The 144,179-nt window shown below is 38.4% G+C and overlaps 1 protein-coding gene across 1 annotated transcript; it reads left to right on the forward strand.

The window, feature by feature from the left end:
• Positions 1-30,492: 30,492 nt before the first annotated feature.
• Positions 30,493-114,576, forward strand: LOC143354739 (lachesin). Its single transcript, XM_076789018.1, has 10 exons — positions 30,493-30,565; positions 35,766-35,857; positions 66,915-67,021; positions 77,088-77,273; positions 88,879-88,962; positions 100,442-100,565; positions 106,102-106,239; positions 106,356-106,475; positions 108,490-108,657; positions 114,182-114,576. The coding sequence occupies exons 2-10, from the start codon at positions 35,788-35,790 to the stop codon at positions 114,496-114,498; spliced, it is 1,314 nt and encodes a 437-aa protein (XP_076645133.1). The 5' UTR covers positions 30,493-30,565; positions 35,766-35,787; the 3' UTR covers positions 114,499-114,576.
• Positions 114,577-144,179: the final 29,603 nt, after the last annotated feature.

The raw sequence follows: 144,179 nt of genomic DNA on the forward strand, positions 1-144,179 counted from the left end.
TTAAGGAGTTATTAAGGAGAAACACGGACCAATCAGAACGCTGCCACGGCGCGCGATGGCGGGGAGAGTTCTGCTCGGCAGAATGATCCACTGAGCGGGAGCGTTGATGTTGCGTCGCGGTGATGCAGTGAACAAGAGAAGGAGCAGAAATTGATTTATAATAATTAGAATTCACTTTTTCAGCCGTAAATGCACTTGCTGCTTCGAAATGTGTGTCACAAGGCCATTCGGAGACGAACTGCACAGCTGACTTCAGGTATACAGGTATACTACGGGGTTTACACGAGGAGTGTAAACATAACACGGCTCGGGGTATGTCTCCTGCACGATACACGACGCTGGCAAGACCCGCGTTGTTGACACGTATCGAGAACTCACTGTATATGATAATCTAAGGGATGTGCGGTCAAATTAACAATCCTGACTTTCACTTTCACTTTCTTATCGATAAATTAATCGTACGTTTATTTCACACAGATGCCGCGAAATTTTTCCACATTCACGATCGCGTTTGCCAACACATGACTATGTACTAATAACAATTGCGATATTACTTGCATTGGAGCACAAATCATAACAATCAGTTAATGTGATCACTAGAAAAATGAGTAGGCGCACTTCAAAACAGTGGAGAGATTAAAATAATTTAAAAACACCCACTTATTATTTTCAACTTGTTAAAATGATTAAAGTAAGAATCCAATATCTGTTTGACTCCTCTCCATTGCAATAGCAGCAGTCAACCTTTATCTTGCGTAATAATTCGCAGTCTTGTGATTAGTTGAAATATGATTATTAACCCCTTCCCGTACTTTGACGAGTCTGACTCGTGATGAAGATTTTCGCACAAACGTAAACATCACGAATAGGACTCGTGGACTGAAAATCTGTCCAAACGTAAACGTCACGAGTCCGACTTGTGGACTGAAAATCGGGCGAAACGTAAACATGAGTCAGACTCGCGGAATGATTTACAAATGACTGTATCACAGGTATTTACATTTCGGCTAGTGTTGCAACTGTTTTCCAGCATCACTCTGGTCTGTTTACCGCGCGTTGACCCCTACCGTTTGGGCCCGGATTTCGTCAAACTAAATGGCACGGGAAGAGATTAAAAACACACGCATTAACAACCGTGAGCTTTGAATTGATAAGTCTTTAGAGACGCTCTCTCTACCGCGATTTGAACAACACTGATCTTATGCAAGATTTTTCAAGGCCATTACGCGTGTCGAAAATGCACACCGTGCCACAACACGCTTACAAAAACGATGGGACGTTCAGACGAAAAAAAGAAAAGGGTACGAGAAGGACCGCTATAAGACTAGAATTTATGGAAATCACATGTTTCGGTTTTCCTGCAGAGATTGGTACCTGGTACTAAATCATCCTTTATGCGTATACCCAGCAGAGGTATAAATCGACCTAAAACCATTTTTCCAGGAAATCATTAATTACTGTGTGCGATCAAATTGTGAACGGATGGAAAAATTGCTCGAGAATGGCTCCTGTCGTTGTGAATATTGCATTATAATACTGCAAAACATTACAATCGAGATTAATATTATCAATATTATTGTAATCGAGATTATCGGAACATCGAGGCACTACTGTACAAAGATTCCATTCGAATGCTCCATTAATTTCAGAACGTAAGGACACCTGTACAAAAAGTTCTACGTTCCGCATCTTAAACAGAACCCATAACAAAATCCCGCACCTGTCTCGAATCCCTGTGCATCGTTCGTAGCACTTGGACAATTTTGAATCTACCTCGAGGAATCCAGTGATAACACAAGCTATCTCACATGCTGTCTTTCCAACCAAGAGCGTGTATCCACGCGAGGTGGAAGCAGACGCCGGCAACCAGCAGAATTTTCGGATTTATTCATTACACCTGCGTTGTCGCCATCATACTCGCGTCACATACATTTCCGTGAGATACGGAGAGCCGTCTGGTGGTTCGAGTTGCGCGGCGCGGGGGGTTCATCGACTTTGTGGGGTCCGGGAAACATTTTTCTACTGCATTAAAGGCCAGGAATGCGGCTAGTATCAAGGAATCCCGACTCGTTTCTGGCTCGGTGTTTATCGGCGGGGAGAGGGTTGAAACGAGCCGGGTGGGTGGCGGTCCGCGGGGGGAGGGGGTGGGGGGTGGTTGCAGAACTTCCCGGTGGGGAATTGTAATTTCTGTTTATCATGAAAATAAAAACGTTAATGCGGCCTCGGAGCTCGTTTCGCGAGGAAATGAATGACGATTGCAGATAGCGAATCGGTATCTCTCGATGTTCATTTACCGGGAAAGAGATCGTGCTTTCCGGAGCTGCAGTTGGCGTAGGTATTCCTCGGCTCTCGTTGCTCTGTTTCTCTTCCCCTGTTTCGTTCTGTCTCTCTTCTGCCGCTCTCCGTTGTCCCTCTCTCGTCTTCCTCCCTTCGCGGAAAAAAAAGAATGTTTGATAAACGAGAATCGTTTAATCGGATGCGTCCCGATCTCGCCAGTGATTTATTCCCGCGGTGGCCGCAGCTATTTCGCACGGTACGCGCGCGTTCCTGCGCGTGTTTCTGCACGTTTCTGTGCGTTTCGCCTACCCCCCTCCGCGCCCGCGACTCGATTAGCTCAACGTTGAATTATAATTGTGCTGCTTAGAGAGTTCATTCGAACGCAATTAAAGCCTTGACACAGAAAACGATGTAAATGGAGGTAAATGAAATTTCCCCGGTTGATAATCGGAAAATGAGAAAATGCGCGCAGACGTCGCGACGACGGGAGTAATGAAACCGTACCGAGCGAAAATATGGATTACTTTTCTTTGTCGGGCGAGAAATATCGTTAGTGTTTTGCCAAGAGACGAGCGCACAATTGTTTGCGGATTTCTTAAGGCTTGAACCTTTATACGAATTCATTATACACGTTTGTTGCCGACGCGGTTCTATAAATTATTTATAAATTCGTGCTGCCCGGGAAAGTGTGCTCGCCACATCTTTACAGAGGCGAACTTTACGTATTTTTCTTTGTGAATTAATTTCAATGTTGTGTGCGCGCGCCCCTTTCATTTGATCGCGAACGTATGCGAGCGATTTTTCGTATGTCAAATTTTTTTCGCTATCAAATGAAATTCGTGTTTCATTCAGTGTGTTGGAATCAATATATTTCGGTGCTTTATTATTTTACATGTTAGAAAATTAACCCTTAACTATCCGGGCCGATGAGGCCCCACTAACATTTACGGTAATAATTATTTTTTATGATTATGCACTACCAGTCTTTCTGCAAAATCTCGTTGTGAAATGTCGAATTTTCCCTTACTTTGCTACATGATTTCGTACAATGGAACAATATTTTATATCGAAACAATATATTTTATTAAACAAAAGAATATCTTCTACACCGCAAATCCATCTCAATATTTCATCCATTCTCTAGAAATGTCCGAACCTCCGCAAAATTTTTTACAGTGTGTATAAAAATGGCATTAATCTTTTGGGAACGATTTTGTGGAAACGAAAAATACTTCCTGCAAATTAATTTAGGTTAACGCCGGACGGAGAAGAATTAGGTTACGAAGATTAAAGTGACACAGCAAAGGCAAGGACATGTTTGATGACAGAGTGGATCGCCAAAATGAAAATAGAAAGAAAGATTGACAGCTAACAATGATATTTATTTAAGTATGAAACAGTGCATTTAATGACGCGAGAATAATTATAGTTATTTTACAGTTTCAAATAAAATATATGTAGGTTATAATATTTCGTCGCTTCATTATTTACCCAGTTTCGGTTTCCTCGATTAAATTATTTCGATTTTGCGGTAGGTTTTTGCGATTCGGCAGTGAACGCGTTAATATTCCCATTATCCTTAGCTCGTTAACAAATGGGCCTACCCGATGCGAAATGCCCTGGAGTCTACAAGGAGGACAGTGAAATACAACGTCATGGAGTACACTCGTTTCGGTTGGAATTGATAACATAAATATTGCGCCGGACCATGGCCGAGATTTATGGACATTGTAATGACCCTTAATGTTCATGAGTAGTTTGGCTACAAAGCCCTCATAACTCTTACGCGAAGCAAACGTTGCTAATTTTCTTGCTCGTCCGCCGCTGCTTAGACTGTCTTGTGCCACCAACTTAACCCTCGGCCCGGTAAAAACGTAAATTACCATCTACCACGAGGGGAGAGATCATTGTTCTCATTCTTATCCGGTGTTGCAATCCAACCTGACTACCGGCCAGGATTCATGTATGTCACCGGCGTGTTCGTGTTTGACCGACGACGCGGTTGTTCGATGCTAATTCGAGCCATATCTATAGTCGCCGAGCACGATGACGTTCCCGATTAACGAACGAAACGGCAAATTTTAATTAGGACACAAAGCTTCTTTCCTACTTTCCCGAGTCACCGTCAAAGGGATACCAAGAAAACTTTTCTTTCGCGAAACTTTTCCATGTCGAAGCTCTGCTCTGTCCTTTACGGCTCTTCTGCTGATCATTTCTATCCGGAACTTTTGATACATGGTCGGAGTCGAAACAGGATTTTTAGTGCTTGATGGACCCCCCACTTTTTACCTAATTAGCGGCTGTAGAAATTAATTGGGTACGCATTTTAAAATCCTTTAATTCTATCCACTTAGGTTCCTTAATTTCTACAATATTGAAACGATTAGTAACTACGTAATACAGGGAAGATCGTTCGATTAGTTTCAGATGACGTGTACTTAATAATAAGATGCGCCTCCGGTTATCAGAACACGCTCGCAAGCATAACGCGACTCCTCTGCGTCGCACACACGTTGTTTGCGTAAGCTGGATTAGAGTTTCGTGATACTATGTGTTTGGGATATGAATTTCTTGGAATGGAACTCTACCTAGTCATGCTTGGAAACGATTGTTGGAAACGAGGAAGTCGTATCTATTACTGATCTAACCTCTGATTTTGTGACCGTAATTATCTTTGCATAAATAATTCATAAAAAATTTTTAAATCTGATACTTGAAAATATCTGTACGTAGCTTTCTTCCATATTTCAGCTTCTATTAAAAAATTCAGAAACATCTTTTGCGTACTTTATTATCTAATAGATTTACTTGTGCATTGAAAAATTCTTTTGCTTCGATCCTATTAATGTAGTATGGTTTATTGATTTCCCTTCGGGACTACAAGGAGGTTCCGTTTTAACATTTTTCGTAATTTTGACCGACCTGGCACAAAGTCTTAAAGGATAATATAAAATAAAATAACATTAATTAAGATGATATAAAATAATACACATACGTATGACACAAGATAGATAATAATATATAATATCAGTATGAAATCCTTTGTTTTCAATCATCACGCGAGAACCTAGTATGATACAGGATTAGATACGTTGGTGAAACAATACTAATCAAATGACAGAACATTTGTGTTGCTAATTATTTCATTATTAAGTGTTCATCTACGTATTAGTGACAATTTTCTGTTTAAAACGAGACCAAACACGATACAATTTCGATCACATTTACCTGTTCAGTTGACAATTCGGTAGAACCTCGATTATCCGAATCGATGATATTCGAATTCTCCATTATCCGGTTCAATCTAAACCAATCCACATCGTGTTGTATGTACAACACGACTTACTGTACGAAATAGTTACGATTTTTGTAACTGGGTAACTAGTATCCAAACATGCATGTTTTATTATATCGTGAATTAAACGAGTAAATATGATTCAAATTGGGCCGTGTTTGGTATCATTTTCAGCAGAAAAGTGTCACGAATAGATGCTGGCATCTAAAATCACAACATTTCAGTCCCCAAATGTTTACATTATATCATTACTGTATTCCATTTAACGCTTAGTTTGTTTCTTAGTGTATTAGGGTATTTACCAAAATAATCATCGAATAGGATATCTCTATCAAATGGGAATTTTATTTTCATCGTATAAATAAAGGTCTTTCGGTGTTCCTGACCACCACCTACATATTCAACGTTATCGCTCGTGCATGTTCTGCGGAAATGTAACAGCGTTTTTTCCATTCTCTTTTCCGTTTCGCAACCGAAAGATCGACATGTCCGTTTCCTTCTGTTTTTTACGCTGTAATTCGGACACATCCCGATCGCAATTGGAAAGATAATGGCGTAATCACGAGATCGCAATTAACCGCGGTCGTAAAACAAGCCTGTAAATGAAACTTATCGAAAGCGATAAATTGTCCTTTTCATCCTAAAAACGGAATAATCTGATTTCGGTTTTGTGAGGCCCCCCCGATATTACTTGTTAATATCGACTATGAAATGGCGCCAAGAGGCACTCGCCCATTCACAATAACGTTCACTATCGATATATCGTTGCGATTCCTGACATTCGTAATATAATTTGCGGTATTTCTGTTATTCAGCGCGTAACGCTGCCACCCAGTAAATTAGAACGCACGGATACATACGCGAAATTATTTCTGCGATTTTCCACTGGCAGTATACACACTTTTCTCGGCAGCATTTCTGGTATTGCTATCGGAATATTTCGTTTCGGAAGATTCCGAATTATTTTATTTGTACAGTTATAAAATGCTCTAGAAACAGTGCTATTAGTTTTCGCGATCATTGGATTACTGTTTGAACGTTAAATGCAATCAATGTATCGATCGGCGAGATTAATAATTTTATTACGTATTTCATATTGTCGATAATTCATAGATTATGTACTATATGTGTTGCGCAGCATGATGTAGATAGTGAATCATTTTCTTAAGGATTACTTCATAGCGAATTATGGTAGTTCATGGTATGTTCGCGGGGTTTGCATTCGAGCACAGCGGAGCACTGTGTCACTTATCGTGCATTGGAGCACCATGTCATTCCACTGGTGGTTATCTTCACTTACGGTCAATGCTTATTAACATTGTTCATGGTATGATATCATTTGTTTCTCATACTAATGTGATATAAATCGATCGTTACAAGATACAGAGATCGGTGGCATGCAAACAGTGGCGTGCCATTATTAATGTAGAAGCGGAAATAATGATCAGGTGCAGACACGAATTGATTCAAAAACTTGATTATCTGATGAATTAGAATTTGAGGATAAACTTGTACATTTCACAACATTGTTTTACTTATTATTTTTTCGTCTGTAATCATCCTTTTTTACATTGTAACATTAAGTTTCTTTTACGCAGAATGCAAATGTTATCAACCAAATAAGTTTGTTAAATGTTCATTATTGCTAACATTTAATTATTTTGTCTACCCAATTCATTTAGACTTTATAAATGTGCCGGAAATCTTAAGGGATTATATGAAACTATTTTTCTATTATATCTACCAATACGTTTTTGAAATTGTAATTTTTATAAAGAAAGTTTGAATGTGCAAAAATTAAATTTGCTTTTTAAACTGTAAAATTATTTTATGAAATGGTTCGCTGCCATTTTTAATATAAATTTAAGTACTGCTGAATATTTACCTCATATACAAAATAACTGAATAATAATACTTTCTAGAAACTGTCAGGTTTATCAGAAAGACCAATGTTCCTATAAATACTGAAAAGAATCGAGCATTTATAAAAACGTACAAACGGTTCTGATTTTGCAACAGTGTAAATAAATTGTAATAAAAGTCTCGGAAAGGAAACCAGTAGATTTAAACGTATTGTCTGTCCCGATAAGTAATTACATGGCCTCGATGAAACTTTGACACCGGACAGGTACACCATTTTCTAAGGGTCGTAAATTCTCGCGAATCAAGGGAAAAGATGTGAGAAAATGGCTTCTCTGCCAATGGTACGAGGAGTAATGTCCCGCCACTAGATTCGCAAAGCAGTGGTAACGAGGACTGAGCGAAGGTTGAACCACTTATGTTCACATTTATGGTCGTTTCGTGAGACACATTGGCAAGCTATCACTGATCTTTTTTACGACGTCTTCCGTCGACAATTCCTCGCTCCATCGGATGAGCAACGGTTTGCGGTGACTTTGAAACATGTTCGATACTCCTGTTAAAAATTAAACCTCGCCAACAATCCATTTTTACAAATAAGAATAAACGTATAACTAATGTTACATGTACAAATTAATTCGTGAATCTTGCAATCAATTGATTGCAACTTTATTTTGAATCCGAATCTCTTACTTAATTTTGAGGTTATTTTCACAGAATAGAAGGTATTTAGATTGTTTCTAAATGATCAATAAATTCACGAAGAGAGGCTTATGAATTTTCATATATGGACAACTGTTTTATTTTTTTTTTCTTATTTTATTATTTTTTAATTATTTATTTCTTCCGTTTTATACAAACCGTTTTGAGATACAAATATTTGATTAATTAAAAGCATATTATAATGCTTACAAGATTAAGTAGTGCAGTGTGTATTATTTAAAATTTTGTATTGTTAAATTTGTGGAACCTAGTACTCAGACACAGATCAGTTTTTTTTTCAGTGGCTGAAAATTAACGCGTTATGAAAACATTGTGTTGCATGTGTTTTTTATTATTACTATACAGGGTGTTAACTTTAACTCGAGCACCTAAATTATTTCCGCTACTATTGAAGGTAAGAAAAAAATGACTCAATAGGATGTACATGGTTTTAAGGCGTGTATCTGATGGTGATAAAAAAATCCTGTGAGGGTAATTCTAACGGTTTCTTCAAGGTCGTCGCATTTTTTTGCATTTTAACATTGTATTTTTTTATAACGCTACGTGGTAGTCGGCATCAAGATGAGTTCAACGACCTACACGCTGTGACCTTGAAGTGACTGAAGATGAAAAAATCACTTTGCATATACAGTGGGTGTATTTCCTTGAAAACTGACGGGTCAATAAGCTTCAAGCTTTTGGGTAGCTAACTACAATATTTGTTCACAGCTCGAAATTTGTTTATTTTGTCGTACGGGTGTGCTGTAAACACATAACGATCGAGAATTTATTAACGAGTCCCGGATATAACAGTTTGTCTTGTCCACCGAACAATCAATATGGCGGCAAGTATCTAACGTTGGAAAGCACCTAAAGTGATTTATCAGGACAGGTCACTCTCGAAAATTTCTTCGCGACCACACACTGTTTCTGAACATTCGCTTTACGCCGAGGTCTAGAGACATAACTTTCAGGTTTTATATACCCCTTCTCATAAATCCTGGAGGAATTCTTTATCGTTCGCCACACCGTGTGCTGTATATAAACGTAAACTTTTACATGTTTCAAACACTAATGGAGGCCCGCAGCGAAGGAACAATTGGCGTTATTCTGAAATACGGAAACAGGGAATAAGTACTCCATAAATAACTCGGCGACTGAAAACGTGGTTACATTTTCTTGTAACGTTACGCCGCGGCGCATTGAACAAAACGCCACTGAAAAGGTGGCTCGGTTTTTGGAACCACGGCGAAACGCGTGCTGAGAAAATATAAAGCGTTAGTTGATAAATCGTCCTATGTCAACAATCTTCTCACATGGTAATCCAAGAATGAAGGATAAATTTATTTATTTTTTTCGAATAGATTTTACAACGAAAATTAATTAACCTTGATTTCGTTCTTTGAATGCCTCATTCAACTTGTCAGCGGACGGTAGCAAACGTATGGTGGGGAAGCATAAAACGTTCGTTAATAAATCATTTTGTATTAATGATTTAATTATACGTTAATTCCAGACTAGAGGACAAATTTATTATTTCATCGATTTCAGTGTGCTAACGACTGTGACAGAGAAAATTAATTAACGTTCCACTTTGATTTAGTTCTTTGAAGGCTCCATTTTAACTTTAATTAATAGGATCTTTATGCGTTCAGGATATGTACGAATTTGTAAAATATAAGGAAAAATAAATACTAATAATATTTTCGTTATATATTTTTACCGTAAAATTTTAATTGAAAGAAGCTTTCCTTCTATTTTTGTATATACGAAACTAGCAATGAAAAGGGAAATCTGCATGAAGACCTACTTATCAGTTTCTAGTTGCTGATTCAACATCCGTTAACAGGAAAAAAGGAATAACATTTTTTCGTTTGAGTGAAGTGAAAATTCAGTAAACACACGTTACTATTAGATAGGAATGGGCTGGCGCGTCTGACCATAACCGACCGGGTCTACTTCGTGCAAATATTAAAGCATGCGAAGCCGATCTTCAAACTCGTTTCTCTCGAAAACGGAGCGTCGAATAAATAAAGGTTATTCCATTTTTTCGACTTGTTTCTGCATGTAGAATCACCGCTCGGCCGCTTGTACCATGATTTCGGAAACACCCTGTATTGACGATTTTATTTCGTTTTAATAATTAGACTACAGATCTTCATGCAAAATAAAAACATTTCGCATCAAATTGCACGAAACAGGAGTTGGATAAAATGTATTTCTTCTTTTAGTCATCCGTATGCTTTCTTCTTCATCCGTAATACGACGAAAGCCGGTTCCGAGCCATCGCCTTATATCGAAAGGAAACTCAAATATCAGTGTAGGTCAGATATGACTCCGGCATAGGCTTAAACATTTGCAGGAGTCCGAGGGTCAATATTTTTAATAAATTGAGACCAACATAACAATATTCTTAAATTCTTCTAATGTTTTCGCTGCTCTGTATTTCAGCCATTTTTGATATAAATAGAGAAAATCCACAGAACTATCCCTACTGCCGCGGGGTATACCCCGTGAGGGGCCACGAAGCTCGAGAGTCGCGTCGATCAAAGAATAGTAGTATCTTCTAGTCGATATATGTCCGTGGCTAGACCCGAGTTTTGGACATATATCGAGTAAACACTGTATTCAGTAGGTTCTGCTTAAAGTCCGACTCGCTGAAGTTAATTTTTTATTTGTTATTATATTTGCATTTGTTATTTTATTTCCATATTAAGTTTCTATTCTAAATCTTCGTGAACTATACATTCGACATGGGACTGTGAACGTGTTAACTATTTATGTTTCTACCGTATTGATTTTTCACGCTCGCTTCTATGCAACACCAAGGGACAGATTAAGCCGTAAGAACCGAGGGCCGGACGAGGGTCGAATCTGCCGTCAGATTTTTAAATAAACGTCGATTCGGAATAAACCGTTTTTCTGAAAGACTTTATCCGCCGGGATTCAGAATAACACGAGGATGGAGGGGGGTTGGGGGGAGAGGGGGAAAGGACGACACTCGTCGACAGGATCCTCTTTTCCATTTTTACGAGCGGCGAAAGCGTCGGGCGTGCGGTGACGTGACTGTCAGCACAAAGTTTTCGGGTGTGCGTGTTACAAAGAGCCTTCGAGTCCGAGGAGCCGAAGAAAAAGCTCTCGCCGGGCTCCGAATCCCCACGACTGTCAAATTCGTTTCGTCGAGACGCTCTCAAAATAATTTAACGGAATATTCTCTGGTGCGTATTAAGGTGGTTATTTTTCGTCTTTCGATTTTTTTTTTCTGTTATCTTAAAACAGACAGCAAAAGAGAAGATTCCCCAAAGCTTTCAAAGCTCCGGAGGAGCGTTGTACCGAGCGCGTAACTAAGAACTGAATAGTAAAAATTTCTTAATCAACAGGAATTCAATTTTTGGTTACACCGGTCTTGGAGGTTTTTTGAGCGTACCGTGTATATACACCGGCGCGGCGGCCGGTGAACACAGTTTAACCTTCGCACTTCCATCGCGCATGCCTGTCAAGAGCGGAAACGGGGGTGGCGGGTAACCAGAATGCTGGAGAGGAATTCTTCTTCAAATATTTACAGGGTAATGTGGACGTACCCTGACTTGGACCAACTTCGACATTAAGGGGAATATACAGGCGAACGTGGAAAAAGAGAAATCGCGAGAGAGCTTAAGAAGGATTGCAACTGTGATTCGTCCTGCCAGACCCCACGTTGCCTCTGATAAAATTTCAAACCGGAAAAATTGGCTTAATTAACGGGGGATTAAATATCGCCACGGGGAATTGGACCTTCTCGATATGTTTTCCGCCAACGTTCGCAGACATTTCGCGGCCGTGTTTTCGACTGTAGTACAGTCAGCGGGATTAAATCGGTGTTAATTTATCGTCTCGTTCCGTTACACGAGCCCGATCTCCCTTGAACTTTCTGCTCGACTGCTCTACTGAAATAATGATCAAAGAATTGAGTGTGTGCTTGTTAAAAATTTTGTGCATTTCGACTTGTCTAGGACAAAATTGCTTTTCTACAAACCACAGAATACCAACGCTACGCGTCTATTGTGAAGCATTTCTTTGTAGGAATTGTCATGCCAACTGGAATTTTGGCATATCGATTCTACCGATTGAATTTTTTTTTGAAAATTCTAAAAGAGAAGCGAGACGCATGAATGGACTTCGCCTATGCATCTCTATAAACGAATCTCACGTACCATCGACACTTCCAAATTACTCGGGGCTTGCTACGCACGTACAAGCTCCTTGGTAATTCAATTATTCTCGCTTCAATATTCGAATTGATTGTGTAAGTGTGCTGGGCGCACTGAGGAATACGGTAGTTAGATTAAAATTTCGATACAATACACGATGACTAATAATGCTCTGAAATTTGAAATTTATTTAGTCGGTTCTGACAAAATTTGTTACACAAACATTGAAATAATAGTAATATTTTGCTTACATTGTTTTATCAATACGTTCCTGGTTATTTGTATATAGTGCAGTGAGCTTGTGATATACGTCCTTCCAAGAATACGAAATATATTATATAAGAAATAATTTTTTAGAAATTGTAGGCGTTGCGTTAAGTGTTGCAGTGAATACTCGCAGAATTCAGCAGATGTAGCTAAATATTCAAGCGCGACACAGACCACTCGTGAAAGGACTGTTGTTTTTTGCTAAAAAATGTTTCCCACTTGTTTAACTCTTTTAACGCTGACGGGAGAGAGTGTGCCTCTGGTCCACTTTTGCAAGGACTGCTGGGACGTTTGTTCTCACGTGTAACTGTTTAGTTGCAATCTTGCTTTTTAAAAGTAAATTTTTAATCTTGTTCTTCCAACATTGAGACCTGTTCAAACCTATAATTTCATTGCAAATTAACATTCTAGAAATTAAAACTAAAAATTGCAGTCAATTTTGTTATCAAAAATAAGTTTATCAAATGTCTTGATAATGTCAATAATGTCTCGAAAGTTTCACAAACAGTTAGAAACAAAAAAGTTTGAAGAAGATTTATGTCAAATAAATAAGTTTCTTCGAATTATTTCGTTTGTGTGATCGGGTAGGATAAATATCTCTATCGGGTGTCTTTAAATAGTTAGCTTTCCTGAAAACAAATTTCTGAAATACATAATTACAAAATGAAATAACATGTTATCTCAAATGACATTTCAAATAATGTTAGGATAATTATCAAATTGTTCTTCGAAATCATGTCTGACGATCTGATTATACATATGAGGTTTGAGTCTGGTTTATTCTTGTTGTACATTATTTCGATTATTTCTTTCGTCAAATTTCAAATAAAACAGAGAAAGAATACATTATTTGAATGAATATTATTTAAAAAAAAAAAGAGAATAAAGTATTGCGAAATAAATTATTTCAAATATTTCTTATTTTCATTTCGAATAAAATTTGCTGAGGTCTGAAAAACTATAAATTAGTGTTTCCCCGCAAGTTAAAGGAGATTTCGCAGAAAATCGTCGGAGGAGCGTCGATGAAGCGTAGCGGCTTGCTGCGCTTCGCACCGCCGCGCCGCCGTCGCGAAATCAATTAGGATTGGCCTTGTTCCGCGCTTATTGTATCAAAAACACGGCCGCGTCAGATTGAACGCGCGCATCGGTGCTCTAAGGAAAGGAATCCCCAAGAAGATTTATGAACAGGAGGCGAGAGCCTGTGCTCTGACTTCGACGTGAGCCAAATCTATAGACGTAGCCCGTAGTCGGCGTCGGCGTCGGCGCTCGACGTCGTTCGTACGAACGGAGGCCAACGAGAACTTAAGGAGGGGAATATACCTGACGTACCGAGATATATATCGCCTGGTACATCTCTCACCCTGTACTCTGATTTATTTTACGCCGACGAGCAGGTACCGTCTACAATTTCGAAAAGTCAGCAGACTCCCGGCGCGCGCTCGCGTATACCTCGTGTATACGGGATTTCCGGAATTTTAGGGATCCTGCTGGCTCGGAGATAAACACCTCTTGTCGCGCCAACTTCCCCATTACGATGACAGCTCCGGAGAGTCTATGCGCGCTTGCTTGTCCCGCGCGGAATCTTAAAATTCTCTCCTACGTAGCTACACACTTCACCCTGACAGCCAGTTAAAAATTTTTCTTCCCCGCGCCCCCTGCCCCGAAGTGAAAACACTACGTTTCCGCGCTTTCGCGTATTTGCGACGACACCCACTGGGCCAGAATTGCAGGAAGCTGGAGAAAATTCGTGTCTCTGTTAATTGCACATCACTAGTTACAAGTAGAACGGTTTTATTGGTTTTTGGGGTCGTAGAATCTAATTCCGGTATACAAGTCTATGCAAAATGTCATTACAGTGTTTATACCTTATAGGTCTAACACACGGGTCTAGCCACGGACATATATCGGCCAGGAGATATTATTCTTTGACCCACACGACCTTACACTCCTCACCCTCACGGGGTATACCCCGCGGCGGTGGGGATAGTTCTGGGACTTTTATCGGCTAGCCATTTGGGACACATATAGAGTAAACACTGTACACAGATACACGTAGAAGCACGTGTGTAAGTGATTCGATGATTTCTTTGGAAATCACCCGGTAGCACGCGAATTTCCCGATATGGTGGAGAGAAAACGTTGGAAAAGCATTTGGAAGATAAACACGGATTACTTTGGTGGTCCTTTGCGGTTTGCGGAACATTGTTTCTGCAATCTTTCTCTCAGTTCGTGTCGTTCATGATCAAACGTGTATATTCGAGTTTGTCGCGTGTGTTTCCTGTGGACTTACACCGTTGGGAGTGGTGGCGGCGGCGACGGAATTGCCGGAGTTGCACGGGATACGTTCTCGAGGGCCTGAAAATTTTAAATAAACTGCGGGAACGGGGAATTTCACGTGTGCAATCTGTAGCAGCACTTTCGCCAAGTAATTGTCCGAGTAGGACGAGCTCCGAGACACGTTCTCGTCCGTACGCGCGTCGTTCGATAACTTCGTACAGGCCCGCGACGTAAATTGCCATCGCGAGATTACTTTATTCTTACGGTTACGAATCGGTAAAATTTACGCACGCGAATTTTATTTCATTTCATTAAATGGTGTCGTATGTTACCGAGAAATTGTACTTTTGTTTGCATCGCCGCCGGTTGAATAAAAATTACATGCTCGTCCGTGTTTTGTTTTCAATACGGTGGTTTCGTTCACACAATACCGCCATAGTAAAAATTTACCATGCTTGCCGTACTAAAACCGCCCCTTGTATCGAATCGATTTTGTTTTGTTCCCCTGTACTTTTAGTTAAATTTTTTAGCATTACATGTTCGTTTTAGCGTTTCATTTTACGCTTTTGAATTTCGTATTTATGCGAGTAATCGAGGTCTGTGCTTTAATTGCAATCAATTGCTAAATTTAGGTTTAGTATGGTGCCGCGTGGACTCAGATTTGACGATAAAATTCTACTTTATTTCCAAACACAAAGTGTCGAGAATGCAATGTTAAGAAGCACGGCAATGGTGAACGTGTAACATGTAATGTTAATTTTAGTAGAAGGTGAATTAATTATTCATCCCGCGGTTACAGATGACTAATTAATGATTAATGATTGCCATTATCAAATATAATCATGATTATTTGTTTATTTTAATAACGATTGATCATTAACATGTTGTACAATTAACATTTTCATTCAGATTTTGGGAGGTAACTAATTTTTTATCCGAAATGAAATTCTATTTTGTCATTCTTATAGCAATTAGAAAATATATATGATAGCTTTAATCTTTTGCGGACAAATGCCGCCATATTAGCTACACCAGGTCGGCATATCAAATTCCTAAAGTTGCAAACAAATAATTTAATTACTTCAATAGAAAAGAATCTATGTACTGTTTCCTCTTTCATCGGTAGATATTTCTGTAAAATACAAATTTTCTACCTGGATTGCAATAAACTGGATTGAAGTAGAAATTTCTTTTTTAGCTTAATATGTTTAATAGAGGTTGAAAGTAATGTAACAGTATTTTTAAATTCTTCTAATATTTCTACTGTTTTAAATTACACCTGCTCATTTTTGTCGTGAACGCATAAAATCCTATTCGTCGGTATTTCAGACTTAGCAATTCATTTCTTTGAGGAAAATATTTTTTCTTGTAGGAAATTATGTGCGATATTGATCTAATCACTGTAACCGTAAAACAAATCGTGATGCAAGGGGTTGAGAATTAGAGAAACGAAACAATCGAAAGAAGCATGTCTACAAACATAAATGTTGGAATATTCGGCAGAGCGGTGCACAGACATCGTCCCTGAAGGGTTAAATCTTAATTCCGGAGCGTCTCACCTTTTTTCTCGGTAATGAACCGTGTCATTGTTCCGACCGAAGTTCATTATCCCGGTGGCTGCTTGTCAGGAGCGGCATGTTATTTAGCAACGTAAATCAAATCCTTTCGCAAAATCCTGGTTCCGCATGGGCACCGCCCTAAGCGCGTCGCGAGTTTCCCAAATTATCTCCAGTCTTGGAGCAACGACCGGCAGGATAGCGAGAGAGATAGAGATAGATAGAGAGAGGGGGGGGGGGAGAGAAATAGAAAAAAAAGATAAAGAACTACTTTCCTCATTATTCTTACAGGGAACGAGCATCGACCGGCCAGTGCCCCCCTCCCCCCTCCGAAAGAGAGCCGGCATCTAAATTCTAAATTTCCGGTTGTTGGCGGTGTGGTGGCGGAACGCACCAACACGTGGCCACAAGTTTTCCGAAAACTCCGGGGGAAAATCGTAAAAATACACAGGGCGCAAGGTGTCGGGACCGGCTCGCCGCCGACTTTTTGGCCATACCGGGGAGACAAAGGGGAAAATCCGGGAGCATGAGGGACGGGAAAAGTTCCGGAAAGTTTTCAGGATCGAACATGACTTCCTCCTGAAGCGGCAGCCTCCGCTTTATTATGAGAATGCGATCCCTTCCGTGTTTGTTTTCCCGGATCCCCCACTGTGCCTTTTATTTCCCAATGGGAGAGACAGGCAGCGCACAGCGCGGACCGTTTTCTATATAATAGATGGAATTAATCTGAAAATTGTCGCGTCACGGAACAGGGTAAAATCAACACTTTTTTCGTAACGAAATGCTTCATTGAAACGAACTGAACAGGACACGCACCGACACGGTATGTGTAATCAAAAATTGAATTCCGTTGATCATGACATTTGTATTGTTTAGGCTCTTGCGTACATCGCTTTTCCATCTTGGTGGAATTAATTCGAAAATTGCCATGTCATGAAACAGGGTAAAATCAAGCCTTTTCGTAAGCCAATGAAATAGACTGAACAGGACCACATACTGATACGGCATGTTCAAAGAGTTCCAGAGCAATAAAAAAAAATCGAGCAATAATAATGCGAGCAATTCGTAATTTCGAGCAATTTCTTACTTAAATTGTGGGCACCGAGAGAGATTGAAAGTATATAGTACCGCAGTATGTAACTGCATAGATAAGGCTACCGGTGTGTCCAGAAAAAATTCAGTTTCGAAACTTTTTGAGCGTCCGCGTTCTCGCTCTCGTGAAATTTCGACGTCCGCGGGAGTTGGCGCGAGGCTTTCTCTAATTTCCTGTTACACATTAATCAATCGATCATTAGCCGTGGAATAGCCGTCGGACGACGTGCCCGGCCGGCGGTCATTAGTCAAAAACGTCAAAGACAACGTAGACCCCGAAGACCTCTCGCGACGACTTTCTCCTCGACGACTTATTTTTATGAGGAAACTACCGTACGGACCGCAACCGTTTCGAAAAACTGGACGCGCACGATCGTTCCGCTCCCGCGGTCCTTTTTTTCGGCCACCGGCAAGATTTAATGGCGGAATGGAGTTGTTTACTGATGCAGCTTCAATTACGTGACTGGGCGTTTAGTTTTTGCCGGGCTTTTTACCACCGAATCCCCTAAAGTTTCGTCGAACCCGCGACCGAACAAATAAAACCGGTTTCGCCCCCAGGAAAAAATTCCCGGATAATCATTTGCTGCCCTGGACGCATTTAAGGGATTGCATTGTATGGTTGAGAAGTCAGAGATAGTCGACGATTTTCTTTTGCGTATGAATAGAAATTGAAAAAAAGTAAAAGGAAGATTCCTTCCATTTAAAAGAAATTTTTGTTATGTTTTCCTAAATAATATGTAGGTGTCTCGGACTCGATGGCAGCCATTATCCCAAACCCATTTCGCGAAACACCGTTTGTGGCGCCAGATATGTGCAGTGAATCCAAAAAGTATTAGATAAAATATATAGCTAATAGATTTAAGAATGTTACTACAAAATGTTATCTTAGCATCCTCGGTGTGGATTTCTGCAGAAAAAATTGCATAACGGATCTCTGTATACGTTCCACACGTCCCCGAATTTTTATAATTGTTTGTATTTCCAAATTGGGATTTTAAAATATTTCACTCGTCGCTGTGCTCGCAACGAACGCAAATGATTCAAATTACGTAGATTTGTATATCTTGCAAATGAAACAACTATAAGTCGTTCGTGGAAATCATTTGATCGCTCGGTAGGAAATAACTTCAGAAACAACCTCGCGCATTTCGAAAACAATAGTAAAACCGATATAGAGAGTATACCGCAAGAAGTATTGAAAAGAAAAATGTCAAGATAAAGTGGAGAATAAAGAACTCGATCGAGGTCTTCTTCCTAGGTGCAACCAGTGTGTAATGGAAACTGAAAGAACAACCAAGTGTAGCAGATTGTCCGACCTGAAACAGAGGTGCTATAAATGCGAAATTTAGCAGATAAATTTACTTTACAAATTAATTTATGCTCGCGTAGCAGCTTGACGTTTATACATAAGCATTTTCTTAGATAAATAAACGCGCAAAAATGAAAGGAAATTCAGTTGAAAAACTCATTACTAGACTGCGGATCTTTATACATTTGTGGCTTCTGAAAATTTTCAAAAAATGCCAGAGTATAAAATTCGACACAATTTAGTACAATTTTTATTTACTTCAGATCTACAACGGCTACTACCACTGAAAATAACATTTTATTTGATTTCGTTTTCTTAAAATTTGACTACAAAAATGGAAAATTCCGTAAAAATCCACAGTGTACTCATTACTTTTATTACGTAGTGTAATATGCTTAAAGTCTGCTAGAAAGAGAGAATAATATTCGATCCATTTTATTACCTTTTCACTGGTTTCTGAGAGCGGATAGTTCGCAGCACTGAAATAAAGCGGACAACACGAACGCAAGACGTCGTTTCGCCAAACACTTTCGTTTCGAAGGGAGAAGGAAAAGTATATCGGTGGTGCATTCGCACACGGGCGCAGGCTTGTTTCGCGAATGAGAAAACACAGATGGGTCGCGGGGATCTGCTTTTATCAGCGTTATGAACATCCTCGACTAAGGTACTATCCGTTCGTAATATCGCGGATGATAGCCGTTATTCTTTTTATCGTGGACTTAACGTGGCGAGATCGAAACGGACCGGCAACGAGGAGACTCGCTGACAATAGCAAAGTGAAGCGGGTGCCGGCCTCGAGCATCGTGTCTGCCATTGAATTTCCATCCGTTCTTTTCGGTCCTCGGCGGGGAAAACCTTGACCACGCGCCCGTCTGAAAATACACAACGACGAAGTTAGTTAAACGAAACTATGCTATTGTAACTCTCCTATCGTATTCTTTCACGTTTGACGTTGTCAGGTTTCTGTTTCGCGCAGTAATTGCCCAGTGTTACTGCACAGCCCTGTGGTAATGGAACTGACACGATTTTAGCACTTTGTTGGTCAAAAGTCGACGGTAGGACGTCACAGATGATTCAACTTCGCACTACCAAGGTATTTTTTCAATTGCGAACTACCAAGGGCGGGGCATTTTATATGAAATAAAAAAGTGGATTGGTCGAATATAAAACTGTAAAGACAATAGGAGGATTAAATGATACTGCCATATTATTTTGAACTTATTAAAGTTATGAAAAGAGGACATATGTTCTGCCAAGATGATTTTTCTTTAATAATTTCAAGCGTTATGCGTGCAATAACTGAATAAGTCTTGCTGTTTTCTGCACAAACAACTTGTGCTTGGATGTCACAGTGTTTACTTTGTATATGTCCCAAATGCATAGCCGATAAAAGTCTCAGAACTAACCCCACTGCCGCGTGGTATACCCCGTGGGGTGCCATGAACCGAGGCCTCTAGAGCTTTGTTGTCCTTTTCTACGTTCTAAAATATTATCTCCTAGCCGATATATGTCTCTGGCTAGACCCGTGTTTTTGTTTTCCTATTAGTTGAATTTTATTATCTTTTTACTGCGTTTTCGACTGCATATTTTTCACAAAAATTGCAATTGTAGTTTTGCTTACATTAACTGACATTTGCTACATTCACTGATTACACTCACTGATAAAAGCACAAAGTATATTCACGAGAGCATCGTGTTAAGCAACCATTAATTTTTTCAGAATTTTTTCCGAACTGATTAGCAAAAAAACTGATCTATATGTACTGCAATTTGAACGATTGAAAACACGAAGATTTTGTACATTTTGTGGACATCAATTAATTTTTTAGTAAAATTAGACTGAGAAAATATAATTTCAACAAACGAGCGTATTTCGAAACGAAAAATATAAACTGAACGATAAAATAGAATTTCTGCGGAGAACAATAGTTGTATGAAGAATTCTCGATTAACTTCCAACGAAATATTTCAAGCTATTTTTCAGGACGTGAATTATTTACCACCGTCAAATATGAATGAAAAAATAAACGCAAAATGTACATAAAACGAAGATCTCGCTGCGTGGAACAATATGCATCGAATGCATACAATACTTGCGAAAACATGGAAACGGTAGAAATTGCTTCCTCCGTTAAGCGTCCTCCACTTAATGCGCTTCTGTATTTATGAATGGAATATTGTACATAGTAGCAAAATTGCATTTAAGCTGCCTGATTTACGGAATTCAGTTGTTTTAGAATTGGATCATTATTCCTCTCTGAGAGGTAATTTAAATACTTCGTAAACAACAATTAACGCTGGTTTTATTTGCGAAGGGTTATTTTGTTTTCGGAATTAGAATTACGAACGGTAATGAAGTAATTGTTTCAGGAAAGATCTGTGAAAACGATATGTTAATTTGATACGTACGGTTATTAAATTCCTTCAATCGTGAATTACTCTTGAAATTTAATTGAAACAATTAGTCAGCTAATATTACATCCTAGTGGGGAGTATATTAGATTCTAACTAACTTGAAATGAATTATAATATTTAAATAGTAAAGAAAATTAATTTCTTTATTTCTTTGTTAATTAACATGAATTTTTGCTTTATTAATTAGCGAATCAATATCAGTTATTGTATACAAGATGTGGAAAATAATTGACTGATGTGTTCCATTTATTCTATTAATAAATTAATAATAACTGCCATGAATATCATCATACAATTTTCCTACAATATTTAGATATTCTTCACTGACATATAATGTTGGCTGATTCTCATTATCTCGAGGCAAACATCAGCTCTTTTTACTTCATTTAATATTACTGACATGTCCAATACTTCACCGGCTATTGTCCGGCGAATATTTTCTTTTGGATGTGTTTTACCGTCTAAGGATTATAAAACAATGGGGCATATTTTGCAGCAGTTTCTGCACTGATTCGTCCACACGATAATATACACTGCCTCTCGTTATCTGCTCGTAGTATTTATATTTGCGTATAACAAAATGGTCGGAAACGAACAAACTAATATAACAATTTATTTAACAAACCGATTTACAAATGTAAATTGAACAGTTTTTGTAATAAATAACCGAAGTTCTACTGTAAGTATTCAACCATTTATAACTCGTGACCACCGTATCCTATTTCGCTAAATTATCAGAATATAATAATTGACATACAAAACGTATTTCGTCAATTTTGCGATATAAATATAATTCAAAAGAAATTGCTATTACAGTTTTCTTTCGATATGAGACGATGGGTCGGGACCGGCTTTCGTCGTATTGCGGATGAGAGAACATATTCGGCTTGACATTGTTCTTGACTGGGCTGAGAGTTTATGGGTGGTTATCTTCCGTTAGAAAATGATAGAGTAAGACATACTCTCTCACTCTGACGCTAAGCGGTGTCGAGCGGACAACTTCAGAAGCGGAAGAGGGTATAGAGATTTTCTTGTTGCGGAAAAAACATCGTCGTCTTATATCGAATGGAAACTGTAATCGTTTAAAAATCGGTCGTACAATTTCAAACGGTCTCAATCCGATCTTGTCACAAACGCATACAAACTCAAGCCGTTCGGACTACTTTTAAACAATTTACTCTATTCGAAAGTATGTGCGGAGACATTTTTGACTGACCATGTGACTGACACGGCAGCCAAAGTGTTGACGGCAGCTCGCCACACGGCTTCCAAAAAAAGGTATGAATTATTTAATCCCGCGGTGGCATGTCGGTCACGCGGATTTCTCGACGAGTCTCCCATAAAACGATCGCGAACTGCTCGCGGAGTTGGTCGGGCCCGTGTGCTGCCCGCCCACTGTTTAAATTCGGAATCCGTAAAAATGGAGAAAACGGAAAGTGGCTCGGTGGGTACAGTTTCATTCGGCCGTGTGCAAAACAGGATCCCGCCGCTTCGTTAAATAGGGGCGGCTGGGGCAAAACACCGTGGCGCATAAAGAATCGTTGCGCGCGTCTCGGCTCGGGCAAGAAACGTCCAATGAAAGTAGAAGAACAATTCGGGCGGACTTCTGTCGGTGATAATTCTAATTAAGCCACCGAAAAAGAATGTCGGCGTCGAGGCGCGGTTCGATCCAGAGACCATGGACGCGGCGCCGCCGCCACCGCCGCCGGCGTCATTTGAAACGCGCGAAACGCGACCCGGCCGAATCAAAATCCGGCAAAACAAATACGGGACTGTCGCGAATTTATTTTACCGGAACGGTCGGCATTAATTTTCCCGCGGCCACGTAAACGGCTCCACTCCCCCCCTCTCTCCTTCCCTACTCTCCCCTCTCTCTTTCTCTTAAAACATTTTCAAACTTGGCCAGATTGTTCGCTCCGAGAGCGCCCCCAAACCCTCTCCAACGCTTCCTCTACGTTCGCAACGGCGAATCCCCGCTCCTTTCTCCTTTCTTCTTTCTTTCCGCGGTTTTTTTTTCTTCCTTTAATCCCACCCTCCCTCATCGTATTCACCACGACAATTCAGACGTCGAGGGATGACAGTCGACAGGAGATCCGTAATCGTAATTTGTTTGCAAGCGCTTTCACCGCGCCGCTTAACGTCATAGACGGAGAAAAGAGGAAGAATGTGGACGGGGAACAGGGTCTCTAGCAGAGGGTCTGGCCAGAAGACGAGCCGGTGGGAGGGTACAGGACGACGCGTACATTGATACTCGAGAACTTTTGCACGAGAGTTTTCTCTTTTAATGAGAAAAGGTATTCGACGCGTCTCAAGTCGCCGACTTGTGCAAAGACAACCGCGTCCGAATGTAACGAACCTCTATTTTGGGAAGCTGCAACCCCCCGCCCCCTTCCGTCCTTCCTTCCTTCCTGCGACTCCGAATGAGATCAACCGTGCACACTCACGCCCCCTTCAAATGGACGTGTGCTTGCACGGGGCTGACAAATTGCGGAACTTTATTCCTGACGTTCTTATTGGTCGAATTTTCAGCGACTTTAACCACTTGTGTTCAAATGAAATCTCTCGGAGACGTCGCGAGTTTCGTACGACCAACTTGATTATCTTTAACTTTAGTATACACTAACTTCAGTATACACTAACACATGTGATAGGGACCTATTGTGTTATACATTGATTTCAATTTTCGATGTTTTCGACAAAAAGTTGTACACTATTTTCTTCAAGATTCTGACGAATTGAAATTTTTTCTAAATTCCCTTTTCATCCAGTAAATTAATCCTAGTTTCCCAAAAAAGACCAAAGCGTTTGGTCCGATTGTAACACTGGGCTTTCGGAACACTAAACGTGGCTTTACCGCAGGAAACCAGAAATTTTTAACTTTTTTTCATGTAATCCTGTAGATTTTGGCGAGAAAATCCCGAAAATCCAAGTTTCAATTCTAGGAGATGACTAGTTCAAAAGTTCCGCTCGTTGAGCGACGCGCGACGGTCACTACGGATCAACATGGCGGCGCCCTTACCTGCCAGAAACGCTGAATTTCGCACATCTTTACACACGTATAACTTTTGAACCAGTGATCTCCTAGGATTGAAATTTGGATTTTCGGCATTTTCTTGTAAAAATCTACAGGATTACATGAAAAGAAATTAAAAATTTCTGGTTTCCTGAGGTAAAGTTTTATCCCAAAAGTGACTATTTTGAATTACTTTATAAAAATAACAAGAATGTGTCTATTCAAATTTTTAGCCATTTTTAAATAATAAATACGCGAAGAAATAATTTGATTGAATAATTCCTCATGGATGCATCTTTACAATCTCAATATTCATAAATTAAAAATATTCGAACCCGTGATTTCGACGGGTTCCGTAAATCCAGTGTTGAAAAAGTTCAATTATTAACGTTGATAGCGGTTGGAATTAATGTAGGTGCATTTGGATAATAGAAACGAGACAAGCGCCGACATTAAACGTGTAATCGCAATCTAGCTTCTGAACGGCGGGAGAAATCGATGGAGGACAAGAAAAACGTGTGATCATTTCGCGCGCGTGCAACAATGAGTAGCATCACCGGTAAATAAACCGCAAAGCCGTAGAAACGAACTTTCGGTCTTGCGCGTTCGGTGCTAAAAGTAATTAATTAACCGCTTTTTGTCCTGCGGGTCAATTCCGAACGAAGTCGACTTGTTTGTTCACCGAGGGTATAGCCGGTTCGCGATTAATCTCATTACACATGGGTCACTAAACTTTTTCGTCAAGTAATTGGGTTACTCCGTTAAGCGGCGTTATACGGCGTCGCATATTTAAGCAATTCACGGAGCACTCTTCACTCCGGTACAAAAAATGCTTTTCATAGCAATTAACGCGAAGAGAAACGTCTTATTTTATTTTTGAAACGCTGCAAATTTTTTGCACAAATTTACGTTTCTTTTGCACTGATTTTTTAATTCAACTCGACTCCATTTCATTCGAATCATTCTCATATAAAATATTTGTTTTTCTCAACGACTTTAAAAAAAAAATTCCCGCGTTCCGACAGGTTGTATGTTCGAAATTCAAATGTTCATCGTGTAAACTATCCACCATAATTGTTTAATTGAACGAAAAGTTCATTCATATCCCCGCATTTTTCATTCTCTATCGTAGTAATGCGGTATAAGTTTCACAGAGATGTGAAGGCCACCCGATACCAATTAACGTCGCTCCCGGGGAATTGACAGACAGCTTTTCTCCTTCCTTCTCGGCATTTCATTCAATTTTTGACATATTATTATACCATTCGAAAGTCCGTGGCCACATTATGATACGTTGGCACCTGAATTACGTAGCTCTACCGGAAGACAATGGTCGACCGAAAAAAAGGAACATTCAGCGATTCGAGGATTGCTTAAAGAATGGCGGAGAATAATTATAAACGGAGAATTATTATAATTATCATTATAATTATAATAATTATAATTATAAACCGTGAATAAACCGTGCTAATACAGGGTGCGAGGTGATGAGGTAGGTACGAGGTGATTCCTTGTGAGAAAACAAGAAAAAAATATAGAACACAATTTTTTCATCCGAAGCTTTGTTTTCGAGAAAATCGAGTTTGAAAATGCAACGAATACGTGTGCTATTCGATAGGAATCGTCCGACGCGTCTGATTATGACCAACCAATTCTACTTCCTGCATATACTGTAGCACGCGAACCCGACGGATCTTTAAACTCGATTTTCTCGAAAACGAGGCGTCAAAAGAAAAAATGTTATTCCTTTTTTTCGATTTATGTTTACACGTAGAATCAGCCTCCTGCCCGTCATTACGTGTTATTCGACCGCATCCCGTATAATACGCGACGCGCCGATAGGGACTTCATTGAGCGTCCAATAAAATAGTTTATTTCGAGAACCTGGCCATGTCCGAGTGTAAATGTATTTTCTACCGACCTCCTTCATCTCCGTTGCTCTGATCAAGAATTAATGAAATCCCTTGTAGAGTATCGAATGAATTTTTCATTCCACACCTACATATTTTATCGGAAGGTAGCCGTGATTAGGTATACAAATATCGAGTAGCTTCTTCGTCTGTCAACGCTGATTTAATCCAATCAGAAAATATTATCGAGACTCAGAAGAAAATTGTGTCTGTGGGTTCAAATGATTATCAAGCAAAAGGTAAAATAAAGAATAACATTTCAGAACATCATAATTAGTACATTGCTTACTGTTAGTATATTAGTACGTCTCGGAATGATTGATCAAAACAACATTCGATCTTCTTTTAGAAAATCTTCATTGTTGTTCAATAATATTTTAAGAAATCTTCAACTGTGAATGTTTATAATCTATAAAATAGCTGCTGGTAAGGTACGCATTAAGAGCAACTTAAAACGAATATAAAAATAAATTTTGTTGCTGAATTTTCGTGTTACTTGACAATGTTATACAAGTGCATTGACTATAGCGATTATTCAGGGAATGAACAAGTTATTATATTCCCATTACGATGCTTTATTATTATTTTTCATTGGAACGAATGGTTAAAGAAATTAAATAAGATTTATAGTTTATTTATAGTTGTTTTGTATATCATTCCTAAGTTAATGGTTATTGGTGATGTCTTATTTTTAAATTGAAACATTTTTAACTGTAACAGTTTAAATGTTCAGAATTGTTTATTAATATTCGATATGAAATACGATTTAACCTTATGCAGACGAGAATTACTTTTAGAAATTTTCGATGTAACGTATGTACCTATTTCCTGTTACGAGTTAAAATTATATACCGAAGAGGTCAATATAAGATTTGAACGAAGGAGGATATGTTGAGTTTAACGAACATTTGCTGGACAATCTATTTATATTCAGATTTAATATGTTAGGAAGGAAGGTATGGAAGGATTATATTTAAGGAAGGATGTGTACTGTACATTAATTATTTAAAACATCCGGCATAGATATTCCTCCACATTTGAGTGACATAATGCTTCGAGTGACATAATCTGGGATATTTTTTCATAGTTTATATCGAATGATGCTTACCAGGCAGCATATACTTTGCGTTTACAATTGCTGCAGCATTAAATTTTGCTTATTAAATTTTAAGATTGTTTAATATCTCGTTCCAGATTTATCGTCATAGTTCGCGACCATAGGCAGGCCCGTAAGGAAGATAAAAATGTTAAAGTGTTTTTAAGAGAGTGTTCACGTCGTAGGCGTTGCCGGTCCGGATTTCGAGAAAACAGATTGTTGAAAAACTTGTGCTCAGCGTATGAAATTACCCGCGATAAAGAAGATTAACGAGCGCGAACGCGTAGCCACCGCGAAATGAAAATTTCCGATATTGTACACACACTTTCAAACTGAACGCCGGCGAATTTCAAGTAAATTTCAATATTCGTGGTGAAATAATATAAAATTAATATTATACGCGGATATCGCACGCGCGCCGATTTCTACCTTGGCTACTTGACCAGCGGAACGTCCACCGGAACGGAATATAAATTCCACTTTAACGACACGGCACCCCGAACGCAAAATTCCTGTTCGTAAATCACTCTGTTTTGCGTGCCGAGTTATGGCGACGCTGTGTCGGTTCGGCGTTGGACGACCGGCTTCGAAGAAGGAGGCAAAAAAAAAAAAAGAAGAAACGAAAAGAAAAAGAGAAAGAAAAATGAAAGGAGTATTAACCGCGTCAGATTTCGGTTGAAGCTCGGCGCAGAATTTCCGGGCATGAATTTACTTTCCAGACGCGCGACTGTTTGCGCGGTTTGATGAACGGGCGAACTTTATTTGAAAATTTCCTTAAATTAACGGATCGGTGGAATGCGTTTAAGGAGGTCAGCCTGGGCGGAAAGCTCTTTCTGCGTTCAACACAAATGAAATTTCAAATGTAAATTAGCTTCTTGCGCGACTGTGTTTCCGTTTTAAGAGATACCGGGAAATGTTGCGCGAGGGGGTCGTACCGGGGGAGGGGGGCAGGCGAATTAAGAGCGGACCGACGCCGGGGCTGCTTTGACAAATATTTGGACATCTTGAGCATGTAATAATGCCTTCTGCATACGAATCCACCGGCGCCAGTGTAACTTCTTAACTACCGCGGATAATCCGTATTATCGCGGCCCTAAGTGATTCCGAATTATTATTTTCTGTGAAACTATCTCTGTTTGTACGGCGCCGCTTCGAATGATTAGGTCGGATAATCGATGTGCCACTGTGTCATTTCAATAAGAGAAATGTGACAAATATGTTGGCAAACATTTCATAAAAAAACATTAAAAATAAAAAACGTGTTGAAGTTTTGTTCAATAGCTATTCTTTCTTCCGGTACTATTTTTCCGACGATTCTGAAAAATTGTACTTTTTTAAAAATTTGTTTACGCGTCATCGAATAAACCAATCCTGCCCAGCTCCTTAAAGAAGCTCGAGCCGATTGATTCCATTTGAAAAAATGTATTCTATTGTAAAAAGTGTACTAATGGCGGTCACTGTAATAATTAAAAAGGTTTCTGCATCGAATAACAAGTTAAAGTTACGGAGTGAAATGGTTTCATAGCTAATTGAAAGTCGAAGTTTTAGGGCTTCTTACTACTTCTTTTTATTGTAATTTACGATATTTAATTGAATACAAGATAGTATATTTAACGAATCATCATTTGTGTAATTGTGTTTTAATTAAAATTTCATGTTCTACACAAATACATCAAATTGTAATATGCTCGACGAGAAATAACAGATTTTTTCATTACGAAAAGAAAAATGGATGTATTTGCAGAGAATATGGAGCTCTCTGCTCGATAAGATATCCTTTAATTTTCATGAAAAATGCAACTCGTGATAACGTTTACAAAATATCTTTAGAACAAAGAGTCACAATTGCTGTGTATCTAATGAAGTACTACGTAATTGTAAGATGTTTAAAATAAGCACCGCACGTATTGTAATCTAAAGATATCGACGTAATATGTGTGTCACACATTGCGATCTGTATAGATCAGGAATTGCCGATTCACGGTTTCAATTACAATGAGACAAGAATAAAATATTAAATCGAATCCGCACTCTCGAAACGCGCCATTTCCATTAGTCCGATTTTAAAAATCTACGTCACGTTTCATCGAGCAAATATCACTTTAAATTACCTTCCCCCTCCATACCGTCCATTCCAACACCGCGTCAGCCCCAAACATCACCAAATTCGTCAGAATCCACGAATTGCATATTGAAATTCTTGCGAGACTGCAATTCACTCCCGTGATCAATTTTTCATTTCGCGTTGCCGGATCGCGCGCCGTTATACTCTGCAACGCGAATAACAATGCTCGCTTGTATCGATTAGGCAGGTCCGTAATGATTAAGGAAGTTCACCAGTGCCAGAGTAAACTTGACGCCGGGTCTGCGTCTGACTAATCACTGACTTCGACTACTGACTTTAGTCGGGCCTCCCGTAACTCGTGACCGGTACGTCGCGATATTATATATCATTCTGTCACTTCGAACATTAATCGTCAGCATCACCCTATCAAGCGAATTACCCGCGCGTTCCGCGTGCTAATGCGTAGGAAATTGCCGACGAACGTGGAAACACTACTTACATTCGAAGACGTTCATTACACATTCTGTTTCACTGGTCCGTGGAATTTTAAATACCAAGTCTTACAACGGATTCACTCGCTTTACACAAAGTTAAATACAGGGTGTCCCATTGGAAGTTTCGCGTGCAATTATTTTCGAAACTATAGCTCGTTGTAAAAAAAAATATTTTAAATAAAACTCTGTCCCGCGGCAGACATCTTGCGGTGGTCACAAATCTTCACTACGTGCCAGCTAAGTGAAATTTTGGACGGCGCTAAATGACCATGAATGTCCTTGGAACACGAGAGTAATATAGGTCAGTATACATAATAAGTTTATGTAAATAAAAACATACAGAGGTCGCCTTGAAATTTCGGAAGCACGTCCACCCAGAGAAGATATGTGGTACCACCTTAACATGTTCCCCTCCCCGCGAAACAGAGTAAGTTTTGTTTGAAATATTTTTTACAAGTTATAGTTTGGGAAATAATTACGTGCGATACTTCAAATGGGACACCCTGTATATTAATTTATTGATGCACGCACTCGCGTCGGCATTTCAGATGACGCATTTCTGTTTCGCAACCTGAAAATGTTATTGCGCAGTTTTTATATTGGTACTTGAGCTCCCGTGTATTCTAATATTGTTTAAAACTTATGTGCGAGCAATGATTCAGTATACTCTTGGGCATCAAAGCGAAAGCACTGCGTGCATTCAAGTAATAGTGAGTTTATCAGATTCTTCTCCAAACTCGTTGGCAAGTGAGTTCACATAAACAATTTCTTACAAAAAATTTGAAAATTTGTCAAAAGGTATATGATATCGAGAAGCGTACAAATTTAATTAGAACAGTTATTAAAAGAAAAACATAGATAAAGAAATTATGCTACTGTGCGAGATATATTTACATCGATAAAATAGTTTATCCAGGTCAACAAATAACGAGTCATGTCGAAGCAAATGTTGGCCGTATATTTTGTATTAAAAATAAATAAGAATACATAAAATCAATAAATAATGAATCGTTCCAAAGCTGATTTTACTCGTATATTTTGTATTAAGAATCAATAATGTGAATAAAAATCAATGAAAAACGAGTCGTTCTAAAGCTGTTGTTACTCGTACAGTTCGTAATCGAAATAAGTATGGAAACTCAAGGATTTAATAGAAGTAGGCCAGCATCAAAATGTACATTGTGGTCTCGTGTTCTCAATTTAAGCTCTACCAACACCGGGCCATTGCTATTCTTTTTGGTTGATAAATACCTGTGCCGCTAATTGCGTAGAGCGCAAGTTATGCTGATAAATTCATTTACGACTGCAATAATTCACGTCGCTGTGCATTAATTTGGCAACTGCCGGTAATGTCACATTCGTCCGAACATATGTGATGTTGTAATCTTTGTTCCGAAGTGATGTGCGTTAATCTTGTCGCGTTTTAAAACCGCGACGAACAACCGTACGAGTTACGTTTTCAGCTGGGGAAACATTTCAATATTTTTGCCATAAATATCAACAGATAAAACTGTATCATGCGTGTACGGGGTCCCGCTGTCGTGACTTTAGTGAATATTTACATTGCACTTGTAATATACTGGAAGCTTTAAAGCGTTCAAGGCAATGCGATACGTATGATGCGCACACGATCGTTCGTAAATTGTTCGAATTTAATTTGTATCAACATTTAAATTCGAGAATCCAACAAATATTTCCAATCCGATTTTTAAAAACTTTTTTAAAATAAATTTGAAACATACTTCAATTATACGAGCATATTAACATTGTACAGTCTCTCGCGATTTTGGATTCGTTAATACACGTGGATTTCATGCATTTATGACAAAAATGATTCGCTGCAATTTGTCACAGTAGAAAAATTAAAAGTCTGCCGGAGATATTATTTTCAATCTACCTACTAAAATGATTAAATACAGCATATGCAGAACATTTTTATTTTTTTTTTATGTGTAGAAAAGTAAGATATAGTTATTTAAAATATAATATAATAATTCTATGGAACTAATGCGATATACATACATTATGAACCTACAAGGAAAATGTTATTTGCGCTAACAGAAGTGAAAAAGGAAGACTTCCAACCAGTTGCAGTTTTGGAAAATTCAATTCAGTTCAATTAAAAATAATAATACAACGGTTAATGAAAACCTGCAATAAGCAGTTACGTTATAAGAAAATTAGTTTTACCCATACCACTTATCAGTATTTTTAATAATTTGGTATTACCATGAACCGGGCAGTGTATTATTGTCGATGGCGAAGTTAAATGTAATTTATTTCGTAGAATTATTGTAATATAACAGAGTCTATTGGAACGTTTATTGCAATAGTAATTCAATTTTCGGGAAAAGTAGTTTCATCGAAATTATCATGCATTCTGCGGATCCATCCACAATGACCTTTTATATCAGCCGAATTCTCAAGGGGATGATCGATTCATTGCACAATAATCGGCGTGTATATACGTAATTGCATCTGGGGCATTGTTTGCTGAGAACTGGCTGTTCAGCAGACAGCAGCGTGTTGGCTTCTTGTTAGCTGAAATCCAAACCCAATGTTACCATTCCTTGTGTGATCAGTAAACGTTCCAAGTCGAATTGAATAAGATGACGAGAATCAAAAAACTGATTCCAAGAATTAAATAGCATTGTGACCAATTAGTTTCTGCTACTATTACACGAAAATCAATTTATAAAATTCTGTAAATATTTCTCATTAATTTCTCCATCAATTCTAGCTATTTTATTCCGACTTCGTTATAATCGTTCCTCATTGATAGCTATAAAATCATTTGTATTGAAGGACTGTTACCTTAAAGTAACCATTCACAGGGAAATTATTCTTTCCATTTTTTTAACAGAAGATTTTTAATAAACAGTAATTTTTAATTAATTCTTGTTATACATTACCTAATAAATTATTCCCTCTAACATCTCGAAGAAGTTGTTTGGTCCAAATCTAAAAAAGTTATTAGTTTTTCCACGGTGTCCACTTAATTCTGTCCCCGACTTTATATGCAGGAAGTAGAATTGGTTGGCCATGGTCAGACGTGTCAGACGACTCCTATCTAACAGCACGCGTATTCTCTGCATTTTCGTAATCGATTTTCTCGAGAACGAAGCGTCAAAGGAATAAAATCTTATTCCTTCTTTTCGATTTGTGTCTGAATCTGCCCATTTGTACCGTGGTTTCGGAAAAATCCTGGGTAAGTTTGTACAGGTTAATTCTCTTTAAAACACAAGACAGATAGATGTTTTTTAGAGATCGGTCTTCGAATTTCATGTTATCCAAGCAGGCCGGTGTTTTAGAAACCGATAAACCGAATTCTGTATCGACTATCAGAAATATCAGAATCCCGTGAGATATGTCGTTAATATTTCCGGTTGGAATGTGCGTCCTTCAAGAGCAGCTGCAATTACGTTCTGGATGTTACGGGGCGGCGATAACGAAGGGAGCATTGCTCGCGCAGCTGAAAACTGATTCCCAAGTATTTCTGAAAGTTTCCTCGCGATTTGCAGTTTCTTGGCAAACACTCGGATCGCCGGGCGTTTAAGCGTTCACTCCCCAGCCGATTACCAAGAATCAAATCCTTTCCCTGGGACACACTCGCGCCTGGCTTTTTATATCTAAACTTGCATCTGGGAGAGTTTCTTAGGACAACGGTGTACTTCAGCCCTCTTATCTCCTCCGGGTTCGGTTTCATTTAAACTTTTTTAAACGATGTCCCTCTCTTTTCCCTTTCTTTCCCGTCTTTTTCCTCTTTCTCTACTCCGATGTCTTTTTTTTTATTATTCACCGTTTACGTAATTGTTAGAAGAGCCCGAGAGAGGATTCATGTTTCAACGACGCTTTCAAGCCTTCCCTTTCAAGAGGAGTTCGGTCGGCGGGGTCCCATGCCGCGGCTTCGTTTGCTTAAAACAAGCCCCCTTTGTTTAAAGCAACGCGCGGCCGACGTCGCGGCATGGCGTGTGGAAATCATTCCATTGAGCTAAGAAGGACCGTTACGCCGGAGAAGACGTAACAATTCGCGGGAAATGACAGAGGCGACTGAAATCATGCTGCAATAGTACCTATTCTAGAACTGTCGCTCGGCACACCCGAAGACACGACACTTACGGAGAGAATGGACATGCAGGTTTTGTCAGTCCAGTCTCGTGCAACTATCGAGGCTCTACTGTAATATCCTGTAATTCTCAACCGAAATGGAACACTGTTTCTCTACACTGCGGTGTATATTAATAGTGCACACTACTATAGATTCTACAGACTCTTCCAAATACAGCGGTATATTTTTTGATAACAGAAACACTTACATATGGTATGCTTGCAAGCTCAAGACCAACGGGGTCTCACCAAGTCACGGGACTTGCTAGGAAATAGTTCTAAATATTGTACAGTTAGTCAGTTCAAATAAACTCTGTAGCAACAATACATTTTTTCACATTTTTCCACATCAGGTGCTACACGCAGCGAGAGTCATCGCGAAACGGTCATGACGTACTCCGCAACACTATTAATATCTTAACATTTGCATATTAATTTCTGTCTAACTTAAATCGAACATCATCGATTATTTCAGTGGTAGAATCACGTAGAAGACGTTTTAAATAAATTACGATAAAGTATTGATACATTCATATTCTCGTCTCAAATTAGTAGTCGAATGCAAGATTAAACTTGACGGTACTTTAACAGACAACTATGCCAGAAATAAAACCTATATTGAATTATAGTACATTCTAATACAAACATTAATGGTGTGGGATTCAACATATCGAACATGTCCGGAACATGTCTTTCTATTGTAGAAACTACTGTCGCATTTAATAAGTTAAAAATATGCAGCATTTTTGTGACGTACAAGAGTGCAGAGTTTGGTTTGTTCGAATCAAAATTTGCAATTGATAAAACCATAGAAACGATATAAAAATATATTCGCCGAGTGCAAAAGTTCGTGCCCCATTTGAAGATAAAACGCAAGCGCTTGCAAATTAGTTTTGCAAATTAGCATTACCAGTTTCTGCAACTGTCTGTCTGCAACAACTTTTTCTTCAATGAAAATGCCACCATTTTTACAGTTACAGTCTGAAATGGTCGATATAAAACGAGGTACGGTTAATTATTTTGAGACTTTTATTAGAAGCCATAAATGAAATAAGAGGTGTCACCAATCTGACGGATCGTGTATTTGTTCGAACTTCTTGATATTTGGATGATTGAAGGGGCTCCTAAATCAAAGGTATAATCAATATCTCATCGATCAGCCGTTAAAGACCCCAGGTTTGGCTATTCCCCTAAGTAACTAATGAAGAATAATAACCCAATGCCACATCCTTTTGAAATAATCCTTTCCAGTTGGTTGCGGCTTCGGTTCGATTTAAACTTACTTTCGGGTTACCCAGCCCCATTCATTCGGATCGAATCACATTGCTATTACCATAAAATTTTTCATTTTTAGCCGGACTCTTTTCACAGTGGCTCCCCGAGCACGAATTGAAATTAAGCAGGCTTTGGATTTTCCGCAAATATTTCGCAATTCAATCAGAATCTGGTCAGACGTGTAGCACCACCAGCCAGACTTTTACTGTGATTAATTTATTAGTTTCATATTAATTAAATCATTAAAAGCAGACTGATGTACTTACGAATTTTTCGAACGGTTATTATTCGAAAGTATAATTTATAAACACGTCCATATACGTTAATTAATTAATTTTGATTCGCACCATACTTTCGAAAGGTTCGAATCTGATGGAGTATAATAAAATTTTTGGCTACATTCAAGGATCATAAAGGTTTTTAATCAGAGCACAATAACGATGACGTATTTTAATACGCATGGTTAAGAATTTCATTCCGTCATACAGAGAAAAGTAATTAATTAAATATGATTCCCGTGTTACCTTTCACGTATATTTAATTGCATTCTTTTACGTTGTTCCAGGTGGATCGGCGACTGTCACAAAATGGTGGATCGACAAAAAACGCTTCTAGCGGTGTTAATAGCTCTTCTCATTTATCCGAACGACATTTTTGGTACGTTTTTACCAATTAAAAGTGTAATAAATGTGTATATTGTGGACATTTAATTATAATATAATCGCGGAGACATTGCACGATGAATGTTACTATATATATCGCTATACACACATTTTACTATTTACCAAAACTTGAACGATATATTTATTAAGGGCACGTTTATCAAAGAAATCGTATTTTTAATTAAAGAGGTATAATTATAACTCAACGGTAATGAGAAATATGATCTCCTCGAACAATGGTTTTATTTAAACTTTCTTTGTCAGAATAATGCAGTTTTTAATAATTATATTAATTACGCCATAGTGTTATCTAATCTTTACCAAAGTACTATTAGCCCTCGGACTCCTGCGAGTTCTAGGCCTATGCCGGAGTCATTTCTGATCCACGCCGATATTCCGCTACAGTTTTCTTTCGATATAAGGCGTTGACTCGGGACCGGCTTTAGTCGTATTTCGGATAAAGAAGAGGAAGAGGGGATAGCGATTTTCTTCTTTCGAAATTAAAAGCGTCGTAATAAAATTGTACACATTGACGGTTGTTCGAGCTTGTCCCCACCGCTACGGGTCACGAATGACCCCGGCATAACATACGGAGGGTTAAGTGGCAAAAATTGAAGTATAGAAATTTTTTTGGGGTCGATGAAAACTTCAGGATAACCATTGCAAGGTTAATAACGAATTATGTTCACTCAGACAGATCACCCTACCATAGCCCTTCCAAAATGATGAAATAATCGCCGGTGAACAATGTGTTAATAATTATTATAAGTTTGCCTACAGACCGGGGAATAAAGATCAGAATGAAATGCGGCTTACGATACACGGGTCCCGTCGATTTATACCGATAATGGAACAACCGTAGAAAAATGGCGATACAATTTGTAAATCGTGTTATCCGGCTTTAGGGATTTGTGTTGGTTAAGTGTATTTGCTTTAAACTCGGTTCCTCCATTTTGCGCGGTTCGGGGCGAAACGACAAATCCGGATGACCAGCAAAAACCGTCTATCTGCGCGACTATTCAGCAACCCGGTTTCGAAAGTGTCAGTTAACGTGAAAAGTTCTTGCCGGGAGAATTTTAAAAGCGACCGAAACCCGACGAATGCGGCGCAGTTATGATGCATCGCGGGTCGCGCGACCAATTTCGCAACTAAGCCGTTCACTTCACGACCACCTGTAAATACAATACCGGAACTAATCCGCTTTTGAAACGCACGCTGTCACCGACGATACACGATGATATTGGCCTTACGACTCTTCCCCCTTTTCGGTGAAATATTACTTTTTGCCGAGTGCCGTGTCCCCCTTTTCCCAGAGCAAACCGGATGAATCGTCAAGTCTCTGAAAATATCATCGACCCAGAAGGGGACCTTGTTCGTCGAAAATTTATGCGGCCAATCAGGTCGATCTACAGTATCCTGTCCGCTTCCGAGTCATCCGAGAACGGTTAGGTATCTCGCGTCAGATTGAAAAGTGAACAAGCTGTTCGCATACTATTGACACATTCACGTTTCGTTTTTTTTTTTTTTAAGATAATGCGAATCACAAAAGTAGAATATTTATACAATTTCGATTTATTGAGCGATTTATTGTTGAACTATTAAATACTAACAGGAAATACAGAAATCAGACATGGACAGAAGTTTGCTCTGCATATTTTGTGTATTATTATTTCGGATTTGTAATGTTGTATCATTTTTCACGGACCAGCTCAATGAGGTACGATAGGTGGGGTTCCCATGTAGTAGAAGATCTTCAATTAGTGAGATCTCAAGGGTTCAGGTCAACGTGAGCTTCGGTTCTCTCTTTGCCATTCTGAGAGGGCTTTCGAGCCGCGTTGCTATTACGAGAAAATTGACGCAACCGTGGGAATTATGATTAACTGAATGCATCGAAGAGTCACTGAAAATTGTCTCATCGCTACTGTTACAAGCGTCATACTTTGAATCAATAATTATTTGTGTCGGATTACTTTGCGAGAATGTGCATTTTGAAGTGAGCTAAGGAAAATAATTTTAAAATGAAACGACTATAGAAATAGTAAAAAATAACGGACACTGAATATTATAACTAAACTACAGATTTTTAGGCAAAATAAAAATTTTCTGCATTTATTTCGAGATACTAGAACCTGATAAATATTTTCATCTTTGCACCGTTTTATATTTCACCTACTCATTTTTGCCATAAGCGCATAAAATCTGCAGTCTGATTATAACAGTTCTCTCGTTCAATAGATAGTATCAAAAAATTCTATCACTTTGGTTCGATCCATTTTGATATTTCAATTTATACATAAGAATGATTTAAAATTTATGAGATAGCCAATTTATTGTTGAAACAAATTCGTTTTTCAGTTGCTCACCTTTTCTTTCAATTTTCCGTTTTCCCGTTTTCAGCTGGTATTTCATCCTATTGTACTATCTGTTTTGGATAACTGGTTTCCACGTATTGTTCTCATCTAAATATAATTTATATATTAAAGTGAACTGAATGAAATTAAATTATCTTGGTTTTGTTTGATTTTCATTGTTCCAGGTTGAAGACAATTTTTCAACACGAATATTAGATTCTCAATTAATTTCGCAGATGAATTCTCTATCATTAATTTCCGGCGTGTACAGGGTGTTCGAAAATGTATGGATAATAATTTGAAATTCGAAAGAAACTATAAATTTTTGCAAGAATTTCAAAAGCTACTTAAAAGGCAATTTAAAAATATTGTGTAGAGAATATTGTATTCGTAATAACGTGAGAATATTAACAAATGACACTATACATATATTTTTCAATTCCGAAGAGAATAGCTCGCTGTAAAAATTGTTCAAAGTATGTTCAAACTATCTTATTATTTTTAATATTCCTCTGTATATCTACACACTATTATTGTTATCTTTTATTATAAATAAACTAACAAACCAGCTGCTGTTTAATGTTTTCGGTACACTAATGTTTAAGTACCAGTCACGACACCAACACCAAACAGCACAACAATCTACAACTTGACAATAACAATTTAAAGACGCAAGAACATTCGAGGACAAAGAATTTCCAAGCTTTCATAAACTACATTATTCGGAAGAGCGGTCTGTGTTTTTGACAGCATTGTGTTTAATGGAACGTTTATAATTTAAATTGACAACTATTTGCTGCTTCCACCGCCCCACACCTCCAGCCCTTGAAGTTCCCTATGCGAAGAATACGATTGAAAGAGTTCCGGTTCGTTTGAATTTCGTTCTTTTCTCGATTTGTTGATAAACGTACAGCGAACGAAACACGACAATTACCTTCCCAGTTGGCCGCTTTATTACATCGACTTTCGGCAAGTAGACTTCTTATGAAAGCGTGTAATACGAGCGCGTATCGTGCCCTCCTCGAATTAAGTACACTCCCGAACGAATTTGCGACTTTGCTTCAACTTTTCCCCCGCTTCATTATCTGCTAATTCTTCCGTGAAAGGTAAATGGTTAATTGGAGCAAACGCAATAACCTCCGCACGGGCCGACGACGATGCCATCGTACACTGAATGAGACTTCGCTCGGCTTTGTATGAAATCAATTATTGTCGATACTTCAAGGAACGTTCCGGCGAAACTTTCAACGATAAACAGCCCCGGCGGAATAACCGTTCACGAACGGGCCATCAGACGGTAACAATGTTCGTCGGATTGATCATTCAACTGGTGCCTTCCTCCTAGAAATTTCCAAACGTTAGTTTAGAGTTTAGAGAATGATTTCGCTTACGGCGAGGCGTCTCCTTGCGCCAGTGGCTGATCAATAGTGTACTTTCATGCCAAATATAAATTCTCAATATCATCTGCAACGAACAGGCCATCGAGACGACGAATCAAGTCTTGGCATGAACTATAATTTGTCACGAAAATTAGATCTGAACTCGGGGGAGGTGGGGGGTCCAAAAGGGGCGAAGAAACCGCTTGCTGTTGTGGCCACTCTTTCAATCTCACCCCTAATCGATGCAGATAATTTTTATTTTCCCTAAAAAATTCGCAATCTACGTATCACCAATCTGTACCCTAAGTATCGCGATGTTCCGCGAGTGAGACTATTCTGAGCATGAATTTTAATCTACTTTCCAACTTATTTTCACGGAGGAGCGCCGAAATGAGTTTCACGCTGTAACCTATGCAAATTCCGAAGATACTCGAACCGAGCTATTTATGTGCACGGGCGTAGACGTGAATTATTCTTTGACAATTTCTGGGCCGTTGCGTTTCCAGACGCAATTTACGAGTGCGCGGGAGCAGCCATGTTTAAGGTCTCCTGGAGGATGCGTTACCCTCTCTCTGCCAGTACCGGGTTGGTTACGTGACGTCGCGTCACACGCGCGACAGGAACGAAACGAGTCACGTGACTGGGCCGTGGTGGAAGCGTGGGAGAGGGGGGGGGGTAGCGTCGCGGAAGGGGAAGGGTAGAGTGAGGAGTACTGCCAACAGTTTTTCACACATGGTTAAGTTTTTACAAATGTTTTTTACAAATGGTTAATTTTCTGGTTATTTATCCATGTTGTATCGTCACCACGACAAAGAATTGTTCTGTTATGAGACCAAAGATATAAATAAAACGAACTTATACGGACACGTTAGTAAAACTTGTGACCTTGAGATTCATCGGCAGCCCAGTCATGCTTTCCCTGCGAAGAGCACGATGCTTTCCCTCCTCTTTTTCCAAGTCTCCGAACGCACCTTAGGGGCCTAAAGTATTCCCACCGTGAAATTCGTCCACGAATGTCGCAGTTCGTGCGGTCTTCGTCTTCGTCCTTGCGCAGTCAGCGCTTCTCTCACAACAGATTTTCGCGAACTCCGTGCTTCGAGAAGCGCAACTCCGTCCCTGTCTTTTGGAGACCTCATCAGGATTGTTGTCCTTTACCGTCAGTCACTTTGGGATGCGATCTCTGTCTCTGCGCAGTATTCGAGTAGCGCTCGTTGTCCGTCTTTGTCAGGCGACATCGCTTCCTGTGGGCTGAGTTAGGTGCCTCTCTTCCACAGATGAACCACGAAATCGTAGGGTTCCGGATAAAAAGGACAACGAAACTCGAACCTGCAATCTAGAGATTCGTTGCTCGAGGGGAGTCTATGACAATGAACCGGTTGGGTTCGAGGACCGGAATCGTTTGTTTCTATTTTTATTAACACATTGCGGAGCGGAGACGTACATTAGGTGTGTGCAAATGATTTGGACTTTTTTAATCATTCATGCGATTCACTTATAATTGGACATTTATTAGAATACACGAAAATTGAAAAAAAGACAAAAATTTCTATATACAGTTAATACGTTGTCTTATAGCTTATTTTGTACAGCAATAATATTCGCACGCTTTTAAAAAGACAATATTTTTTTAGTGTCGGACCATGCGATTTAGGTTTTTAAATTTCCGCAGTTAAATTTCGTAACTGTATCCAGAATGACACTTTCGCAATTTTCGTGTGATCCACTAATGCAGCAGTGTTCCCATGACCGTTCTTATAATTAACACTTACCTAGAATCAGGAGGAAGGAAAGTCCTGATCGGGTATAAAGGACTCCCAGGAAGAGCCGAGTGCCAATAATCGACTTTCAAAGTTCCGTGTTTGAAATGCAACTGAAGTTCCGAGAAGTTTCTTGTTCTTTCGACTTAAACAGCGTATCTTACAATCTTTGTTATTATTGTAAAGAAACTTATCTTGTTAAGTGCTCCGGAGAAACTCAACTTCACTTTGTACCGCCGTATTACTGAACATCGCTCGATTATTCGAACAATGTAGTTCAGATAGATTAGAAGTACAGTCGACGGTAAAAAAATAGGTGTTCATTAGCAGTTCGACTCTTCAGCTCAAACCCGTAAGCATTTTCCTATGCGACATTCGCAAGGCAATCGTTGTGGCGAGCTAAAATAATACACAATTAAATTATTAAATTATTCTTAAGTATTCGCATTGTTAACAACCAGAAAGCACGGAAACGTTTCTAGATATTTAAAACTGCTTAGTTTATCAAAAAAGTTAATGTAGTTGCTGATCAACATTTTCTTGAATTTAACTCTCTACGAACTAATGAAAATGGATAATTCGTAAATTGTACAGGGTGTTTCACGTAAGTGACCGACACCCAGAATATCTTTTTTAATTTTGACAAAGTAAAAAATGTTGTGTGTATTTTTTATTGTTTTTTTCTCGTACTTTTCAAGGTCATCGATGTCTTTTTTTTAAACAACTACATATATTTTCGCGTTGTCATCGCGTAATTCATAAAAAAACACATTCGAATGTGTACTGTGACGTGACCTTTAAATGACCTTGAACTTGGAAACGTCAAATACTTAACAAGGACTTTGAAAAACAACCTTTGCGGGATACAAACCACCTGGTACTATTCGAATTACACATAAAAAATTGTTTACTTCGTAAAAATTAAAGAAGATATTCTGGGGGATTTACGCGGGACATTCTGTATAACGTCGTCTGTATAACGTTTAAAACAGTGGAAAAAGGAAAAGAATTTAAACATCGCTACATTATTTTCGACTTTCTAAAAAAGAAATTTGTGTTTGGCTTCAGTTTTGTACAATTGATACGTTTCGTAAATATGTCAAATGGATGTTCATTCGTCCTTAACCGAAACACCGTGTTAATTCCACGAAGCTTCGTTCTCGAATAATGTACTTGATACTGGATGTATCGGATAATGTAACACATTGATTCTGAACGAGTCAATGGTATTGTAACGGTTGATTCATTCCTAAGCCGAAAAGTGAACATTTCCGAACACGGTTTCACATAATTGTGTCATAAACCCGAATAATGGAGGTTTGTTGCTCAATCAGACTCCATTGAGGAAAATTGATTTTCTACTCGATCCTTTTAAGTGGGACAGGCGATTTATGGGCACAATAAAACGCGGGACGCTCAAAGCACAAACGCGGATTAAAGTATGAATTACTTATTGTTGTATTTTAACGTAGACGAGAGATTAAACGGGGGCCACCATAAAGGAGCCGGTTCATTGCATTAAACTGCCGAGTGATGACGGAGGATATTGATAGGATTAACTAAATGCACTACAGCAAATAATTATTCGTATTTAAAAGTATCTCAACCTCGAGGAACGACGGCATTAATGAGTCTCCTTCGATGCCATAACAGAACCAGGTGGTACATGAATTATTATCATGATGAATATTAAATAATCATTAGCGGAAGGTAATGGATAGATGAATAATAAATCGATCGGACCGTGTAAATAACCTACTAGATGTCGAAGGACTGGAAAATCGTGTGCACAATCCACGATGACTCTGTTTCTTCTAATATTTTCATTAAATTTTCACACACAATCATTAGGGTCAAACAGGTTTTCAAAATGTTCGCAATGTTCTTAAAATATGTTTATAATCTTTCAATTATGAACACATAAGAACACAGTAATGTCTCGATACTAATACTAACTCGACACTAAAAAGTGCTGATACAATGGCAAAGCTCTTTTGTTTTTAATTATTTATGTACGAATTTTTTATGAACATATTGTTCACATTTTTCTGATTAAACTGAGAACACGATACAATTCGGATTATGTCTACTTGTTCGATTAACGATTCGGTAAAACCTCGATTATCCGAACCAATATCTGAATGTCTGAATATCCAATATAATTATTCGAATATGTGTTTAAGATGTAAACACGATTTATAGTACGAATCAGTAAAGATTTAATCTAAAATTATAGCTAGATAACTGTTCTATGATCCGAACACTCACGTTCCATTGATTAGTTCGTATAATCGAGGTTCTACCGTACCGCGAATTAAACAAGAAAATGTGATTGAAATTGGGTCGTATTTGGGGTCGTTTCAATCAGAAAAGTGTGACGAATATACTGGTAAAAGTTTCGTCGAAAAATTGTTAGAAACAAAAATGTTCGAACAATATTTATGTCAAATAAATGTGTTCCTTCTGACTGTTAATTTCACTTAATCGGATACTTAAGGTCCGTAATGCAGTTTAATGCAAAGGTAGGATCAGCACTATAATTTTATATATTTTACAATAAGACACGTATAATTTTATATATTTTCTCTCGCGCTGCACGCGGGTCTTAAATTCAAGAGTCGTTTTCAATTTTACCTCCGGAACGGACTCTTTGGCGGACATTAACGATTTATGGATCGTAGTTAGCGTATTCGCAGTAACATTTAATGCCGGGATTTTTGAAACGGGGGATCCCTGGTAGAATGAAAGGGGCTCGAAGCCGGGCCTGAATAAAGGCGCACTGATAAATCGACCGAGGCAGAATGACATCTACCAGAAATGATAATTTCGTCGTACCAAAGGAAGACTGTGAAGAGTGTGCGCGGAACGAGTAAGAGCGAAGGGCCGGGCATTTTCGTTATATCGAATATCGACAATGAAAGGGATAAATAAGGTCCTGAAGGTACGTGCGAGGCGCTGAAAGGAGGCTTCCGGCCAATTGAGAAGTTCTGCTTATCGGCTGCTTAACGAACGACGGAGCGAAAGGAGAACCTATTCAGACCAGCCAAACTCAAGAATAAATTAAGCTAAATCAATTCTCACCGCCACTTACGGTCCTCTTTGAATGTCGTTCAACGTTTCGTTTTGACGTTTCTGGAAAAATGAATGCTTCAGACGGAGGAATATAGGTCGAAAATTATCAATCGTATTTCATGCTTGAGGATACACTCTGGATTTAAATGTCATTTCTTAGCCGATTTATAGAAATTTTTTTCAGGAGAGCAATCTGCTTCTTGTAGTAAAATTTTTGCGCACACCTTCATGGGTATTTGGAGTACATATGGAGTATATAGATTTTTAGGTATTTTTTCGGGAGCACTATTGAAATTTTTACATTAGGATCTTACGTACACATATTTATGGGCATTTGAAGTACGCATATAATTTTTTTTAAGGACAAGTAATCGAAGTTACACGAGTTATATATTTTTCTTTTTAATCTGATTTTGTAGTCGCCATACATACGTACGGATTCACAGTTTATTAATGACTCGCGAAACCATATTGATTTTGACTTCCTTTTTTAAAATCCCAGATGAATAGTTGAATGATTTTGTATATATTATTTTACTTTGTTGCCCCTGGCCGTATATTCTCCTACTAAAGATTTCATGGCTTAATGAAAATTTGATTTGAGGCAGCTAATGCGAAATATCATTTTCATTCAAAATTCATCGACGGCAGCCAGAGCTCGGTTAAAATTGATTCGCATTACTCCATATTAGAAACCAATGAAATGTTTGTGCATCTGTTTTAATAAATTTATGCGTGCTGCGGATGAATGTATTAAATATTCTCAAAGTACGACGCATCGAAAATCATTTGAAAAATCCACTCTGTAAATTAAATATTCTTGTCGTCTTAAGATTAGCCTGGATCTGCACTGACATTCTCGCTACTCGCTTTCCGAATCTTCATAAATTGACTAAAATTGCGCTCCTTTCACGACTGCTTTTACGCGAAGAAATAAAAAAGAAAATCATGCGAACACGGTGAGTGCTCCGATGTTGCGATCGATTTGGAATTTAAAAACTCTAAGACTAGGATGGCTGAATATACGGCACCGTTGTCGTCATGCAGAATCCACGACCAAGCAATTTTGGGTCGAACCCTTATCATTTTGTACTCGCTTGCGAAACGATTTTCTTGGATTTCACGATTTTATTGGATAGAGAAACCTTTTACGCGCGACTTCTTTGTAAACCATCGATATATTAATTAATCATCTGACACATGAGTCGAGTTCGATTAACAAGAGAGGCATTAAATTTAATACTAATAGGATCTTCCACTCTGTGTTCGCGCATTTCGCGCGCATCAACCGAATATTCGACCGTATACATTTCCGCAAGAAAAATCAGCATATTCTACGTGGCTACAATCGCGTGTTGTATATGCGAATCCGGCATTATAATTAATGAATGGATTACAGAAGTTAATGAAGAAAAAAAAGGGAGCGCGAAATGCAAATGTAGTAATTCTTCGGAAAAGGGCCGAGCCAGGTTCGAAACGAAGCGACGCGCCGCAAATAGAGCCACTAAAATAATGAAGATCGATACCGGCGAGTTCATTTCCATCTGTTCATAAAATAGCGGCGTTAAAAGTTCGCGAACCGCGAAAAACTATTTTTCTCCCTCCCCCCTCGTCCGTCGGTCTCCTCCAGCCGTTCGTGGCATTTCGCCTGGTCCGCACCGATCTGCACCGATATTTACGTTTATGCAGCCGAATGCACTTAGCGTGCAGCCGATTGTTCGAGCGTTCGGTGAAACTGAACAGAACTACAAACCTACCCCGCGATTTCGACGATTTTTTGGATATGCTGTAGAAATCGATATTGCGAACAACTTTTCTCCTTTGCACATTAGCGGCGATTCCGCTTAATTTACGAGATATTCGCGAGAAACCATCGGTACCGGTCAATTCTGCCTATACTTGTGCGTTTAGGGCACCTGTTATTCTTCGTGGCCGGTCACCTAATTCTTATTCCTATCACTTCAGGAACAAGGAGAGAGCGTGATCAAAGATCACGTGCACAACTATACATCAGTTGGTTAAACCTTACCTCAAGAAACCAGAAATTTGTAACTTTTCTTTTATGTAATCCTGTAGATTTTGGCGAGAAAATGCCGAAAATCCAAGTTTTAATGTTAGGAATTCACTGGTTCAAAAGTTACGCACGTTTAAAATTGAACGATTTTAAGCGCATTTGACAGGTAAGGGCGCCGCCATGTTGGTATCTACTCAGCGTCGCGCGCTGTTTAACGAGCGGAGCCGCTAGATGGCAGCATAAGCGCACGGTCATGTCGATAACGCAGATTTGTAAGCGAAATCGGGTCGGCCTTCTTCGTCCTCCCACACGAACCTAATCTCGACGAACCTTTTCGCGGATCCGCTCATTAAACGATATCTGAGTACATGCTAACATGGCGGCGCGCTTACCTGTTAAAAACGCTTACAATCGCACAATTTTAAACACGCGTAACTTTTGATTCACTGAATTCCTAATTCACTGAATTCCTTGCCAAAATCCGCAGGACTACATAAGAAAATGTTAAAAATGTCTGGTTTCCCGAAGTAAAGTTTAGCCCATCAATTGATAATCCTTCAACGCTTCAGAAACCAAAATATTAATCACATCACTTCCTGAAATGGAATTCCGGAATTGAAATCGGACCGATTTGCCGATCGGTGTCCGCCGTTCTCGGTTGACGCCTCGGCATCTTGTGATGAGCAAAGCGGAAGTTTGAAAGGCTTGGGGCATAAGGAGAAACCGAGTAGAAATGTAAATAAGAGTGATGGCGTGGAGGGTTGGTACACGTGGGAGGAACTGAGAAAAGGAGGGAAAAAATGCAAATTATTAGAGGAGGGTGGTACGAAGGTGTGCTTTCCGCCCGGCATGTGTCGGGATCACCGGAATGTGAGAAAGAGAGAAGCGACAAAGGCAGCTGTTTAAAAGGATGAAAGAGATGTAAATACGTGGACGAGAAAGGCGAGCGAAAACAAGGGGCGGGGAAACAGACCTACGGAATTCTCTGGCAGTAATTAAGTAAAGGCAGGGTGACGAGAGATCTCTCGGAATGACGGAGGAGCAATTCGAGAAAAGGCGAAGGAATTGTATGAGAAGCGTGATAGCAAAACTCGTTGTGTACTTTTTCAAAAAACTTTGAGACGGACGTTGCAGACTACAGTGAAGAGAAAAATTCTACTAACGAAATCGTTCTTTCGAATTGTTTATGTATTTATTCAGATAGAATCTCGAAAATCTTAAGCAGCATGCGATTTTATTAAGATTTTATTAAATTAAGGTATGTATTTATTTATAGGTTTACTCAATGACACGATAAGTTATCTCAAAGTTATCTGAAATGGCAGAAAGTAATAGAACAGAACGGAAAATTGAATAAACCCCATCAATAAAAATCTTAACTTTGTCTTTGAATTTTAATTTAAAAACGCTACGAACTCTCGTTCAAGCCCAATATTAATAAAGTTCCTGTAAAATTATGTGCCCCATGAATTTTTTGTGAGTCTGTTTCAATAAGCACACGAATAAAGATTGTCTAAATAAACTGGTTTTATTGGTTTCAGAAAATAATATTCTCGAATATCTGAGAGTGGTTTGGTCGCGGTCGATTTCGAAATGAACTAACTCGTATGAAAAATAATCGAAGCTGAAGAAAAGGGGACGAACTTAGCGCAAGAAGGAATGAGTTAGGTCAGAAAAGGGAAACTTTGAATTCGAGAAAAAAAGGAGTCGATAAAGTGAAGGGAGGAGCAAGAGCAGAAAGTCGAAAATAGAAGTATAAAATGGAGTATGAAGTTGGGTGACACAGCTGACAAAAAGGTCGGAGGGAGAACTGAAAGTTGCTGAAAAGTGGAAAAAGTAGAAAATGTCGGAACTAAGAACATATTGGATTCTACTACAATAAAATGTTTTTCTTCCGCGAGTTAAAATAAAAATTTGTTTGTCGTTTATGAGTCACTTTTTGAGTCAAACTCACGCGAAATTAGCGTTTCATTATACAAACAAATTTTCAAGAGTCTGCCAATTTATTGATACGAGACGTATAAACAAAACTATAGTTTGTACAACATTCTCTGAATATTTTGACTAAGATTCGAACATCTGTTCTTAGAAATATTTCGCGCGGTGTTGGTAAATATTCGCATTTGTTAAAAACTACAAGTATTCGCAAATTATACCTTGGGTATTTTAGCGTTAGCATAGAGCGGAGAAGTTGAAGTGTTCGCACCGTTTTCTGGAAACATTCAGCTCGAAGAATTTGTTGGTTAGATTTGCGTTCTATTAAGATTGTGAACAGGAAATACAGAATTTACTTGAACACAGATTTAACAGGCGTTCGTAAATGAGTTTGGAAAAGTGAATGGTGATATGACCACGTGTTAATATTTATGATTAATATTTACTAATTGCAAGATAACGCATAACAAAGAAAATCTTCACTCACCATTGTCGGATATAATTTAATGGAGAATGTTCAGCTAACTGAAAAGTTATTTTGACTTTTTCATCTCTGGATAAAGTCTTGTTATTATTATAAAGCAATATGCATATGAATATGCAGATGAGCATCGTTATATTTAATTCGTAGCATCATATAGAGGGTGATCGACTACAAGTGGGAGAAAATTTAAAAGGTGGTACTCCATGACAATATAAGACGAAAATGAAGAGTAAAAAATTGTGATTTCGGCTTCATTTTTTAATTATTCACAATTAAAAATCCGCCTAAAATGCGGCAACCCGGCCAACAGAGATGCTCGACAGTTATGCATCAAGTGACAGATACTCCGCGTGCCTCGCAAGAAGTCACCTGGCAAGAATTCGGGGTGTAAACCGACCGATTGGATCATTCCACACGCATTTTCAGTTCTAGCCGAATTATTGGCTAAAGTGTGTGACGTCAAAGCCTAAACATTGGACACGAGCGAGGACCCCCGTTGATACGTGACTCTGTCGCGCACCTTTATGACATAAGCAACGTACACCTCTGTTGGTCGGGTTGCCGCATTTTAGGCGGATTTTTAATTGATAATAACTAAAAAATGAAGCTGAAATAGCAAGTTTTTTATTCTTCGTTTTCGTCTTATTTTGTCTTGGAGAACCACCCCTTAAATTTTCTCCCACCTGTAATAGAACACCCTGCATATTTAATTCAGAATTTTAAGTAATGAACTATTTTTAATTTGAAGAAGAAATTGATTCATTGTCTACTATAATGCATTGGGGCATTTATGATGTTTTATTACATATATTTTATGATTGACACTTCATACAATTTTTCTCTTCAACAAGGATTTCCAGACGTTATTTTGCTAGACTTTACATTTGTCGTTCGAGTGATTTATCGATTAGTTTCGATGAAATGAGGATTAAACGTTCAATTTTTTGTCACAATAGGGCTTGTAAGAATTTACATGCTACTGTTATCATTATTGTACGTACAGACTATTCGGGTCAAGTATCACTTCAAGCGAAAGTACACATTTGCTGGAAAGTTTCCGAGTACTTAAAAAATGTTATGAGGTTAAGATAAATTGTATCAGCTACATGAATTGACATATTTGATGAACATCGTTTTACGGTATTATTTTAATTATTTGCCATTACAAAGTCATAGTTTGACTTTCTCTGTTACTTTGAAAATTTTGTTAACATATTTATTTGTACGAAAGAAATATGTTTCTAAATATTTTGTAAAATGTGCAGAACTTCATATTTAAAAAACTGTACTTTGCTCACGCAAAAAGATTTTAAAACAGAGAAAAAGTATCACAAGAAAGATATAAGCGATGCGTATACTGCCTCCACGAAACGCTGTACACAGTATTAAACTGTATTTTTGAAGAATGAGAAGGGAAGATTCCAGGCGGAAACTTACTGGCGGTTGTGTATGTACACAAGTATAGTATTGGTCACCTATGGGAGTTATTGATGCTTTCGTGCAATCTTTCGACTGTTTCATCTTCGCTTGATAGAGTTTTCTTAAATTGTTTTCTTATTCTTAGAAGCATAATATTCTTACTAATTAAAAATTGATTTACTCCTTCAATAATTTTAAAAAGTTGGAAATATTGACATTCCGAAATTTCTCTGATCTTAATACATTTTTAAATTTCATCTATTTTTTCTTGTCATAAATACTTTATATAATTTTAACATTGCATTACGTAGTTCACGCTATTAAATTCACATATTTTTCTAAATTTTGTAGATGTGCATCAAATAAATAACGAAACCAATCAGAATACTGGATTTTTTACCAGTATATTTATAATCCGCTTGAATTCAGAATTTGCATTTTTGTTTCGTGCATTACAGACAAGCGGAATATTGATGACTGTTAATGGAGACTGTGATCCAATATTACTGACCCAACGATTCTCAATAATGTAAGAATTGATTAATTGACGACATTCGCGGAATATTTTGTTCTAAATTTCGCCAGTAGAATATGCTTCCGCGGTTCGTCATATAAAAAGGAACAGCTCGCGCGTGTATACTACTTCCAGAAAAGAAGTATTAAGACTGATACTGAAGAGTTTCCCATAATAAAAACTCGCCGGGGGTTCGTAAAAGCGAACTTCTTTCATTTGATGAATTTTCAGTAGACCCGCAAATTACACCGCAAGTTTTTCAGTACGTCGTTCCTGTCACTTCTCCTTTTTACGAGCGACAATAGGAGTTCTTCGGGCCGCGGCTGTTCATTTCAAGAAGTTAAAAAATTAAAAGCTAGTGACGCGCACGAGTTCCCCGTGTACCGAACGCGGCGGCATGGCAGCTACAAAATGCTCTCGAACTAATTTCGGACAGCTGTACAACCAGGCCGAAATGAAATCCCATTTCATTTAATTCTATGGAAATAATTTCACGCCAGCTACCGGCGATACTTTACCATTATATCTCTGACTGTTCTAAAATTAATTACTTACATTTCGGAATCTTGATAACCGAAGCACCGTATAATTTTTGACCATACGCGGATTCCATTTATGAACGGATCCCGGTCTCGTTATCTTATGGTCGTACAAAAGTTTCGCTCATTTTTTTTTCCCCCACCCACCGGGGCTATTTTTTATTTCTTTCGCAGGCTCCCAAAGCACGAAGATACTCGGTTTTACGACCGTATTTTATTCGAACAAAAACGATCGCTTCACTCCATTTATCTCGTTACTGGTGGGAGCGTATAATTAATGTTGCAGTGATACATTGGGATTTGTGGTATGACTAGACTGCGTATCTTCATGCTGAATAAAAATTGTCTGCGTCTATTGTAAGGAACGGGGAGCAGAACAGAAACTTCTTCTTAAGTTATTCACTGTTTACTCTATATATGTCCTAAATGCCTACTCGATAAATGGGGGGCTAAGAAGCTCGAGAGACTTCGGTCACCGAGGCGTGTAAGGTCGGGTGGATCAAAGAATAGTATCTCCTGACCGATATATGTTCGTAGCTGGACCCGTGTTTTGGACATATATCGAGTAAGCCCAGTATTTTTGCTTATTATACATTGTAAAAATTTCATCGTTATGATCGTGACGCCGACGCCGATATTTCACTAAAACAGATTTATTTCAATATAAGACGATGGCTCGGGACCGTCTTTCGCCTTATTTCGGATGAGAGTACTAATGCGGCTTGACTTTGTTGAGAATTCTATCTCATGTCTCGGGCATAGCATACGGAGGGTTAAAGAGTGTTATTAATATTAATCAGAGTTAAAGCATGAAAAGCCAGACATCTTCAATGACAGGTTTACCAAAATCTGACGATACTATCTACGAATACGTACCGGTTGATTCGAGGAGAATTGTACGGCGCGAAGTGGAAACGACTGCTGTTCTATAAAATCAGACCACTCCAGCAGCCCCGGCACATCGGTCCGTGCAAAATGTTCCACCTTATCATCCCGATATTGCGTATCACAGATTTACGTTTCCTTTCATAACGTATGCCTTTAATATTGTTTACGTTTTATGGCGCCACGATGCACTTTCAATTGCAGACAATAACAAAGGCAAACTTTCATCCATGCCTCGTATTTTCTCCGGTGGAAGGAGAGCGAGAGAAGAGTTTCGAGAAACAAACGGGAACAAAGAAAACGATCAGCGGAACGATTTTCGCCGTGATTGCGAATTTAAGAAACGATTTTAAGAACGTGGGACAGCACCGACAAACTCCTGCACGTTTTCAACCGTACAGGACCATTTTATAATCCTTCCGCGCGCTATACTTTGAAGAATACTTCAAAATTTTGTTGCTATGTCAGATTATTCGGTACGATACACTTTCAATGATTGATATGAACTTTTCGGAATTCGAGGAGAGCCATGAAAAATATCAAACCATTTAAGACTCCGGCAAATTGTGGTGATGTAATATAACGTTGGCGGTACAAAAAGAAATCAGCAATAGCACGCAGTCCCCGAAGAGTTCAAATTACAGCGAACAAATTACTCGAATTTGCGGCCTTCTGTACCCTACCCTAAGGATTTATTTAAATAAATTTGAAATCATTATTTTAACCTGCTTCGGGACTCATTGGAACTGTCGGAAAGCTTCGAAGCGTGGTAGCTTTAATTTAAAAAACGGACGGCACGTCGATATTTCGTTACAGTTTTCTTTCGATATAAGACGATGGCTCGGGGTCGGCTTTCGTCGTATTTCGGATGAAGAAGAGGGGATAGCGATTTTCTTGTTTGGAGTAAATTGTACATATTGATGTGCGCTCGAGTTTATCCCCACCGTGACGGATGACGAATGACCCCGGCATGGCATACGCAGGATTAGGCCTATAATATTTCGTATTATACTGCAAATATTGTGAAATGATCAAACACATAGATCCTTCGATACGTTTGAATTTTTGAGAAAGAACGAAGCGTTCAAACAAATCTTAAACATCCAAAATACAATTAATTACATTAACTAATTCATGGCTGATCCGTTAACAAAACTAAAAGGTATTGGAAGTGTGTAGAAACGAGTAACTTTTTTTCATATGAAAGGGTTTTGTAAAGCTTTTTCATTGAACAAGAAGGAGCATAATGTCTCGTTCGGGGGGGATCAAGTAGCTACGTCACGGTTCGAAATCGGCCATTTTTAATCAGAATGGATCACTTAATCTTAGACTGCGTCAAGTGCATCACGCGCCGTAATCAATTTAAATTAACTCATCAAACAATTCATAACATTCTGAACTTCTCGAATAAAATCAAGATACACAAATTACTGTAATGTTAATAGCGTTTAAATCGCGATATAACTACTCGCAGTACAATCGTCAAATTGTCGTTAACAACTAAACTGCAGATTTTATGAATTCACAAAAAATCAGTACAAAATACAGAACAGTAAAAATATCTAAATTTCACACGATACCACAAAATTTAAAATAAGCAAAAAATTATTTGAATGGGAGTAATTACGGGGAAGATACTATTCCGAGAGAAGTTGGAAAGTCAAAAAAGAATCCTACAGTGTATTAAAGCAATTAACCGAATTATTCGTTTCGCTTTGCATATTAAATGTTATACTTGAGGGCACAGGTACAATAAGGGCGTGAGAATATTCCGAGCCCTTTTTTGCCGACGTCGGCAGTGCGTTCCACGTTTAAAGAAGTAAAAGCTAGACTGTGTGTGTGGTTGTATTCTTTTGTTAAATTAAAAATTTTAGGAGGGTTCACTGACGTTTAAATAACACTGCGTTGGATTCTTTGAACATTTTCTCGTAACAAGCATTCCTCCACTCACGTTTTTCTGGCACATAATGCTCGAATTTTGTACGTTTAACTGTTTGTTTAACGCTGCTAAATACACTGAACAAATACACAGATATTCACAAGTTATTGGGCATTGATTTCAAAGATTATAAACTGTGGTATTCATATTACGTTTCATATTACTCTTGGCTACTGTATCTAGACAGCATTAACAGCGATAATCCTCTCACAGATTATAAGCGACTTTTAGCCTCCATTTACCGTCACTGTTAATTTTATTGATGAAAGCAATTTGTTGAAGTACACTCTACCTTAGCGAACGGAGCGAAACGTATCAGAAAATCGTGAAACCCATCGCGAAATTCAACGCCGGCGTCCGAGCCCCGATCGGATGACAGTAGCCAGCCAAGAAACAGGGAAACGGTCCGGGGAATTTTTTCGCCGAACGGGAAAGCCTGTTCCGGGGATGATATTTGTTCGAAGAAAACTGGGCAGCCGGGCACACCGCCTGAGTAAATAACGCGAAAGTAAAGCTTCCTTACGTCACGATTAATAAAATTTCTTATTACAGAAGAGGAAGCGTACGGTTACGTTCGGGATACTAATTCAACGCTGACGCGAACATTCCGTTGAAGTTAAGAATTTTACGATATTTAATATAGGCAATAAGCTGCCCCGGAAAGTTCGATAATAAGCTGTTCCTGAAAAGTTCTGATGCCTGAAATATATCCTGAAATCTTGACGGATGGGAGCGAATTATGGGCAATGTTTCAAGCCTTCAGGTATCTAAATTAAAGACGAACTGCATCGCAGCCGTTAAATATTTACTGGTCCCATTTCCGGAAGCTGTGCATGCCTTTCGTGCCGTTTAATAGTAATTAAACATGTAAAGGTTTTTAATCAAATGAATTTCGTAGGATTTATTAAATATGTGCGAAACTCAATCGATTTTGTAGATCTATTGGTCATTATTTCCTAGTTTCTGTTGCAAAGTATATCCAAATAATATTCGAATAAAGTCTTCGGGTCCGTGCTGTGACGTATACAGAGGGTTACTATTTTCTTGTGAACGCGTCGACCGCGCTGAACGTAGAAAAGGACAGCGCGACATGTTTACACTTTACACTGCTCGGCGACCAGTGGAGGGGATAAGCGAACTGACCAAGGTCGTGTAGCTCCGTTCGGCTTAGATCAAGACTTTACTGTACTTGTAATAAAACAGAGCTAAGTCACAGACTGCAGACATTAATGTGTTAATCGCGCAATTTTATTCTGTATTTCAATTTAGATTCTGAAATTTACAATTCTGTTACACAACGATAAGTATTAAAATAGAAACAGCAGAAGCAAGCCATTAAAGTATAAATCAACGGTGTAACATTAAAATTCAGAATTGTTTTTCTCATAAATACACGAAAGAGAGGTAAAGGTAATCTTTCTGTTAGAATGATTCTGTATTCAAAATGTAAAATCCCGTAGCTAAGCTTTTGCAGGTTAAATTTTGGTATTCTAAACATTTTATGCTTCTGCGCCGAATACGTTGTGAATAACTTAAGAAAGGGTCCAATCGGCCGGGAATATTAGAAAAGAAGGGGGTTTGTTTTAATGCCTCGGCGTTCTGACATTTCACAGTATCGGTATCCGATAGAAATACAAAATCGATAAAGTAGTCGGCCAAGGTGCACGAACGCTTCTGGTATTTGAAATTTACCGTAGAAACTTCATTCTTTCACATTCGATCTCGCACTAACACTGGCCTTGAATTTAAACAATTTCGATGCAGAGAGGAAACAATCCTTGGAATTATGCAAAAATCTCGAACATTGACGTGGAGGATCGCGTAAGCATGCAGATTCTGTTATCGAACTACAATATTTCTTAACGAAGATGCAGGCGAAAGATTTTCTATCTAAACATTGAGGAGCTCTAATTCACCCGTGCTCTAACGGGTTAAATCTCCGGACTTCTTGATTTACGGATTCAATGGGTTTGGCAGATGAGCAGTTCAGTTACCGTTGGACGTCGCACACAAAATAGATAAAAACGGATTAACCCGCGAGGGACGGTTCAGGTGATCGGCACGCATTCGACAACTTCGCTAGCTTTCATTAAAGTCCGCGTGTAACGTTCGAGCAACGTCGCCGACGACAAGAAATGAGAAAAGCGCCAACGGATTGTTTGAGCCGGTTGAAACCGCGGGCGCACGATAAGAAAAAGAAAGGTCTGCCGTCGCCGCACACCGGAGAGAGCGGATCGAGAATTATTACGACCTTAAATTACAATGCGAGATCTCCTCGTCGGGCGGCGACTCGATACAGAAATTTCATTCTTCCCAGCTCGGTGGCGAGTGGACGTTTATTCCCCGCCTTTATTTCCACGTAATGCCGGCCCGCCATCAATTTACTTTGCTCTCGGCCACTCGGCAGACTGCTTGTCCCACGGCGATTGTCACTTCTACTTATAATACTTTCCGATCCTATTACCGTTGTTATGAGACAAATAGGTCAAGATTGTCTCTTTTAAGATCCCCACGGCTTGACTTCCGGGCTTATCTTTTCCCTTGGATTCCTCCATCCGTCCCCGCCTCCTGTACTCTCACAGTTTCTGCACCCGTTTCACCCACCGAGTTCGGCATTGTTCGAATAAAATTTTATCTGAACAAGAGTGAGGAATAAATTCTACGTAAAATTCGATCATTTATCATTCGAGTTTATGCGCCATTTCCATTATTCCTGATCCATTTGGGAAAACCTTTAATCGTTATTTTTATCAGTCGCCATTTCTTATTCGCGGTTGCATCTAAGCTACTCTGGTAAATGTAATTAAGGTAATGTCAAAGATGTCAAAAAATGTCAAGAAGATCACCGGGGTTATTAAATTCAGGGTAATTTATTTTACCACATTTTTATAAACTTTCTTTAAAAAATAACAAGAATAATTAATCGATAACCAGGGTCTTCAGACAGTTAATAAAACAGTGATAAACAATACTTTTATACAGAATATTTATTCGATCGAACCCATCGAAATGTATGAAAAACGGGGAAATCGTATTGAAATTAATAATATTTAAATTGAGGTAATTGTTGACACTATTCACCGTTTTGTCCAGTAGTGTACTTGGATCGTACAAATCGTTCTTCCATTAGAAAATGTTGAATAACGAGTAAAATTCAATTTATTCGTTACTCGTGACCATCGATGAAACGAATCTGCGTCATTCGCGACTAGCAAACGATTAAACTTATTCGCTATTATTCTACTCGGTTTCGTCGGACGACCGCTGCCCGGAGGTTCGAGTAAAAAGTGTCGCCTCTTATTTCATTACTGCGTCTTAGTTCGGCTCTTTTGAGTTTCGTTCCGCGCCGCTTGATATTCCCCTTCCTCTTTCGCGGCGCCGCGAGCGACGTCGCGCGGAAAAGGTATTTAAAAGTCTCGAGGAAACTGCGCCCGAGCTAATTATTTCGATTTAATTCCTTTGCGATATCGCCTCTCGCGAAGCGAGGGTGGGGGGACGCTTCTAATTGAAGCCGGTGCTTTGTCTCGCGGCCGGGCCGATTTCGCGTGGATGAAATCCATCGATATCATCTTCTATACAGCATTAGCTCCTATCCGTCGTCGTCGGCTCGAGGATCGTGGTTCTTTCTGGTAATTGCCGTGGGGAACGATAGTCGGCGGACTTTGACATGCACGCTGTTTGTCCAAGAGGCTGTCTGTCGACGCTGAAAGGAAACTGTTACGGTCGAAGTGGCACTACCTTGTTTATCGAGTTCTGTTATGCTAATGCTAATTACATCATGGGAATGACAAAGAATTATGTGTTTATTCAGATTTTTGGAGTGATTTTTATAGATTCCGTGCGCCGTGTCAGAGTCGTTCGTGACCCGTCACGGCAGCGGCAGCGTCGCCAGACCGGGGAGGGGAATACAGTGCCCCTCTCTTTGGCATTACCGGATTAGTCACGTAACAGTATGACACATGCAGGACAGAAACGAAATGCGTCACGTGACCGGCCCGAGGCGGAAGCGTGAGGGAGAGCGCGGTAGAAGGGGAAATCAGAGTGGGGGAACAAGTCTTGATCTGGCGACAGTGGACCGGGGCCGCAGCGGAAGAGTGGGTCGCCGCTGGGGAACTGGGGACGCAGAAGGGCTAAGGTAGAGTGGAAGTCTTATTCTGGCGACACGGGGCACAGTGGGCAATTTGGACAAAATCGGATTCAAAATCAAGGAACTTTCGATAGGAATGAAAGCTGCAACTTTGTAGAATATGGGAAAAATAGAGAGTTTGTGGTACGAACGTTTTTTAAACTCGAGAAAATTCGTTAAACGCGCACAAATTCAAGAAAATTTTAGTTTTCCCAATACCACGCGCGGAAAAAATTTTTTTTTTAACATGCTATACATCATTTCCCATAGATTTTTTCACGCTGATTTCAAATCTGGTCTCAAAATTTGTCTACGACCTCAGGATTTTGCAAAAAATAGATTTTTGTGACAAAAACCAATGAAGTCATTTTTTCGTTGAAATGATTGGATGGTAATAATCTCCCTATTTTTCCCATATTCTACAAAGTTGCAGCTTTCATTTAAAAACAATTTCATCGCTGTGCCTCATTCCTATCGAAAGTTCCTTGATTTTGAATCCGATTTTGTCCAAATTGCCCACTGTGCGGGGTATCGGTGAAGATAAGCTCGAGCGACCGTATCAATATGTATTAGTGAAATATCGGTGTGGGTCAGAAATGACTCCGGCATAGGCCTAGAACTCGCACGAGTCCGAGGGTTAATGCATTTGAATGTAGGTGTTATGTAACTGCATAAAAGTGTAGTTATAGTTAAAATTTTATGAAATCTAAATAATGCCAATGTAGTTCTTTTTCTAAGACGATACCAGTTGAGTTTAGTGCTATATTTCGTATAAATAGGGCATGCATTATAGCTACAGATTTAATAAGAAGATCTGCTGACGTTCTTTTCTAAATTAATTTCTAAAAAGGCGTAAATATCTAAATAATATCCAAGAGCGAATCTTTCGCAAACGATGATCAATATTGTCGCGAGGCAAAGAAAATAATAAGAAGAAATAAAGTAATTTGAAAATCCGAGGCACAAACAAGCTTTAAGGATCTGTAACGGGATGTCTACTTTCCTTAGAAATTGTTTTAGCTTTTGAACGGTAAATGTTTTCTCATTAATAATCCTGTAGTATAAATGTGCTATGCAAACATGATAAACTATGCACCGACATCTTTTATAATTAACTTGGGTAGTTACAGCTAGACGGCGGTAAATAAATTAACTCCCAACTCGTAATTTCTCAAAGTCATTTACAAGAGATGGCCGTTATTTTGCTCTTAAAATGTATTAAAGAATTTGAGATTACAGGCTTGCGACACGTCGAGGCAGTTTGAAGAAGTTTTCTTTCTGAAATTTTATAAATTTTGATGGCAGATAATTTCCCTGTGAATCGGTCGTTCTTGTACTTTCAATGCAACGAAAACTTCTCTGCTCTATACATTTCGGTATTCCATTAAAACGTGCACCAAGCAATAACAATATTTAACTCGTTTATGGTGTGGACAAGTATAAGGAGAATTTACAGTCTTATTTAAGCGTTTTAAATAAATGTAAATATTTATATTTTATATTTAATATAAAAAATACATATATATAAAAAAATATATATATATATATATATTTAAATTTTTATATTTTATATGATAAATGTTTCGTAAAAATGACAATTGGAACACTCGAATTTTGTGATATCGCATGATCAATTAAATGTTTCAATTAATAAATTCAATACCAAATGAAACTGTTGCATTTGACACATTCTGCTTCCTCATAGGATCAAGCATTTTTGTTGAATAAAAAGAGTTTAATTATATTCATATTTTCAATTGGCGTTGTCATTTTCCATGATAGATAACTTATCTAGGGTTAAACAAAGGTTTCGATGAACCCTAAAAAATTGGATTTCTGGCAATCCAATACGGTGGTTTAGTTTGTTGATACGCATTTAACGATCGAGCAACACGTTGTCATGAAACATTGCTTTAAACTCGGCTTATCCGGAACCAAAACCCTCGAAGTGGTACAAAAGACGCATCGAAGTGAAGTATTAAACAGGTCAAACGTTAATAATCGCAGTTCCGTCACAGAATGAACTCTGACGAAGATGACAAGAGAGGCGGACGCCCCAACATAACTGCGAAATAGATATATAGCTATTGTTACTAAATACTAACAGCGATATACTAAATAGAGGCCCTGGTTACGGCGTTTGCTAAACTGTTCTGCAATGAAAATATTTATCGCTAATCATACTAACCAAGCAGGAGCATGATCATTTAAATAATGATCGCAAATGATATTATTGAATCGTGCTGATGATGACTTGTTATTATAGTTTACTAAAATTGCGACAGCATAGCTCATAAATAATGTATTAATCAATAGCCGTTGATCCAGAGTTGCTTAACGTTCTTCTAGGATTTAGATTTGAGATGTTACATTTATATTTCAATATCAATATTTTTTTATTATTTTTTTTTATTTTACACGTGACACAGCCGACGCAGAAATACGTTTCATTTAGACTTTAAAATGAAAAATGATATAACATAATAAAAAATGATTTAAAGACGTCCGAGTTAATTAGTGAGTTTTACAAAACCATAAAAAATTTTAAAATATTGTCATAGCTTTTATTATTTACGGTACGTACCCTTCGGTCGGTGGCGTAATAAAATTGCATAATTTTATTCCATCAGTGATATTTCTCCAACAAAATGAAATTATCTCTGTAACTGTCCGCGACAAGTAACTTTATTTCTCACTTGTCAGCCATACTGCTGACCTATGCGAACGAATTATACGATTATTCAATAGCCTTTTAAAATTTGAAAATTGCCACACATTTCTAAATAACATTCCTTATGTTCATAATATTTAAAATCACAAATCACTTCAAACCATTCCAAGTGATACAATGTAATCATTTCTTTTAGCATTATTTTTCAATCTCGAGGTCCTGAAGTTATCACATGTATCGAGGCATTACAGCACAATTGCGCGTGTCAGCCAGTGTATGTTTGCCAATGGCTTTCCGCTACCATCGTACAATCGTGCAACCGGTGCACCAAAATGAGCGTTCATTTACAATCCGACAACGAACGAAATGTTTCCATCTCAATGGGTAAACAAAAAAAAAATGAGAAACATTGACGCAAATAGTTCCATGCAGCGTCCCATTGATATTAACCAAATTGATATTTCCTTTGACGTGCAGGACGCGCGTCCCATTATTTGCGATGTACTCTCTAACCTTTGATCTGCTCGTTTCCGTTAACAAGAAGCTCATTGTTGGACGAAAAACCATATCTGCCGTTGCTGCTATTAAATCGCGGAGACAACTTGTGAAAATGCGAGAACGTTTCATTACGCGCAGATCAAGTATGCCTGTCCGTCGGGCTGCAGACAGGAAAAATTTTTCAAGTGAAGTGACTTCGTGTATCTCCCGCATCGGCGATTGTTACACTACGGTTCGCGGAAAATCGTCGATGAACGCTCTTCTTTTTTTTTCGCGGACCTGTTATACTACTACTGCGTATTATCGGGATTTCGACGGACAGGGACTCCGAGCGATACATACTACCAACCGTTTTCGACTGGCTCGTATTAGATTATTGTTGATGCACGTCGCTTGCGAAACGACGCAATTGATCAATGAATTCGATACAATTAGTTCTTTGCTCCGCGACAGCGGCCGAGAACTTCATTTCGCGAGAAAAAAAAAAAACGATTAAATTCACTCACACGTAGTGAATATATAATAGTATAATACTATATAATGGGGAATTATAATATGAGTCGGTGGTACAGTAGTATCTCCGTAACTGTCGCAACGTCGGGTCCGCCGAGCGACAGTTCCGGTAGAGATGCTACGTTCTTTGCAGTATGCCAAGCGTAGAGTAGGATAGCGATTCGACTCGTGCCTGTTCATCCTTTTAAATTCAATTTTTCGTTTTTCGTCGTTGAAACTTTTACCGTCGTTTTCCTCTTGTTTTTTAGAATAAAATGACACCAAACACGGCACAGTTACGAAAGGGTACTCTTCGATTTTGGTGGCCTCGAAATTATGTCAGGGTCATAATTCTGGACAACTTTCTTCTATATATATATATATTAATACACTAAATTTTTTTATGAAAGTACGTGAACAAATGTGTAAATAAATGTATATTCTATATGGCAATGGGATTAAAATGTCAAAAGTTAAATGCAAAGTTGTAGGCATTGTTTAATTCAAAAGCTTACCCATTAAACATTAAAATTAATGCAAAATGACCAGTATCAAAAGTGGAAAAACAGAGGCGTAGATATTTTTAATTTTAAGCGCCATCCATTAATCTATACAAAGTTCTGCGCGACACACGTTGCGGTTACAAAGACGTGACAATATATAAAATCGAGAGGAACGTGAAATTTTATCCGTGCAGATTATAATGAAGAACGGTTAGACGTAATGGAGCACTATTTAATTTGTATGAAAGGGAAGGCGTTTGATATTACAGACATTGTACGGACGCGTCTCGTTTATTATTTCGTATTAAATTACCTTTGCGCGTCGTGCCTCGAGAACGAAACATGAAGTTCGATGTATAGCTGAAGCAAGTATGTTACGGAACATCCGTTGTGACGAGATGAAGTTTTCCTACGGACATGTACTAAGGGCTGGATGCGAAGGGTGAACGATGAAACTGGTGCTTGAATGAAAAACTTTGTATGCTTTTCTGGACAGCGCTGAACTTAAATCAATCTTTACATTCGCGGCAATAGAATGTCGATCTGTCAATTATGTTATAAAATACAGATCTTAATTTTATAACTAGACCGCGGCTATTATGCATTCATGATAAAAACGAGGCATTTCTGGCTTGTGCAAATTTATAAAACACAAAACTATTACTAATAACTGTTAATAGGTGACGTACATTTCTTAATGTTTTACAAATTTACACAGCCATAAATGCAACATCTTCAATCTAGTTGTAAAATTAAGATCAGTATTTTGTAATATAATCGACAGATCAAAATACTGTTACTGTGATTGTAAAAATTGATTTACGTCGAACGTTAACAAACACAAAGAAATGTATGTATTAATTATCATTAATAATATTTCCGTCTTTCACAAGTTTCCACAAGCCATGAATGCAAAGATCCGCAGTTTAGCAATTAGACAAGATTTCGTTTCACCGTGCTTAATCGATAAGACTTGCTCCATAATTGTTAAATAAATTTTTTTTAGTCAAAACTATCATTCCACATGAGAATTTTGAAGCTTCCATAGTTCTCTAACAATATTTTAGGTTCCCATCATCTCTCATAAATGTCCTCAAAATTCTGGACGGCAGCGCATTTATAGGACTTATCCTAAGTCATCTGAACGCACCTAAAATGCAGTTGATGCGACGTTAATACACTGCCATCCAAAAATATTTGGTCACTCGTTCGACGACTAACGAGCCCGGATTTTGTTCCTAAAAAATGCATTCGGTGCTTTCGATTTCATACGGACTCATAAAAAATCGTGAAATCTAAAAAATACTTTTCAGATGCAGAACAAAAGTCGTGATAAAATATTTCTTTTTCTGGATCAACTAATAAATATAATAGTAGATATATACTAAAAAATATACTGTGTAGAAAAATGTATATTTTCAAAGTTTCATTATCACACGATTTCTTTTTTTCGCGATTACGACAGATTTTATAATATTTATACAATATTTTTATGTCAATTGTTCATACTAAAAATATTTGTATAACTAATATATAGAATAAAATTTTAGTATATGCTAAAAATACCACAGAGACTAATCAAACTCAAAAAAATGTAAGAGAATAGGGAGGGATACAATGAATAGGGAAATAATAAAGTAGGATAGGGTTGAAATTTTTTACACGCGTTCGAGAACGCTTTTTTGCTTAATTAAAATTTAAGAAAAAATAGATTTTTGAAAGTTCAAAACTAGAATATATTATTGATTCTAATAATTTGATAATAATTTGAACTCCCACGGTAATTTCAAGGTTTCAGATTAAAGTAGTTTCAAGGATGCCGAGGAACTGTACGAAGTGTTATTTCACGATGTAAACGATAACATCAGACATAAAGAAAGAAAAATAATTCTTACCGGAATACACTTTTCATTAATTTCCTTATGTGTCATATAGTTTTGTCGCGGGGTGTACGTTTATTCTAAGTGCCCCCGATAATTCCAGCTGTCACCGTACGTTCTCCATCGAAATCGTGCCACATTGTGGAAACCACACGGTATTGTGTGGGCGGGGCACGGTCACCATGACTTCGACATTTTCCATTGTGGTTCCCTCCTTCCAACGGATTTGCCGGGGAAAAAAACTTATACATATTTTAAGCCGAGACGACCGATGTGAACAACAGAGTCGCGATCACAAAAATTATTCAGTGCATTCCAGAGTGGAAGGTAAGGCTAATGTATCCGCACGAATAAATGCGCACCGCGCGCGGCTAAAGGGTTGGGGTGGGGGGGGGGGGGGTGGGGTGTTGCAGCGTCATCGTTTCTGCATGAAAAATATTTGAAACGTCTGCCGGCCTTTGTATTAAATCCAAAAAAAAAAAAAGAAAACGAACAAACAAACGAAGGACGGAAAATAAAAAAATAGTAGTAGGCACTAGATCGCGACAAGTATCCGAATAATTTGGCAGTGGCACGAACAACGAAATAGAATACGGTCGCTCGAATGTTATTCTAACGGTGAACAACGACAGCGAAGTATCGATCTACAAGTATTATATTTCCCCCGGTCTATTTTGCGTATCGTGTGTAACGGAGCTCTCCGGTTACAAAGAAATTGAAAACACAGCCTTCGACGGGAAACACCCCGCGCGCGCCCTGTCATTTTAATTAAATTAATAGGACTCGGAAAACAGAACGAATCATTGAACTACCATTTACCGACACAGCGCCGCGTGGCTCTACGTTCGTTAACTGGTAATTACTGGATCCTACCGGGCCTCGGGTTGTCCAGCATTTTATATTATTAAACTGTAGAAATTTCCGCAATGTTTGACAAATTTCTGAATTTCGAAACATTTTCAGTACACAAAGAAACGAAAATTTATTAACGGATTATTTATTTTGGTGACATTCGGTACACACAGTATTTTGATATAAATTTTTTTTACATTCTTACTGTTTCACGTTCAAAAAATAGAAATAAATCGAAAAAAATGTAGAAGGTGTCATTATTGTGAATAATTCAGCGATTTAAATAGAGCATATACGTGGAGACTTTGAAATAAATAGGTAGTTCATTTAATGACCCTGGATATTCATTACAGCCTCAATTATTAAAAAAATAATTATAACACGCGTTTCACCCCGGGGAAAGAAGTACACAGAAGAAACAGAAACGTTGCAACTGTAATTGCTTTTCCCTTTTCGAAGTACACAGTGAAAAGACGACTGAAGGTCCCGCATCGTCGATATTGCATCGAACAACGTTCACCTGCAGCTTCATTTTTATTTTCAATCCCGGTTTCATTAACTCAGTCCAATGTGGCCTATGACAAAGCTCTAAAGTATCTCCAAAGACTAGAAAACTACGTCGAGTGGCAGTTTTGCAAGAAGAAACTTTCAACTTTAAATGGCCTATCCACGAGTACTTAAAATGTGTTGCATTTCATGTATCTCGTAACGAAAGTGGCGCACTTGAAGCCAAACGAGAGTAGCCATTAATGAAGTCTTAATGAAGAGAATTTGACATCACTGACTTTTTAAATACTGCGGAATTTTCGCTGGATATTCAGTGATAACTACACTGCGGAATTTATACATTTACGACGGGTGTACATGATATAAAATACAAAACAGGTGAAAAATTTGTAAACACTCTTACAATATTATCAAATGATCAAAATTATTATGATTAGAAATCTACTTAACTCCCACCTTTGCAATTAGTGCGGAACATTTTTACTTTGCATAAAGATCTGCAGTCTGCAGTTATAAGAACAATAATATCGAAGAATTTCTATCGATGTTAAGAAGATATAGATGAATTTTTTTTTGCACTAATAAATTGGACGTGCCTTTGATTGGTGGTGGATTGCGAATTTTATGCGACATCCATTGTATTTTAAAATCGCTCAACTGTAAACACGCATAACTTTTGAACCAGTGAATTCCTCGTATCATTGAATTAGATTTTCAGCATTTTCTCGCCAAAATCGACAGGTTTACATTAGAAAAAAGTTAAAAATGTCTGGGTTGCTAAGGTGAAGTTTAACTGAAATATCTACTTGCAGACAGTATTGATTTATAGAATTTTTATAATGAAGTCATATTTAGCAGCGATTGAGATAAATTCAGCGTATCAGGAACACATTCAGCTGTCAGTTTCCATGGTTCCAATTTTGGTTCCAATTTCTTAAAATTAGGAATATCATTTCACTGCGCTTATTGCCATACCGATAATAGACGTTTATGGTACGATAAAATGTCCGTAAATAGCAGAGTCCGCATAATCGGTTTTTCAACTGTCTGGTTGGCAACAGATCGTCGTTATCCCAAAAATGACAAAGCCCTTTCCCTTTCCCCCCGCGCACTTGCACAGCCATCGGTGGTATCAAGTGCCTCCTGTTTAGTAAATGAATGTCATGTCGCGAAATTGCTGCGAGCAAGATATGCAAATCGGAGGAGTTTTTCACGTGCATGGGTATCTGTTTCAGGCGGTGCTTTCCCACCCGAATTCGCTGGCCCTATCACGAATCTAACGGTGCCGCTCGGAAGGGACGCAACTTTTACGTGTCTGGTCAAACATTTGGGGGGTTACAGGGTAAGTTTCCCCTATGAAAATTCATCGACCGCTGACGTACCAAATTCTTCCCGGGAAGGATACAGGATGCATGGACGTTTCTCTCTGGCAACGCTCTTGCTCGTTCGACAGTTTTTTCTCGTTTCTATACTGTAGAAGTACACTGCGACAGAGCTCTGTCAACATGGACGGTTCGGTCAAAATTCATGCGTGATTGTGCAACAGAATAGCGATTATTATTTTATATTTATAATAGAACATTTTTTTGTTAGAATCCTTTATATTTATTTCATGGTTAAAGACTCATTCTACCCATTTTTGCTTTACACTTTAAATCCACATATTACGTTTCATTTGTATCGTCACATTTTAACAAAATACATCCGACAACACCGACAGAAGGAGATTAATTGTTTTATAGTATATAGAAATAGTAAAGAGGCGAATTTTCGCCCTGTGGAAAGTATGAGAGTTAACTGCGAACCAACTTGGGTTTTTTTTGAGAAATTAAAACAATTAGTGCACTACATATTGTGGAAAAGAAATTTTGAAAAAACTTCTATTGGTCGGTATTGCGGAGAAAATACTAAACGTTGCTTTTAGACTTATTTTACGTGGCCCAATAAGTTTTTAATGTATGTATAATATAATTGTGTGTATACTATATAGTATAATTATTAGTATATGTAATATAATTTCTAGTATTATTATTTATTTTATAGTTTATTGTTTAGTATTATTTAGTATTTTTAGTATCTCTTTGTTGAACTTTAAAGTTTTGCTTCTTCTTTCATTTTCAATTGCAGTACTAGAACACGCCTCTATTGTGTCGCGCTTCCTAAAAAATGAATGGGTACCGAATTTATAAAAAAGAAAAACGTGCTGGTATATTCATTGGTACATCCAGTGGCTCTTCAGAGTCATATTTTACTTCGCGACGAACGAATTTAAAGGAAACTCGCGATTACAACTTTTGTGTGCGAAAACACCATTATAACGTTATATTCGGTATCGATATTATGCTACATTTTACGGGAAAAAGCCGGTTCGTGTACCATGAAAAGATCGTTACTCGTTGCCTTACGGTTTCTGTCTGATATCACATTATTCCCTAGCAATTGCACGAAACGTCAAGCTGAGCATAACAACGCGGGAAACGTGTTGCGATTCACAATGCGAAAAAATGTGGCAGAGCTATTAGAATTTGTGGCGGTGCACGGTCACGTTTTAAATTAGAGGGAAAACAAAAGTGATCCGAGAGAAGGGGATTGACAGAAGCGAGGAACATTTACTTTCGTGACGGGGAGAGCAAGTTCTTAGTCCGCGATAAATAGCTCTTCCATCTTTTGCTGATACGCTCAACTCCGATACGAAATATAGTGTCTTCTTCTCGCGATATTAACACTTTATCGACGGGCAATTATTAATCGTATTTTTGCTGTGATTGATTCGAAATTAATTTCCACTTCATTATCGACGAATTTCGAAGTCGCGCAATTGGATTTATATATCGTGAATACGAAGATTGCAATAATTATCACATACACAAGAATTTTTGAAAAATTATGATAGTAGAATAACAAACCTTTTAAGAATGTTGAAATGTGTGACAACATTTCTTTTTATAAAATATCTGTTTTTGGTATGACATACCTAATTTGTAGAAGTGAATTATAATTGTCCAATTATAAATTCTTCATGATTATTAATGAATTTATCTACATATACATGGATATTAATGAGATATTTGTAACCGATTTGTGTTATTAATACAATTAAACTTTAATACGGTTTTGATACGTGTTTATTTTGAGTAATTAAATATTACCGTAACTCTACAGAACAGTGTTACACACCATACAAAAGTGTATGAATATCAGTTTCAATAGCTGTATTTCATTAATTTGGAAGTGGTCTTTTTCTTTATAAAAAATTAATTTTCAATGATCAACATATTTTACTTGTGCCTTAGAAATGCTAACTTCCATTGCTAGTTATTGAAAAATTGTTGTGTCTCCATTTTCAATTCAGAAGTAACACTGGAGGTGCATTAAAATAGTCCGTATACATAATTTATCTGGAGATTAATCAAAGCAATGTGAAATAGAGAAAGAGAGAGAAATATAAAGTCAGAGAATTTTCAATGTCGACGATAAAGAGGTAGTTTTCATTTTCGGGAAATACGAGTTGCTTTCTCGATACGAGTGGCTTTTCGAACAGCCTACGCCACTAAATTTACTCCACTAAATTCACATACACTCTTCTTGATTTGATTTCCTTCCTCCCGCCGCGTCCTCGTGTTTGGCCAGAAAAATAAAACCGTTCCCCTTGTCGTATTAGATTTCATATCCGCGGCCATGAACACAATTTCCTTACACGTCACTGTACGCGCCTCGGTGTACGCAAAGCAGGGTGGAAGTTATGGCTGTAACGAATGGCAATCCAAAAAATCCCAAGTTTCCACTTTAAGGAACAAAAATTATAGGCAAGATTATCAATCTTCAAAATATAACTAAAGAATATAAAAATAATTCTAATTCTTCCATCAATAATTCTTCGTCCGTTCTCTTCTGACCAAGGTCGAATGCAACTGTTAACTTTTAAACAAACAAATCCTTTACATAAGTGTCCACAAAAATCCTCTTTACATCAATCTTTCTTACAAAATTGTTGAAACAAAAGAAATTTCTGACCCACGCCGTTATTTCTCTACAGTTTTCTTTCGATATAAGGCGATGGCTCGGGACCGGCTTTCGTCGTATTTCGGATGAAGAAGAGGGGATAGCGATTTTATTATTTCGAAATAAAAAGCTTGTTATTACAGAAAGAGATATTATTATTTTCACACGTGAACATTTTTCTTCGGCACAGCGAATTCGCGTTACCTAACTCGGGCCGCTTCACGCTATAACTCTGTGCTCTTTCATTATGACGTAACCGGTTACTTCCAATCTGCGAAAGCTTATTTGCTTTGACCCGAGTTAAAACTCAGCCTGGGTCAGGTATATCCGCTATCCTTTCGATATTGAACCGAAACCAGACCACGAATAGGGGATGCAGAGTTATGTTCCAGGATTATGCTAGCCAACTTAACAGTGTGTATTACCACTCGTGAAAAGCAAAATTAAACAGAAGTTTAAAGAATGGCATAAAAACAGCAAACCAGTTGCTCCCAGTTTTCAATGAATAAACGCGAGATGATTAATTAATCCTGCTGCGTTTTGCGAATCTTTCAATCAAAATTGTTTGCATTTCTTTGAAATTGTCTAGTTTTCACATTTTGTTAAAATTGATTTTATATTTCAGAAAGTGTAACAGAATTATTACTAATATACAGTGGGTGATAAAATTACTAGATTACCACAGTATTTTTAATTTTTTAATGAAACGTTTTTCACACTACAGCTTTAGTAATCTGATCACACATTGTTCCTGTTTTCTCAACACTGTTTCGAATGTATAGTTCAGCAGCAGAGTCGAAAAAAGTTTACATCACTCTTGTGATTGACGATGGACCATTCCGAAGTGACATCCATCGATTTTTATTAAACTTGTACATACGGGAACAGCATACCCAGAAATAGTAGACAGCTTTCGAATGAAAGCATCCCTTAAAATTGGGGTAGGAAATCTACCCGTATACTTTGAAAAGTATCATGACTCGACAACAAATTTTCATAGTAAAATTATTATTATAGAACTAAATAATTCTTAATTCGCTGATCGATACATTTTGCCATTACTTTGACAATTGAATTAGGCTATTTATGTCGAGAAACCAATTCTGTAGTAAATATATGTATATTTTGATTTTAATATCGTAAAAATATTGAAATCATGATTAATCTCATAGCTATTTTTCACATGATCCTTTCCACATTGAAATCGCATAAGACATTAAAACTGTTATCCGAGCTTCGAATAAAATTTCGAATAAAAGATACATCTGATTCTCATCTCTGCCAAATACTCGTCACGAATAAATCGTCAAATAAATCGTCTGGCCAAATCGAGCTTCGAATAACGAATAAAAGTTACGGATAAATTTCGCCGCGACATCTGAGTTCGAATACATTATGAAATTTATTTGTATTCGTCGACTAAAATCAGACGGATACTCGGCGTCACCGAGTATCTACAAATAAATCCGTCGAATAAATGGTGGCGTTGTATCCGACTCTCGAATAAATCCCGAAGATAACCAGAAAATCATCCGAGGGGCAGGTCGAATGCAAATCTCCAAACCAGACGCTCGACGAATAAAGATACAGATAACTTCTCGCGATTCATCCGACTTCGAATAAAAACAAAAGATACAGAGTATCTTTATCTGAAAGCTATTTAAATAATTTTTTATTCAGATACCGCCCAACTCAGATTAAAAGTATGGACGAACGAAAAGCAAATACAATTAAACGGTTCCATAAACAAATAGTTCAGAACATCGATATTAGAAAGTGACCGCAATATGGAGCCACTCCATCAAATTTCAAATTGAACACACCTTTTTTTCTGTAAGGGCCACGATCAATATTTATTCTAAAGGGAATTACGTTAATTCGCCCGCGACTGTTCATTCAAATATCAATATTTGCGTAGTTAACAGCAAGCCAGGCGAAGAGCAGCGCGGACTGATATCATCAACGAACAAGACCATAACAGAACTATATTAGCAAATCGTCTGTTTAAAGAAAAAACACGCGTGCCAACATTTTTCCGACTGGTTTACTACCGTTAACAGCTTACCTCTACCGAGAAGCAAATTCCTTGATGAAACGTTACAAGGAGAGGCGAGAGCGTAACTTACTCGGCCCCATTCTCTGTTATTAAAAAGCATAGTTATTAGCCATTCGGTCCGGGACGGGGCTTATTATCTCCAATAATAGGAACATTTGATATCGTTGTTTTCGCATATAAATGGAAACGAGCGCTCGAACGAATTCATGCTCGCCCCGGATGGAAACGGGCGCAACGTTTTATCCGGTAATTTCCAGGGAATTTTCAACGGTGCCCCATAACTGAGCGCTCGTAACACGTGTTTCAATTTCTCCGGTGTGACCAAGAAAAGAGGGCGACAGAAAAAGGAGCATCGCGACCATGAACATCCAAAAGTACTGCAACTGCAGACCTACCCTCCGGTTGCGATGACTCGAAACGTCTCCAAAAATCTTGGAAAATTTTTCTCGTATATGATACTGTCATAGATCTGAAGATTGAAGCACCCTCTTGACGAGACGGCTCACGTGACCGGGCTGTGGTGCACGCGTGGAGGAATAACGTCGCAGAAGTGGAACAGTAGAGTGGGTAGGCAAGATTTAATTTGGCGACACGACATGGTTGTGCACGGGGCCTTTAAACTCACTCAATGCCCGTGTGTAAACAGAAGATAGGTGGTTCAGAGTCGCCAGATCAGGGGAAGTGACTCGAATCGAGGGGAAAAAGTTATCCCCTCTCTGCCGGTACCGGATTAGTCACGTGACATTGTGACACATGAACGACAGAGACGAAACACGTCACGTGACCGGCCCGTGGCGGAAGCGTGGGGGAATAGCGTCGCAGAAGGGGAAATTAGAGTGGGGGAACAAGTCTTAACCTGGCCACCAATACTGTCGCACAAGTATATTCACTGTAGTGGTACCAACAGTTCTTCACGAATATCTCGGAAAGCAAGTAAGACCGCCGCTAACACGCGAAGGAGAAAGTTCTTCAAAATGTTGATATACATAACATATCCGAAAATCATCGAAATCGGCGAGCAGGCGTTGCTGTTCTGCAGACTCACCTTCGAAACCAATACACATCGGCCGTCGGCCCTTCGTCTCTCAGAACGGGAGAAGAGTTGTGTTGCAATAAGCCCGCTTGCTCTCGTTAAGATCGCTTTGGCACGGCTATAAAGAGATAAATAATCCGGTTACGGAGCGTCTAATGACATTACGCGAGAGTAAAGTGGTAACGAGCGACTGTTGCTAATTTTTCATTTAAACTTTAACGCCGAGACGGTGAATCTTCGGGGGCGGGGAGGACCGGCTGACGCAAATGAAGCGCGTACTCGCAATCTCAACCGGATTAATTCGTAATTCAATAGCCGCTGTCAGACCAATCTCGAACCATTCTGCCGGCCAATTGTGTTATTTACAGCTCTGTGTCGTATCGTTGCGAAATGTCGTTATCATTGTCCGACCCATTAACGTTCTCCACCGACGAAAAGAAAAGTTTGAGCAGACATTGTTGGGGGGGGGGGGGGGAGTGGATGGAAACTTTTCCGCCAAGTATCCCACTGGCTAGCTATAATTTTCATTTAATCATTAATCCTTTGTGACGCAGGAGTTGTTTTAGTATTAAGGGTATTTTCCTCGGAGATCGAGATTGTGTATTAAGGTCTCAACTTTCCTAAAAATTGTCTGGCTTGTAGACTGATTTTGTGCTACATCAGCTGCGAATCATGTAATTTTTTCCAGCAAATCGAAGCCTCGATTTTTCTAGTTCCAACAAATAACGACAGCGAATTAATACGGTTTAAAAACAGTTGTGTATGTAAATGAAGAGAGATACTTTATGTGCATCGATTTCATACACGTTCATCTGACGAAAGGTTAATGTCGGTCGAAATGAATGGTTTAAGTTGAATATGTTTCGTCAGAGTATATTTTACATTTATTATGCCATCAGTATTGCCAGCTTAATTGATAACAATTTGCCGGTCTTTCGGCAATGCGGCCAGAATCGTTGAAAATATGAACGTTTTAACGAGGACTTACATATGCTCGCAATTTCACCATTTCGACGAGAAAATTAATACGCCATATTATTCGATGATTCGTTTATTTAACGGGATTACATAATACCTTGGGTATCGAATTCGTGTCTTTGTTGCGTGAAATTAAATATGCGTTCCAAATTGAATACGCGTGATAATCCATATATACGTCACGGATACGTTAGTCGAGGGAAGAAGTTTCCATGGAAATCCTATTTTCATAAATTACGAAGTAAAATGCGAGAAATATTTCGGTCTTACAATAAGGATATTAATTGCCTTTTATTAATATTGTATAATTCTATTATATTTCCAGTTACAGATTGAAAATCTAGACGTTGTTACGCATTTATACATTGCTATAATGATTTAAAACAGTGCGAGGCATTCGAAGGTGAATACAGAGATTATAGTAATACAGTAACGCTACAAACATTTTTTTTGTAGTACATCTACTGATAATTAAAATACCTTTTTTACGTTATTTTACGGTAGATTCATGTTACTAATTGTGCTGATATTTATACAGGATGTGTATATAGAGTGTGCATACAGGAAGTACTAAAAAAATGCGATATAAAAAAAAATAAAATTGCATCTATTCACGCATTTGCGTTCCTGCACACATTAAAAGTATAATCATAGAATTTGGAAGTAGTGTAGGTTTCTTTTGCATAACGATGTTTACGATTTGACTTTCTGGAAGTAGGAACTTGTGGAGAACTTTCTCAATGAGTACTAGAAAAATACTTGAACGAGTTGCTCGGTGATATTGCTTTCCTTTTTAGCTCCGAAAAGAACAGAAATAAAATTTTCTTTCTGCAGAAAAGGCTACTGAACAATGAAATAGAAACTTTGTAGTAAATAATGAATTTAAGAAATTTGAATTGTTTCTAGTAAGATATAAATCTGATAAAGTATTAAGTACGTGTGATTAATTTCAGCACATTATAATCTTGATTAATTGTTACATAGTCGAAGTATAACAACATTAACTCTCAACAGGGGATTTATTAATGGATCTCGAGTATTTACAAAATTCGAAAAATTTAGTTACTTTAGTTTTTAGTAAAAAAAATGTCATTACTTTTCAGCATGTTATTCGTTTAATTGTATTCGGTACATTTTGATATACTTTCTTGTATAAAATCCTCAACCTACTTTATAATATTTATAAGAACTATAAATCACATTGTACTTGCCAATGCCATTTTCTGATTTGCATGCTTCTCAATCAGTAGAAAATGCAACTTCGAATTACGCTCATTGTTTCTTATAATACCAATCTAAAGTGGTTTAATTAAATCGTTAAAGAAGTAGATTGGATGGCATTACTGCGGTCTGGTATCTTAATAACTTCTTAATTTTAATGACGCTAACAATTGTCTCTTTGGCTTTTAAGATTTTTTGAAGGATATAGTTATGCGTAATTCTGAAACGTCCTTAATCAAGACATAATTACACTTTCTTTTCATATTAATATGCAATCAAGAATAGGAATTTTCAATTATATTGTATTTGTTAAATTTTCCGATTACGCTTCATAACTAGACAATAGATTTTATACATTCGTGACAAAAACGACTAGATGTAATTTAAAACGGTAAAAACATTAGAGGAATTTAAACATACTGTTCTATTATTTTCGATCTATTGAACATATTAAAAAATAAAATAAATTTCCAATTCGCTCCAGTTTGTTGCAATTCAGACAGAAAATTTTTGTTTTGCATAATGATCCGCTATTTATTCATAACATTTGCATTTTAAAATGGGACATTTTACATGCAACAACGTCGCTTTCAATGCTCCGTAGATCTATCGCGAAACACGCATGATTCAAGATGCACCTCGACCCACGACAATCGTTTCTCAGTTGACCGGAATCAACGCGAGGCGTATCGACGAATGGCAATGAGCCTCGCGAAGAAAGAGTGTCGACTGGCTCTCATTATCACAATTTAGCAATAAAAGCGCAGCGTACCATAAAATCAAATGGATCTGCTCTATCCAACCGAACATGGCTACAATCGATCAGGCCACGTACGAATAAATTTCAATTACACCTTCCCGAATGCAAGAGCCACTCTGCGAAAACAATTCCGAACACCATTACAACAGCCGGGGCCGGGCACACCCGATAACCCCTTTCCTATTAATACAAGCGTTTCCGGGTCTCCGACGACGGTGGTGCCGCTTCTGTGACTTCATGAGATTTGGAATATTCGAAGGAAAATGCAAATATCGCGCAGCGAAGTTTCGACCAAGGAGATAGAAGACGCGTACGCGCTCCGCCTATACGTGCCTTTCCCCTCCCGCGTGTTCACCCCCCTCCCAATGTTCCCCCTTGTGCACCCCCACACCCCTAGGAGCTAGAAGGGGGTGTAGGCATCCGGCTTATTTGTATTCCGTATTCGACCTGTCTATAGGGAAATTGCGGTGGCACCCCGGCCTCGAAATCTATGAACACGTCTCTGACCTGTGATCGTTCTCGTTCCCTCCTTGTACTATGCTGTCTCTCATTAGCCCCCTCGGTCTGACCGAAGGACCTTACGCTTTTGCTAAGAGGCTCAGCCTGTGCCCATGCGCGCGCGCGCGCGCGGTTTTCCGCTAAATTGCTCGCTAAATTGAACCTGTCGCTTTGAAAATGTACCAACGATTAACCTTAGAAAGACTACCGGCCCAGGCCCGCTCGCGAAATATTAAGAATTTCTCTTCTCTCGACTTCTGAATAAATCTTACTTACTGACGCGAGATTGCTGGGGAAATTGTTCTTTGTTCGGCTTTTTATGGGGCGAGAATTTTTAGGAGAGGGATAGGATGATTTTGTATTAAGGCTTTGCCTGTACACAGACTCGCGCGACTGTTCGGACACTCTTTAAATCAGAATGACCATTTTTGAAAGTCTGCAAAATGCGTAGTTCACAAAATACAGTGAACTCTCGATATATGTCAACACACGGGTCTTGCCAGCGTCGTATATCGTCAAGGAAACATACCCAAGCCGTGTTATGTTTACACTCCTCGACGTCCGAGGCCTCTCGAGTTTCGGAGTATACCCCGCGGTAGTGGGGATAATTTCGCGACATTTATCATCCAGGCCATGGCGACATATATAGAGAAATCACTGTACCAGAGAGCTGTTATGGAAATGTCCATGCCGGAAAACTGTGATTCCGAGACTCGTATGCTTGCTGTTATTTCGCAGAGACACCGAAATCGCCGCTTTGTTTTCACGGTGCTCGTCCGCTTTGCTGGTTATTGCTGCGAGTTTCGAGACAAATTTATCAGGACGTGGCGCAATTTTTCTAACAGAAATGTCCTTGACAGGTCGGCTGGGTGAAAGCGGACACTAAGGCAATCCAGGCGATCCACGAGCACGTAATAACTCATAACAAGAGGATCTCAGTGTCCCATAGTGATCATACGATGTGGAATCTCCACATAAAGGGCGTGCAACAGGAGGACGAGGGCGTCTATATGTGTCAGATTAACACGAATCCCATGAAATGGCAAGTAAGTCGATCACGCGAGTTTTCACAAATCGTAGAGCACGTTCACATTATAGCGATCTAATTTACTAGAATCGTTTGCACAAGTTGACAGTTTTACGTTGAAACATGCAATTTTTAAACGAAAGTACACTGTATTTTTATCGTTTTTGTACGAAGCATTGACATTTGAAAATTCTAAATTTGTATTTAGCAGCACTGTAGATTACATTATTCACTAGAGTGTGGATCTTTATGGAAAATTATAGTTTTATACATGAATTTTTACACACATTAATTTTTATATATATTCATTTTTTTCAGAAATTTTTCTAATAACTTTGCTAAATTGAAAATACTACATCGATATTCTCAAATTCTTTTAATCTTTTATCTCTTCTAAATTTTACCTACACCATAAATGCAAGTCCGCCGTCTATTCATTACATAATTAAAAGATATATTTTTCGTACTGTGGCTCGAATAATTTGATCATTCACTGTACATTTGCATGTCCTTAGGTGACTCGTTTTTGACTTAAAAATGCTTCAATTTGAAATTGTTAATTAGTATTCTGTTATTTATAATAGAGAATGAAAAATGAAACCTTTTAATAAACGTTCCAAACTAATTTACTCATTTGTTTCCATGGAACTTTATCGTAAAAATTCCGAATAACAAAGTTCCCAAACATAACATTTCTTTTCATAGAAAATTTATAAAAATTCTAGGACAATATTTTTATTGAATCATAATAGAAGAAATAATAGATCCTACATTTCTCCCAATGAACTTCTGCATTCGATAATTATACTCTAATCATTAAAACAAGAAATGCCTAGGAAAAACTTCAGTTCGAAATTCGAATTGCATTTAAATATATGTTGAAAATGTAGCTATTGGATAATAAAATGTTGATGATTTTCTACGGAAACTTAGAAAATATTGCACTGGAGCATGGGGAATCTCTTTCCTACACTACGGGTATTATACCTTGAAAAGGAATGCCTTCGTTTGAATAAGATTTCATGGAGTTTAAAATAAAGTTATGGCTTTATTAAAATTTTACTGAACGCTTCTTGGAATCGTATATTGTAGGTCCACAGCTCGAACAAGCGTATAAAAATCTGCTAACCACCGATAATACAGAGGCAAGAACATTTATTACACCGTTCTTGCTGTAACGTATCGACGAGAAATAAAGCGTCTCGCTTTAAACTCGCTCAAAGTTACAGGAAATAGATAATCAAAGGAAACGGGTTTAGAGCTGATCTATCGCCATTTTTTATGCGTTAAAACGGCTGAACAAAAATTTCTTCGATTGAAATCTGAAAGTTTATGTCCGCGGTTATTTCCCTGATCCCTCGTCAAAGTTATGTTTGCTTTCTTTGAGCATTCGAATCCTCTCTTTCGAACTAAATGGTTTCGTACATTTCCATGACTTTGCGAACTTCGGAACTTGCGAGATCCGTGAAATTGATGTGGCATGAATATTAAAACAGGTGATTTTTTGCGTATAAAGTGTAAAAACATTGGAATGTTCATAGAGATTGAAAAATATATTTTACGTACCAAACGAGGCTGTTTCAGAGATATTCTTTTGAATTTCCAGAACGGTTAAACTTTACCTCAGGAAACCAGAAATTTTTAACTTTTTTTTATATAATCCTGTAGATTTTGGTGAGAATATGCCAAAAATCCAAGTTTTAATGTTAGGAATTCAATGGTTCAAAAGTTGAGCGATTTTAATCGTTTTGGACTGGTAAGGGCGTAGCCATGTTGGTATGTATTCAGCGTCACGCGTCGTGCAACGGCATGCCCTTTTTTACAGTCAAATTTAAATTGTTCAAAATGCAAGTGCGTACAGTACAAACGGTATTTTGTAATTAGCGAAATATTACAGTAGGAAAGACAATTAAATCTGGAAAATGAAACTCTGTGTTATGATAATTAAAAAATATTTTTGGCGGTAAATATGATTCATACGAGCACTTTTTACTTCGTATATTAATACTCATGTCACGATATTCATCAGGTATTTTTTAATATGTAACACCAGTTATCTTCATTTTTTTCACGGGACATTTGGCACAGTACGGACATTTCAACTCAGTTCATGTCTAAATGGAACATGGAATCTAACAAGTGTTAAATAAAATTTACTAAATTTTCAGTAAACGTGTCCTCTTTAATAAGTCCCCAGCAAGCTTGTTTTATGAAGAAAATGGATTCATTGGATTAATTTAGCAATACAATCTAAAAAGTTCTCTGTCGCAAAGGGTTATTTCGAAACGACTTAAAACAAGAAAATTAACGAAAGACGAGATCACAATTTATTAGAACGGAGATGAACAAAGGAAAAGTGCTGGTAATTGTTTCGAAATGATATTCTCAGAAACAGAGGTGGAATATTTCGCCGTTTCCAGGATATGTCGCAGAGTCTACGTGGTAAAGAGGATTTAACTTAGGGTTTAGATGGGGGGGGGGGGGGGGCGAAAAAGGCAATTTACTTAGGCACAGCTGGCTATCGGACATGTTTAGCCGCTTGCTGTTTCGAGCGTTTTCAGTAACTAAGCGGTCGGAATCAGAGCTTTCTGCGAACAGTTTAGCTGGTAGGACGAATCGCGGTAAGCCGAGAAACTCGGTGAAATAACTAATTGGAAACGGTACCGCCGACACTATTTAGATCGATAAAGTTCCGGGATGCACGTCGTTTGTGGAACCCATCAATTCCAATTAGGTGACTCTCTGCGTTGCTTTGGCACGATCTTTCACACGCTATCAAATTCCTTCATCGCGATTGGCTGTGTTTGCATACTTCAATTCGCCGACTGCTACGTTACTTAGGCGAGCCAGCCTCGAGAATTTGCAGGGCCAAGAAATTACGCGAAACAGATTAAAACATTTGAAAGAGAATTATATTATGTCGCTTTCGTTTTTATTGATTCTGAAGGTGTAACGTAAATTCAGGGTGGACCATTTTGAAATGGAATTACCCTTTTATTTTTTTTTAAATTCACGCTTATTCTGTTCTAAACAAATTCGAATTAAATAGGTCGAGCGAATTTTAGGTCAGAATATTTTCATGTACAGATGATGGATCCTGTGATTTATATTAATGATCTCATGAATTCTTCAGCAAGTGTATATTTTAATTTGAAAATACAGTATTGAAAGTTACTAAATATGAATTTGTAATTACCAATATCTTAATTTTGTAATTTCTTTAGTTTACATTTTCAACCATTTTATGAAGAGAAACTTGAAATTAAATTAAATGACACTAGGATATTTTTGTTCAATGCTTTGTTATAATGCTAAATGAATTTGGTCGCTCCTCTAGGTCTGAGAGACATGACCAAAATTAAGGAAAGTGTATTTACATTTTCGTTTGTACTTTACGTGAAATGCGGATCGATCAGTTCATACGCTGTCCCCCTATGAATCTACAAACATTTAGTTTTTGCGTGTACTATGAAAAGAAAAATCACTTTGATTGGATATTTTCATTTATCTACCCGTTGCTCTTTGCATGCATTCGACGAAATCGGTTTTTCGCGTGTAACTTTCCGCGAGGTAAATGTAAAAATGTACAACCAAAGGTAATATGTGTTGAATATTTATCGGTGCTCTACTTGTATACGAAGTCTCATCACAATCAGCGCATACTAGCTTGGTGATGTCCCTTGTGAGTATTAGTTACCTTCGGCGTAACAATCTCTGCAAGTATCGAAGGTATTTCTCTGGAGATGCTGGAGCACGGCATTCCAGGGAACTTAACAAGCCGTCTCCTCTAGTTCTGGTATGTCAGCTCTCGTTTATGAGCACCTTGGAAATAATGCTTAGATTTCACCCTGTTTCATTCGTGGGCGAAACCTGCTACTGTTGTATAGAACCGCATATATTATGCATGCTTGTTGCCGCCTTCATGAAACATAAAAGCGTTCTTCCGAATAAGTCCTAACATCAGTGGGATTTAACGGTTCGCTTATTGCCCGGATGCAACAATATTTTACACATCTACATGTTCCAGTTTACGTTTCAACCCTTATATCAATAACCCAAATTTTCTACGCTATTCAGTGACCTTGCACTTTATAGTTTAAATGTTATGCTTCATGCTATTCATGTTATTCTTATGCTGGTCGCCCAAGATCTAATCAAGTTATTTCTGCCGGGATTATTTTTCAAAAGAAGATTTTTAAAAAGTGTTTATTTCAATACACCACGAAATAAACGATGAAAAGGTTATGTTAGAAAACACAAATAAATCGAAGGATAGAGCAGTGAAATAAAGAGTTATTTTCTAAAATACAGGACATAAAATAGAGGTCGTAATAGAGGTCGTCGTAACAATATGGAACCAAATAATTTGTCTTCCCCGAAAAAGCGTACCGCTGACCGCTTACTCCCGAAGAACGTTGAACTGCATCATGGCGGATGGGAGCCCAGGTTGATCTGAATGCAGGCATAAAATTTTTATTTTAACATACCTTCCTGCCTTCCTGCCTTTCTGCCTTTCAGACGCGCGGAGAGGAGATAACCTTGCATAAAATTGACGAGCAGCGAGACGAGCCATTCCCATCCCACGCTAAAAATTTCAACGCATTCGCGAACCGCACGGTCTTCACGAGCGCAGAACTAGCTGGTGCTTTTAGCAGCAAAGAGGTTACTGGGCAATCTGGCCGGCGATAAAGTCGCCGGGAACTGCTCCGCCCCCGATAGTTTCTTCATTAGACCGAATCAAATTCCCAAACAACCGTGGCCGTCTCCCGTTCGCTCTATTTTTCCTTCCATTTCCGCCGGACGAAGCCTTAACACGAAAGGCCGAACGTCACCACGTGCCACGTGGAAATGCCCCACCCTTGCAAAGACCTTACCACCCTCGGTAAGAATTCGAGGGAGAAGGGTCGTCTTTAACGAGCTATTTTCTCTAACGCGCAAACGTCACCTTTCATTCACTCGACTCTCTCGACCAAACCACCGACCATCCATTCCCATCCGCAGTGAAGAAGCATGCTTGTGCACCAACAGAGGCACTCTCTGCAAAGTATTCGCTCCAACCCTACCCGTTCTTCTCGCCGCGCCGCGCCGAGGTATGTTGGTTCGGTTCGGTTCGGTTCGTCTCGGCAAAGTGTGATATGGTACAAGATAAAGCCGAGACTTTCCTTTGAGATCTAATTTTCCGACATTTCAGATTGAATTCGAGCCCCGCAGACTTTCCCCCCGTACCTGTCCAGAAATCCTCCCTTTTCCGTTTCCCCGTTCCCCTCGCGGAAGAAACGGTAATCTTAAATAGTGCAGCAGCCGTTACGATGGTTGCCAAGTTAGTGGGTCCCTCGACCCTCGCGCTTCTTCTTGCTCGCTCTATTCCCCGCTAAACTCCCCAACCCCCGACCCCCACCCCCCCAACGGCAAGGACGCTGACTTGAACCTTCCCAGCCCCGCGCGAGGTTTCTAAGTAATGAACGCGAGAAACACTAGCGAAAATGCATCAGTCAATCGGTGGGAAACCCTTCCACCGGGCGGCTGAATGCCGGGTTCTTCTGTCCCTTTCGTTCCATCGGAACAGCCCTTTGGCCCCCTCTTCTTGGCTCACACCCCTCCCTCCCCCCTGCGAAATTCGTCGCTCGGTTTCCTCATGGCTCCCTGGATCCCAGAGTGGTAAAACTCGACGTGCCACCCTCCAGCGGGGAATTCTATGAGCAGTTTCGTTTCGGCTAACTGTATTTCTCTGCTCGTTTCCGCGCGATCCCAACGAGGCGGCTCCTTTCGAGCACACTTATCGTTTCGACTGCGCGGCTAACAAACTGCAGTTCGGGATGTTTATGGGAGAGACGAAAGGAAATCTTCTACGCCCTTGCTCCACCTTTCGGGCTCGCACGCATTGTACGGTTAACAGAAGGCATTGTCTGTTTTAATACAACCCGGCCTCCCCGCGTTCCCCGCATTAGCGGAGACACGCTCCTTGTCTCGATACGCCGGTTTTTGAACAATTAATTCCTGCTTCGTAACGGCTCGCCTCTTCCCCTCGCGATCCCGTTGTTGAACGAACGTACCTCGCCTATTAAAAAGTTGCGCAAACCAACTTTTACTATTTTTTTTTTTTTTTTTTTCGTAATTCCGACTGAACGCAATTTTTCCAAAATTTCCATTGCACGTTTTTTGGTAAAAGTGTGCTTGCGATTGTTGCACCAGTTAGTTAAATATGGATTTCTTACTTATTACTTTTATATTTCTCGTATAAAAATCTTTTATACCACGGGTTATGAATATACCGGGACGGTAAGAAATATTTTTGGCGGTGACAGTAAATTATAATAAGGTTTCGAAGGGTACGTAGAAGAAGACGGAATAATAAGAAATCTCCGAATAGTCTGGTTCTCGTTAATTGCATTTCCTGCCAGTTTCCGCGCCATCACGGCGGCGCAGCGTTTGCTGATCCTTTTCACGGTGACGAAAAGTTCAATTGATTCAGTATACCCGTCGTATAATTTTTAAATATTCTAATAATAAATGTAGTAACAGTTTAGACATAATTACTTTAATGTGCTACTACTAATTTAATCAAATTCACCAGTTTTAGAAGATTTGGTAATATTATTTCAACAGATGTTTGTAGGAAAGAAGTATTGAAAAAATAATTTTTCAACCAATTTGCATTAAGAGATTGTTACTATATTTATAGAACGGATCTTTTACTTTTTATAATTTTGATGAGTCTGTTAATAAAATTTGGTACAATATGCGCGTATTATCCAGGTAATTATTGTATTAATTTTTTATGATTTAAATTGAATCAGAATTATTAAAGAGGAAAATATCATTACAAAATATTTTAAACGTTCGATCGTTTTTCATATTGACATGAACAGTGCACGAAAGTTAAGAAAACATTTTTCAATTTTCTTGATACATGTTTTAAAATATTATTAACAGTAGTGGCAGGAATATAGTCCTTCATAAATATGTAAAGGTCTCTTAAGAATTCTTGGCAGGTCTAGATTAAAATACCCATGTCGATCAGAATAATCCTTACGACGTTGCCACATCGTATTCCAGTTTAACAGGATGTTCTCTGGATTTTCTGAAAGCAGTTTACATTTTTATATAAAAAATGATTATAAAGTCGCGTAGAAAACTGTTTAAAACACTATCGATTTCAACTTTTTCATTCGTAATTAGTTTGCGGATTTGTATGCAAATTCGCAATTTCATAGATTGACCTACAAAAGCAGAGTATAAATAAACATTCACTTTTTCTCTGAGAAACTTCATCAGATTAATAAGGCTGCGAGAACTTTTGCAATGTTTTTACTTCGTGTTATAATTGCGCAAGTGATGAAAAGTTGTAAAATATATTTTCCATTTGGACCGTTCACTTTGATTATTTACCGCTTCAAGAACGTAGCAACAGTGTGAGAAATATTTAATGCTATTTTCACGAATATTATGGTGGAAAGTTTTGTAAGGATAAAATTCAAAATAAAATAAGTATGTCACTGGATTAGTATTTGTATTACTATTAGTATTTGTCACTGGACTAGTGTCTGTAAATTTCAGTACCGATTACAAAAAAAAAAAAAATAGAATTTTATTTCGACCTAGAAGAAAGGAGCAATTTTCATATTTAGTACGCTGTGTTTGAAATTTGCATCACGAGTGTAACTCGTTACTATACGGCAATGAGTTGACCCCTTGTACTACAATTCATTTTACGGTTTCAGTGATTAGAACTTTTTCGTAGTTCGTAATTTCTTCAAAAAAAAAAAGGAAAAAATTTATATGTATTGTATGCTTATATATTCTTCAATAGCTGTACTTACCTTCATTAAGAAAACCGAAATAAAATTTGATTTTGGTTTAAAGGAAATTAATAACATACAAATGTATTAGACTGTTCAGAATCTTCGTTACGAGTCTGACTCGACATTGTTGGGCAAAGGGAGAATGATCAAACTATAATGAATGGCAAACTATCGAATGATTTATCAATAGCTGAACCCTTTGCACTCGAAGCTATTTGAACTCCAAAACGAAACATTTCTTTGGACCTAGAATATTTCCCTTCTATATATTTTTTTCGTGTTATACATATGAAAATGGTGCAATTGACTCGTACAATACTGAAGTGTTTAGTAATTTAATAAATACAAACAAATTTAATAATGTAAAAAATATTTTGAATAATGGTATAGCAATTTTTTGTGACGTCTTACAGTCGCCATTTGAGTGCTAAGGCAGCTTTGATCGCTTAACCTTCAACCTATATCCCTACGGCTTCCAAACAATGCGTCCCCCGCCTCGTGCATCAACAGGATAATTTCGGAACAAGCCTATCGAGTCTCCGGTAATTAAGGCGTATATTTATCAGGAGGCTCGATTGAGTCTTTCCCAAGTAGGCAATAATTAATTTATGGAATGAAGCGTAGTTTCATAATTCACCGCCGTGACACCGTCAAGTTTACGTGCTCGGGCACGTGTCTGCCTGTCACCGAACTGTCACGCAGAGGATGGGAGAGTGAAGCCTAGACTAGGGAAGCGAGATCGTCGGAAGAGCGAAACGCGGGGGCGTTGCTTCGTCGTCGTCGTCGTCGTCGTCGTCCCGTTGCTCCTTGTTTCGGCTGAACGTATTCGTTGAGACTGTTTTAAGCAGTTCGGTGACTTGTGAGACGACTCGGTTATAACGATTGAAGTTTTGTCGTAGCGTGGATTACATCCTCGTAATTACGTGCACACCTCGCCTGCTGCCGAGGGCGCAGTGCAGGTGGTTCCAGCTTCTGTCGACTGTTGCCTGGCTCCCTTAACCCGTAAGTGGAGTGGAAAGATATTAAGGGTGGGGAGCCGCGTTCGGGGTAAAGGCGAGGTCCTTCCGACTCCACTGACGTTTCGTGGTTTGACGTACGACCACCTGGAAAAGTCCTGACGCAGACCGAACTTGGCTTCAACCATCCTCCACCCCTCCCCCTTGCCCTTACTGCCGTTTCGTTCTCCCAACCCCTCGTCGAGGAATTACGACGGTACACTAGTCACAGCTTGTTTGCTGATAAGCGATGCTCGCAATGTCTCGCAAGATCTCGACTGTTAGCAGCGTGCTCGCGCATGGACTCACCACGCAGGTTGTTAACGACTGTCGGCAACTTGATGACTCGATCGTTACGATTCCTCGTTTCTACCCCGGTGACGGCTCACTTCTTTCGTGCACCGGGAAACAGCTCGCGCTCTGATTGCAGGGTCGATGCGCGGACGTTAGACGTACGCAACAGCTTCAGTCTCCGCGTTCCAATTTTAGTTTTTATTTACGCACGTACGGTCGAAACGGCCTCGCTAGAAACGGTTTCTACTTTGTTTATGGAACCGAATGAAATATTCCAAGTAAGAGTACACACGGTGGCCGGCGAAACTGTTCGAACGTGCTTTAATAACTTTTTTCAAATCGGACCGAACGACTCGGTTCGGACCAAACGGATTAGTTTAGAGGCTGTTCGTTTTCCTCCGACTCCCATAAGCGCGACCGTACACCGTGTCGACGCCGAAAAAAAAAAGAACTGAAATCCTTCACGAGCGAAACGACGGTATCGCCGGTAGGCGAAATTTTTATCGGCAAATAAAACTACCCTGCAATCACGGAGAGCGGCGGGGGGGGGGGGGGGGTCGCGAGCCGTCCGACAAAGAGGTCGAACGCACAATTCAGAAGAAGTGGCGATAGACACTTTTTCAATCCCGTAGGATTCGTCGGCTCTTAAGGGAATATCTCGCAGCCGATGAAAGTCAACTACTCAAATCTCCCTTAGTCGGAAGAGGAATCGCGCTGCAAATACGTAATGAACAAGCAGTTTCGCGGGCGATTCAACGTAGCCCCGGGGGAGAAGAAAGGAGAATCCGTTCCGACGTTTCGTACTTTACTATCCCCACCCACGACGCAGTCTCTGCCCCCGAGCCACCCCCTTTCTCTCTCGTTCGGTCTCTCCTCTCCGTCTCTCTCCCCTCTTTTCCCTCTCTCTCTCTCTCTCTCTCTCTGTAGCGTTGTACTCGCACCCTCTGGTCCACGTTAACCGGCGATTGCTTCGACGGAGGTGAAAAATTCCGCGGCGGATTGTTAGGCAACAGTGGAACGGGCCGCGAACAACAACTGCGTCGACCGTGTTACTTATTATATCGCAGCGCGGGGCTTGTCGTTAATTAATGAAAAGCCGCGCCGCTCATTGGCAACGGCGTCCGACCACCCACGCGCGCACCCCCCCCTTCCCTCTTCTCCTCGTGTCGCTTACAACACCGTGATATGTTGCTCCTGCTTCCACTAAGGGAGGCAGGGGGCTAAGGGAGTTGGAAGCGAAATACAGCCAGGATTTAGGGGCTTCCGCGCGTTATTCAGTCCCGCTCTCTCTCGCCGCGAATAGAGTAATGTGTACGGATATAATTTAGAGATTCGGTAAGAAAGGAAATTTACTTGATGCATTGTGCAGCCGTTAAGCGTATCATTAACATTAAATTCTGGCCCGTTCCGGTGCGTAACCGGAAAATATATAGCGCGCGCGGCGAATTTTGGCACAACGGAAACGTCGCGCAGGATGTAAGTGCCGTGGCAATTGTACGCTCGGTCTTGTTACGCGATACCGGTTCGCGCGCTGGATTGTCATCGAGCCACTTTCCGGTGAATTCGAAATTCTTAAGCGACTTTTGTTCGTCTCTTGTTGCCTTCTTTTTTTGATCCGGTACAAGCGACCACTTTTTAAGATACACGTAACATCAACTAAAAGTTGCTCACTGTTGCTTCAGTGTGGATACAGCTTTATGCTCAGATAATAGATATCGACCGTTTGCAAAATAACAGTATTTCGACTCGTTCGTTCGCGATATACATACTATGATGAATCTATTGCGGATCTTTATGCGAAATAAACATTGTCCGTGTCAATTGCAAGAAACAAAAGTTAAATGAAAATTGCATTTACTCGTTTAATTCAGTTGAAAATAATATAACAACGTCATGCAATTCTTCTAATATAATTACAGTTTTGACTTATTGTTTGATTTTGTTTTGACGAGTGAACGAGGTGATTCAACTTTCAAAAATAAGTAAAACAAAATGTAAACGAATAACATTTTTCGGATGACGCTTCGTTTTTTAACATAACGAGTTGAAAGTTCAGCGGTTTCACGTGTCCCAGTATTCGCGAGTAGAATTGGTTGGTCATGATCAGACGCGCCAGGCGGTTCATATTCAACAGCACGCGTAAGCGCCGAAATTTCAAACTCGATTTTCTCGAAAATGAAGCGTCAACTGAAAAAATGTAATTCATTTATTTTACTTATTTTAGCAAATAAGATCACCTCATTATAGATACAAATGTCTGATTTTATAAAACTTGTAGCCATGTTAATCGACTAATGGAAATTAACACGAGATAACATTTACTGCTTATGAATATGAAACTTAAAGTTAGATGAAATGAATAAGAGCAGTGCGTTATAAATTGTTTTAAATGAAAATGGTAGAACATGAAGCAAACAATGAAAACAGTCAAATTCGAGTACATTTATAGCACGCATATAAATTAGAATATTAAAATAACACTTTTGTAATTTAGTTGTTATTAAATATTTTTTCAAGAAGTGTGTTCTTCCAGACAGGTATGCTATCAATTATTGTGCCACCCGATTTCATTCCTGAGGATACATCAAGCGATGTTATGGCACGCGAAGGAGGACAGGTGAGTAATTTAATTCAAGATTAATATGAACTGGTTATTGTGAATTAATATCAATTTGAGTGAATTGTTTGTGTCTTCTAATACTATTAACTTTGCAAACCAATGACTACTTCCAGTCCATTACTACCTTTTCATATAACATATTTGCTTTCATAAATGTTACCGAAATAAAACTTAAATTCTTTAATGTCAACGATTTTATTTATAAGAGCGGGCACGAGGTGATCCCTTATGAGAAAATCTGAAAAAATATAGAATAAAATGTTTTCAACCGAAGCCTCGTTTTAGAGAGAATCAAGGTTGAAAATGCAACGAATGCAACGCATGCTATTCGATAGGAATTGCCCGACGCGTCTGATCATGGCCGACCAATTCTACTTCCTGTACATATTAAAGCACGCGAACCCGACGAATCTTTAAACTCGATTTTCTCGGAAACGAGCCGCTAAACGAAAAAATTTTATTTCTTTTTCCCGATTTATATTCACACGTAGAATCACCCTTTGCTTATCAACAATGTCGCTTAACAATATCGTTTAAGAAATCCGTTTATACGATGGAGTATTCCTTGAAAATAATAAAATTCTTGCTTGCAATCCTTCTGTCCAATTATATACTAATGTTCAGTCAGCACATTTAGGCATGAAAAACCATAAGTATTTGCGATAAACATAGTCAAATTATCTTTAAACAGCGGATCTTTATGCAAAAAGTCTGAATCAATTGTGGGAGACAGAGTTCCAAGAAAAATGTGTTTCCTTTTTAATACTAGGTTTACGGGACCCGTCAAAATGACGGGTTCTAATATTTTTATTTTACGATCATTGAGATTCTGAAGACCCGTCTACGTGGAACTATTCAACACATTTATTCCTTTAGGTACACATTACTTAAAAAATGGCTAAAAACTTGTATAGACACATTCTTCTTATTTTTATAAAGTAATGTAAAATACTCACTTTTAGTGCTCCGTAAACCTAGTGTTAAATAATTTTCCTAAGTTCGAAACAACAAGAACAGTGTTCATTAATACAATTTTAAGCTCTAAAATTTTCTCGATTTTGTATTTCATCCATCCATGCTTGCCAGAAAAGCATAAGATCCGCAGTCTAGTTATCATTGACTCAAAACATTTTAAACGATCCCCAATATCCACGCCGAGGAAAATCAAGGCGTATTAAAAGCGTACTTCTATTCCCCTTGAATCGCGAGATTTAAATTCCCTTTGATGAAACGTCCTACACATTCTGCGATATTTAAATCGAGAGTCTCATAGATTTCAGTCAAACCGTCACGGAAAGGAATATATTCTGTGAATATTGTTAAAGTGTCTCAATAACCTGTTGCGCGTGTGCGTATCACGGGATCGCGGTGCTTCCGAGACATATGTGTAGCGTAATGTGTAAATATTTCTCGTTTCCTGGTTTTCTTATCAAAGCTGATGCTACGACCCGTCCCCGGGTAATATTACGTTTCCCCGGGAACGAACGTTAAAGTGCTTTGAAAAGTGACTGTGCAGATTCCCTTCTTCGCGATATTCTTCAATCGCGTCGGACGAATCGCGCGCGTCGCCTGCGAGCCGAGGAGGCGACTCGCTTATGCACCGGGATTCAGTTCCCCGTGAATTTCAGTAATTAAAACTAGTTCGCCCACTAAATTTCGCGCGGGTACAATTAAAAAGCCGCGGAGAAATGACGACGTAACTCACCGTAATATACCGCGTACGTTTAAGGACGGAATATTTATGCGACCCACGCAGGGAAAAACAAAGGAACCCCGGCGTTCACTTATACACACGACTGTTCAAAGACATTTAATCAGTCGCGATATTTATGGTCTGCGAAAAATGAGAAAGTAAAAGACAACGCACGCCCCGGCACGGGGTGCTTTATTACCGCTGTTTATCATTTCTCGCGAGTCGAATGGGTTATCTTTAAGTGCGTAAAAGTACGTACGACCGTTTCCGTTCTGCGGCTAAAAGATTTAAGCGGTTGGGTAAACCCTTGTGTTCGTTGTTATTAGATTGCGGATCTTTGTGCAAAATAAGAATTGTCCGCTTCTGTTGCAAGAAGCAGGAGCCATTTAATTTATTTGTTCCCCAATCTATTTAATTTAGCAGGTCGGACGTTTCAATGCTTTCCATTTTTCTACTTTTACCCTCCGTATGGTATGCCATCGACCGTCAATATGTACAATTTTAGTCCGATATAAGACGACGCTTTTCATTTCGAAATAAGAAAATCGCTATCCGAAATACAACGATCGCCGGTCCCGAGCCATCGCCTTATATCGAAAGAAAACTGTAGTGAAATATCGGCGTGGGTCAGAAATGACTCCGGCATAGAATTTCTGTATGCGAAATAAACATTTTCTAAGTCAACTGACTTGACTATATCATTGACCATATTAAAATACTATATTAAATCGTTTAATATTGTGTTTCATTCTAAAGAGATTATGCCGGATGATGGGATAAATAAGATTTGATAGAATGTGACTCTGAATATCCGAAAAATTAATGAGCATACTTGAAACTTTCTCCGAGCAAATGCGAGTTCGTTAATCATTTCGGGCATTGCAAATTCAAACGAAAGAATGTTCGATTCGAGCCGCGTCCAACAATAAAAGTATTTTATATTCATCGTAAACGCGAATGATACGAGAATCAATGATAGGAAAGCCGGATTGATTGAAATTGCAATGAAACGAACGATAGGAAAAATACACGTTGGAGGAAACGAGACGGCAAAGATTTCTATAGGACGATTGTCTAAATATCCCGAATTTTACTCGGAAAATTGAACGCATTCTCGGAAAGGAATTATCGGTCCCGGTTTCTCGTTGTCATAATGTCTCGACTGTTGCGAGCTGAGCGGCGCGGGTTCATCAAAAATGAAAATTCCAATTCCGATCGGAACCCGTGAATTAGCCGGTCGGTTAACGGTCCCGTGCCGGCAGCCATTGAAACAAACGAACGATAGTTTTTCATTTCGGCTATACATATTGTTATTAATGACGCGCGCGGTTCCGCGGTTTTCCCGCCGTTCGCTCCTCTCGAGTGTTTATAAAAATCTCGTCGCTCGACGGGATTTTCCGGCGCGGCGCGTGATACGTTTCGTACTTTATCTGAATTTCAATGAGACGGGGCTAGAACTTTTAAACTCGTTTTCTGTATCATCCCAGATTTAGGATATCGGTCCGCGACCTACCTGTGTCCTTAATTTGAAATTGATAAGGTCGTTCACGGGAACCTCACCAGACGACGGAATAGAGGAAACGATCGTCTCAAAGCGAGCTCTCGCGGAGAAAATCCGCCTGCTCAATGTATTCCGTCGGAAATGATAAAGCCGAGCTAATTACTGTTCAGAAATCCCACGTGCACCGCGATACGTTAATTTTACTCGCTCCTGTAATTGTTATCGTTCTTGAATCAGAAGTTCTGATCTATCAGGAATCAGGAAAATATTCGAACGTCTCCAAATGAAATGTTCGGTTAAACTTCACCATCGCAACCCAGAAATTTTTAAGTTTTTACTCTATAATCCTGTACATCTTGACGAGAAAATGTCAAAAATCGAAGTTTTAAGGCGAGGAATTCACTGGTTCAAAAGTTATGCGTGTACTATTTCTAATGTACATATGTGGTGCAGGTTATTTACAATTCAATTTAATAGTTTGTTTTCCAAAAGATATTTGAAGTCTTGTCCTACAAAAGGTTTTCAAATGCGTATAGGTTTGGTACACTTTTAAATGTATAAATGTATGTATATTTTTATAATATATCATTGTTTGTATATTTACATTTTTCGAAATAGTCACGCGAGTGACGGGAGAAGTGAAGACAAGAAATTGATTAGTTGATACAGTTTTGATCGATCTTGTCTTACCGATTTCTCGTTCCTACGGGTCCTTATCTTATAGAACAGCTTCCAACGGTAAACCTTAAACTTGCTATTGTTTAACGATAAACTGGACGAAACTTGATCAACGGAATCCGATATTCTTTAACCGAACGAAGGAAACTTTATCTTGTATTGTCGAGCGACACAATTAAATTGCAAGAGTACCACGATTATTCCAACCTCGGAATCTTCTATTTGCACGGGGCATTGTTCTTCTAAAATAACGTGCATTTTGTTTCTGATGAATTTATATTACAATATGAATAACAATTGTCCGTCGAGTTCGACGTGTTTGTTTTAAAAAGCTTTCGCGAATTGGCCTTTTGGCCCCTACTTATTAAGAGTGCATAACGTTTTTTGGAAAATGTATAAACTTAATTTAACAAATATAAATTTAATACTGATTCTGTGTCAGTATCTATTCTATCTAAATTCTTGAAAAAAACTTAAGTTACATGTTCCACTTCTAAAATAAATTAATTTGTGCGCATGGGAACCGATTAGCAGTCACCGTGAAGTAAAAGTGGCAAACAGAGTCCGAGGGTCTCGGTGTCGAGTCGCCACTGTTATTCCAGGACTCTAAATTCAAAAATGCTCCGGGAACGAGCGTATTCATACGTAAAGAGTATGTTCGTCACTTACCTGGCGCCAGGGGACAGTCGAACTGCTCGAGTAGATGGTTGACAGCGGCTCTCTCGACTGCTTGCCCTCCCGACGTGTTTTCTCACTGCACACACTTTAATACTCTTAACCCGGAAACCGCGCGCACTACAAACTTCGTCCGCCGAAGTACCGGGACCGAGACACTGGCTCTCGCTTCTCCCGGTACATCCTTCGGTTCAATGTCACCGACCGGATGGTTCTTGGAATTGGAAAACACTGTTGACCCTGCGGGCCCACGTGGAACACCTCGGGAAAATACAGGATCGTTACGGAGGCCTTAAGGTCAGATTATACTAGGCAGGTCAGACGCTGAGGGTGTATAGACGCTAGATACAAAAACAGGGTAAACAAATTCTGTCGGCAGAGTTCACCTTGGCAACATCAACTCGAGGACCTACACTAGGCTTAACGTGTTAAAATCGCTCAACTTTAACACGTTGGCTGCCACGTCACCCATATGTGGGTGACAGAATTATTTGTCCAAGTTTTAAAATTAATTTTTACGTTAATATATTCGTCGTAGCAAATTTGTTTAGGATCTGTAAAATGCAAGAAAGTTGGAGAGCTACTCAATATCATACATTTAATCATTTTCAATTTTTATTTCATTAAATAACTTACTTTGATTTTATGGAATTTTTGAGGTTTCTAGTTTGGCAGTCAAAGTGTTGAACACGCAAAACTTTCGAACCAGTGAATCCCTCACGTTAAAACATGGATTTTTGACATTTTCTCGCCAAGATTTACAGGATTATATAGTAAAAACTTAAAAATTTCTGGTTTGCCAAGGTGAAGTTTAACCAGTATCTATACAACCCCTGTTTCTTGTAATTGATTTGAACGATATTTATTTTGCATAAAAATTCGCGGTCTAGTTATTAGTTTTAACTAGTTAAACACATTCCCCGATGAATTAATTTTCAGACATTGCATCTTGTACGAATTAGATAAGAATCATTAGTTCGAGATACTCCTCGGTATCTTCAATTGTTCCTCCGTGAAGAGTTGAATTGTATGTCTTTTGTGGTGGTCCTGTAGGACTCGGTCGTGGCCGAAGAATGCGTGCGAAAAATTGCTTGTGCAACCTTTAGGACCGTCGGAGGACAACCTTGTTTATGGTTTTCGAAGCAGACGTTGACCCTGGTAATCTCCGTCTTTATATCCGTTGGCTGTTGCTCTGTTAGTCTCCTGGGATCGTTATCTTACACTGGAAGATGAATCGGGTTTTCAGGACAGGTTCCTTTCAAGTCCGTTTGTGAATTATCTCTTAGAATGGTAAAACTGGAATTTCTAGTTACCTAGGGTCCCCAAGGATTTTGTTCTATTAAAATAGTGTGCTCCACGTCGGAATTGCAATATTGGTTCCCGTAGCATGCTTTGATTCATGGGTGCAACGTTTTAATTATTCGTTCATTTTTATCTCATAAAGTTGGATAATTTTGTGAAGAGAACTGTCGCATTAAAAGTTGTCGTGAAATGAGTCATGCATTGATGGCATCGCAAAATCTCTCGTAGAAACAACATTCGCAGACTGTTCTAAGCAAATAAAAACACTGAAGTAATTGTGGTAATGTAAGTCGATTGTTATTAACTATAAAGATTTGCTTCAAGAAGTGTTTAAACACTGGATCTCCGAACTTCAAAGAATTGTGATATTTAGACTGTTATAATTTTGTGAAAAAGAATCGTACAACAATAAATCTGGACTCATTTTGTAGCCTCTCGTTTCACGTTCAATCATAACGCTTTGAATTGTAACAATTTTCGTGAAATTACAGTCATTGAACACTGAAAATGCTTCAACCAGTAATATACACAGCATACACGAGTGGTAAATCATAAGTGTTATATTGCAGAGCCTCGGTGTCGTAAATTACCTTCACTAGAGCATATTCTTAAATTTGTAGCGGTCTTACAACGCGGCGGAAATTAATAAAACGTCTCTAGCAGTTTTATATGAGTAACGTGAAATTTATGTGCATGAATTATATAAATTAACGGACCGATGAATGGAACAGGAACTCGGACTTGAATAAACGCCGAAAGATCCTATTTGAACAGTAGTTATGTAAAACGGACAATGTAGAGCGAATAGATTATAGATTTGCAGGTCTTCGAAAATCTAACAATTTAATTTTGTTCATTTACTCGTAATATCGTTTAAATCTAAAATAATTATCATATTAACGTATAACTATCGACTATTTGATTAAAATTCCGTGTTTGATTGAGTCAATATGGCTTGAGTGGAAGAAGATATTTATAAAAATGAATTTCAATAACACAGTTCGATGGAAAATCAATACTTTGGAGAGTACAATTTGGTTACAGTAATTTTCATGTTATCATTTTTCGGGAAATCCCATTAATAATTATAATAAAAGTCAAAATACATATGTGTACAAATCAGTCTGTACGTTAAACGAGTAAAATCAGCTTACTGATAATCTTTCAATTAAATATTCACTGTAGCGAACACGGAAGTCGCACTTCGGTAAAAATTTGATTTAAAATCAGTTTTTTCGAAATAACAGACTTTAAATGGATGAACAACGAATAATTCGAAGATATGAGCTTAAAATGGTCCTCCTCACAGAATTAAAAATTTCGTCGAGGTAAGCCGAGTCTCAAGAAATTGCTGCGGAAATTTAATCTGCTCGCCATGCATTCGCCACGAAATTTCGCAAAATGATGCGCCATATATTACAAATTCAAGCAGCTCACGCCTTTTTTTCGGAGGCGTCCTGTTTAACGAGAAATTTGTGTTTTTATCGAGGTAATACGAAAGAAAAAAATGTTGCCGAGAACGACGAACAAAGCGATCATTAAAACGTGAAAGAGAATGGATCGGATGGAATGTGCGAGTGCAAAGAACATTTAATGTTCTTTGTTAATTAATTAATTTTATTTGTTATTTAATGTTTTAATGTTAGTTGTTTTAACCAACAGACTGCACGAAGTCGCTTCAAACGTATCCCAAGTTAGTGGAGAAGCTAGAAGAAAGTCCAACAGTAATTAACAATCGTGCCCACAAGGTTTCATAGAATGGCTTCATAAATTTTAATTTCGTAAAAGCTCGTTGTGAAAACTCTAGACTTTGAGTAAACAGCTGCCCGCAATTTTATAAATGACATAAGTAATTTGCGTCCATCACGACTACGAACAAATTCCAGTGAAATTATTTCAATTTTAGTTAACGCATATTCTGATTAATGTCGTATTGTAAAAAGGTTTTTCGGATAAAGACGTTCAAAATTCTTAAACTGTTATTTTGCAAACAGGAATAATTGTTAACAAATGTTTATAAGCTTTCATAAGTTTTGTGCTAAAAGATTCCTGAGTATAAATTTTAAACGCGATCGAGAAACGAAAATATTTAGTTTAACGAAGATGGAATTCGGACTCTAATTGAACACAGATGTTAACACTACATATATAAATATATTAATATATTAATAAATAAATATAAAGAAACATATAAAATATGTTAATATAAAAAATATAAATATATTAATATAATAAATATAAAATATATTAAATATAAAATATATTATTAAATATATTAATTGTGACATATTATGTGCGTATCAGTTATTTCTCATTTTCTCTATTATTTTCCTTTTTCCAAATGCGTATAAGACGAGAGTTCGAATACCATTGAGCGGTACTGTGTGTTATACGCATTTTCTTATTCCGAAAGAGATTACAGTAAATCCCAACATTGAAAAGACTCCTCGTTCGTAAATCCTATAAAGAAGCGTGTTTCTGAATACAATGTCCAAACTTCCCACAATATTTTTAGAAATTTATTTTCCGAGATTCTTATTGCGTTCTAATCATAATAAATGTATAAATTTGACCATAAGTGCGTGAATTTAATAAGCCAGTCCTTTAGAATGTTTGGGGATTTTATACAGGGTATCCAGAATTTGGATTGATGCTAAAGCGTACAATATAAATTCTCGGACGATGGAAGCGTGAGTTAAACGAGGCCATACAAAATTAATCATTTTTAACAATACAAAGTTTTGTATAAAATGAATGCAATTGCAATATCACTATGATCCGTCCAATATGAAACAATGTCATATCGTGAATACTGGGACACCTTGTAGAATCGATTTCCCAGAAATAAAAATACTTTCCCCGCTGAAATTGCAAGATTCCCGAACATATGTCAGAAAGTGTGCTTCGTTCGGTATACCTCTGCATAATGGAATTGCTATCGCCATCATATCAAGGGACGTTCATTCTCTCCCTCCAGGTCGTCACTTCTTTGTCTACGGGAAGGCAGTATCGGGTTTGTCAGGCTACGAAACAAATGCAAAATTGCATCCAGTGCTCCCTGGAACCGCGTTACGTGAACCGAGAGATGCGATTATAGGGTGCAGATTCTCCGGCGTACAATACGGTCTGTCTATAAACACGCTTTGTCACACTGCCTTGGAGGTGACGCACGGCGAGGTGCTATGGCAAGTGGCGGGGCGTATGGTATCGTACAATCACAGGCTAATGTGTACAAATAAATGAACATTCTGTTGTTCCCCGCGCACTGATACACGTGTGCCGCTTCACTTGTCACCCCGTTTCAGTGTGCGGCTTCCTTTAGACCGTGCTGCTGCACTCGCTATTTTGGGAAAAGGTACGAGGACTCGCACCGTTCAACGAACGGTTCGACATTAAATTTAAGGACACTTCAACTCACTATTTTATATTATTTTTTAAATAGAAGTACGTGGTTATTAAAATTTTTACCAATTTTTATTGTAATATAATATATGATCTTAAATAATTGAATTGTATCTTAAATAATTTAATTCAAATATTATATCATATAATAAGATGTGCACATTCATTTTTTAAAGAAAAATAATTTTATTTTAATTGTTGAATTTCTCGTACTTTTCAAAGGTACGTAAACTCTGAACATGGAGTAAATCCATTATCATCGGAATTTTACTAGCTGGACGTATCGGTTTACTACACGACGAAATGTTCTGGAAAAATTGTAATTCATCGGAATCGTGACTGCGGCACACAAATTTTTCATATGGGCTTGTATTGAAAATTTTTTAAAAGTATGGCTTAGGGGCGTATTCCAGTTATACGCATGCCGCCAATTTCATTGAAATCGGTAATATGAACTACAAACGATTAAAAATGCTGCAAAACCGCAGTTACAGGTCGAAAGTCATGGAAAGCTTTTCACGCATTTTTGTGCGGCAATTGAAGTTTTCACGTTGATCAACGCGTAGCTAAAACTTTCGATGAAAAATGCATAGATTCAAAGCTTAACTTAAAACGATCAACTTGGATATGCCAACCAATCAATACAACTATCGTATTGCAACTATTCCCTATATTGGACCCCCTAAGCAAACGACTCCATAAATCGAAAACGTGTTCATATTTTCAAGTAGAAAAAATTAAAATCAATTTTAACATTATGGTTGATAAAAAAGCTGTTTCAAATTGTAAAATACTAGTAAATTACACGATTTATTAAAATTCCATAATGTTACTTTTTTGAAATTTATTGCAAGTATTGAAATGGAACAGAAAAACGTTCTTTCAATTACAATTCTGTGTATTTTTTTCGCAAAATAAACATTTGCCCAAAGTTCTGCATTGCAGTAATTGCTGAACTGCGGACGTTACGTACGCATTTGCAGCAAAAGTGAGCAGACGAAACAGCAAATAATAAAAACATTAGAAGAATTTCAAAATACTGTTATATTATTTTCAACCTATTAAAATGATTAAGAAAGGAAACACGTTTGTTTGCAACGGAGGCTGAAAAATTTTAATTTTCAGAAAGATCCGTAGTCTAGTAATTAATTACATCATAGTAATTCAGTGTTCTGTGCCATGCATTTAATTTCGTACACCCACATATGCTCTGTGCTTGTATTAAATGTACTGCGAATACTGTCCCCCGCGTTAAAATATGTTCTCGTTTCACTGACACAACCTTAGAAGTTTCTTTCTCTATAGATCCTACATCCTCGTAATTCACGCGTAAAAAGTTGCAAATGTAATCGTGCGAATATTTTCGCGAGACATTGCATGGGTGCCGGAAAACATCTGAAATTACATTAATATTACAATTAATACGATGGATAATAATATCGATAATGCACAGAGTTATAAACTAATTTTTCTTTGAGCCGATAAAATAGTGGATGCGATCAAAACGGCATATTGAAGACCATGATCTCGAGTTGTATCTCTGTGCATACTCAACCAATAAATTTTATTATCCATTTCTAATTTATTTTTTCACTAAAGTGTACATTTCCAGCCAGTGCGTTTGAGCACTAGGTTGATGAAACAACTTTGACATTATTTTATTGGCAAATCTCTTATTTATTCTTGTCGATTGCCTTCGCAAATGTATTCTCACTGACATTGCCGTTACTTGCGGTAAATAAATGAATCGGATTGAAATGTGCTCGTAGTCGTCGGTCGGGGCAAGTTTAATATTAAATTCCGCGCGCAGCGCAGCACACGAGAATTTTGCAAAATACATCTGCGGCCTGGGCGAAAAATTCTCTGTAATCGTACGCGCGTTTGTTTGCAAGACCGTCGCATCGGAAACAGAAACCGGCTAGGTGGCTGCAACAAAACTCGAGCCATTTCGATTCACAAGGATCCCCCTTCCATCCCCTGAATCATTCGTTTATTGCTCATAATATCGAGGTAGTTTTCAAGGAACGACTCCATCGTGTAAGACCTGGGTATAATCTCGAGCGGTTAGGAATGGTCTTCCGCGCGAATACGTTCTCCGCGATGCGGCCCCGCGGCTCTAATTTTTTCCAAAGATATTTATACGGGTAGAACCGGCGTTATAACGCCTCGCCCCGGCAATAACGAAGTCGATTCCCTTTATAATTCTGGTTTCGTAACACGTACAGGTGAGGTTAACGTGCCGTGCGAGAGGCGTGCCACCGCCCCGCGTATCGTGGCGCAGAGAAGACAACAAGAAGATTGTAATTCGACAGCCATTCGCAGGAAGCGGTCAGAACCAGAAGTCTCACGGTAAGATTTAATAGAAATGATGCATGGAGGATATACAGTGACGAGCAAACGCGTTATACAGGGTGTCCCAAAAATGTCGGAAAACCTTGGAAGTAGTGGTTCCCGAGGTTACTTTAAGCAACTTTTTCCTTTACGAAAATGTTCTCCGCGACTTTCATAAGGAGTTATTAACGAAAAACACGGACCAATCGGAGCGCGGCTACAGCGGACGGATTCTGGCTCGGCCAATAGCAACGGAGTTCGTTCGCTATAGCTGCGAGTTGATTAGTCCGTGTTTTTCGTTAATGACTCGAAGATAAAGCCGCGGAGGACATTCTCGTAAAGGAAAAAGTTACTTCAAATGACCTTGTGATTCACACCCTTCAAGGTTTTCCGACATTTTTGGGACACCCTGTATACACGCAGCTTGTCCTCATAAAAATGAATACTACCGCTAAGGAATTAGTTCTTGATTATGTTGGAGGGCTTTTAACCTAATGCAACCCTAAACTGGTTTGTGCTTCTAATAGATACATTAAAAAAATTTGAAAAATTGGAAATAAGTTTAATTTAATTACTTATAAATTATAGAATAAGAAGGTAACTGGGAATCATTGATCATCTAAAATTATATGGCAATTTTCGATATAATAAATTAGGAGGCCCGTTTAACTCGGATATCTTGTTAGAGGTCAATCGAGAAGGACGTATGCATACTATATTGGCGATCTGTCATATTAATGACAGTTCGTCAAGGCAGAATTATGCGAGTCTCGAGCTGGATTCATCCGGTATTTTAATTTTCTTATTTTTACCTCGACCCTCCCTCCTCCCCGTCACCCCCTCTCGACCCTTTCTCAGCCTCCGTTCCCCGAGCGACGGCACAGACTCGCTTCGAACTGCCTGCGGGCAACGTAACTTTTCAGAAATTGTTAAGTAACACTTCGTAAACGTGCGAAGAATCGATAGAACTCCGTGTTTTTATGGGTCACGTTCCCAGTGCTTTCGTGAAAAATTTTCCTCTTACCTGCACGCTTGAACTCGCACTTTATTATCCGTCCGTTCTGCAGAAAATTTTTGCCGAGCGCGGCGGTGCGCCGTTGAAGCATTCTCTTACCGCCGAAACGATTTCATCGTGCGCACCTGTTTGGACCGTGTATCGTTTAATCATTTATTGCTTCGAGTGCCACGGCTGAATATTTTGACGAATTCAATGAGTTCCTACACAACGATACCATTTCGGGCTCATAAATTGCTGGAATTCAAGTCGAAGATCGAAAACATTGTTTTTACAGCAACATTGTTCATCAAGAGATATTTCACCATTTCCACATAAATATACAGTGTTTACTCGATTCATGTCCGAAACACGGGTCTAGCCAGGGACATATATCGGCCAGAAGATACTATTCTTTGATCGACGCCGAACGTAGAAAAGGTCAAGTATGAAAATAGGAAATGATGAAAAATAAGGAAGTTTTGTGATTGGATTTGTAGTGGTGTCCTGGTCTCACACACCTCGGCGACTGAGGTCTCTCGAGCTTCATGGCTCCTCATGGGGTACACCCCGCGGCAGTGGGGATAGTTCTCGGACATTTATCGGTTAGGCAAACACTGAAACACTCTGTGATGCTGTGGCGACGACTCTATAGACAATAATAGTGACACAACCTATTAGAGTGAAATCATGCAATCGATGAAAAGAGTTCGCAGTAGAGTTTAATCACATTTTGATACAACTAACGAACTATGAGGAACATCGAAATGAAATTTTTACTGAAATATATGAAACAATATTTCTCTTACTGTACACAATGCAATATATGTTTTACATTTTCTTTGATAGCTATTTTCATCATAAACATTATAGAATGTTGTATTAAAGCGATTTTTCAAAATCTATTATTATCAATAATGAAAAATAAATTCCCGTAGCACATTTTTAGATAACCGAGGCGGTTTCGCCAATTAAATGGGTATTTGATCAGATTGACGTTTAGACAAAGTGCCACTGAACTCTTCAATTCGAGCCACTGTGCGACCGACGTCTTTTTGCCGTTTCTCTCTGAAACGAGCAAAGCTCCTCGACATGTGATCTCGAACGGGGGAAAAAAAGGGGACTAGATACTCTGCCGGCGCGGCTCATTCTTCAACAATATTAGGAGCTATTCATACGACTCCATCGCGCTCTTGAAACGTTGCGCGCAATAAACCCCCGTCGGCAACGTCCGCGCGTATGTACGCGTAAAACGAAATTGTTAAACACGGTGTCTGGCATCGGTGAAAACGAACGAACGGCTCTCCCGGCTACGGGGACCATAAAATCGCGACGCAGTTGATAGGCAGAAACGGACAGTCACAGTCCTCTCCCCTCCCCCTTCCCGCCTTTGCACGGTGTTTCGAGCTAAACGACGTACTTAGTATTCGCTTCAGCATTGTGTTACTAATCGCAGGCAAATTTCAGTCCACTGTCGACGAGGCTGGCGTCGATACATGCGCCGGCGAAACCCTTGCGCCACGTGCTAAGTGTGCTCGGTGTGTGTGTCCGTAGTTGTCGGCGAAAGGGATAGCTTATTGTTGGCCTACAATGCCGATAATTATTCGATATAGCCGGGAAAAGTTGAGGACCCCGTCCGTTAGGATCGATATTTAATCACGGCAGTCGGCGACGGTGCTTAAAACCATTGATGTTGCATAATTCAATTAGCAGACCAATTTTGTTTTGTCTACAGCGGTGGACAACAGTATTCGCATACCCTCTCGAAAGGAAAAACTTGGGCCCAACAGTTTTTCTAGGCGTTATTGTGAAAATAATATCGAACAGTTTTAATAATTGCGACATGTTCGTAGAAACAAAGGAAATAATATTACAGATTTTAGTTTACTTTTATCAATTTTTTAATTAAAGGTATTTAATCATATTTCTTAAAATATTTATTGATCAATTCAATATCCATAACTTTCTTGTAATTTAGCTTGTAATTGTGTAATAAACACCTGCATACTACACAGCAGAAAAATTGGAAATATTATGGCTTGTAAATACATTTCTTATTAACTGTAACTATTGGAATTTATAACGAAAGAAATGTTATCCTTTTCATTAAATTGAAGTAATACTGCTAGTTAATTTGTTAAGCATTACTGCTGCAAAATTTTAGCTAGATAATGCCAGTTTTCAGATGATCCTTCAATCTATCATTCAGTCTTCAAACGCAAAATGTATTTTACCTATACTCCTCTAATTACCAGTGTTGCTTTCGAATCTGCGACGTAATGCAACCCCGCCGAGAATTCAAGCGTAACTCGATGATTTATGATTTACAAACTCATTAATTAGCGATTTCTGTTGGAACAGTTAGCAAATAGTGCGGAGAAAGTTCGTTTTCAACCTGCAATTTTCTGCGGAATTTATATGCAAGTTGCTCGAAGAGACTGCTGATTTCGTTGAACGAGGGAAAACGTTTGATATTGGTGTGATTTCTCTTGCTTACATTAGCCGTCGCCTCCCTCTTGCAAACTAACATTGGCATAATGTCTCTCGTCGCTGTGCTGATATAATTATATTGAGAACGTACGTAATTGAGCTGTGAACTTCACAAATTTATTTCACATGGTTAGGAAAAACAGAAGAAATATAAATTATAATAAAATATGACGAGAAAATTTTCTCTCGGTGGAAATATAATAGGTGTTTTTGAATTTGTTGATTATTTACAAACAGTAAATATGCATTCTATACATCAATACAGTAACGCATATAAAATTATTATTATGTTGATGTGCAATATAAAGCACGTTTTGTATGAACTGATATATGCTTAATTAAATTCTCAGATGGACACTTGATTGAATAGTTATTATTTCAAAATTATTATGATAATTCCTGCCGAAGTATTTCATAAATTGTTCAGATAGAATACTCACGAATTTTACGTTAATCAGAAAAAAGTTTACAGATTTACATATTTATACATTTACACATTTATAAAATACCTTCCCCTTCATCCAAACTCATAACTTCCCTTATTATTCCAATTAGAAAACTTCAATTCTCTGTTAATTGCTCTGGTCGCAATTGAATAAGATGTGCCTTGAAACAGAGCTAAACAACTTTCCCAATTTTGTCAACTGCATAAATAATAATATTTTCCCTGCAGTATCACCATTCCATCGCATTGCGGGTGGAAGCTCCGTAGGGACATCATTTTGTGATTGTAAACGAAATTAGAAGCCCTCAGATTACGAAACTAAATTGTCCTATTATTCGCATATGTTGCATAATTAAATTGCCGATGATTAGTTTCTGCTATTAGTAGGTCACTGCAAACAGCAACTTCAATTTACCACTTTAGAAAAACCGATACTTTCTTCTAAGTTCATGGCGAGGCTAACGCAAGAACAAGATTAGAAACGAAACAATAGTACTGTCTTTAAAGTTTTTCTTGTCATACTCCCTCAGGGGTATCTTCGAGTGCAAGGACCTGAAGTTAAGTAATTAAAAAGTAACGGAATACGAGACCCTTGGAATGTATGAAGCTTGTCTCTGGACAAAGATAGTCTAAAGAGTAATGACAGACATTAAAACCGTTACTTGCCGTTTGGAGTTTTAAAACTCGTTAAATTGTTCTTTAGTTGGAAAACTTATTTAGAACTCGAGGACCACAAGAGTATTTCCATTTTTGCGAATTTCATCAAAGGAAAATTTTATGTTGATAGAATAAAATGCAAACTTATTCGTGGCATTCTAAAAAAATTTTTCTTCCTTTTTTCTGTAATTTTCACATTTAACGGATCACGTGATTCTGCAGCAAAGGCGATGGCATCGATTAGACCTTTCCTGTTTTAATGAATTTAAGAACTTTTAAAACAATTGTGAGATTATTACCTTTAGAGAGGTTCGGGGAGATTTAAATACTTCTCGGAATCGATATTCTGTAATTCTTTAATTACTCGGTAACGATCTGTGCCGGGTAAGAATGATATCTCAGTGATAAAAATGTCATAATCAGATTCATCTTGCGCCAATATTCAAACTCTGACGATATCTTACTACATTATATTAAAGCTTTAGATCCGACTCTATTAATTAAACTCTTGGTTCAAGTTGTTTACATCTCAAAATACTTTTTCCACTTCTGACCTTCTATCACCTTTAAGGTCATTGTGTGGTGTACGAATGAATTAGTCTTGACACAGGTTTCCATGCGATGTGAAAAACATACCTATAGCATTCTATTTAAAAAAAAATGCAGGTCACTTCCATTCCTAAACAAATAGTGCAAACATAAAAAAATTATTGCTTGCAAAAAACAGTATTTTTTCTCTTTTATTGTCACCTGATATTTATTATTTGCAAGAAAATGGCTAGCTAGTAAATCTGGTGAACACCCATAGAAATAAATTTGTTGAATATTTCTTCATCTTTAGAATGTCAGTAATAAAAATATTAGTGCCCTACTGGGCACTAGATAAGATACTTCTTGACGGGTCCTGTAAACCTAGTGTTAATTGTGATGTAAAAATATCTGCGTTCAACAGTCGTCCTTTTGTTCAGTGACCTCGACGTACGAGTACGAAGGCGAGGAGCTGAACCTGACGAAGATCTCACGGAACGAGATGGGAGTGTACCTCTGTATCGCCAGCAACGGCGTGCCACCGGCAGTCAGCAAACGCATTTTTATCAACGTTCATTGTGAGTAATAGTGATTGCACGTCCGATCGTTTACCGAACTCCTTCGCCGTGAACGAAGGGGGAACGCCTACAGGGTGGGCCCGGCTACAATTTGTATCTGTGATTCTGTGTCATAGTTCCGCCGGTAATTCAGGTACCTAATCAACTGGTCGGAGCTCCTCTGAGCACGGACGTAACCCTGGAATGTTTTGTCGAGGCTTCGCCGAAGGCGATTAATTATTGGGAGAAGGATAACGGTGAGATCTCTGTTGGTCGCTTGATCTCTAGCTTGTAGTCCAGGACTCCTGCATGTACTTTCCGGGCCGAGCAAATCCTGCCACAACGTACTACCTTTCATGTTTCTTTGCTTAACGCCCTACAACCGGCCCCGGACATTTACTAACAGTCGACTAATCGATTCCGTTTCGAATCGATCAATTTTTGTTCTACCAGTTCGAACAAAGCAGTTCTCAGCCAGCTGGCAGAGAAGGTCTAGCATATCTGGAATACCAATTTGTTCGAGATTTTTATTTTTATTCGTGGCTTAATAATATGCAGATATAAAAAATAAAATTTATGGTAAATTGTGATATTTATGGTGCTTGTTACTTGTTAAATTTTGCCTCGCCGTGTACAACGTTAATTTCGCACGAAGCTCCGCAGTCCGCTCGTCACGAAACCATCAAACAATGCGAAAATGAAGGTCGTACGTCCGACGAGCAGAATATTCAATTTCGAAGTGGACTTTTTCGATCTAAAACTACATTAACGGAGTCGGTCTCTAACACGATTAAAGCAAACTGCAACGGACGTGTTTCGCAACGTCTGTCAAGGTTGCGACCGGGGCAAACACAGCATTTCTTTAACAGGTTTAATATTTCCACGGGAGAATTCGCAAAAAAGTTGTAGACAAATGCGAGAGTGAATTACTCCCAGCCGTTCGCAAATATATTCTCGTAGCAGTTTGTAGCCCGTACGAGTAGACATGTTTTCGCTTTAGCGCAACTTCTCCAGAGTACTTCGTCCCAATGCATTCGTATGTAATTTTCACCTCGCACAGAAAATCCTGCGCCCCTTTTTCTCTACCGTATACCTGCATATACATGTGTATATGTATGTGTATGTATATACGATATATGTGTTTTCTATATACACGTACATAAACGCGTGTAGATACACGCACGCACATGCGAGCCGTTTCGGAGTGTAATAAGGAGACTCGGCGCGCGTTTAAGAAGTGAATTTTCGCATACTTTTATACATCTTTCCATATTCTCCGGCTCGTTTTCAATATTCTCAACGATCTCGTATATGCGCGCATATTAAATTTTATTTCAAACTCTTTATGCATTACATACTGCGCGCCTTCATTTTTAGCGTAATGGAAGTTATTCACAAGTACGCGAAATTGCGATTACAAAACAAAGCTTTCACGTCAATCATAATTTATCGTGTCGGTATAATTTATCAGTACACAGAAGACAAGAGAACAAAAAGAAAAGAATAAAACTACGTGCAAGGGGAAAATTGTCGTTCCACAATTAAACGGATGTCTGATAGGCCACAGTAACTTCCGTTCAATTTAGCACGTACATGACGACTTTAGGCATCATTGAGCGTAGTTTGCGGTACAACCGAAAACGAGATGGTTTTACATGGAATAATAATTGGAGAACGGTGAATAGAATTTTTTTCTCGTGCGATGTTTCGTTTTTGAGGAAACTGGATTTAAATATTTTTTCGCATACGCGTACATCCGGACGGTTGTCGGACCATTGCTGGCTATTTCTACTTGTAACGAATACAGATTGTAGTAGAGTTGTACTCTACGGTAAATATTTCGAATTTATTTGATTTTCTAATGTTGAAACCGTTTTGCAATATATTTTTTCATATAAAATAATCTTCGTTTCATTGAATTATAAATAATTGTTCCTTTAATTTCAAATGTTTTAAACAAAATTACATACAGTAATAGAAAGATGCTTTGTCTTTCTCACAGTGGTCACGAAAATAGTCTGATCATAGGCTGGTCAGCTCTCCTGATTTTCGCAGATATTCATTATAAAGAGGACATTATACTGATCATTTTTAAGAGTTCAATTGTGTGTACACAAACTTCCTGTAAGTGTTATGAAACTGTAAGAAATAAGTTGATGTCTGTAGTTTTTAATTTTAAGTAATTGAAATTTTTTAAATTTTATATAGATATAATTCACCTTTGGGAAAAGTAAATTAATATCGAAAAATTACAATTTTCTGTTCTCGCAGGAATGATAGTAGCGAGCCAACAATACGACGTGCAGGCAGTGGCCAAATCGCAGTTTGAAGTCAGGATGATATTGACTATTCGAAATCTCCAGAAAAACGACTTGGGAACGTATAAATGCGTGGCCAAAAATTCCCTAGGCGACGTCGAAAGCAGTATTCGGTTATACGGTGAGTATATGCCACTGAAATATTTCGAAAGCGACTCGGTGTCTGTACTCTCTGTCAATATAATTTATTTACATGTTGCGGCCGCACCTTTTGCTTTCCAGTCGCATTTTCTATAATTTATTATTCACCTTGTACAGTTCGCATGCTTTCACGTGTACGCATATAATGATGTAATTAGGTATAAAAATGAGTACGGCGCCTTTTTGAAATTGTGTCAACAGTTTTTTATAAAGCAATGATAAATCTTCCAATCTTCGAAATATACCATTGATGATCTTGTTCCATATTTTAGATAATTTATGGATCTCTTCCCAAAAATTGATTTTTATACCTCTTCCACTGTTTTAAAGTCTCTACTAATTAAATGAGGTTGACACGAGAGAATAATGGCCTGATTAATGAGAGGTTAATTTTATTGTATCGATAGGAGACTGGAAGAATGAGGGAGAGAGTGTGAATAGTGAATGAAATTTGATAGAAACAAATGAGAGAACGTTGTTGTTCGATATTGATTGAGAAATGTGAGAACGTGTGTGAATCATTACTTCGTGTTATATTAATAAATTATATAGTTTCTGAACAAATGCAGTCTCCTGTTTCGTTAACGATATAAATATTTCACATAAAAAACTGGAAAAAATTGTTAATATTATGGGCAAGTTATTCTGTAGCTTGAAAGGTTACTGGTACTGAACGTGACCGACAAAATTAAACAATTATACATTTCACAAATGACAAGTGTTCAAAGAAATGCACTAAAAATTGGAATAATGTTCAAATATCATTCGGTAAAGAAGAGTCAGTGAAAATTGTAAATAATATTAAAACCAGCGTCCTTTTGTGAGAATTTTAACGTATACTATACTTCGAATTTTAGACCAGATTTTTTAAGTTTGTGCTCACATTCGCGCGGCCGAATTTGGTTGTTGCAAGAACGGTTCAGATGCACTAAACGCATATTGAAACAAGTGAGACGCCAAGCACATGTCGCATGCAATCGACAATCGCATCTATGATACACAACAACAATGCAGCTATGATACACAACAATAAGGAAAACAACGGGACGTTCAAAATTCAGCGCATGTCACGGCGTGTTATCAAATTCGACCGGTCCAATAACTAAAAACACCAGGAACAGCGTGCAATCTGTAATTCACCGTGATTAATCCTTCAGGAATGGCGTCTGCGCACTGTTCCGACTCTGACGAATATTTAAAAATTCACTAGCAGACTTCATACATTTATGACAAGAGTGAATAGGAGTACAAAATAGTGCGTGTACGAGAAGAATTTAAATATACTAAAATTTATGAATTAAAGTCTATTAATTAAAAATTCTTAATTAAAACTATTAATTAATTAAAACACTAAATACACCCTACGTCAGAGGTTCCCAAAGTGCGGCCCGCGAACCCCAGAAATACGGGCCGCGACTTATATTTTTAAAGTGTGTTAACAAACATATTTAAGTTAATAAACGATTACGTTATAAAATTTATTTTTTGGGCCCGTTAAATATTTTGGAATTTACTATTTCGCCCATCGAGGCAAAACTTGGGGAACTTCCGCCCTATATCGATCGCGAGCCGACGAATCCTGATTTGACAGCACAGCGTTCAGCGTGAACGCAGTGTATACTGTCCGGTGATCCAGCCAGTAAACAAACATAACCCGAAAATCTTCCGCACAGTTTAATCGACTAACGAGCTGCCCGGGTTTTGGCGGATTACATAATCAGGACCTCGTTGTCCGCCTACTTCTATATATTCGTGGTTGTCGAATGTGTCCGAACAAAGGGCGGCCAGGACGTGTAAGTAGCTCGGTAGACGTTTCTCTTGTGGCAAGCATCGAGCCGTCGCGTCGTCGGTTGTTAAGGGAGAGGAGGGCACGCGATTGTAACCGTCCTGGGTAATGAAAGAGTGAACAATTCACCGAGCATTCGAAAGGCTTCTCGCGATAACGAGGCGAGGCGAGCAAGTCGAGCCAAGGAGAGGCGAGGCGAGGCGAGGCGAGGCAAACGCGGAACTAAGCGAACATGGTTCGGGTTGGCAGCAGAAGGGGACGGAACGGAACGTAGCGGTTGATAGCTGTTGCGCTTAGCGCCGGAAATCCGTCTCGGGCCGGTGTTATTTCACGGCTGATACGTAACGAGCCGGTAGGTTAACGAGTCTTTGCGGAAGCCCCGCGTGGAAATTGTTGCTCCGGTGTCCCGGGGCCGACCCCCCACGGGCGGCCAAGACTCCTCTAGCGAAGACTGATCGTCCTATCATAGAAACAAGGATCCCGACTCCACGGGAGCAAACACGGCCGCCCGCGTTTACAAGCATCCTCACTTTGCCGGCGGAAACCTCCGAGGATTTCGCGACGACATCAGAGGCAGTCGTCCCGCCTTCTTTCGGTCAATCCTCATCTATTCGCATACGATCCCCGGGATCTTTCAATCAGGTCAGAGCACTCCGGGGAGAGACAGCCGGGGACCGAAAGCACTTCGCCGCTGAAGTATCTCGCACGCGGCTCTCTCTCCTGCTTCGTAAATCGTCACGAGCGCCGACGACAAGCTCAGACCCGATTACGTCTTGGGAATCAATGCCGTTTCGTGATACCGAGAGCCCCCCACCCCTCAACCGCCGGTTCGTATATTCTCGTTTATCGTGAAAGCGTTGACGATGATTTCGCGATGCGTCGCCGTTACTCGTCACTGTCGAGAAATGAACGAGCGCCGGCTTCTTTGATCTCTGCTTTGGTAGCCAGCGACGAGCCAAGTGGACCGAGAGATATTGGCAGTGAGGCAACGTACTGCGAACGGGATGTTGCACTGTGTGACGAGCAATGGACACAGGTTAAAAAATTGAAACTTTTTTTTTATCGTAGAAAGGTGTATGAAGACCTTAGTATTGCTCACAATTTTTATGAAATTTTTACTATTTGTTGTCGAAAAATAATACTTGAAGTTTATTCCAATCTTTTCGCGCACTTTCTCTGAACGTCATTTGTTGAATATTTGCTTGATCAATTTAATCTTTATAGGTTCTGCTTAATACTACTTTGAAATTTGTCAAAAGTTTTTCACGATATTAACAATTTCTACCAATATTTGACAGGAAACTTTCATCTCCTTTGACTTTAGAAAAAAGAGATAGAGATGTTTAAAAAGTAGCAAAACGTATTTTTCTCGTTAAGTTGTAAATTTTGTTACTTAAGTCCTCACGTTGCAACATATTCACGTCGCTATAGTACGTTTTGAAAAATCGTTGTATGAACAATGAACTACTCGTCTTTATGCATTTATAGTTTCAAAATGTTGAGTTGAAAAATTGTATTTTTATTTTTTGTGCTGATTATTATCTCCAAAATTGTTTATGATTATATGTGTATATGATTTATTTATGCATCAGCGTTTATAAACATAGAGGGTAATTCGATGTTACTGGTTTACCACGTTAACTTGACGTAAATTGATAATTAGGGGATGGTAAGATTGGTGGGAAACAGATAATAGCGCACTGCGCACATTGTAGATAGATATATTAATCAATGGTCAAACACATCAGCCACCTGTACTCGAAAGCATGTGTGCCCGACGAGAGATTAAATATCATTTCCTCGACAACAATGCTCTGCACGCGAACAATCTATTTTATATTTTTTCTTTATTTTTAACTGCCAGCACTATTGTTCTCTGATCACCGATTTCATACCAAAAAGGTGGTGGAAAGCATGGAAGAATATCTGTTTTTACAGGAAAGTTTGTCTACAAAAAATATAAAATTTAATGTCGCTGAGAGTCTGGCTAACATCAACTGATTCTACTTACATCAATAGTCACAAGTTGTACTAGAAGCAAAAACTCGAAGTGTAGAAGCAACTACTCGAATTAATCATGAATTTAAACATCGTTTTTACATTCTCAAAATATCCCCGAGTATTCCGTAGATTTTTGATTTTGTGATTATGACGAAACATCATGTCGAATTTTGTCATTTAATTGGAAATGGCTGGACTTTCTGTTTCGATTGACGGAAAACGTGTACGTGAATAAATGATGTGGGACAGTGACGAACACTCGCCCGGAAAGACGATAAAACTTTCGCGACGGTGTTCGTAACCTGTCGCATTGTTAGAATGCTAAGAAGACGGGTGAGCGGAGCAAAAGTTTATCTCAAACAAGAAACTGAATCTATCAAGCAACAAATAAATAGCGGTAAATCACCGCCGGAACTACTATTCATTTTTATTCCCTGAGCTCCTTTGTTTCTATTATTCGAATTATATTGTTTCGGGTGTTGAGACTACTCGGCTGGCAAACTCTTACCAATTTTAGTATACCGACCGCTAATTATCCACAGTAACTTGCATACAGTGAGTCCTCCCGCATCTAAAATTCCTTGCGGAATTCCGCGCATTTTGCTGAATACAGAAAGACATACTGTAACCAAGACAATATTTGTTCTTTGTAACATTTACATATCTACATTCTTGACTCTCTTTTGTACCAATGATATTCGTAATGACATATTGTTCTTTTATCTTTTATCTTAAATAAATAAGTGCGTTATAAGACTGTGACGACATTGTGAAACTTCGAGAATATCGTTGCATAAACATTTTAAATAAATTTATTGTTAAAACATTTCGATGGAAATTTGTTTAACATTTATCAGAAACGTCCTTGAGCAAGGTTTTCTTGAAGTGCAATAGCTAGTAAGTAGCCTGAGAATGTAACATGCAAATTCGCATTTCCATAGACTAATTCATAAAAGCTGGAATTAAATAGAAATTTACTTCTTCTGCGAGTTTTAGTATGCTAAAAGCAAAACAGAAGGTTCGCGCCACTATACTAAAGTTTTTTCTTCGTTGCGTTTTAATAATTCAGTGATGCTAAATCTGCTTTCCAATTTCCATAAACAGCGTATTACAATGAACATATTGAAACAATTTTTTAAAACAATTTCTGATACCTTCTTACTAGTGCACACATGTTATCAGAAGTACTAACTGCTTATTCGATTGTCGAATTGTCTCTAATTATTTTTTTTTAATTATATTCAACTATTAATATGTTAGAAAGGAAAGTATTGCATTTTTTAACTCTTAGAAATATATTAAACATTTTTTCAAAGATGCGCATTACATTTTCGACAGTTTTACCCAAATACAACGAATATGGACGGGCACATTAACTGGGGCCACACTAATGTGTTCAAATCATTTTTAAAGGCACTCCGATTGAGACAAAAATAGTTCCTATTATTTTAGTTAAATTATTGTGAAATATCTTTTACTTGAAAAAATTATTTGAAAATCAATATAAATTTTGAACAGATCAAATTAAAATGTAATAATTCATTCACGAATTAACAAGTTAGCTTAATGGCACAGTAATCGGGACAAGCACCCTATGTTGCGTAAAATAAAGACACGCCTGTCGGAAGGTTAGGTTATGAAATTGATGGTTGAAAAGAGCTTGCAAATGGAGATTCACGGTTACTAAAATGGAATGTTGTGTTTGTCTACTTTGCAGAGATTTCAGGGCCGGCGAAAACGCAAACGGCAGTCCGGCCGCCGTTCTACGACGAGGAGGACGAAATCGTTTACGGCTCGGCGGAGATGGACAAAATGGAGAACAGGCCTCTGTCCGTGGACAACACGATCAATGGTCACCTGGGATATCCATCAGTGGCGACTCCGGTGCCGACTATGAGGATCGGCAAAAAGAGGCCAACGATCAGCGTCGGCTCGAACGCGGATCATCGGCCGGCTTCTGTTCTGATGCTCGTCGTTCCGATGCTGATCGTCGTCGTCGTCTACCAACGATTCCAACGAATGAGTTTCGACTGAGAGGTTTGAGAAATCTGTTAAAATTTCGATCGAATACAAGGCTGGTCCGGCAGATGGTACGCTTTGTTTCTCGGTTAATTCGGCGCCGACGAAGTATCGTCTTCCCTGAGTGGCTTATTCTTAAATCGTAGCTTTAATAACGGAACAACGGGCAACGGATCGCGGCGGTTTCCCGGTTAAAACGATGAACGTTGGGCACTATGCGGGCGCGTATGCGGGACACGTTCCTCGAAGTCGGTTCTCGGGACACGAAAGAAAATATTTAACAAAGGCAAGACGAGCGATTTAAGTTTTAATTTTCTGTTGATTCGATTCCAGTAGGTGTTCCGGCGTACAGTGTCGTTTCTTTTTCTTTTTGGGACTCTGGCATTTTCCGAAAAGAAATTGTCCACATAAAAATTCACAAACCCATTCAATGACGATTCAGCGGTCATTTTGCAATTTTTAAAATCATATTTCCTGTGAAATATTATGTCAAATCGAAATTTATAATTTGTACTTTGTTCATTACCTCAGTGTTTTGTTTCCTGTAGAGTATACATTTAGCTCCAACAAAAACTCGACGGATTTTAGTTATTTTTCGTTTATTTGTTACCGTGTAAAATATATTTTTCTAGTTTCATATATATTAGATTGAAAAAATTGTACGAATTTTAGTTGTTCTATTTCTCTTTTATTTATTTGTTATTCATATACGAGAAAGTTGTTTAGGATAACTGTGCGTACATGTATCTTCTATGGCAGTGAATGTACATTTTTGTGATATTTTTTTATCCATTGTTTGGTACATTTACTGTACTTTTTCTGCCATATAAAATACATACGTACAGTTTTCTCCATTGTTTTTGATCATGTTTTACGGAGTCTGCTGTACAGTCATTAAACTGAAAAATAATAATTGCATTTATTATATTATGTATAATATTAATAATTATATTTTGACTTGTGTCAGAAAAATTCGAGCTCTCTGTCTTTTGGAACTACCGGAATTTGAAAGCCAGTTTTGCGAAAAGTACAAACGCTCGGCCCCGTTAGCATCGTAAAAATGTTGATGCTCGAAGAAAGCAAAAAATGTTGAAGCTCCTGGCACCTCGGGTGAAGGTTTATACAGCGTTTAACGTTTTTGTTAGTGCGATTGCCAGCGATACGAAGGCCAAATTAGCTCGTACGACTCATAAATTACGTAGTCGGCGCAATCGCGGAAATGAAACGCACGAGCCGCGTACGTCGAAAACTTTATTTCGCTCCGGCGAAAAAGAGAACGATGAAATATTAACAAATGTATTCCCGACATGTGCGAACTCGCTGTTTGCATTGATCCGGCACTGCGCGATTGCCTCTACCCCATACTATCTGTTAGCTAATAAAAAATAACGTTTTCAACCTTCGAAATGTCGGACGCCGGACAATTCTATCGGAAGAATTCCAACGAAATTATTAGATCCCGTAGAATCGTTTCGCATTCATTAGCCCGTCTATTTACATTCGCGAAAACAAAGAATCCTTTATTCGCTGCTTGCTCATTATTGATCCCCCGGACGCGGCTCGTTGATTATTAAACTCACCGCTGATTATTTAAGAGCGATGTCGTTCGCTTAACACGTTGGTCGCTTGCGTGGGGGCCTCCTCACCCAAATATGGGTGACGCTCTTCTTGTTCGAGTTAATTAAATATAGGATATTATATGTAGGATATACAACATACAAATATTAAAAACACATTATACTATACTTTTTATTAATTTATATACTGGACAAGATATTACATTATGCTATGTCGCATGGTATTCGTTAAAACATTCCAAACACATTGAGGGTGATTTTGGACACTTTGAACAATATGTTGTAGTTCATTTTCGTTTCGTAAGCTTATCGCTTTCTCCATGTCGGAACTAAATAATCTTTTCTTTACAATGGATCGAAGGCGATAAGCAACGAATTCCCGCTTATCGCTCTGTTTACGTTCTACGTACCGAATTACGCTGGGCGACCGACGTGTTAACACTTTCGCTGCCGTATCGTTCGCACATTTTATCCAGATTAGTCAATTGATTTTCGCGGTAAAGTATCGAGCAACCTTTCAAATAGTAATCTCGGTTGAACTTTGCCTCAGGAAACCAGAAATTTTTTACTTTTTAATATGTTATCCTTTAGGTCTTGGCGAGTAAATGCCGAAAATCCAAGTTTGAATGTTAGGAATTCACTGGTTTAAAAGTTATGCGTGTTTAAATTTGAGTGATTTTAAGCGTTGTTAGGTAAGGGCCCCGCCATGTTGGTACGTACTCAGCGTCGCACGTTGTCTAACGAACAGAGTCGCTGGATGGCAGCACAAGTACACGATGATGTCGATAACGTAGATTTACAAGCGCAGTGCCCCCCCCCCCAAGAACCTAACCCTGACCAACCTCCTCACAACTCCGCTGATTGGACGATGTTTGAGTGCATACCAATATGCCCTCACCTATCAGAAACGCTTAAAATCGCTCAACTTTACTCACACATAACTTTTAAACAACTGATCTCCTAGAATTAAAACTTGGATTTTCGGCGTTTCCTCGCCAAAAACTATGAGATTACATTTAAAAAAAGTTAAAAATTTCTGGTTTCCTGAAGTAAAGTTTAGCCAAAATGATTTCTTTGAATAATTGCAATAATTATAAGTAGTGTACCAATATCCGTAAATTCTTCTAATTCCTTTATTATATTCTCCAATCTTCATTGTACTCTAGTTCTGTCTGCAAACGCACTTATATATTAATCTATTCCGAATTAATTTTACCGTCGAAAATGACATTCCAAGAATACCTTTGAAGTCGCCTCGCTTTCCTCTGTTAAATATCGGACAAACCAGCAAAAATCGTGATCGTCCTCGCGGGACATCTTCAAAAGTCCGCATCGCCGTGTCCATTGCACTTATGGTCAGTGTCCACTTCGCAGCGACAGCCGCGCGCCATATTTTCCTAAAATCCCGCGAACACGTTACCCGGAAAATTTCACTTTCGCAACACGCCGGCCGCGACTGTCCGCCCGGGCGAATGGGCGGTCTTTCAAAATTCATCCGGCATACGTGGCCCGCGCGATCAATCTCTTATTGACCCGTACTCAATGAAAATCACTCGGCGTGGATCGCGCGCGATAAAAACGTAAAATAAACAGGGAGGATTCGATCTCCGCGATCGCGGGGGGTCTCTTGGTTCAGACGAGAGCACTAAGTAGGAACTGTCGCTAAGAGATCTGAGATAACGAAGACAAAAGGACGGACGGAAGCGCGTACACACGGACAAGAAACACGGTCCAGATCGGTGTACAGGGCGGTTTACAATTATTCGAGCGGCGGAGATTTTGCATTCCAACTCACTCGTGATACCTGAACGCGAAAATCCGCGTTGTTGTTGCTGTAGAGAATTTTTCCCAATAACGATGCGACGTACACGGTCTTACAGTTCACCTGAACATAGTCAAACTAATTCCACACACAAAAAGTTAGGAAAAATTGTCTGCAGCGACGAAGGAGTCGAAGATTGAGTGGAATGGCGAGCACTGGCAAAGTGAGATTTGGAAAATAATCCGTTAATTATTTGTGGTAATTGTGATAAGTAATGTTATTATCCAGCAGTGTAAAATTTTCTTTTTCGAGCGTCCAAATGTCGTTCGGATAATTCGAAATGGCGTTGTACACGTAAACCGAGCAGCCTGGTGCGTTCCTCTCTCAGTTTCAGTGGCAATAAAATCCGCGTGGTGTACATATACGCTTGTACACGTATCTATGTATCATACACACACGCGGGGGCTTGCACGTGTACATGTGTGTGCATATTGACACGTCAGGGTAACTAAGGTATCTGTATAAGTAGACCTCGTAAGCGGCAAAGCGTAATAGGGTATATCGCGTTTTCAATGACTGTCGGCAGCTTTTTATGTGTGGAGCAAAAGACATCTCGGGTTCGCCGGGTGTTCCAGCGGATTCCTTCGATCGGACCAAGCGATTTTAACGAGCGCGATGACACACTTGCACGACACGGATCGAACAAAGCTTTGATCGACGGCCCTGCGATCTAGGTCCGGTACCTGTCTCTCGCACGGTTTTTCTGAACTATGCAGAAACGATTGCGACCGGCTTTGATCATAACCGGCATGAAAAGCGTCCTTTCACATCGTCGAATTAACTGTACAGCAGATAATCGAATTAATCACTGGTTTCTAATCGTACGTTCTGATTACACTACGAATTACTATAGGAAAATCAAAATTTTCCAAATCGATCGTTGGAAGCGGTGATTAGATAAAAATGCGCTTCTTCTTCCAATAATTTATCACTGAAATTCTTCTAATGTTTTCACGGTATTTTTCTTTTTTGCTACAATTGCATAAAGTGCGCAGCCTAGCTGTTATTATTGAACTGTCAATTCTCCTCTACACATTTTGTAAATTCATTTTACTCGCTGTTTGAGCGTATCATGTTAAAATGATGGGAAAAGGATAGTGCACAAGAGTCAATTTTGGTAGAAAAATGATCCCTAAACATCGAACGATACGCCAATCAGTGAATTTCATCGGACCAATCGTTTCATCGTATTAAATCGAATTCCTACGATCGCATGACTTGCCATCGAAGCACGATAACGCGTTCGTTCGCATCCAAGGTGCAAAGCGCATCGCAAGCGCATTCGGTAGACAAGTGAGTCCCTTTTCCTAGACGACTTTAGTTGAATAGAAGCGATCGACACGGAGAATGAGCGTGAAGAAAATGAGATACTAATCGTATTTTTGTATTTTCTGACTGTTGATAGCGTGATTCAGTTCCCCTGTTGAACGTTTATTTGTTGACGCGGAAAGTTCGGTTTAATCCTTCTGTGTCAACTGCAGAGAAAAGGGAAAGAGAGATTTCGAGGAAAGCAGAGAAAGAGAGAGAGAGGGGTGGGGGGGAGAAGGACAGGGCGAGAAGAAGTTGTACAGTTAGCCGGGAAGCGCAGGATTGGGGATTAATCCGTGACAAGTTTAGCGTTCGATTACGACGTTGACAGACGCTTATGCCAACGTCCAGCTCGTCGATGTGTATCCAACGCTAAATAAATGAATCTCTCTCCCTCTCTCTCTCCCTCTCTCTCTCTCTCTCTCTCTCTCTACCCGTTTCGGTTCCTCGAGTCGAGGGTAACTAAACGTGACTGGTGCTATCAATGGATTTCCTCTTTTTATTTCCCCCCACCCGCCTCCCCATCCCCGATCGAGAGCCCATCAAGACGATCTGCTCTGGGCGATTTCTATTAGTGAAGGAATTTACTTTCTAGAAGAAGTTTCCGGGATTTTTCTCCACACCGAATATCGATATTAGTGAATCCGAGTAACGAACGATGACTCGAGAAAATGGCAGGGGCTGCGGGTTCGGATCGTTCATGGCGACCCCGGGAATATTCGAAGAATTATTAGACCGGTTCTGACCATTCCTCGAGACTTCTCGAAAGGAATTGTAAATTGATGCTGAAGCCGCTGTCGAATGGATTGTTGTTTTGAATGAATAAAACGCGAATCCGCCGCGCTTTCTTCCGTCTTCAATCGGGGAAACAGGAATTTTAATTGCGGATTGAATTTTGGTTGGGTAGTGATACAGACATTATAGAGAAGCAAAATTGATTTTGTTTAGTAATATTAGCAGATTACTTACCGGCGACTATTTGTTGTATTTCTTAAAGAATTGTTCAACAGCAATGGCAATTTTAGACGCGAACCAACAATAAACTCCTGGGAACGTAATTCAATTATTTCTTCCGGGATTATTTATAGAAGCAGATGTTTAAGCATCTTTTTGACCTAGAACAGTCATTGAGATTCATACTAATAGGCTTCCAGCGAATAATGCGTTAAGTAAATCATTTCAACAGAAGAATGTCTTATTTTAACCAATACACATAATGTGTTATATAAGTTCGTACCTCAAACATATTGTACAATAGCGAGACAATAAAAGATTGATGCGACTTCATTTCACCTAAAAAATGCATAATTCGAAACTTATTAGAAAATTGTCTAATAATTTGTTAGAGACGTGTACGACGATTTATATATAATATTCTGTTCATCCTGCTTTGTTCGATAAGATTTTCGTTATACATTTCGAAAATGGTGTTCGTTTGAAGTTACTGTTACGGATCGGGCATTTCCTATGTAACAAGCCAATATTTATTTATTATTATACGGTTTATCCGTAGGATCTCGGGTAAACTAGTCGTAAACGCAATCTGCGTGTAATGGACGAGGCAGAAAGAATTCGGCGATCGTTAGAAATTATATAAGCGAAATCCGGCTTTAAGGACTACGCGAAGAAGATCTTAGTTCCTTCATAAATAAACACAACTGCCCGAACAGCTGGCACGGACGTAATTCATCGCGAATTAATTTAAGGGCCAAGCCACCCCCCCCTCTCTTTCCTCCCCCCCGGTTTCTCTCGAGCCCGGCATTCCCCGTGTCTTACCTTCTTATCCGCCGTGGGTACTTTCATTAAAGGTCTGCCGGCGCCATTTGGTGGCTCGCTTTATGCTGATTTTATTTCCTTTCTTTCGAGAACTTCAGATCCACGGTAATTGTGCGGTATTATTACCCTCGCGGTGGCGTAATGGTCGTGTGAAATATGGCCCATCGAACCTGGCCGTGCCGCACCTCGTGAAGAGGATTTCACGGTTCGCTGGGAGTCATCGTCGTCAGCCACCGACCGTGGACTTCATCGGGATCCTCGGCCCCGGCCTTTTCTTCGAGTCGTTCCGCTCGCGAGAATCCCCGAACAACTTTTGACGGCAGTTGCGTTTCGCTTTGCCAACGAATAATGCCCGCCACGGTTCAGAAATTTCGACTTCGAAGACACCCCGTCGAGACACCCGGTACCTTCCTCATTGTTAGACGCCCCCCCCCCCTCCACGGTCCACGGCGAACGAGCTCCCATAACGCACGGCGACATGCAAAATTGAGTCCAGAAAATTATTATTTAGTAACTCCACGCGCAAAGACCTCTCGGACACGTCGCGTGTTTCTTATGATATTCTGCACATCCGTGTGAAATATTGTACAGCGTTTAAAGAAACGTTTAGTCTTGGCTGCCATAAGCGTGTTCTACATCTTCTGCAAAGTTGCAGAAGAGATGACCTTCAGATTCAAAATCAAGCACAATGTTTACAAGAACTTTATTTTACAGATCTTCGTCGATCCGAAATTGTAGAATACGCTTTAAGCTGAAACAGACCTAAAATCATACGTTCCTCGAGTTTCATTAAATATATAAATAATGGTGTGATAAAATGGTTTCATTGGTTCAACGTTACTCCTTAAGTTTACATGCTCGCTTTAAACGCGATTAAAAGGATACAATCAAGCACTCGCCTTCGCCTCAATTATTTGTTAGTAATCAGTTGGGAATCAATTTTTTGTTAGTAATTAAAATTATGTTTGGTTTGGTTAAAAAGCCATAGATTTTAGTTAGGGGCCAGGTGTTCTTTAAATTATTTAGTTACACTTTGACATAGTACACAGTAAATCTGTTTGTTGCTTTGGTGACACATTTTTAATCAACATTTTCATTGGTCACGTTTTCTCTCGTCAGAGACATTTATTAAAATGTCCTGCTGTTCGTTTATTAATAACGTTTCCATCTTTACTCTCATTACACTTTTTCATTCGAACCGTATTATTACTATACTTTATTAAAAGCAACGAATCCTCTTTGTTGGATATTAAAAAAGTTGTAGCAACGAACCGTTCTTGATTTTTCAATAATAAAATAGTCATTTCATTTTGAGACTCCTCTTTTTCTTGCAACCAAGTTTGCGTTCCATAGCTTTAATTTAGCGTGAAGCAAGAAGATCAATATATCGGAAAGATGAAATCCGCAAATCCTTTTACTAAAAATAAAAAATGGAACGTCTGCACATTCTCCCATAAAATTTGTTGCATCTCGTTCATAGGTCATAAAGCGGTGCTTTTTTACATCTACTGTAACGTGCACTATGTTCGAGAAGAGTATTGGGCGAAGGTAAAACAAGAGCAAGAGAAAAAATAAAGTATTTGGGTCGCTCTGAAAACATTTTCATAGACACACGTGTTTTATTTATAAAAAATAACGTTCGAAATTGCAATAAAAAATGTATCTACGATGGTCTATGAATGCAACTGTTAAAAACTATTATTAAAAATATTATTGAAACTATTTCGGTTGGAAAAAAATGTGCAACTTTATAGTGAATATGTACGTTATGGAACATATATTTACAAATAAATATTTCATACAAAAGAATAGCATGCTATGTTAAATGCTGAATCAGGTTTAACAACATAGTCAGGAAAAGCCTTAGGTTACTTCCCAAATAACCACATGTTTCAGAATTCCATTTCGTCCATTTAGCCTCGAGTATTCGATTTCAATTACTGAAATGAGTCCCAGGTATGCAATCGATACTGTTCATCGAAAAATGAAGCTAAAAAATCGAATTAAACTGTTACAGTTATAAAATAGGAAGCGCGTTCCTTGCGCAACGGTATTTCGTTTCGCGTGTAATAGTTCCGAAATTCTGGCCTGCCACGAACGATCCGAAAGCACAGTAACAAATTAATTACGAAAAGACAACCTTCTGAAATTGAAATTGCCCTCGAAAGTTCGCCCACGTGTTTGCACGTGTACCGATACATATCCGATTAATTAGAAGCATAGCGAACGTTTAGTTTTATTTAGTTATTAAGAGCGAGGATCGGATATATATCATAACTCACAGCATATCAATGCCAATCGAGCATCAGATTGGTTCGGATGTCTGACTATTCACGCTCCGTCTCTACTTTCAGAATCTCCTGCGAAAAAAGAGACAATATCGGAACAGTAAATCTCATCTGACAAACGGACACGTTTGCAAGTGATTACGTATGGTTGATAGCAATTAAATAATCACATTCGTGTCGCGTGTGTGTGCAACATTCGTTCTATATTCTATGTACAATCTGTATGAATAGTTGCTTTACGATTTCTATGCAATCGACGACGAGGTATATGTTACATGCAAAATGATTCGATTCGTTAACGAAACATCGAATAACCCGTGACTTCGAAAATAAAAAGTTAATTGGATTCGGTTTATTCCAAAAATTAATTTAGGTCGAACTGATCGACTGAGTTTTATAAAAGAATAATCGTGTTGAACAAAGCGTTATATTTTTCGATTTTCATTGTTATTTTAATTATGCAGAGTTTGACAATATTAGCCAACAATCTTGACAATGAGCAGTGTACTCGTTCATTCTTACATGCAATTTTATCGTAATTATTAATGTTACATTTTATTTGTGATGAATATTCCATGTCTATAGTTTGTATTTTGTCTTACAGTATTTTTTGTTTCTGTTAATGTTATTATTATCCGTATAATTCCTTGTAATTGTGTCCTACATCATCGTAATGTTGACTGTGTCAAATTTTTCGACTACAATTACACTGCTGTTCATTGCTATGTAAAACTAAGTTAATGAAAAAATACTGCATAACAGCATCATAAGTATTTTCCAACTATTCGAATAAGAATTCTAATTGATCGAAAGGAATCGCGAAATATTCGTAAACTTTAAATTTTCAGCCAATATCCTCAACAGCCACGGTATTTCGAACAGTTAAACAAAACTCTGAACTTATTTACAAACTCCATAAAAGCCGAAATAACTTACTCCATTGGTGCTACATTCTATGTGGGTACTACATAATTGCATAGAGTCACTAGATCAGATAATTATTGTTATTATTTTCTCAACGTTAATATTTTAATATCACTTTGCATTTTCTTTACTAATCACTTGATTTCAGTAATTACAATATAAACATTGAAAGTATTCTATATACTGCATAAATAAAACATAATGTACGAATAATGACTGTATAACATAAAACGTAACTTTTTACAATACTGATAACTTTTTATTCTCATTAGTTCTATCATCCTTGCTGTCAATAGTTTATATTTTTGTATATTATTTTAGTATTACAATCACCATTGTTATGTCTATACCAAAACTAAATTTACTACTCCCGCCGGATCACGATACTTCCAAATCTAACCCAGACCGAAACCAACTAATTACTGTTACCTTTGAAAACACTGCTTTAATACTCTTGTTCTCGTTAGTCTCGTTCTATTATTCTTGCTCTCGTAACTCTATATTTTCGTGTATTAATTGCGCCGGTAATTATGATACGGGTTTAAATTTCGATTTAGATTTAGATTTTGACCGTTCTCATGATTACCGGAATATTTGAATATCAGAAATCTCTGGTTTAGCATTGTCAAGAGCAATTCGAAACGCAATTTATAGATTCTCCGACGGAGTATTTCCATTTTGATTTTGATTTAAATCATTTTCATAATTATCGTCAAATATCAATATGAAAAGCAATTCGAAACGCAATTTACCGGTTTCCCGGCGGATTGTCTTGATTTAGATTTTGATTCAGACAATTTTGATTCTCGACCATTTTCACAATTTCCGGAAAATTAAAATATCAGAAATCTCTGCTTTAGCAGTATTAAGAGCAATTCAAAACGAAATTTACCGGTTTCCGGCGGACCATCATCCCCCGCTCAGTGCCAAATTTTCGCCAGCCATCGCGTCTCGAAAGCTGCCGCGTGACGCCGAGATCCCCTCATTTGCCTGTAACATATACGAATTTCACGAGCCGGACGTCTCCGAATCGCCTTTCGAGTCTCGGTGTCTGACCCGCCGCCGGGCTGTTCTACTGTGGATTATCTGACAGGTGTACATCACGGCCAATTCGACGGCAACCGACACACACACACACACACGCGCGCACGCGCGCGCACACGAACACACACATACATACACACACTCATGCTTCCAAACGCTTCTCCGATTGTAACAACAGACAATACGAAAGAACTGATTTCTAATCAAGCGAAAATAATAAAAAAGAAAAAAAAGAAGAAAAAAAAAGAAAACGTAACGCGAAACAATTGTACAGAGTAGGCTCCGATTAGGACCGTCGTTGTACATTATAATCGCAGTCGATTTTCAACGTTTCATTCTCTTCGTTGCTGATTTCCGTTGGTCCAAAATGTATCTCGACGAGCGATCGTGGTGTTCGTTACGAACTAGACGGGAAATGATTGTACAGTTAGTTCCACTAGACTGCGGTCGCCGCGAACACGTTCGAAAAGGAGTGTCTTTCTGTTCGCCTAATTTTCTGCCCATCCCTACACCCAGTCGCGGGGCGCGCGGCCGAAAAGGATTTATTTTTCGAAGCGTCGAACGAATTTTTGTGTAACTAGGAGTTGTACAGTAGCCTGTAAAGTCCCCTTGATACACGTAGACTGTTCGGTTGATTTCCCTCGGAAACTGTTAGCGGAAAATACATATAAATGCAGAAGGCGGCATGTTGTATCGACCCACGGCTTCCTCGTATGAACATTTGTGTGTTTAATGGATGTAACGATGCAAGCGAACGAACAGATCCACGGAACGAGAAATTACGGTGATCTTCGACCGGCAGGTACCTTAGATGTTTATTCGAGTCGTGCGAAAGGATTCTTCGTATCCTTGATCTAATTTTTCTAGAGAAAATCTTTCGTCGAATCGCTGATGGTCTACTCGCAATGTTTGAATTCTGAAGGCGAGCTACGTTTTATTCGATTAGTTTGTTAAACTTGTTCGGTTAGAATTCGTATATCGTTTTCTACAGTTTGGAATAAAATGTTAAACAAATGGTTTCTATTAGTTCAGATATAAACATACGCTTCGAAGGATATTTTTTTGCGCGATTATCAATTCGTTGACTTCGCGGCAGCGTTCACTAAACCCGAACAAAACATGAAGAACTTAGTTGAAGTTACTTTTGGACTTCTATATACTTTTTGAATTGGCTGAACTTCACTTTCTGGGACCAAAAATCTTGCACTTTTTTCGATACCATCCTGTAGATTTTGACAAAAAAATTCTAAAAATCCAAGTTCTAATCTGCAGAATTCACTGGTTCGAAAGTTATGCGTGTTTAAAGTTGAACGATTTTAAGCGATTTTAACAGGGAAGGGCACTGCCATATTGGTATGTACTCAGACATAGTTCAATGAGCGGTGCCGCTATGAGATTGGTCAGGATTAGGTTCGTGTGAGGGGTGGCCTGACCACGCTTGAAAATCTACGTTATCGTCATCACCGTGTGCTTGTGCTACCATCTAGCGGCTCGGCGCATTAGGAGACGAGCGACGCTAAGACATGCCAACATTGTGGGGCCCTTAGCCTAAACGCTTGAACTTTACACGCCTATAACTTTTGAACGAGTTAATTTCGCGCTTTAAAGCTTGCACTTTTGGAGTTTTCTCGTCAACATCTACAGGACTATGTAAAAAAGAGAGCAAAATTTTTGGTCCCAGAAGGTGAAATAAAACCTTCGAATTTATTATAGAAATTAAATTTTGTCAAAAAAGATATTTTAAAATTTTATCCAAAAATTGTGTCATCCATAGATATGACAGTCAAAGTGTTGAATAATTTAGTTTTCTCAATTCTTTCTTATGGTTAGTATATTTATAGAGATATTTAGGTCCATTCGTTCACGTATGTATTCCATTCTGTAGGTACATTAAATTAATGCAAAACTTTGTATTTTTTAATGTAGAAATAAGATCTTCTTTCAAGTATATTTTACAATAATTTAAAACATTGCAATAGTAATTACTTGCTTGAAAATGATTTATTAACAGAGACGTGTTTCAATACCCCTTAATAATGTTAAAATGAAATTCTGTATGTATCAATTAACTGATATAGGCGACGGACATAGCAGATACTGCAAACATAACATAAGCAAACGTAATAACGCATAACGCAAGCAAATAATTAGGATTCGTCAACTGCAAAGCTCGATGAATAATAATTAATCAAATCCAAGTTTCGAAGAAGCAGTCATTATTATTTACAGATGTATCTGGCTTGTTCATCGCCTAAACGTTGCATTAATACAATATATATTGTATTAATCGAGTAATAATGTAATTATTTACCCATTGTTTGAACATTTGAATGAAAGATTATTAAACCGCTATTTCATAAGTGGCGTACAGCTTAGTTTGTATTATTTGAATTATTTATATTTAAACAGTATGCGTGACATATATGAGAATCGTCATATCGATTTTATAGGTAAAGCGTTTGTTGCATGGGATGATTCATATCATTTTGAAAGTGCCAAACAATTTATTATTCAAAGTCCGATCTAAATCTTTGTGGTTTTTACTATTACCGTAGCTTGTCTTCAATAATTCGTTTCATTGCGTAATAAATATTCTTTATTGGTTCGATTAATCTCTAATCATCCTATGCAGAAGAAACGACAATGTTAATTGCGATTATGAATTGAACGTCAACACCGACAGTGCAATGTATTAGATGTATGATGATTTTGTGAAACTGCCAATATCGTGATCGGTGGAATCAACATGCGAGTGTCACGAGAATTATTGAAAAATGCAAAACTGTATAAAGGTGCAAATGAAAATCCTGTAAATATCTGTGAACATATTGTAGCCAGTATCACGACGAAATAAAGATAGAGCTTCGTGTGATATATGAAGCTGTACGATAAACATTAATTCATGTCTCTTTTTTCCGTCACTTATCGTTTTGCAGTTCAGTGCATCCGGACTGGGATCAGTAAAAAGTGTCAGTAGAGGTCGAATAAATAAAATATATGCTTCGTTGGTAGAACACCAACGAAACTAATCATTTTTCTATTGTAAATATTGTTGAAAATTTATTTTTTATTATATGAACGTAAAATGAAGTATACTTTTAACATTAAATTCTGGCTAAATCTCTTTTGTAGATTAATCGAAAAAATCAAAAATTGTTTTAACGAATTCAACCCTTAACAATTTCATAAAATTCGAACTTTGGGTTAAAAGATAACCGCTTTACCCCTTCACAGTGCAATAAAATTCGAGTTCCCGATTAGAAGAATCGTTATTGTGAAACATATTTCTGTGTGAAAAAATGTTTTTAAACAAATTTTTTAAATATATATATAATATATATTTTTTAAATATTTTATTACATGTTCAATATTTTTATTTTCCTTGAATAACGATATAACTAATTAACTAACTACACGAGTCTCGCTAAGGTTAAACTATTAAGACATTTGATGAATACTGAAGTATGAATTCGTAATGAGCATAAAAACAACTTCTTGGCCTCAACTGCTGGAAATTTATTGGCTATTACACTTGATTAGGTGCACAAGTAAAAATAATCTTTATGGGAACTTGTGTTGATTGCTGAATTCCTGAAGCAATTAAGGTAAGTTTAACCTTCGAACGTCCACAAAGAAAAACAACGTAAGAAACCGGACCCACATATGAAAAATGGAAAAAAAGAAGTAATCAATTTTTTTGTTACAACATTTTCAATAGAATTAATTCATTAATTCACTTCATACATTTTTTACACAGTATTTACTTTTTTAATGCTCAGATGAAAAAAAATATCAAATCATGTTCCATATTTTACTTTTACATAACCGCCATTACTAAAATAGGTCCCTTTGAGAGGTGGACCCCTCTGGTCGTTCGAGGGTTAAGGGAAACAACTAAATAGTGACACTAAACAGAGTTTGATTATTTCAGAGTACATACAGATACGCATTTATATTTTGATGATTATGTGAAGCGAATAATTTTGTATTTCTTTCAGGTACGTAAAGTAAATTGATTAAAATACGATGGCCACTGGAAGCTGCTTTTTAAGAGCACCCTGCACCATAATACCTATTGCATCATTTCTACGTTAAACTGTTTTCACTTTTAATGTGAATGTAATTAAATCTCCATTCTTTTGTTTTGTCAATTAACAGTCAAAAAAGTAAGTATCAATTACATGATATTACATAGTCACCTACAACTCGTAACACAAATCCAAGAGTTATATTTATTTTATTTTAATGAGCAAATGATTCTTCAATAGAAAATTTACAAAATTTAACCTTCACGTTAATATTTAGATGCCCAGGTAGCTAAAAAATGGCTATTGATTTCTACACTCTTGTGTGATTATAAATTGATTTGCATTTGAAGCGTACAAATATGCATTAACAAATATCATATGATATTGACGTAAGGAACAATACAGCGAGTAGAAGTGACAAAATTCAAAGATTTATTAAAACATGTGACGTGATGTGATTTCGGAATGTTTTACATTTCTACGTTTAATTAATACATTCATTTCAATTGTTCGAGCGAGTACGACATTTTTCTCATGTTTTAACGGAGCATTTTTTAATATTGTCGTTTTCAATCGCTCGAAAATATTACGATTTCTCTGGTCGGTTCTGAAATTTCGTTATCGTAATATTTCACTGACACGGCGGAGGATATCGGGTAAGTAATACTTCCAGTTCAATATTAATCAGACACTTTCGTGCATTTCTCCGATTTTGCATTCCCTTTGGAACACGGGGGCATTGATAGGCCGATATAGTTCGGCAATTCGGTATGGGATACGCATGTCAAATACGTGCTCGTAAAGCAAAGCAAGAAAGCAAGCACGATTCTTCGGGAGGGAATCCGGATTTTCCGCGGATGTTCCGGCGAGGTGGAAAAAAATTTCACGGATACAAACACTTCCGCAAAAGCGAAACTTTTCGGATGAAGTGAAATTAATCCCGCGGAAATGCTTCCTTCTAACTCCGACCTACTTTTAAACGAAGGAGTTTATCGACTACCGATGAATCTTACTGTAAAACATCTGGAACTAATTTGCAATTAGTTTTGTACGATCGTCGTGTCCGTTAGCGGTATAATTAAACTGCGGGGTCTTTGTGCAAATATTCAATTCCGGAAACTAGCTTATGACTGATTCGAATTAACGAAAAATTTATTTCGCTGACGGAGACGAAACTGTTGATTACACATTCGTACGAAAACTTCTTCAATTTTGAAGATTCAACGCTGGTTAAAAAAAAAACTTGGACACTATTAAGCGATAGTTGAACGCAAGATATTGGCAGTGTAAATTGTTGTTAAACGTCTGGATTCGGTTCGTGGGGAAAGGAAAATTGCCAGTGATTTATTGTCTTCCTGCTGCTGGGAACTGTTTGGATAAGCAAGTATTTGCGAAAGAAAAAGAAATTTTTCAATACCATCGGAGCCAATCTAAACGGGGATGGAGAACGTGGCTTCGGGCAGAAATATAATACTTTATGCCACACATTTGGAATACGAAAGAGGTAGTCGAATTTCAAGTTTTAACCGTCTTTTCTTTCTTTTTTATTTCTATCGGAAACTGTTCTCAAGAATTGTAGAACGAGAACAAACGTAGAAGCTTCCTTCGTCACATAGAATTTCCATTTTGAATGACAGAATTGAATCCTTAGGAAAGACAGCTTTAATTTTGAAGACGATAGTACTTAAAGGATAAATTGACATTTTGTGTTCTACAGAGATCAGACAACAAAATCCGCGAAATGTTTTTATTTAAAACTCGCACAACTCGCACAACCCACTTAAACTTATGTTTCCTCGACCCTCCGCAATTAGAATAATATTAACCCTCGCACGGAGTCCTGGCGAATCGAATTTTCGTTTGTTAAACCGCTCTCGCCCGAAAACTTTGATAAGACGGAACTTCTAACGCCTCGAATTTTCCTTTGAAATTCGGCTCGGCGAGTTTCGACTGTATTAAAAATGAATTCGCGCGTGCTCGTTGGAAATCTGTTTATAAAAGCGCGAATTTGCATAAAAATATCGCGGGCAACTTAGCGGCGGTGCGTTTTATTTGCGTATTTCGCATAACGTGCCGACCGGAAGGTACGCGAACAGTGTAACAACGTCGAGGTCGCAGGATAGGCGTTGCAATTAAAACGGCATTTTCCCCGCGTACGAGAAAGTGAATTCCGAATTTTAAAGAAAAATGTCGGTAGTTTAACATTCAAAGTTCCGGGAATCGAATGAGCGTCCGCTAACGACGCCCGCGTCGTGTCGCGTCGCGTCGCGTCGCGTTGGTGAATTCGCGGATTTGCGAGAAACGGTTCTGCGGCGGTCGCGGATTACACGCGGAAAGGCAGCCGGGCCGCGAGGAAGTGCACGGGGCCGGAAGGAAAAATTCGTTCAATATTATTTTAAACTTCTCTGAAACACAGACGAAGGATATGCCGGGTCTCTCACGCACGTGCACCGTGGGGTAACAGTCAAACACTTGGCACCAGCCGGCGCCGGGTATGTGACATGAATATTTGTTTCTAATAAGATATGCCGAGCCGACAGCGCCATTTGACGTACCTTCCGGTGTGCTTGCGTTACACCTATTAACTAAAAACTGAAAAGAGTCTGAACGAAATTTCGAAGAAAATTCCGCAGATCCGAGCCGGGATTTTTAGGTTTTCCCATTTTTTGTCGAGCGTCCGGGACCTCGGATGCGATTCTTTTAAGCCGCAGATAAATACCGCCTTTGATCAGTCAAAATTTGACCCCTTTTTTTCTCACAGGAAATTGTTATCTCTGCATATTTATGTGTTGTGTCAAAGTATAAAGTTCACTGTGTTGAAGTATGCAATTTTCCAGGGTGAGCCATGTAACTGTACCATCTTGATTTGCTTGAAAACTGTCCGTCGTGTGATAAACTGTTTTAGCTATTTTGTGGCGAGCGAAGTGTACGGTATAATAATTAGCTGTTGATGTTCCTCTTTCTAGTAAAAACACAAAAAAGAGAAACAGAAACAAATCATTGAAAATGGCAAATGAATAATTTTGTGTTAACGTTTGTGGAGATTATTATTTAATATACTTCAACATTTAGGGCCTAATTAATGGCAAATTGTGAGACACGATTTATTCATTAAAAACCCGAAATATCTTGTTTCTTACTGAAAGAGTTAATTAAAAAAAATAAATGTTCACGTATAACGGTCACAGTAAATATTTATACAAGTTCCAATTCTTGCAAATCAATTTAGGAAGTAGTAATATTGAATTGAAATAGGATAAAACCCGTAAGCTTGTAATAATTATAATACTCTAACGTATATCTCACGCAGTTAACAATCAAAAGTGCATATGTAGATGTGCAATTAGCTCAACTAATTAAAGATAGATAATCCACCAACTAGCGCTTACATTTCGAAATAATGAACTGAAAATGGCGTGGTGATTAATCTTTTAATTAGCACATATTACGTTCCCTGAAATCGCGGTGAAATCGATTTCGGTTTACATAGTTGATTAATTGTTTTCCGACTGCGACCAATGATAAATATACACAATTTGCATTGGGTACATTTAAACACTGTCGCCAACGTTGCTTTCACCGTTCAACTAATTTTGATAAGTACTCGGTAGCATAGATCACTGAACGTCAAGGACGGTGATATTGTTGGACGTATTCAAAGGACAAAGGAGAAAAAAGTTCAGAATCGGCACTCACTGTAATTGCACATAAAAATTCTGCGCACGCATCAATATGAATTAACTTCAGTTTTGGAAAAGAAGAATCGTGTCGTTGTTTATCTCGAACAAACATCGGTGCAACGAAACCTTGGTAAATTAAATCACACACGTTTTTATCTCTATCATATCGAAAACACTTTCTGTAATTAATAAAATTCGTTACAAGCACACCAATTCAATGCGACAATAGAAATATATTCGTATCTTGAAAATTTATACACATTTATGTGCAATATGTAGCATAAGCAATGCCCCCTAGCGGGCGATCGCCGAATCGGAGTTCTACGATCGAGTAATAGCCATAGTCGCCAGATGAGGGGAGGGAGCACGAATTGAGGGGAAACAATTACCCTTTCTCCGCCAATACAGGGTTAGTCGCGTGACATTGTGACACAAACACGACAGAGATGGAATGAGTCACGTTACTGGGCCGTGGCGGCAGCGTGGGGGAATAGCGCGGTAGAAGGGCAAAATTAGAGTGGGGGACCAAGTCTTGATCTGGCGATGTATGGCAGTCGAGGTGAAGTTGTAGCACATTGTGTAGGGCAGAATATAAAGGTTGGTACCCAAAAATCCCAGCTTCGAAGATCTCAAAATTATTGATAATTTGGAAGGTATAGAATCTAAAAATGTATAATCTATATGATATTGACTCCTACTGGAATATGCAATTGAATTCATTAATTTAATACGGTATTAAATATGCAATATTGAGTGCGTTAATTTCAGTTCTGTGGTTGTTTCGACGGTTCCGATACAAATAGGTATGTTACAGTCGTCAATAATTCAATTAAATATAGCAATTTTATTTGTATTTTACATGTAGGAATAGTATGAAACAATAATATTGGGAAATCTACGATTATTTCCCTCCTAAATACTTTTGTTAAGCATTTCGGAAACATAGTATCCGAGAAAGGGATTAGATGGCTGGTCGTATGGTAAAAATTTACATATCACGCGCGGTAAAAAGCTTATGGTATTTAACAGCTGGGGAATATATGATGCTTAAATTTAAAGGAAAAAACGGTCTCCCACATTACATTTTATTTTTCTTTTTTGATACGTTTCTAAAATGTGGAATAATTAACATTTTAAAGACTAGTGTGTTCTTTAAAAAGCGACACTCTCAAATTCATTGTTCATTAATAGAAATACATTGCAATCGTGTATCGAGAATCATTTATAATTTATTCTTTTGTGTATTCTATATTTTCGATATCATCATCTCTATAAAAATAATCTTAGATTGTAGAAAAGAATAACGTTAAAATAAATAATAAAAGTAGACAATAATTAATAACATGATTACTTTTGCTACTATTCGCAAATTTTAGAACACCAAATAAAAATTTTGCAAAATTGTTGAATGACGATTTCGAATATGAACTAATTGCGAATTTAGTATTGTGAGATAAATGCTATCAGATATTTAATAAAATTAAATCTACATTTTACTGTGTTACAAAAACATGGTTTCAACTAATTTTAGCGTAACATAAGCACAGAAGCTATTAAAACAATAATGGTCTATTATTCGGGGAACTGACCTGCGGGAACTCCTTGAAACAAAATTATGCAACGATTCAGACACTGCTAAAGTTTTTAATAATATATCTGAATATTATACATGACTTTAATAATTACGTAGATGGTTCGTACATATTTAAATATTGTTTGTTGGCAAACATATTAGGAAAGTAGCAAAGATATTGATACGAATATCGATTAAATATCACCTTTGTGATTGTAGAAGCCAGCGTTGCCACTAAGTTGTGTTGCAACGTGCATAAACAACAGTGTATACTCCTTCCAGTCTTGTGCTCACTTCTCCGTATAAATATCGATGAGACATCGTTGATCCCCAATTTCCCGCGAAACGAATACTAATATGGTAGAAAAAAAGCACTTTGTTCTCCTGATAGAGAGAAATTATTGTTACATACAGGGTGTCCTACAGGTTTTCATACAAATTTTGTCAACGTGTCCTTCAAATGCAGCCACTCTATCTCCACAATATTAACGTTTTATCTTAGAAATGGAAATACTCATTTTCTCGTTGTACACGTTGTGAAACGTGTTAAATAATGAACATAAATAAATAAAACATTCCTAAGAAGCTGATTTCTGTTTCTTGCAATTAATGCATAAATTTTTTATTTTCCATAAAGATCCGCAGTCATTACTAATGACTTAGGATTATTCGCTGTCGATGTCACTAGTTAACCAAGTTCATTATTAACTAGCAATATTCCTCGTACATGACATATAAATAAGATAAAACTCAAAAGGAGACTGAAACGTGTTAGCACTAATGTCAGCATACACGTAATAAAAGCAAATAAGAGATGTCAGAAGCCCGTGTGCGAAAACGATTTGTGTAAAAACGTGCCGTGCAAAATGAGATCCAGGTGTAACGGGAAACGCTGTTAAGCATGATGTCCGGTCATCAGGCTCTCGGGGGAAGTTTTGCTTGACCAAGCGCTGAAGTTGGATCACGAACCGCTCATAGGGACGTCCGGCCGGCATTAACAACGGAAAGGATCACGTCTTCTCGCGCGCTCGTAAAGTAATGCGTGCAGGGAGTTTGTTTAGCTGGTCGTGAAAGCGCACGTAAGTCGCTCCGCCACCTTCGTTCGCCTAACACTTTTCCCTTCGGGCTCCTTTTCCTTTTTTTTTACGTTCGCCCTTTACGGGGCCGTCCGAACGGTCAACAACAGGAGTGACGGTCATGGTTGACGCGGCAAATTGCATCAGGACCCATCTCCATGCATGTTCACCCCCCCCCCTCTCTCTCTCTCTCTCTCTCTCTCTCATCGTGTTACTCGCACGGACATGATACTCCCTTCACCGACACGTACAGGCATCCTTTTCTCGTTCTCCGAGCTTGATTAAGCCGTCATTCACTGCCGCGATTCAAGGGGCTTCGATAATTGTCGGAGACGCGGGCTATTCTTTCACGGAACCCGATTTCATGCGAATACGACGAGTGACCCCGAGGCCCTTCCAAACATCCGACCATTTTCCTCATCCGCGGTGTCACTGAACGCCTCAGACGCCCAACGATCTTCCCAAATTGAAATACAGCCGGGGACAAAAAGATACGGCGCCCTATTAATTAATTAAGTTCTATTTAGTTGATAGGGTAATCCTAATTTCTTCTACGTACATCATTTTACACTGTTTTCGTGTGTTTGGTTCAGTTGGTCAAACTAAAATGTTGCGCAGCATGGAAAAGGTAAAAAATAGCGATTCTTGATTTTTTTAACTATGCGCCCCCACTTTGAAAAATCTGAAAAATGATATGTTAACAACCACAACGAGATGCGAAAACAGTAAAAATGTAGTGTCTTGTAACTTTTACGAGATATCGGCATTTCAACATTTTTTTATCTTTTAAAATTCGGTTTCGAAACTAAAAATTCTGAAAAAATTCATAAATTTGCATTTCTATAGCTGAAATATGCCTGATTTTTTTCAGAATTTTCAATTGAAGAGGATAAGAGAAATGACGGAAAAACCTGATTTCCTTTGTTACCCCATTACTACCCTCCATGTCAGCACATAGGGTTGAAAATTGGCAGAAAGTATTTTCGTTGGATAAGCTATCCAATGGCCTATTGCAAATTCAATTTGGTTTTGGGGGCACTTTGTTTAAAAAATGGGGTATACAAAAAGAATCTACCAACTTCGTACAACCTCCTGTATCTTTTATCGTGGAAACTATTCGTTTGGTGCCATTCACGTCTAATGTCACGTCCTACATGTGGGACACCGAATTTTCTTTTTCGAAAGTTCAACGTATTGAAGCATCTCTGAAAACATCGAAAAAGTTTGTAAAATAGGTAAAAGTAAAAATAAACTTCGCAGAGTGTACGAAAACATATTACGCACAACGACAAAGAAATAATATGAAGCATTGTAACTTTAAATGAGACCCATAATTAAACTTTGTGACACTTCATCTAAATCCTGACTCCAAAAGAATTTGAACATATTCAAAATAAATTATTGTCATTAGTAGTAATAATCGCAAAGACGCTCAACTATTTCCAACATATCTTTTCTCTTAAATATATAACTTTTTATTTGATTACTGTTAATTTGATTACTGTAATTTGATTACTGCGACTGTTATACCGGCGATAACATTTAGAAGAGAGTGCAATCGGGGTTCTATCTCTTTTATGCGTCCCTTAATTCTCTTCCGACGTAAAATCGGTTTATTCATGTGTTCCGTGAGCGACATGTACCTACGTGACCCTTGTCTCGTGTTCTAACTTTGATTAACCCGTCAGGACCTTACATCCATTTCGAAGATATCTTGACGATAATTTGAAAGGAGATTGGCTTCACGTGGTATTATTAATTTACATCCTTCAAGAATATTTGACATCAGTGAAGATCGGTTATCTTACCCTTTCCTTAACATTTATTTATAACTACGAATTGGCTATTCTAAATCGAGTATAATTTGAAGTTTCTCAAAAAGGTTTTACATTATCTCGAATATTATATAGGATTAGTACAACCAGGGATCGAAAGTGTTATGGAATATAAGAATTATAATAAGTTTTACTCTAACATGGATTGCAAAACTTTCTTAGAAAAACGTTCTCATATTACAATCTCTGGTGGAAATATATAAAGAAAAATTTTGGAAAGTGAATATTTTATGAAATACACCTAGAAACATCAAAATTTTGTTTAATGCAGTCTCAGATATTTTGATCCAATGGCTATCTACTACAATAACATTAAGTAACTATTATAGTATTAACTATTATGTAACTATTATTATGCATAATTTTTGCATTTCATTTATCATGTTTCCTTGCAAGGTAAAACATTTTTCACGTTAAATAAAAAGAGCTGTACTCATCTTGTTAGTGATCGTCATTATTTCTACATCATCTGATAATTCAGTAACATTGCGTCTGAATGAATAATAAAAATTTCATTTACAAGTGTACTTGAAAAATTTGAACATACTTAAGTCCTTTTTCAAGACCTCCTACACATTTAACTATTCCATTTAACTATTAACTACCTCGTACAACACACTTAACTATTCAAAACATAAATATTTGTAACATTCAAGTAAATTTCCTATTGTAAATGGACAAACAAATGTGCACTTCCATTTTGTAAGTAAATATTGGATATATTTGTATCACAAGAGTAACAGAAACAGTATTGAAATCAACAGTGACGGTGTAGTTGATTAAACTAATTACTTTTAGCGAGATAATAAATTGAGCTACAGAAAATCCATGAGATTTTTGCATCCGCCCAATGATTATTAGGCTCGTATAAAATTCATTCTGGCTCGCTTCACCGTTGTTTCATTCGAAAAGTAATTCTTGTGCACATGGCCAGCACGTTTTGACAAAGAACCAGCGACCATTTTAGGCTATTTGCTCATTACTTGACACTTGGGAAAATCCTTTGTCCATTTTCGGAATTTCATTAGTTCCGAGGATGCGGGCAATGCGTGCTACTTTCGCCGAAAACTGTCATGGCAGAATTCCCCGCACAAAAGGGCTTCGTTCGGCAATTAATTTTTAACGTGCGGCGTTTTCGGAAAAACATTTTTTTGCCGCTTAAATTAAGCTTCGATCGGAAGCCGAAGCGTATTGCACGTGGCAAATGACGGTGCATGTAGGGAGCGCGTAATTTTTTTCGAGTTAAAACGAATGCAAATTTTACGGAATGTTGCAAACGAAATGTCACCGGTGCGAACCTAAATTTTCGGTATTGTTGCTGTCGTTTGGAATGGCACTGTACATTTGCCGAAAAAGCTGAGACACGAAGCGATTAAATGCAAGCAACGTGATCAAACAACATATTCAAAATTCAAGAAATGAAAATCGAACATTTTACTGTGTAATGTTCATGTAAATATAAATGACATATACCATATTTATTAACATTAGTTTACGATACCTCATAATTATTGACATCGATTGTTGTGATGGTATAAATGCATTCATAGGGAATTTCTCAATGAATTTATTTCTTTGACAATCACTAATAGTGCTATTTTCAATATATCGAAATAATTAATAAATGGAATAAATTTCTGTTTAGTTCTTGTTATCTTGCATAACATTGCATCGATGCATAAAATTTTCAAAGCATGATTCTCAATATATAATATTTATTAAAACGAGAAATAAACTGTTTAGCTCTCTCGTACCGTGCAGTGGACGCAGAAAATGTTTATTTTGCATAAAGATCAGCAGTCAAGTGATTATGCATCGTGTACCGAGAGAGAAGGTTAACCAGGGTGTACACACACTCAACAGGCACAGTTTGGGCAATCGATAGAGCAAACAAATCGGCCATCATCAATAATAGAAACGAAAGTACCTGTTGATTGACAGTTCTTCACATTTCTCCGTGATCGGGGCGCGTCGATACGTGGCTAATTAAGTTTGGTTGCACCGGGTTCGATCAATCTTCGGATTTACTTCGACTATGCGGCATTTGTTCAACGTCGTGACAAATGTCGTTCGATTGGCTGTCACGAACGACAGAGTAAATTGCATCTCGACCCTCTTTTTTCGCATTTCCCGTAGCTACGATCACCGGCACGCGTTTCCTGACGCGCGACCACTATCTCACCTATCACGCGGGTTTGATTGGTCCATTAAGCATACGGAGAACAAAAGGCTCAAATATTAATACCCTGTCTCAAGGGACGCTTGATATTGAAAAATCGAATTCTACGAAGAACGCGTCTGTGAAGTTCATGCTCCTCGCAAATTCTCTGCGCGAAACAAAATTACTCTTGACTGAAAGGTCTTGTAACGAAACATTCTTCTTCCATGGAAAGCATTTTAAAAATATATTTAAAGAAAAAACGTTACATGCAATGCGATGCATCTACACTTTCCATTGTCAAGGAACAACTAGCAATAATTAGATATTTTTTATTAATAATTGTATTGGTATTTTGAGTATATGCTACTAGACAATAACCTACTTTTTATGTAAACATATAATTAGCACTGATAAAGATTCAGTATAGACGATTTAGTCTAAGCTCTTTAACTGAAGCTCATTTTTTATATGGAACAGTCATGGAATATCACACTGATAGGCTTTTGTAAATAAAGTTGTAAATGAAATAAACATTGTAAATAAAGATTACAACTACTCTTAAGCATAGAAATTAATTAATTAATTTCGGGTTAATTGCCAACCCTAATGTTATAGCATGTTTCGATATTTTTTCTCTTCTGGAACATTGTAATTTCCGAATCTGGAGGAAAGTTAAGCATTAATCATATAAATTTATTAGAAATACAAATTATTTATCGAGACATTCTAAATAAACGAAAAGTGTTACAGTTATAAACGGAGGACGAATGATAATGAAACGAATTAAAATTCACCCTAATATCCCAACATCGGTTACTCGAACGCAAAGCTACAACCATGCCCCACATTTCATAAATAATTGAAAAACGGCGGGACGAAGTCTTTAATCTTCGTTCCGATGAGCGTAACCCATCTCGGCAGTTTACTCATTCGCTCATTTCGTTTCCTCGATCTGCATTTTCCGCGGAAAATCCGCGAGACCTTGTCGGAAGGGAAACCGCGGAACACTTTGCCCGGGCGGAATTCGAGTGGGGCGCGGTATTTCACGGAAATGCAATAAAAGATCTGTTGCAAATGGTGTCGTGTCATCGAACAGAACGGCGGGGATGAAAACAAAAAAAAAAAGAAAAATCCACGAGCTTTTGTTATCCGGCCGATACAGTTTAAACACGAAATAAGAGAGGGACGAGCACGCGCGCTCGTTCAGCGTACAATGTCTTTTGCCATCTATTCGAAAGGATTGATAATCAAAATTTGAATGAAGGGGCCAAAAATCCTTGCGATACCGCCGACGAAAGTTCTTTGTTTATTATATCGAGCAGACGCGCGTCGGAGGTTCGTTCCGTCGACGCCTCTGAGCGTCGAGGAAGCGACCCCGTCGTAAACTTATATGTATCGTGTCAATTTTGAAGAAGTCGTAGCGAATTTATTTCATTGTCTGACATTGTATTTTATGGCCGTGCGCGCGTTTGACGCGCAGAGCGAACCGTGACGGGGGGTCCTCGGAATATCTGTTTCAATTTTCGTCCCGAGCCCCGTCGGTTTAATTTTAAAAGCTGAAAAAAAGAGACCGACCGGGAGTAATAAAATCTGAATGTGTACGGTGTGTGACACGGTATCGAGCTCGCCGAGTGGAGCACAGGCGAATTTCACGCTTCTCCCTTTCCTTTCACGGCGACTTTTCACCGATGACAGTGAAAAAGCGCTTTTCGTCGGTCAAGAATCGTGCGTACCGCGAAGCAGGTTCGCTTTTCGAATTGCTCTTCAACGAACAAACCCGTTTGTAATCCGTTTCCGGGGGATAACAAGTAATTCCCTTTTTAACCGTTTGGACGTTTCATTTAAACGATTTAGACCCGCCGTCCAACGAAAAGATATTCCTATTTTACGAATCAAGCAGCTACACCAGTATTTGTTAACAGTATGCGCAACGTATTGTCGCGGCAAGCAGCTGCGATGATGCAAAAACAGTTTCGGTTTATCAGACCGGCGCTTATTCCAATGATAAAATCGCGCGGAAATGCGAGTACCTCAGCGAGACTGTGCCGCGGAACAAAAACCCCGAGCTCATTTTCGAAACGATGGGCATTAAGTCAAAAAGATGGACTAAGTAAATAGAGCCGCGGATTTTCGCGTGGATGAATTGACGTGTGCAAACAAGGTTGCCGCAAACGAGAAGAAATTTTTTCTTAGTCCTCGCCAGAGATTTCCCGGGGACACGTTGAACTCGCTCGACGTGTGTCACGACGATAACAAAGGGAAAATGAAGCCGATGAAAACCGAACATATGAGTAAATGAACTGGTCCGGCGTTGGAAATTTGTGTTTATTTGCAGCCGTTGCTAATCGCGTGTTTTGCCTGTGCTTTTCGATGGTGAACAAAGAAAGAAACCGTAATAGACCCGAGCAGTTGCCTCAAGAACAACAAACGCTCGCTTCTTCATGTATTTTACAAATTCACCGGCTCTCCCTTCATCGTCGCCCACTGCCACTGGCGAATTAAAAACGCTTTATACATACTCCTTCCCGCTAATTTTCTTCCTGCAGTTGACTTTGTTTTATTGGCCCGGCGATACACAGAAATTTCACTCGTGCATTGTTCAACGTAGGCAAAGCAGCGCTTGTTTTTGATTCGTGCACTACACCTTGAAACACCATTTCGCCCTTCCCCCTCTCTCATACTTCCGCTGTCTTTGTCTCAAATGTCGACATTTTCTTCCCCGGCTACTTTCACTTCTATCACTTCCGCTCTCCTGCCGTTGCTCCACTTACGTCCTACAATAATGACACAGTCTCGCAGTGCTTCGCAACAGCAAACGGAATATTAAATTTCCTGAAAATCCGCGTGGGGGAGTTACCTTAATCATTGGAAGAGGCCGCGAATTTCAGATCTCGCGGGCTTGAAACATTAATCGGATTTGAAGCTCCCGACCCGTCTCAAATTCGAAACTTGTGCTGGCGAACGCGAAGTCCCACGAACGAGCGGAAACAATCGATTTTGAAGTCGCGAATTTGAGATTCAACTATTGCTACCTTCAATGAAGCTTGCCATTTTTCTGATCTATACAGTATTCATTCCATGAACCAGACATTTCGAGAGTTGATCGCAAGCAGATTGCAGGTCCTTCGAATAAATCAGCCGAACCCGACGGGACTTTGAACCCGATTTTCTCGAAAGCGAGGCGTCAAACGAAAAACACATTGGGCTACTTCACCTTGGCTACCCAGAAATTTTTCGCCCAACTTTAACGCATAACATTTAAACCATTGAATTCCTCGCGTTAGAACTTCGATTTTTGGCATTTTCTCGTCAAGATGCACAGAATTATGTAATGAAAAGTTAAAAATTTCTGGGTAGCCAATGTGAAGTTTAACCCATTAATGTTTCTTTCGCGGCGTGTACCACCAGATCGGTGAAAACCTGTATATTTAATATTTTCTTTAAGAATCTTGCACTGCCCAGACATATTCAAATCGTTTTCCTTGACTGTATATACAGGGTGAGTCACCTAACGTTTGCACCTCAAATATCTTTGTTGTTTCTAAAGATACGTAAAATATGGTAAGGACAAAGTTGAATGGTACAATGGGGCTGACGCGATGCCAAAAAAATGTTGTTTTTATGTCATTTTTTTTAGAGATATCAAGGTGACCTTCACTGTTTTAAATGGAACCACCGTTTTTTAAACACCTACAATGATAGTCCCTTTCATTAGGAATTCAGTGACTATAATTATTCCAAGGTCATTCAAGGTCACAGACAGAGAAAACGTATAAGATTTAGAATATGAAAGCAGAATACGTTTATCACGGTTGAGATTTGTAGTAAATAGTAAACATAGTATGGTCGTAGTTAAAGTAAACATACTAAGGTCCTTCAATGTTATTGTTATTCAGCATTCTTATTTACTATCAGTATGTTTCCAAATGCGATTCCGTCTTATTCAATAAAGATACCCCGAGCGAAACACTCCTTCTAGACAGACTTTCATTAATACGTACAGGTTGTTTCGAAGTACTGGAAGTGTACATGCAAGACAGCACAAACGGAAGAATCCCACGACTAATGAAGCCAATGAAATTAATATTTCAGCAGCTATAGCTGTCGATCCTCACGTGAGTACGAGAAAAATTTCCCGGAAAGCAGGCATAAGTCAAAGTAGCGTAATACGAATTCTGGCCCGACATAAATTTCATCTGTTCCACATATCGCTCCATCAAGAATTGCACGGGAATGATTTTCAAAATAGAATTAACTTTTGTCAATGGGGATTGCTTCAAAATCATTCATTTTTTTCTAATGTCTTGTTTACGGACGAAGCAACATTCACTAATCATGGCCCAATTATACATTTATAAAATACAGGTATTCTGCTTCCATATTTTAGTTTCATACGTTTTTTCTGTCCTTCACCTTGAATGACCTTGGAATAATATAGTCACTGCACTCCTAATGAAAGGGACTATTATTGTAGGTGTTTAAAAAAGGGTGGTCCCATTTAAAAAATGTCAAGGTGACCTTGATGTCTCTAAAAAAATGACATAAAAACAACATTTTTTTATGGCATCGGGTCAGCCCCATTGTACCATTGAACTTTCTCCCTA

Source organism: Halictus rubicundus, chromosome 1 (assembly GCF_050948215.1).
Source record: "Halictus rubicundus isolate RS-2024b chromosome 1, iyHalRubi1_principal, whole genome shotgun sequence".
NCBI lineage: Eukaryota > Metazoa > Arthropoda > Insecta > Hymenoptera > Halictidae > Halictus > Halictus rubicundus.

Coding starts and splice junctions, on each gene's coding strand:
- LOC143354739 (XM_076789018.1), top strand. CDS start 35,788: ATGGTGGATCGACAAAAAACGCTTCTAGCGGTGTTAATAGCTCTTCTC. Junction 106,240..106,355: donor CATTTTTATCAACGTTCATT/GTGAGTAATAGT, acceptor TCTGTGTCATAG/TTCCGCCGGTAATTCAGGTA. Junction 108,658..114,181: donor AAGCAGTATTCGGTTATACG/GTGAGTATATGC, acceptor TCTACTTTGCAG/AGATTTCAGGGCCGGCGAAA.